The sequence below is a fragment of the Dromiciops gliroides genome, chromosome 4, assembly GCF_019393635.1.
Source record: "Dromiciops gliroides isolate mDroGli1 chromosome 4, mDroGli1.pri, whole genome shotgun sequence".
In the NCBI taxonomy this organism is placed as follows: domain Eukaryota; kingdom Metazoa; phylum Chordata; class Mammalia; order Microbiotheria; family Microbiotheriidae; genus Dromiciops; species Dromiciops gliroides.
Window position 1 is genome coordinate 429,828,221 of NC_057864.1, and position 144,179 is coordinate 429,972,399.

Consider the following 144,179-nt stretch of genomic DNA (forward strand, 5'->3'; position numbering starts at 1 on the left):
ATATTAACAATCTCCCTATAATGTAGGATCACATACTATTTGTTATCAGTACATAAGAAGTCTACAGGTTCTAAATAGTGTGCACCCCCAGAACTTGGAAAAGATGTCTTAAAACGTCAGCTTTTGAAATATAAGCCAGAAAGTCTCAAGATAATATTAATGAAATTAGTTGCCTGCATAAGTACCCATCATAAGAGAAAATTTGTGAATAAATGTGTCCTTAATGAAACAAATGCGCTTCCAAATTTCTTTAAAGAACTAGAGGGCCTCTAAAATTCTAACAAGGAGATGAAAATGCAAGAAATGTAAGATAAATTATCTTATAATTAATTGTAACTTTTTAAACATAATGTCATAACACAAGAGTTATAGTCTAAATGGAATGTAGAAAAAAGAAAGCCAGAGTAATAACTTGCAAATATGATTCTCTCCAGCATTCTCTAGGGGAGTGAGCATTCAGATTCTAATGGCTACTAGCTATTACAAGAAAAGAAATATTCCTGACATGAAGAAGAAGAAGAATTAGATATTTTAATGGACTGATGAAAGTTCATGATAAAAAATATACAGCTCCTTTTGCTCCAGATCTGTGCTCATGAAATCATGTGCTTGCACATGAACTTTCCTTACTATAAGGGCATTGTCCTGAAAAAAACAAAACAAACGAACAAACAAACAAACAAACAAAACCCAGCTTATATCAGTTATTTAACCAGATAAATGTTACATTCTAAAATAATGAATTATTATTCTGTTTCATAAGTTGGCTTCTTATAAAATAGTTCCCATGATTGACTTAACCAGAGCCTGATTATAAACACGTGAATAAACAAGAATTGCTGAACCTGGACTCACCAAGGAACATTAGTTTCTTCAGTCAGACCTGTCCTGAAGCTCAACAACTCTCTCTGTCTCTGTTTGTCTGTCTGTCTGTCTGTCTGTCTGTCTGTCTGTCTCTCTCTCTCTCTGTCATTCTCCCTGTGTGTCTTTGTCTCTCTGTCATCTTTTATTTGTAATACTTCTTTTTACATGTTGTGAAACTAAAGTACAGGGATATAAAGATCAGGGATCAGAAGCAAAAAAAAAAAAGAAGAAGAAGAAGTCATTCACTTAATAGCATACTCAGCTCTTTATTATCCTTATACTCAAAATTCTTAAATGTTTTTTTTCTGTTGCCTCCAAAGAAATCTTCAATAATATGATTTCTACCTACATTTTTCATCTTATTTCATATTATATTTGTTCCGTTCAATTTGGTCTGTCATTTGGTATACATACACACCATTATCCATATACTATATAAAGAGTCCCCCATGTCTACAATGAACTGTCTATTCACCTCTGCCTACAAGCACCCCCTACTTAACTTCAAAGGTTAGTTCCTGTGTTACCTCCTACATGAAATCTTTTCCCGCATTAACATTTACCCACTTAAAATCGTATTCTACATGAACTTCTTTTTAAATTTTTATTGTATTTTCTTACTTTTGTAATGAAACTTGAAGTTTGCCCAAATTACCTTTTCCAGAGGCACTCTAAATGTGGCTTGGCTTGGATATTCAAAGATCGCCCACCACTCTGTGTTTCCTACCAAATGGCTGGGGGTAGCCTCCTTTGCTTGGAGGTATTAACTAGAACAAGCTGCATCTATAAATTGGACTAGGAGTAAGTTTATAAATTTGTTATGAAACCTTTGAAGTAAATATTTCCTTGCAAAAAGCTCATCTGACTCTAAGTGGTTAAATGGAATTGGGATGTAGGACACCCCTTATACTTGAGTGAATACCACTTGTGCAGACTGGAGCTTTTTACAGGGACCCTAAATACCACACACACACACACACTTACACATACTTCATAAAGAGTACTTAGAATTCTGGGGGAGGGTTGAGATGTATAACACACCTGATCTTCAGGCAGTGAAGGTCAAGGATCACGGTTGACTGACTTTATTCCTCATTTTTAAATGATCACTGTCTTTTCTATTTAAATACTTACCCTAGAAGTCTCTACCTATGCTTCAATCTAAATATACTGATTTACATATTCTTACTTGTTACAATAGACTAATCTACTATCAATGCACAAAATGACAAGGCATGGCAAATGTTTTTCACAAATGAATAACGGATAGAAAGAAGTTAGTTGAAAAACTGGATGAGTTTTATGAAACAGTAAAATAAATGCAAAGACAGTCTTTCTATATATCCTTTGTGTTATGGGCCTGGGGTACCTCAGAAGTTTTCAGGGGAAACTCAGGGGACGTTCTTGAAAAGCTAAACCAAAGACAGACAGACCTAAAAGAGTTAAGTAGCACCCAATCGGGACTGATCTAACTCTAGGACCACCAAACTTCATTCCAGTCTCCCCCAGGGAGATAAGCCTAGGTGACTACTGTCTGAATGGCACCAGGGGGATAGAGATAGCTCAAGAGATCAGAGTCACCTCTAGACCAACTTCTCTCAGCCACCACTAGTGGAAGATGGTCCTCCCTCATCCGAGGGAGCACCTTCAATAAGGGAACTTTCCACAGTCAGATCGGACTACCATCGGTCCTCTATAAAAGTATTTGCCTGTCTCCTGCTCAAGGAGATAGGTATCTAAGAGAACCAAGTCTCCCCATGAGAAGTCCAATGATTTCTCTCTTGGTTTCCTTTCTCTAGTACCCAAATAAAATATTTTATTCTAATTGGATTTGTGTGCAAGAGGGTATAATTCTTTAAGGAGGAATTCCTAAGAAACTCCAACCTCAAACCTCATCATTTCCCCCATAACACTTTGTTCACTCAGTGCTTAGTAAAATGCCTTGAACATAGTAAGGAATTAATATATGATTATTGGTAATGCTGACATTCCAAATATATGTTCTTAAAGTTTTTGTTTTGATATGTAAAGTTCAGCAATATAAGTATTTAAAGGGCTCTCATGTGGAGGAAGAATTCATCTTTTTATTTCTGACTCTAGAGGGCAGGAACATTGGTAGGAGTAATGAAATTTTGACAAATGCAGAGCTGTCAATTCCTTCCCCTTTTAGATTACCATCATCTACTCTTTCTATATATATCTTGAATATATCTATATACCTACTTTCATTATCTTGTCCATTAGAATATATGCTTCTTGAGAGTAGGGTATGGTTTTCTTTTTTATTTTGCTCTTGTATCCCTCCCTTCTCCCATTTCCCCCTTTACTTTCCCACCCTGCACTGCTTAGCAAGATGCCTTTCCTTTAGTGAACACTTAAATGCTTATTGAGTGACTGAATGTCTGACTGTTTAGGAACTGATTTACTAAACTAGATCTGCTTGAAAAGTAGAAGCACTTCCCTTAGGAGGGAGCAGATTCTCCTTTAGTACAGTCCAGAAAAATCTTTATATGCAGTATTTTGGAGGAGATTCTTGTTCCCATTAAGAAGGATCTATCTGACTTCTGAGGTTCTTTTTAACTTTGTGATTCTGATTTTATAGGTATAAAAATTACTTTAACTTCTCACTAATTCTTGTCAATGTTTCTCTCTTGGGAATATTAGATCTAGTGAGTAATAGGTCTAAGTAGACAAGCAAATTTCCTGTCTACATATCTGTCTCTTTCTTGACCATGACACAAAGGCAGATTTGGCTAGAAAACATGTGAGTTTTTTGCTTTATGGATAGAAGTCCCCGAATAACTTTGTGATAAATGCACTTTCAAAGGGAGTCAATATAACCTGCTATACAATTTTCTGTCTCTGTAAACTGCTTCTGAATCCCTTTTCATTTGTTCTCATTGTGAAGATGAGTTTCTCAGACCTATTTTACCGATTGCTTTATAGCACCTGGATGACTGGGAAAAAAAAAACCTTCAAATAGTACAGGAAGAAATTCTATGACATGTGAACAAGTGACTTCTGTTTTTGTTGTCTTTTATCTACCCTATGAGGGAAGGGGCCCAGCAGAATCTTGTCAAGTATATAATTCAAGAGCTGGCTCAAATCAAGTTCCTATAATAATTGTGTGTTCCTTGTTCTCTGCAGAGTGTATTGCAGCCCCTGAAGAAAAAAGAAATCATATCTCTTGCTTAACTATAGCTGTTAGAGGCATAAGAAATCCTGTTGATGCACAGGTAAGAAGTTGGACAATTTAATTTTTTGCTTAGTGTTAAGCTGGCTCTGATTACTAAAAATCCCTTTGACTTTAGATTGTCATAAGAAAAAGTGATGGGAAACATTTGCCACGCGCTCACTTGCTCATCTTATTAGGTTACTTCTGTTGCTGTGTGAGAATCAATACCCAGCTCCCAAATCAGGGCAAAGAGAAAAGTTCCAATCAGCATTATACTCCTACAATATATGAGTAGTCCTCTGGTTTCTTTACTAAGGATCTCTTCATCAATGACCTTCCATTCTTCCATTGATGAAGATACTGTATAATATCCCAGAACCCTCCACCCTTCCCATCAAAAATAAAAACCCCAAATCCTTAAATACATTAAAACAGTGAGTTAAAAGGAAACAACAAATTAATCAAACCTATTGCCTTTAATTATGTAAATAATGAATTATTGTTGGTTCTGTTTGTTTCTGGAGTAGGCCTGTGATTTTATTGATCTAGGACACTTCTGGTGAGGAAATTCCTTCTAGCAATGTAGATAGGCACCTTCTCCCCAGCTTAGTCTTAGAAAAGAAAACCAGGAGCAGCTAAGTGTCCCAGTGGATAAAGCACCAGCTCTGGATTCAGGAGGAACTGAGTTCAAATCTGGCCTCAGATACTTGACGCTCGCTGTGTGAACACTGCGCAAGTCAGTTAACCCTCATTGCCCTGCCCCCCCCCCCAAAAATAAAATAAAAATTAATGTTTAAAACTGTCTTTACATGTAATTGGAAAAAACAAAATACGATTAAGATTGAGAAAAGAAAACCATACCCTACTCTCAAGAAGCATATATTCTAATGGGCACAGATTATTGACTGGTTACAAAACTTGCAAAAAATTTATCCAGAGAGTTTATATTAGATGCAGTAAATGAACCTAGATCTTTCTAAGTATGCTTACTCTCTATTAACTGTCTCTACCACACTACCTCTCTCTTCTTTTTGCTTTTTATTTATGTTTCTATCATAAGACTACTAACATTCAACAAGCCTTGATTATATCTCTACCATGTTTCAGATATATGCTAGGTATTCAGGGCTACAAAGACAAAAAATGAAACAGTCCCTGCCTTCTAGAAACTTATATTATTGGAGGAGGGGTAGAAATATACAGATATAAATATATGTACAGAGAGTAATTCAAAAAATTTTTGAGAGCAAATTAGCAGTCAGGGGGATCAGGGAAGGAATGTAATGAATTTCAGCCATGGGAGATAAACTGGACAAACATAGATATTTGATGCAGAGAATAGAATTTTGTGTATTGGGAGAATGGAAAAGTTCAGTTTAGCAAGAACATACAATTCAGTGTTTGGACAAAGCTAGAGGAAGAGTTCAGGTGACTCAGATAAGAATTCTGAGGTTAGTCATTACGACTGGCCAAAAAGTCATCAAGACTTTAACAACTTTCAGATACAGGAATCCTGGAAGACCGCTTCAAACAATATGCAAGAATGTAGTCCAAAATAGATAGTCATGAAACCTTTATCTAATTGACTGAACCAAAAAAAAAAATTTCTATAGTCTCCAAGGAAAGCCTTATTGTTTCAAATGTCTTTTCCCAGAGTGACCAGAGAATTAACTCAAGTAGAAGACCTTTAGGTTCTTGAAAAGAGAGACAGTGTAATAGAGAGGGAATAACTCTCATCTTAAATTTGGAAGACAATGGGTCTGAGTGAGAGCTTTAACACATATTAGCTGTATGATCCCTCTGCAATCTCAGTATCTTCTTTTGTAAATTGAATATTAAATAGCATTTGTATTACCTATCTCATGAATGGCTGTTTTAATTAAAGAGTTTGAGAGAAATTAAAATTCTAGGGGCAGCTAGGTGACACAGCAGATAAAGCAACTTCTGGATTCAGGAGGACCTCAGTTCAAATCCAGCCTCAGACACTTGACACTTACTAGCTGTGTGACCCTGGGCAAGTCACTTAACCCTCACTGCCCTGCCAAAACAAACAAATGAATGAATGAATGAATAAATAAATAAAATTCTATATACTGGGTATTATTATCATTACTTCCATCATTCTCTTATCCTCCTTGAGATCATCAATGCTGAATGACTATTACAATACTACAAATATATTAGGCATTCTATTTCCTGTTGTGTCAAGATAATAATAAGGGGATTTAGCAGATACTCAAAGGCCAACCTGGAGATTAATGTAAACTGAGATTGTAAGCACATCTGGCTAGCCCTTAAGAAGGTATTGTTCTCATAAGCTAAAACCTTTGAACTTAACTTAAGACCACCTTCGAGCCCAGTGAAGCAATGGATTTGAATGATGCTAGCCAATCACCTTGAAGAATCTTCCATTTTGGGGAGGAGAACATGAAATGGGAAGCAGATGCTAGCTGAGGGTTGATTAGCTCTTTTTGATTTGAGACATCGGCTTGGTGGCAGGAGGCTTAGGAAGGCTAGGATTTCCATGCTTTAAGAAATCTGTTCTTGATCTTTCTCTTTCTTTACTATCTTATATCTTTTAATAAACCCTTAAAAACCTAAACTGATTTATCAGTGATTTTAGCCAGTCCCCCTCCCCCAAACTGGGGGGACAGATAAGAACCCACATTTAGAATTTTAAAATACACACTGTCAAGGGCAATGCAATCCCCCCAGTCCCCAAGTGTCATCCTTGACTCTTCTCTGTCCCTCTGTCTCTATTTCAGTATATCTGTTTCTCTATCTAAGCCTCTCTGTCTCTATTTCTGTCTCTTTTTCTCCTCTTCCGTATCCAATAGTTGCCATGTGCTTGTCAGTCAACTTTTACATATCTTTAATCTCTCTATTCATTGCTTCATTATTCCTACAGACATTCCCATATCTTCTTTAATCATCCCATGCTCTTTAATATCATCCCATATCTCCTTTTTTTTTTTTTTGGCAGAGCAATGAGGGTTAAGTGACTTGCCCAAGGTCACACAGCTAGGAAATGCCAAGTGTGGGGGGTTGGATTTGAACTCAGGTCCTCCTGAATCCAGGGCCGGTGCTTTATCCACTATGCCACCTAGCTGCCCCCATATTGTGACATTTTTGCCAAGAAAATTCACTCTGGTGTAGAAAATTTCTAGGTCTTTGGCCACATGAAGCCAGTTATTTGCATGAATAAAGATTCCCACTGGAGACTTTTTTCCTTCAAACAAAAGAGTTTTGCTCTTCAGAGGGAATATAAAAATGGAATCATTCTTTAAAATGCATTTAATGCCCAGAAATTCTCATTTTTATTAGGTCTAGTATCTGCTAAGTGCCCAAATACATACTATAGTGGATATTCTGGTGGAAAGTATAGATTGGTAAATCATAATAGTGACACAGAATACATTTATGCTCTATAATGCATGTCTAATATCCTGCCTCCCCTAATGTCATTGTTGTATTCAGTGTTTATATATTGGTAGGAGTGAATAAACTTATTTACAACTCTCATAAACCTGATAAGTTTATGAAACATTAGTGTTAGCCTCAGAAAAGGTATGAAATATTAACCTAAATTTTTCTTGGGAAATAATAATTGAATTTTAAAACCTTAATTTTAGAGTTATTGTTTTATAAGAAAAAATTATAAGTAAGTTGTATTACTTTCTTATTTCTTTTTTTCCCCTTTTTATTATTTTTTGTGGGGCAGTGAGGGTTAAGTGACTTGCCCAAGGTCACACAGCTAGTATGTGTCAAGTGTCTGAGGCCAGATTTGAACTCAGGTCCTCCTGTATTTAGGGCTGGTGCTTTATTCACTGCACAACCTAGCTGCCCCTTACACCACCTAGCTGCCCCCTTCTTATTTCTAAGGGATTTTATTTTCTTAGTCTTTCGAAGTTTTCTAATACTAGCACTGGATAGTCATGTAAATGATAGATTTCAGTCAGCAGATATGTAATTAAATTAATAATGCCCATCTATTATAGAGTCTTATTATATCATGTCATAGACCTGGAGTTGAAAATGATCTCAGGGGGCAGCTAGGTGGTGCAGTGGATAAGCACCGGCTCTGGATTCAGGAGGACCTGAGTTCAAATCCAGCCTCCCACACTTGACACTTCTTAGCTGTGTGACCTTGGGCAAGTCACTTAACCCTCATTGCCCTGCCCCCCCCCAAAAAAGTGATCTCAGATTTCAAGTCCAAGAACTACTGAAATTATAAATCCTCACATCTCTCCCCTTAAACAAGTAGTCTTCTAGCTCTGCTTGCAAACTTCTTGTGATATGGAGCTTATTAATTTCTAAGAGATTCAATTTCATTTTCAGACCATTATAGTCAGTAAATTAAGGCTTTCTGGAAGCTAGGTGGTACAATAGATAGGGAGCAGGACCTAGAGTTGAAGAGACTGAAGTTTGAATACTGTCCTACATGCTTACTAACTATGTGATGCTGGGCAAATCATTAACCTCTCTTTGTCTCAATTTCCTCCTCTGTGAAATTAAGATAACAATAGCACCTACCTCCCATGGTAGCTGTGAGAATGAGTTAATATGTAGAAAGTTTTTGCAGAATTTAAAACAGCACATACTTTCTTTTTCTCTTCACCATCATCATCATCTTCATTTATTTTGAACCAACTTCCTTTATTACATATCTTGCCTCTTTTAATCCTAGTTGAAGCAGCTAGGTAATGCAGTGAATAGAGCACAGGGCTTGGAGTCAGATGATCTGAGTTCAAATCCACCCTCAGATACTTACTAGATGAGTGATTCCAGGCAAGTCACTCACCCACTGTTTGCCTTAGTTTCCTCAATCGTAAAATGGAGATAATGGCTCTTATCTCCCAGGGATTTTGTGAGGGTCAAATGGAATAATATTTGTAAAGCACTTAGCATAGTGGTAAGCACATGATAGGCACTATATAAATGCTTATTCCTTCCTTTCCCTAGCTCTGTCTTCTAAGGCCTAAAAGAGCATGTCTTACATGTGACAGCCATTCAGATTGTTGAGGACAATATCCATGTTTCTCTGTTCTTCCTTCTCTTTTCTAGGTCAAACTTTTTTTTTTGAGCAGGGCAAGGAGGTTTAAGTGACTTGCCCAGGGTCCCACAGCTAGTACATGTTAAGTGTCTGAGGCCAGATTTGATCTCTGGTCCTCCTGAATCCAGGGCTGGTGCTTTATCCACTGCGCCATCTAGCTTCCCCTAGGCCAAACATTTTCAATGCTCTCTAGCATCCTTTAGTGGTACAGCTTTAGGTTCTCTCACATCTTCTTTGGATACATTCAAGTTTTCAACCTCTTTTTTGAAATGTGGAACCCAGAAATGGAGAGGATATTCCATGGGTGGCCTGACCATAGGATAGATCAGTCAGATTTTCACCTCACTTGTTTTTACATTGATTGTTGTCCTTTGTTCTCAAAGAGGACCAAAATAGCCTCACTGGGTTGGAGTCGATTTAAAGTGTGTCTGACTGTGGCTGATCAGACACATATGAGCTTAGAATACTCTACCACAGGTTGAGCACAAATAGTCCATGTGAACATTTGGAGAGGGGATGGCTGCTCTAAGTTTGCACATCTCATGTTTCTTTTTCTTTTACTTTTTCTTCTTTTTTATTTGTTAAGTGACTTGCCCAGGGTCACACAGCTAGTGTCAAGTGTCTGAAGCCGGATTTGAACTCAGGTACTCCTGAATCCAGGGCCAGTGCTTTATCCACTGTGCCACCTAGCCACCCCTCATGTTTCTTTTGATCTACTGAAATTCTGTTTTGTTTTTAGAACACAGTACTTTCTTTGATGTGGGCATGCCATGCTGGATGGTCTTGTGCCGGTATCTCTCATGTCTCACAATAAATAACAAAGTTATTCAGAGAGACCTCGAGAGTGCCTTTTCATGGCTTCTTCTGATCACTTTTGATACTGTCAGCTGTGAGGGCTTGTGGAAAATTATGCCAAAATTTGGTTGCTGGGAAAATTCCATCAGTATTGTATGTAAAGTTCATGACATCATGCTTGCCCTGGTTCTGGATAATGGACATACTCTTGCACTTTCCCAGCCACCAATGGAATGAAGCAGGGCTGTGTGATTGCTCCCATGTTTTTTAGCATAGTTTTTTCTTTTTCTTTCTTTTTTGTTGTGGGGCAATGAGAATTAAGTGACTAGCCCAAAGTCACATAGCAAGTAAGTGTCAAGTGTCTGAGGCCAGAAATTTTTTTTTTTTTTTTTTGCTGGGCAATGGGGGTTAAGTGACTTGCCCAGGGTCACACAGCTAATAAGTGTCAAGTGTCTGAGGCTGGATTTGAACTCAGGTACTCCTGAATCCAGGGTTGGTGTTTTATCCACTGTGCCACCTAGCTGCCCCCTTAGCATAATATTTTCAGCAAAATTTTGACATTATACTCTTAAGATAGTCAAAGGTAGTTTTCATCTATCATGTCCCATTGCTGATTTACACTGACATAAATTATCCCATTTGTTCCTCACAAAAAGTCCAGTGAGGTAAATACTATAGGTATTTTATCACCACTTTACATAAGAGGATATTGAAGTTCAGAGGAACTAAATGTCTTGCTCATGGTCACACAAACACTGTCAGATACATATTTGAACCAACATCTATCTTGTTTATAAATTAAGTACACTAGATTACTTCAGTAATCCAGGCAGTTAAAACAATTGACATCTAGAGATGAAGTGAACTGGCTACTCAGAGATACATATGTTCATAACCTTTGTTAAGATGATAATAACATCATATCACAGATTGATATACATTTATCCAGATCACACCAAATATCTTCATGGAGTAAGTTTCTATCTAGTTAGGCAGAGATGTTTGTTCTTTTGGGGAAAGAATATTTTTGGAGTATGATTTTCAGTCTATATAAACTAATTAATCACATAGTTTATTGGCTTTTTTTTCATTTGCCTTTGCAACCAAAGCTAAATAACACATTTAAGAATGTAAAAATTAACTTTCAAATTGCACTTGTGCTATGAAACTTCGTTGTCACTGATGAAGCTGTGTCTGCTAAATATAGTATTATTTAAGTTTGCCATGATATATTCTTTCTTGCCTCTTTTTCTTTCCTTTTCCTTCCTTCTTTCCTTCCTTCTTTTCTTCTTTCCTTCCTTCCTCCCTCCTTTCTTTGCTTCCTTCTTTCCTTTTCTCTACTTCTCCCTTTTTTGTTTCTCTCTTCCCCCTTTCTTTTTTCCCTCCCTTCCTTTCTTCCTCATTCCTTCCTCCTTTTTTCCCCATTCTCCCTCCCTTTCTTCTCTTTCTTTACTTCTCCTTCCCTGCCCTTTTTCCTACCTTATGATGACAATCATGTACTGAGATAGTAAGGGAGAGAAAACAGTAAGTAAGGCAGTATCTCTTTACATAAATAACTATAATTTAAACTAGAATGGATAAGTGAATGCTTGGAAGAAATGCAAATGATAGCCAAAAAATAGTTTCTAGGTCATGTGTATCACAGAAGCAATATGGAAAATGGATGGAGTACTGGACTTTAATTAAGGCAAAATGGAGTTCACTTTTTTTTTTTTTTTTTTTGCAGGGCAATGAGGGTTAAGTGACTTGCCCAGGGTCACACAGCTAGTGTCAAGTGTCTGAGGCTGGATTTGAATTCAGGTCCTCCTGAATCAAGGGCCGGTGCTTTATCCACTGCACCACCTAGCTGCCCAGGAGTTCACTTTTGACCTTATTATCTGTGCAATCATGGGCACTTTTTTTATTGCAAACATCTCTGTAACTATTTTGTAGGATTAAGTTCATAAGATATAAGATTTAGAGCTGTAGTGGATCTAGAGGTCTATTTCCTTTTTAAGGAAACTGAAAACTAGTATATAATGATGAAATCATAAGTGCTTGATGTTTTGGCATATGACCTTGTGTGGTTTTTGTTCTTATCATTTAGGAAATGGCATAAACTGTGCCAAGAGCTAGTTACTCTCCATACCTATAGTTTCCTTTCATCAAAACCTATCTGATAGGCACACTGCTTCTTTTAGCCATCAGGGAAAAATTAAAATGAAAAACAAAACCCCAAACAAAGAAAACAAAAAGTTGCATTTGGTGGGGGGAGTTGATGGTTCTTCCTTGCAAAGAGAATAGCTCCCAATTTATCTTTAATCCCCTCCATAAACCCCAAATAATGGAAAAACAGTTATTTGTTGTTCAGGTTTATCCAAACTAAGCTATTAAGTTTAGGCATTGGAGGAAGATCCTTTTCTTTTCATGAGTTTCTATGGTATAATTCTTTGCAAAAATTCTAGGGCTTTGTGACCCTCATGACATCCAAATAGGAAGCACTAGGATATGATTTTCATCCTCTGCTCAGAATTGCTTGCAAAGATTCCAGTGGGGAGAATAATTTTCATCGAATCCTCACCCTCCACCAACTTTAATAGTGGGGTTGGGCAGCTCAATCATTCCTTTAAAAGAAAGAAATGGGTTTATGATCTACCATATACCTGCTGGTTTCTGTTAAACTGCGTGTTTTCTCTAGTGTATAGTCTTTATCTTCTAGCCAGTTGCTAAATGTAAGGAGTGAGGAGCTGATAATATTTTTAAGTCTTTAAATAAAGGCTTAAAGGCTTCCAATGTGGAGGATTTCAGCTGAATGTGAATGAGATGCTTTAGAGGGTTTTCACCTACAATAATCCTTTCATGGTGAGGTGAGGAGTGGAAAAGGGGAATTGATGAGAATAGAATTCAAAAGAAGGTAAAGTAGAGAAAGCAGGTGAATAATAAGCATTGTAAACCACCATGTGATTAGTCTAAAACCTTACTTTCCTCTGGTGATACTAGAAAGCTGGAGTCCTCAAACTTTTTTTTTTTAATTCTATTCTCTCTCGCTCCTTACCTCATCCCCCTAAGTCTCACAACACTTCTAAATAAAAGGAAAGGGGGAAAAAGGAAATTCATGCTGTCTATAAGGGCAAGGCACTTACTTTCCCCCCTCTTACATTAAAAGGGGCCAAATAGAGAGGAGTGTACTTGAAAGAAGTCATTAATGAGAAAGTGCTCTACACACAACGGGCACTAAATAAATGGTGTTGACTCACTGGTAAGAATGAAGAACTGTAAGATGGGTTATCTGCTAAAATCTCCCTCCGTCTCTCATTTCCCACAGAAGTTTGCCATTGTTAAGTGTAAGTATTCATTCAATCAAGTCAGGGATTATCGATTACTTTTATATATTTCTGAAAGAGGTCACCCATCACTTCATTTTTTCTACTCCTCTCTCCTCACTCTAGAATAACTTGGATCTTTAGACCATAAAAATGTATTATTATATTGAATTACTCCAATCTGCTGAATGCTATTTATTGTTTAATATGATTCACTGGCTTTTAGGTTTATATAAAGAATATTTATAGACAAAAATGTTCTGTTATCTAATTGTTTTTTAACTGAAGCATAGGGCATGGATGCATAGATTTAGAGGTAGAAGGGACCTTAAGGATCATCAAGTACAAAATTCTTATTGTAAAGTTGAGGAAAGTGAGTCCTAGTGAGAGAGAGGGAGGGAGGAAGAGAAAGACAGAGACAGAGAGATCATAGTCTACTCTGATCTATATAATCTACCACTACTACTACAACTACTAGCTTGCACTTATATAGTCCTTAAGAGTTTCCAGAGTCCTTTACAAATATTATCTTTTTATCCTCTCACCAGTCTTGGGAGATGGCAACTAATAGTTTTCCCATTTAACATATGAGAAAACCAACCAAGGGAGATTAATTGATCATAGGTATATTGTTTGAAAGAGTGCCAGTGGAAGTTCTAGTTGAACCCTCTCATTTTATCTGTGAAAAAAAGTGAAAGAGAGATTAAGTGACTTGTCTCAAGTCCTACTGCAATAAATAACAAAGTTAAAATTTGAACTGAGGCCTTTTCCTTCCAAATCTAGCACTTGCCCCACTACATATCACATACCAAATTAGGACTTTCTTCCATGATTCTCTAGACATCTAAAAATACCTAACCATTCTTTGATAGAATCAAGAGAAAGACTTTCAGGGTTCATACCCAAGATCTATAATCCCCTTTATGTAATTTTTCTCTAATTTGTATTTATTTATCTAAGTATCAATCTCCCATTCAATAGAATGTTTCATTTTTGTCTTTGCATCCGTTATCCTTAGCACAATGACTTGCACATATTAGATTCTCAATGAATTATTGTCAAATGGAATTGAATGACCTTTTTTTTCAGCTTTGGACATGAATTGTTCATTCCTATCCAACTCAATTTAAACTTTGCTATTATGTTGTCCTGGGCATTTAAGGTAATTTTCACAGATTCACTTCCCTTTTAAGCTATGGATCTGTGTAACTAAATTACTAAGAATAAAAAAAAAAACCAGGGTTACTTTAACAACTGAAAATCATTTCTAAATCAAGTTGAATCATAGAACCATAGAGTAATAGAACTTAATGCTATCTAATCTCAATCTCACTGGGACCTCACTGCAAAAAGGCAATCCTTTCACTCCTTCCTAATTGTCTCTCTATCCTACTCATTCAAGTTACTGTTCCAAATTTCAACTTCTATACTGAGGCCCCCTAAGCAGCACCATCCACAGTTTTCTCATCTGTCTGTGTGCTTTACCTAAACTTTACCAAGCCAATTGAGACCTTTCACCAAAAGTCCTCTTTTCTCCTTCCAATAATATTTTTTGTAATCATTTTGAATTATCTCATTCTTAACTCCAATCTCTGATGGAGTGGTGGTCCTTCCTTTTTTCATAGGCAGCACTGCTACATGAACTCTTCTTCTTTTTTCCATTGAGGCAATTGGGGTTAAGTGACTTGCCCAGGATCACATAGCTAGTAAGTATATACATGAACTCTTACTCAATCCCTTCTTGCATTTCCTCTAGAAGATTGCCTTCATTAATCTTTCCTTATTTAATTCATCTCTATGTCTGTCTTGTACTTCCTCTTCACTTCTGCTTCATGCAGTCTTTTTTCCTCTGAAACTCAGTTCTTCAGATGCTCCCTTCTATGTAAGGCCTTCTCAGAAAACCCCATCCATTGGCTAATATCTCCTCCACTGAAATACCTATATATTTTCATGTTCTTCCCTTTTAGAAAATAAGCTTTGTACTCTGTCCAAAGGCATATAAAACTTTACATACCCTTTGATCCAGAAATGTCACTACTAGGTCTGTATCCCAAAGAAATCAAAGAAAAAGGAAAATGACCTATATGTACAAAAATATTTATAACAGAGTTTTGTAGTGACAAAGAATTGGAAATTGAGAGGATGCCCATCAATTTAGGAATAGCTAAACTAGTTGTGGTATATGATTCTCATATAATTTGTTGTTCAGTCATTTCAGTCATGTCCAATTCTTTTTTTTGTTTGTTTGTTTGTTTGTTTTTGTTTAGCAACAAACATTTATTTTGTTTTATTTTGTCCAGTTACATGTAAGGGTAGTTTTCAACATTAATTTTCATAAGATTTAGAGTTCCAAATTTTTCTCCCTCCCTCTCTCCCTTTCCCCCCCCCCCACAAGATTGCAACCAGGTTATATATGTACCATCCACAAGTGTTCTTTTTATCAGTTCTTTCTATGGGGGTGCATAGTAAGCTTTCTCATTAGTTTCTTGGGATTGTCTTGGATCATTGCATTGCTGAGAGTAGTTAAATCATTCACAATTGCTCTTTGAACAATACTGCTGTCACTATGCACAATGTCCTCCCAGCTCTGCTCACTTGTTGGAGGAAAGGCAGAAAGCTCTCAAACTCATGACACGATCGCTCCAAAAAACATCCAAATAACACCATAGGAAAATGCCTGGGGGAGCAGCAAAACTCACAGAAGAATGTGCTGAAATCATCTTCTAACCAAGAATGACTTGGAAGGACAGAAGGAGGGAGTTACTGTGCTGATACAGGAGTCAAGCCCAACCCCACAGTCACCCTGACACAGATCTAGTCCCAGGAAGGCCTCACCAGAGAAGGAGACCCCCAGAGTCTCTGAATCAGCTGAAGCGCCAGTGTTGTCTGGAACTAAGCTCACAGTCTGGTGAGAGAGCTGAGCCATTGGCAGGGGGGAAACTACAGGGGTCTATGGTGGTGCTGAGGCAGAACTTGGATTTTTCACTCCTGCTGAGAACCAGGAGGTAGACTTGAGTAGCAGTGGCCCAGGTTGGGGAGGGGCACAGGCTTGTCAGAGCTGACAACCACAACACACAAAGCTGGTTGATTAGCAAGTTGGTCTGGGGTCATCTACAAACCAGGGAACAGGCCAGGCCAGTGAAGAACCTGATCCTCCTTAAATCATACCACCTGGGACTTCTTAAGCTTGGGATACTGCAGCCTGGAAACAGTGCCCCACTTTAAGGAGTTAAAAGTCAAGTAAAAGAAAGGCAATATGTCCAATTCTTTATTACTCCATTTGGGGATTTCTTGTCAAAGATATTGGATTGATTTGCCATTTCCTTCTCAAGCTCATTTTATAGCAGATGAGGCAAGTATGGTTAAAAGGCTTGTCCAGGATCATATAGCTGGTAAGAATTTGGGGACATATTAAACTCAGGAATATGAGGCTTTCTGATTTCAGGCCTGCCACACTATTGAATGTGTTACCTAGCTACCCATATTCCCATTTTACAGATTAAAAAATGGAGACAAAAATGTTAAGTGATTTACCAAGTGTCACACAGATAAAAAAGTATCTGATGCTGGTTTTGAATTAAAATCTTCCTGATTCTAGGTTCACCACTCTATCTTCTGTGCCACCTAGCTACCTAAGTATTTTTTTTACTGTGGAAAGTATGTGTATTCCTGTGTATTCTGAAATGAAGAAACTGCATGAGAGTTCTTTCATAAATGCTCACATAGAAAATTAGAGAGATTGAAAAAAAAATGAAAAATCAAGGCAAATGTAGGTAGAATTAGGAGTAATTATAGTATCTTGAGCTGGGAACATTATAGTCCATTTATTCTGAACCCTTACTTTTACCCATGATGAAACTGAAGACAAGAGATGGTAAATGAATTGTCTCAAGTCACACAGATGGTAAATGGCAGTATGAAACTCAAACCTAAATCAAAGCTCACTCTATCTGTTCTTGGTACTTAGTGGACAAATAAATCTATTTGTGCCACAGATGGTCCTTTTATTTCAGTCATCCTTAGGAAAGTTAGCTAGTTCAAGTTGTTAGCACTAATGTGACTTCTCTCATTAACATAATCTAAACAAATGCATGCTCTGTACAGCAATGAGTTCCTGTCTCTTAAGTTTTTTTCCCCTCTGACATTTCTTACTTTCAGGGGAAAAAAAAAGAAAAAATAAAATTTTTAAAAGCCTTAGAAGAGAACTGGACTCTTCAAAGGCAGATATCTCTGCTTCATAGGAAATGAGGCCATTACAAAATGACAGACTGAGAACAAGTGTTCTGTGGCTTGCTGCCCACAGTTTTTATTTCTTCAGATAAAGCTGTTGGAGATCAACACCTGCACATTTTCCAACATGATCTCATTTTATAATGGACCTTTAGTGAGTATCACACAGTTTCAGGTGTCATTCATTGTCTTCCTATCCTTTGGCATCCAGAAATGCAGCATTTGCATGAAAAATGAAGCCCCTGCTTTTGGCAGTGACAGACTACTCTGCTTTGAGAAGATATGCAAAAAGAAGACTAGGAGCTGAGGCCCAGCTTGACTTTACATCCCCCCTATCTGCTTGGCTGGTTCCCCTTGGGCATTTGTCAAATTATCAGTGGTGCAGACCAGCTATGGAAGTCCTACTTCCCATTGCAGCTGTGACAGGAAAGTATAGGGGAAAAGTTGTTTCTGCCACTCTTTGGGAAATGAGACCGATTAATCCTTAAATCTGCTTTCATGTCTGTCATAGAGCAGATGTAGCTACTTCAGATCCAGAACCAAACCACATGTATTTGTGAGATGAATGAGAGTGGAGTTGTAATGACACATGTCTAAGTGTGGCTCCGTTTCTACCAAAGTAGTTATTGGGGGAGGGGGAGTAACCCTTTATAGACTCCAATAAAGCATTTCTTTACTCACAAATTACCTTGTATTTAACTACTTGGTTTGCCTTTTTATGTATTCACTGTATACGTATGCTCTATCTATCATCTATCTATCTATCTATCTATCTATCTATCTATCTATCTATCTATCTATCTATCTATCCATCCATCCATCTATCATCTTTATACAAACTTGATTTCCCCATGAGAATGTAAACTCCATGTTATTAGGTCCATTCTATGCACTTCCACTTCCAGAGCCTAGCATAATGCCTCATATACAGTAATTAATAGCTTATTGATTGATATAAATATACCTTCTTTTGTGTCAGATCCTGTCCTTAAGGGTTAATAGAAATTTTCTCTTAATATATACTGTCTTTTTAAAGATTTTTGTTTTCTAATGGTAAAGTTGAATTCTAAAAACCCTACTTCTTTGGGGGAATGCCAAGGCCATGAAGCATGTGGGAGAATCTGATAATAATAAATTACTTATATATATATATATAACATTGTAATGTTTTCAAGACATTTTTATAATAGCTGTGTGAGGTAGAATTCATGCATGATTAGATCCAGTTCACAGATGAGAAGCTGAGACTATGAGAAGGAAATGACTTGGTTTTATCATACAGATATTAATTTAATAATTATTGGGTAATTTCCAATGGGGCAGCTAGGTGGTTCCATATATAGAGTGTTGAACCTGGTGTCAGTAAGACCTGTGTTTATATCCATCCTCAGATATTTACTAGCTATGTGACCCTGGACAAGTTACTTAATGTCTGACTACCTCAGTTTCCTCAATTGCAAAATGGAGAAAATAAAAGTACCTACCTCCCAGGATTTTTGTGAAGATAAAATGAAATAATATTTGAAAGATGCTTCAAATAGTGCCTGACACATAATAGGTGCTTAATACATGCTTGTTCCCTTCCTCTTCAATGCCTCCCCGCCCCTCACCTCCTTTGTTTGAGGCCAGAATTCAAACCCAAGTATTTTGTCTCTAAGTATGATGCTTTTTCTATGACATAATGCTGTAGAGAAGTGGCTGGCACCAGTAGTTAGGTCAGACCAAAGGGTCCAGAGTTCATTGGCCTAAACTATGTACCTGCCATCTCTGTTCTTTGCAATGAATTGAGACAAGAAGGATTACCAACTGCTGTACAAATGTCACAACGAAAAATAAAAATAAAAAGTAAGCCTGGAAGGGGAGTCCTGGCTAGTTTTATGAAACAACAAATTAAAGGAAGGTGATTATGAGCCTTAATGTTACAGTCTTAAAACTAATACCAGTCTAAGGAATGACGTGGAAGAGGCAATAATCACCATACAGTCAATTATAACAGTCCAAGGAAGGGATTTCATAGAATCTTAGTAGTTACACTTAGTTCTTTTAAGATCACCTTTCAAGGGGCAGCTAAGTGGTGCAGTGGATAGAGCACTGACCCTGGATTCAGGAGTCCCTGAGTTCAAATCCAGCCTCAGACACTTGACACTTACTAGCTGTGTGACCCTGGGCAAGTCACTTAACCCCAATTGCCTCACAAAAAAAACAAAAAAAAAATAACATTAAGATCACCTTTCAGTCAATCCTGAGAAGTGAGAGTGAAAGTGAGAGTGAATTAGAAAGAGAGAGAGAGAGAGAGAGAGAGAGAGAGAGAGAGAGAGAGAGAGAGAGAAAGTAGGAGAGAGTAATATATGTAAAAACAAAATGTTAACATCAATTTTTAAAAAACTTTGTGTTCCAACTTCTCTTCCCCCCTCCATTCCCACCCCTCACCCACAAGAACTCAAGCAATTCAAAATAAGTTAAACATGAGTAGTTATGGAAAAATTCCCATATTAGCTAGTTGTGAGAGAAAACAGTCAAAAAAACCAAAACTTCAGATTAAGAAATTGTCAAAGATGAAATGAAAAAAATTTTAAATGTGTTTCCATCTGTTTTCAGATACTATCAGTTCTTTCTCTGCAGATGGGCTTCAATCTTCATAAGTCTTTCAGGGTTATATTGGATCATTGCCTTGCTGCAAATAACCACATGCTTCCCAGAAGATCATCCCCCACTATTGCTATTTTGTATACAGTACATTTCACTCTGCTTCAGTTCATGTAGGTCTTTCCAGGTTTTCCTGATAGTATCCTGTTCATCATAACCTTTATATAGTACCTTAAGCTTCACAGAGAATTTTCTTCATAAAAGCCCAGCAAAGTAGGTACCATACGTTTTGCCATTTTAATCATCATAACTATTTCCCTGCATCCCACTCCCTTCCGGATGACATTTACTCGATCTTTTTACCTATTCCTCCTCAGAGGTGTTTTAGTTCTGATTATCCTCTCCCTTGTTCTGCACTCCCTTTTTCACCCTTCCTTCCTTGTCCTCTTCCCCTCTTATTTTCATGCAGGGTTAAATAGTTTGCTCCTCCCAATTTGGCATGAAAGCTGTTCCCTCCATGAGCCCACTCCAATGAGATCAGGGTCCCTGAGCTAATTCTGTGTTCTAAATTTTTCTTCCTCCCTCCCTCCTCAACCGTCCCTATGAGATCAAGCAATTCAATATGTCATACTGGTGCAGTAATGCATCTTCATCTTCCTTGAAAGTGTTTTGCTTTTTACTGCTCTCTCCCCCAATCTGCCCTTTTCTCCTTCCCTTTTCCTCCCCCCTTTTCTCTCCCTCCCCCCAGGCAAAAATATATTACTATAACTACTTGGGTATGTATGTTAGTCCTTCTTTGAGCCAATTCTGATGATAGTAAGGTTCAATCACTCCCCAACTTCACTTACTTCCACCTCTTCTACTCTACTCCATAAGCTTTCTTGTTTCCTCTCCCCAGACCATCTCTCCCCTTCTCCCTCCCCCAGTTTATTCCTCCTATACCTCAACCCTATTTTAATGATGTCATCAAGGATTAGTTAGGTGGCACAGTGGACAAAGCACCAGCCCTGGACCCAGGAGGCCCCAAGCCCAAATCCAGCCCCAGACATAAGACACCCCTCCCTGTCTGCCCTACAAAGAACAAAACAAATGCTTTACAGATATCATCCCTTCATATTCAGTTCATCCCTATCTTCTGTGAATTTATTGTGAAGACTTTTTTGTTTTGTTTTGGTTTTTAGTGAGGCAATTGGGGTTAAGTGACTTGCCTAGGGTCACACAGGTAGTAATTGTCAAGTGTCTGAGGTCACATTTGAACTCAGGTTCTCTTCAGTCCAGGGCTGGCAGTCTATCCACTGTGGCACCTAGCTGCCCCTGAATTTCTTACTGAGGTAGTTCTTATGATTGAATGGCTGGCCCAGGGGGGGAAGTGCAGGGGTACCAGTGGACTGGGGGGAAGGATTCGACTGTTCCACCCCAGCGGGCAACCAGAAAGAAATCCTGAGTGGCAGGAGACCCAGGTACGGGAGAGGAGCAGGGGAACAGTCTCATCAGAAGCTGAGAACCACACCACTGAAAGCTTTGCTGGTTGGTTGCTTACTAAAGGAGGACTGAGGTTATCTCTGGACCTGAGAACAGGCTAGGTGAGATTAAAGCCTTCCCCACCTCAACACAAAACACCTGGGGCCCTCTGAAGCTGAGAACAGGAGTAGAGCCGAGAAGTAACCCCCCCCACCCCCAGTGGAGAGTTTAAAATCAAATGAAGGCAAAACCAGGCAGGCTGAGAAGAAGCCCAACCATCCCCCAGGCCATGCTGTAGCTTGAACAGTGTGTCCTGGAAGCAGCGCCACACTTTAAGAAGGAGCTAAAAGCCAAGAAATAGTAAGCCAGGATGAGTAGGCAGAGAAAGCAGAAGACCATAAAAAACTTCATTGGGGATAAGGTAGACCATAATACAACCTCAGAAGAAGAAGATAATAACAGGGTCAAAGCTCCAACATCCAAAGCTTCCAAGAAAAATATGAACTGGTTTCAGGCTATGGAAGCTCTCAAAAGGGACTTTGAAGAGAAAGTAGGAGAAATAGAAAGAAGATGTAGAGAAAAGGAGAAAGGAATGGAAAGGGAAATGAGAGCGATGCAGGAGAGTCATGAAAAAAAAGTCAACAATTTGAAAAGCCAAATGGAAAAGGAGATTAAAAAACCGTCTGATGAAAATAACAGCCTAAGAATTAGGATTGAACAAATGGAAGCTAGTGACCTTATGAGAAACCAAGACACAGTAAAGCAAATCCAATTGAATGAAAAAAATAGAGGGCAATGTGAAATATCTCCTTGGAAAAACAGCTGACCTAGAAAATAGATTTATTAGATATTATTATATAGATATATATTATATATAGATATTATATAATATAGATATATTATTATATAGATATATCTATTTAATAGATAATTTGAAAATCATTGGACTACCTGAAATCCATGACCAAAACAAAAGCTTAGACATCATCCTCTAAGGGATTGTGAGGGAAAATTGTCCTAATATTCTAGAAGCAGAAGCTAAAATAGAAATTGAAAGAATCCACCGATCACCTCCTGAAAGAGATCCCAAAAGGAAAACCTCCAGCAATATTATAGCCAAATTCCAGAACTCCCAGGTCAAGGAGAAAATACTGCAAGCAGCTAGAAAAAAGGAATTCAAATACTGTGGAGCTCCAATAAGGATAAAGCAAGATCTAGCAGCTTCTACATTAAAGGACCGAAGGGCATGGGATATGATATTCCAGAGGGCAAAGGAACTGGGACTTCAGCCAAAAATCACATACACAACAAAACTGAGTATAATTTTTCAGAGGCAAAAATGGGATTTCAATGAGAAAGAGGTCTTTCAAGCATTTGTGATTAAAAGAACTGAACTGAATAGAAAATTTGACTTTCAAATACAAGACCCTGGAGAAGCATAAAAAGTTCAACAGGAACAAGACTTCATGAGGGATATTTAAAGATCAAACTGTTTACATTCCTACATGGTAAGATAATACTTTGAAATCATAAGAACTATCTCAGTGATAATGTTTTTAAGATAGGTAAGTGTTAAACCATGGAGAAGACCTTTCAGGTATAGGAAGCCAAGGAAATTGAGAAGTTCTGGGTCAAGGATGTGATTAAAACTTCTTTGGGGCAGCTTGGTGGCACAGTGGATAGAGCACTGGGCCTGGATTCAGGAGGACCTGAGTTCAAATCCAGCCTCAGACACTTGACACTTACTAGCGGTATGACCCTGTGCAAGTCACTTAACCCCAATTGCCTCACTAAAAAAACAAAACAAAACTTCTTTGAAGACCTAATGTCCAAGAGAAAGGACTTTGGAGGGAGAAGAGGTGAGCAAACATTTAATTGACAAACATTTATTAATCACTTACTATGTGTGAGATAACTGCATTAAGGGCAGGGGACACAAAGAAATGCATAAACAAAATCTATCCTAAAAAAGCTTCCATTCTAAAGGGGAAAATAACATACAAATAATTATACACATAAAATAGATATGTGGAATAAGTGGGAGATAATCTTATATAGAATGCACAAAATGGTGGGAGTTATATAGAAGAGAGAACACAGGAGAGGTCTCCTCCAGAACATGGGATTTGAGCTACTTCTTAATGGAAGGAAAACCAGGAGGTCATAAGAGTACTCTAGGCATGGGAAAAAGCCAGTGAAAAGTCACAGAGTAAGAGAAATAGCAAGAAAGTCAGTGTCATTGGTTCATAAATTTAGAGAGGAGTAAAGTTTAAGAACACTAGAAAGTTAGAAAGGGACCAGGTTTTGAAGGTTTTTTTAAAAGCTCAGCAGAGGATTGCATATTTGATATTTGAGTTAACAGTGGATAATGATGGTACAATTGTAAAGTCTTTATCACACACAGACACTGACTGTATTCTCCTACCTATATCCAAGGACAGTTGTTGTTTTCCACTTGTATCTGACTCTCTTTGACCCCATTTGAGGTTTTCTTGGCAAAGATACTGGAGTGGTTTGCCATATCCTTTTCCAGCTCATTTTATACTTTAGGAAACTGAGGCAAACAGGGTTAAGCAACTTGTTCAGGGTCATACAACTAATAAGTGTCTGAGGCCAGAGTTGAACTCAGGAAGATGAGTCTGCCTGAGTCTAGGTACAATACTCTGTTCACTGCATCACATAGCTGCCCTAATTCAATGATTAGGGAAACAAGTTTTAAGAGTATTTAGATCCCTAATAACCTTCTCAAACCAAATGTATCTGAAGGAAACTAGGAACTAACTAATCAAATGCCCACCCCAGACAGAAATAGGTTTACTGCTTCTGAGCATGTGAGATAAAGGTTCAGGTTTTCACACTATTTAAGATTTGTAGTTTTTTAGACATATTAACTCATTCGATTCCCATAGAAACCCAATGAAATAGAATTTGCTACTACCCCTATTTTAGAAAGAAGGAAAATCAAGTCTCAGAGAAGTGAAATGACATTCATAGGGTCACATAGGTAGTAAATGTCCATGGAGGAAACTGAACTGAGATTTTCTTGTTCCCAAACCCAAAGCTCTATCCATTATACCACAATGGTGGTCTCACAAGTTTAAGCTTTGGTCAGGAGGAAAGAATTGAAAAAGGGATTAGCACTCACCCTTTCACATTATTAGATAAACTCAGAGTTCAGAGTTCATATACTACTGATGATGGATCAGTAGAATCTTCTATGTATGTGAAGGATGGCACATAATTTCATTTCATGAAAGTTTTCTTCATGACTCATTTTGTGAAAATAAGGATTTAGAGGGGGTTGTTTGATAGTACCATAGAATGAAAGGCCCTTTGGCACAGAGAATATATGGCTGAGAGCTGGCCTAATAATCAGGATGACCTGGGTTCTATCTCTGACAAGTATTGACTTTATTATCCTGGGCAAGTCATTTAACTTCTTGGTGCCTCAGGTGATTCTCCAAGGTTATAAATTGCAAAGAAGTTGATAGTCTGTATTGGTAAAGGGATTTCCTTATTGGGAACTCTTCCCACTGATGAAATTGCTAATCTAGTAAAAAAAATAAATGTATGTATGTGCACCTAAATGTATAAATATCAGGCTAGGAATACAAATTACATAAGTAATGTAAGGTAGATTGATAGGACCAGAATTTTCTTGAATCAGCATCCATGAATTTTCTGACTTCCTTTATGTGCCTAACTCTCTGACTTCCTCAACTTCCTCCTCCCATGCAGCCTCATTGACTTTAGCTTTCCTGATATAGCTTCCTGAGTTCGGGGCATAAAAGGTCCCAATGTAGTACAGTTGGTGCCTCTCAGACTTGTTGTTTCCTGGGCACATGTAAGTCAAGGTTGTATGATGACTTCCTGGACAGATGGGTTTCCAAATGGAGAAGAAGGGGTCTAGATGCAGAGATGCTAAGAACCACTATATCTTGTTTTTGCATATGATTGCTGTGTTAAAACAAAGTAAATCTGCTTTTTCAATGACTCATGAGTGCCTCATTTTGTTCCAGTATTGATCCTGAATTGAGTGTGCTAGCTGTAGAGCTGTGCCTACCAAAGTAATATAGTCAAGAGTAGTCCAGTTCTTGGGGGCACAATGGATAGAGTACCAGCCCTGGAGTCAAGAAGACCTGAGTTCAAATCCAGCCTCTGAAACTTACTAGCTGTGTGACCTTGAGCAAGTCACTTAACCCTCATTGCCCAACCAAAAAACAAAATAAAACAAAAAAAAAACAAAAAAAAAAAGACTAGCCCAGTTCAGAGAGACAGTCTTGAATTCCACAAGAGCCTAGTTTGTCTTGTCTCTGTCACTGACTGACCAAGCAGGTCATTTAATCTCTCAGGGCCCCTAAGAACTTAGACAGAGACTGTAAATTATAAACAAATTGCCACTCTGCATTGGAAAAGCATTTCTGCTGTGTTGGGAAACCTATGAAATCATAGTTCTGAATAAACAAACAAAAGATAGCATCATAGATATCTTGTCCTTCTGCTTATTTTATAAGTAAGGAAACTGAGGTCTCCAGAGGTTGTATTTTGCCTAAGATCACACAGCTAGTAAATGTCAGAGGCGGGATTTGAATCCAGAAGAGTCCTCAGATGCCAGATACTGCTCATTCCACTGCCTCATTCTACACTCCAAATGCCTGTCAGTCCTGTGCTCACAATTTAACTGACTTCCCAGTTTTACACATATCACACTGAAAACCTATCCTGTGATATAAAATGTAACACTTTAACTTTAGATGTAACTCCCCCCGCCCTTTGTACTAAAAATACTTCTGCTTGACTTGATCTTCTTTCATGCTTATACACTCCTTGGAGGAAAAGTAACAAATTAGATGAGAACATTTGTGAGAAGTAACTCATTGCTGATTCAAATGCTGTTTGGGCTTCAGGGTTTAAGCTACAATGGATCTTTACCTCATAGTTCTGGTAAATAAATGGTCCTTCCACTCCACCAAAATCATATTTACCACTGATGGGCAATGATTTCATTGTTTATGATAAGCCATTTGAGAATTTCTAAGATGTAGTTATTTGTATATTTCCTCTAGTCAATCAATTCCATTCCCTTATTCTACATTTGGTCAATTTACCTCAATGAGTAAGCTACTCTCATGAAATCATAAGAACAATAATATTTATTTTGTTGTTCAGTTATTCAGTCATGTCTGATTGTGACTCCATGGACCATAATATCCATGGGGTTTTCTTAGCAAAGATACTGGAGTGTATTTTCATTTCCTTCTCCATAGGATTAAGGCAAACAGAGGTTAAGTTACCTGCCCAGGGTCAAACAGATAGTAAATGTCTTTGACTATGTTTGAAATCAGGTTATCTTGATTCCAGGCCCAACACTATCCACTGAGCCATGTAGCTGGCTTCTAACAACAATAATAGCTAGCATTTATAAAACAATTTAGGTTTTACAAATAATTCTATATATGTTAACTCATTTGGTCCTCAAAATAACCTGTGAGGCTGCTGCTATTATTTCCCCTAATTTTTAGATGAGGATACTAAGGCTAAAAGTTCTTAAGTGATTTGTCTAGTAAGTGAGTTAGTCAGGATTCAAACTCAGGTCTTCTTGACTTTAAGTCTAGCACTCTATCCACTGAACAAGCCATCTGCCCAGCCTGTAAATGGTACATTGAAAAGGAGTTAAAATACTCTTCCTGGTTGTAGTGTCCACTAGTCACATTAACATTTTATTATTGATTTTGTTAAGAAACATAAATTGCATTTATCTCATGTTCTACACATGGATTAAATGCAATAAACTGCCAAAACATGTAGTTACTAGAAAGATAACTATGTAAAAAATACCACAGGGGTATAATGGATTTAGAAGTACAATGTGTAGCAGTGCTCTGATAGATTAACCCTCCAAAAAGTTAATATGCTCTTAGTCTGCAATAAGAGAGATATAACATTCAGTACTAGTGAAGTAATAATCTTGCTCTACTATGCTGTGCCAGTCCCTATATGCTGTATAATGCTCAAGTCTGGGACTTATATTTTAGGAAGTATAGTAACAAACAGTAGTCCCTTGAAAGAAGAATAATGAGGATGGTGAGGAAATAGGAAACAATTTCATGTGAAGATCATTGGAAGGAAATTGGTTTATTTAACCTGGAGAACAGATTTACAGGGGACATAATGCTATCCCCAAATACTTTGATAGTTGTTATATGGAAGAAAGATTGGATTTTTTCATCTTGGCTGAAAAGATCAGAATCAAGATCAATGCATTAGAAGAGTAATAGGTACCAGTGATATAGTGGAAAATGTTTAACATTCAGCTCTTCTGGAAAAAAAGGAAGATATATGTCCACACACGTTTTTTTGTCCACTCATTTTTAAACTTAATCCCAATAATTAACATTTACTCCATCACTAGTTTTGTGTCAACAAAATAATAAATCAAGGCCCAATTTGCAAAGTTTGCTTATTTCTGAGGTGGAAATACACAAAAAAATTAACAATTGGTTATCATGAGTCACTATGAACCAGCACATCCCTGGCTTGTGCCTCAGGTGGTATAGGGGAGGCACTCATAAGCTTTGATGACAATGCTATTGTCAAAAAGCAATGAACCCCAGGGGCTGGGGCTGGGTTAGCTAAGCAAACAAGGAAGAGGAGCAATACAGAGAGGAAAGCATAGGATAATGAGATTGGGAGACCTCTCCAGCTTCTCTCAGATGTCACTCAGACAAACATTTATTAAGCACCTACTATTTCAAGGCAAAGTCCTAGACTCAGAGAATACAAGGAAAAACAAAACATAGGCTTTGCCCTTTAGGGGCTTACATTTGAGCTGGTGTCATCAATATGCATACAAACAAAAAAATCCAAAGGTTTTTCTAAAATTACACAATGCAGATCTAGAGTTAGAGCACATCAGAAACCAACACAGCAGCATAGGAGTCTCCCAACATTCTCTTCCAAACAACTTTAAAATAATGCTTCATGTTAAATTCTGTAGTGACAGAATCAACAAAAAGTTGAGGTGAAACAATTTTCCAGCCCAAGGCAACTTAGGAGGTTGGCAGGAAAGGTCTGTTACATCAGGGTGGCAATCGGCCTGTAGCACTTTGGCAAGGCCAGTATCAGGCCTTGGCTACAGTAGTGGATGCAGCAGTTTGAAGAGCTATCAGCCCATAGAAGGTAACCGGAATGCTGGTCAGTAAGAGATTATAGGGGACCATATGCTGGCACTAGGTACAGGAGTCTGTTGCATTGTTCATACAGAGTTCTAGGGTGGAGAAAAGTGCTTGTGGTGGCTCATAAGGGAGAAGATGCCCTGGTCTCATTTCCAAGGCAGAAAGGAACACTAGAGCTTGCAGCTGTAGAAGAGAAGGGGTACCTGGTCACAATTCCAAGGGCAAGAAGAGAACCAACACTTGAAGCTAGAGGGGAATAAGGTCCCTTCCTGGTCAAACATCAGAGCACTAGCCCGTAGAGCAATGACTGCACCTCTCCTTATGTTATATGACCTTGTAAGCACCAAAAATGTCCAGATGTCCAGAAATGGCTCTGAAAAAAGCAGCATGAAAAATGCCCCTTCCATCCCAGGAGCAGAACATAACTTTAACACAGAGTTAAAAGTCAAGATAGAGGCTGGAAAAGTAAGCAAACAACAACAACAAAAACAAAATCCCCTGACTGTAAAAAAGTTACTTTAGTGACAGGTAAGATCAAGAACAAACTCAGATGAAAATTATGTCAAAACAGCTACAAAGTCTCAATGAAAAATATGAATTGGCCACAAGGCCAACAAGAAGTCCTAGAATAATAAAACTTATTTTAAAAATCAAATAAAAGAGGCAGAGGAAAAATTAAAGTGACAGTGATGCCAAACAAAGAAACAAAAAGAAAACCTATGAAAAGAAATCAACAGCCTGGGAAAAAGGGAAAAAAATAAAAGAACTCTTTAAAAAACAGAACTGACCAAATAGAAAAAAGAGGTACAAAAATTCACTGAACAATATAATTTATTAAAATTAGAATTGGGAAAGTAGAAGCTAATGACCTCATGAAAAATATAAAACAATAAAACAAAGTCAAAAGAAGAAAACAAAAGAAAATATGAAATATCTCATTGGAAAAAAATTAACTAGAAAAATGGATGGAGGAGACAGAATTTTAAAATTATAGGGTACCTGAATGTCATGATAAAGAAAGAACCTAGACATCATTTTTCAAGAAATTATCAATGAAAATTGTCCTCATATCTTAGAATCAGAGAGTAAAATAGAAATTGAAAGAATCCAACTATTACCTCCTGAAGGGGATCCCAAATGAAAAGTCCCAGGAATATAATAGCCAAATTCTAGAGATTCCAGGTAAAGGAGAAAATATTTTAAGCAGTCAATATTTGAAATAGTATTTGAAACAATTCAAACATTGTGAAGTCAGTCAAGATCACATAATATTTGGCAGCTTCCATGTTAAAGGATCAAAGGGCTTGAAATATGGTATTCTGGAAAGCTAAGAAGGTAGGATTATGAATAAGAATAACCTATGCTGTTTTTTTTCCCCTCCTGCTGCTCAAGGAGCTGGCTGCTACCATGTGCCTAGCATAGAGCTTTGGAGAATGACACTGTAACCATCAGAACTAGGAAGTTCATGACAAACAGACTTCTTTAGCATAAACAAATGGTTATAGATGCCCTTCATCCTGGAAAGGCCACAGTGCCCAAGACTGAAATTTGAGAAAAAACTGGCCAAGATGTACAAGACAACTCCAGATATTTTTTTGTCCTTGAATTCAGAACCCATTTTGGTGGTGGCAAAACAGTGGGCTTTAGCATGATTTATTTGACTATGCAAAGAAAAATGATCCAAAGCACAGACTTGCAAGGCATGGCCTATATGAGAAGAAGAAGACATCAAGAAAGCAGCAAAAGGAATGCAAGAACAGAATGAAGAAAGTCAGGGGTACTACAAAGGCAAATGTCAGTGCTGGCAAAAAGAAGGAATAAAAGGCACTATGGAGGATGTTTATCCATAAAGATATGGATTTTTCATCAGAGTATAAATAAACTATGTAAACTTCAAATAATAAACTATGTAAATACTTTAAAATAAACTATGTAAAATAAACTATGTAAAAACTTAAAAAAAAGAATAACCTACTCAAACTAAGTATAATCCTTCAAGAGAAATTATGTGTATTTAATGAAATAGAGAACTTGCAAGCATTCCTTATGAAAAGACTAGAGCTGAATGGAAAATTTTATTTTCAAATATAAGACTCAAGAGAAATCTAAAGTAAAGCATAAAAATGTAATCAGGAAATAGGAAACATAAGGGATTCAATAATGTTAAACTGTTTACTCATATGTAAGAAAATGATATTTATAACTCCTAAGAATTTTATCAATATTAGGGCAGTTAGAAGGAGTACACATACACAAAAACTTGGGTGTGAGTTGAGTGTGACAGGATAAATTCATGAAAACAAAACTGAGGGGTGGGAAAAAAGATGCACTGAGGGGAAAAGGAGGGCGGAGGAAGAACAGGGAAATCAGCAAAAATGAGATATGAAAAGGACAGCTGTTACATTAAAGGGGAAAACACATATGGGGTGTGGGGGAGCAATGCTTGAATCTAACTCTCATCAGAATTGCCCAAATGAAAGAATAACATACACAATCAGTTGGGTATAGAAATATCTTTTACTTTATAGAGAAGTAGGCAGTGGTCAGAAGAAAACAAAAATATTTTGAAGAGGGAAAGAGTAAAAAGAGAGAGAAGGATAAACAGGAAAATAGGATGCTGACAAAGTCATGAAGGCAAGAGATGGAATGGTTTAGATGGATAATAGTTTCAAGTTACATTTTACTGAACCAGAATACATGAAGTGGGGTAGGGTGATGTTAAAGAAGAATGGTAAGGTAGGCAGGGAACATATTTTTAATTTTAGCTTGGCTTAGGATTTTAGATTTTTTTCTTAGATGCAATAAGGAGTTAAAGAATACATTTTAGTAAGGGAATATTATGATCAAATCTAACCTTTGCGCATGTCACTGGCAATTTTGCAAAGAACGGATTAAAGAGGGAAAAGAATGGAAGAGAGACTAATTAGAAAACTATTATAATAATTCAGGTTGAGAAGTGATGAGGGCCTTAACTAGGTGCTTGCTTACTAATTGCTACTGCTTTTTTTGGACCTGTCCTATGCACTTAGCTTATTACCATTTTATATTATATTTATTTGTTTATCCTGTCTCTCCTTGTAGAATCCATATCCCTTGAAGATAAGGACTGAATCTACTAGCACAATGTTTTGTAGTGTGTAAACCCTTGATACATGAATTAATGTGGAATATCATCCCATTTATGATTTTTATATGATCATAGGAAAATGAAATTATAAAGTTTGCCTAATTGTTTCCAGGTATTTGGTATAGCAAATACCTGGTATAGTTTTGTGGTATGTAGTAGACTTGAGAATTGGAAGTAGCCTGAGTCCATATGCCATATTTAACTCTTTCTGGCTATATTATTGTGATCAAGTAATTTAATAGCCATGAGACTCATTTTCCCTCCCCATATAAAGGGCTAATAATAACAATTGTGCTACCACATATATATGGTGAATATGAAGATCAAATGAATTGTCTCTAAAGTGTTTTGTTAATAGTAAAGTACTACATAAATATGGTAGTTAGGGAGTGTTCTGCTTAGGTTGGACTCAGGGTCAGGAAGATCTGGCCCCTGGCTAAATCATGTAGTAGCTATGTGGCTTTGGGCAAGTCACTGACCTCTCAGCCTCATTTCCTAGTCTATAAAAAGAAGAAAATAATATCGCCTCACAGGTTTGTTTTGAAAATCAAATGGCACATATGAAACACTTTTCAAACCTTAAAATGATTTGTAACTGCTAACTAGTATCAGTAACAGCTTCCCTTCCCTTCTCCTCCTTCCCTTTCCCTTTTTCTCCCTTCCTTTCCCTTTTCCTCACCTCTCTTCTCCCTTTTTTCCCTCACTCCATATAGGGAATCATACCCAAATAACTCTGGCTCTCATTGATTGGTCAAAAATAGGTCCCAGCCCAGGCCTTATTGTGTGGCCTCTTGATGCCCGAGAGTGGGCATAAGTAGCAATTGTTTCTATTGTGGCCAGAAACCCTGAGTTTCTCCCCCCAATCTATATATTTATTTTGACTAGGTAAAATAGGCCTTTCTTTGCCTCATTTCTTTCCTAGTCTTAATCAGGGAGTGGGCATTACAACAAGCAAACTGAGACCTGTGAAAGGCTTTAGTTTAAAAGGCCAAAATCTCTCACAGCATCTAGGGCCATCTCCAGTAGTCCTGAAATATCTAAACATCTATTTATCTATCTAATATCTCTCTATCTCTCTATCATCTATCTATCCATTTATCATCTACCCTTTTATTCCCAAATTATTCTGTATATTTTAGTTCTATAGGAATTCAAAACAGATATTCTTGATGACTTTCACCAAAATTTGTTAATTTTCTGATTATTTCTTTTCTTTGCTAGGGAGAAATTATTTTAGGCTGTTTGCCAGAATACCTTGAAATTGATTTTGACTGTACTTTGTGACTAGCATTAGATTGCCTATTGTAATAGTAATAAGCCATGCTGGTCAGGGAAAGCCTATATTCACTACAGAGGAGATGACAAAGGATGCTGGCAAACACTGCTGATCAGATATAAATACAAACCCAGTGCTGAATGACCCACTGGAGCAATCAGAATAGATTAGCTCTCCTATGCTAGCTTACCTGTACAGCCTGGAAAACTGATTACTTTCTGATTAAGTAGAAATGTTATTCATGTTAGTTTTAGAGTTTAATTATATTTTTATTGTTAAGTATTGCATAAAATGAGTTATGGTGCCATTGTGCATACTTACACAATAATACTATGGAAAGATAGTAAAAATGACTACACTTCTAAGATCTAAAGCAAATAAACATTGACTTCAATTCTGGGCAATTGCTTATTGTAAGAATCATTCAAATTTATGGAAATTGGGATTTATACATACATAAAATTTCAATTATCCTAAAGGTAAAAAAACACACACTTTTTCTGAATTTGGGTCAATGGTAAAGTTGCAAAAAAGAATAACAGGCAAAATATTGTTCAAATAATGTGAATATTTGAGGATTTAGAAAATAATGATATTAGTCCATGAAAATCACATTTTAATAGCCCATTTTGGCATGCTATTACTTCTAGTTTCTTAAAGGATATTCTCAGGAGAGCTCAAATACTTCCAATTTTAGGTTTCAGGCATGAGTCCAAAGAGGATCTGAATAGTCACAAATTGTCTGAAGACCAGGCTAATTGATTTCAAGAAGGTCATCACCTGAAAGTTGACTAGCAGGTGATAGATTTGACTAGGCTAGAGAAACTCATGAAGACTATTTACTAAAGGGAAAAATGATTGAGATCTGCTTTGGGAGAAATAATGCCTATATCACTGCAATTATGGATTTTTGGTATAAAAACCCCTCAAAATAAAATATCTCTCTAGTGTTTTTGATTCCTTGGGCCATGGAAATTAGAACTAGATTATGTTTCAAATGACTTGGGCTGAAGGCCAAGCTTCATTATTAAATGCTAGTATGGTGTTTGATAATTCATGTAAATTTTCTATCTCAGGTGCTTTTTTTTTCTTTTCTTTTTCTTTTCTTTTCTTTTTTTCTTTTTTGGGTGGGGCAGTGAGGGTTAAATGACTTGCCCAGGGTCACACAGCTAGTAAGTGTCAAGTGTCTGAGGCCGGATTTGAATTCAGGTCCTCCTGAATCCAGGGCCGGTGCTCTATCCATTGTGCCACCTAGCTGCCCCTATCTCAGTTTCTTAATTTCTGAAATGGCATGGTAAACATAAAATAAAATAAACATAAAATCTGATAAATTTAATGGAAGCATTTTGAGTAAGTATAAGTGCTTATAAAATTGTATAAATATTAGCAATTTAACACACATGCAAGGCATTATTGAAATCCAATATATTATTATTGTCCACAGTGTGCCTCCTCAAGTGGGGAGAGATGAGTCCTGTGTTTCTTCTCATCATCTATTTCATAATCAATTCATTTTCTCTCATTTCATATTAGTCTTTTCCCACATCTTATCAGCTTCTTCCACCTTTTGTGCATTCATAATTTCTCATAATACAGTTATAGTCCATTACAATAATATGCCACACAGTTTTAGTCATTTACTCTGTCCTTGCCTAAAAATATATATATATTTATGGAGCTAAGACAAGAATGCTGGGTTGGGAGACAGGAAGACCTAAGTTCAAATCCACTTTTAAACATTTTTGGCTATGTGACCATAAGCAAGTCACTTAACATCTACCTGCCTCAGTTTCCTTAATTTATTATTAAGGACAGTAATAGTCCCTATCTCCTACAGTTGTTGTATCAAGGGAGATAATATTTTTAAAACATTTAGCACAGTGTCTTATTTTAGATATTTGCTAACACAAACATTGGTGCAATAAATATTTTGGTATAGTAAGTGGGAGGTGGTTGGGAAGTCTTTCATTTTGTCATTTTGGAAAATATGCCTAACAATGGAATAGCTAGGTTAAAGGGTAAAGATATTGAAGTCACTTTACTTGCACAATTATCAATTGCTTTCCAGAATGGATGGGGCAATCCATAGATTTACCAAAAATGTATTAGTATGCCCATCCTTCAACACGCCATCCATCATTGATTGCTGTCAGATTTTGTCAACTATGTCAATTTGATGGGTATGCACTAACATTTTAGAGTTATTTTGATTCTCATTTCTCTTTTTATTAGTGATTTAGAGCCTTCTTTTATATGGTTTTTTAAAAGTTTGCATTTCTTCCTATGACAATTATTTGTTCACATCCTTGACTATTTTTCTTTTGAGAAATGACAGACATAAAATCCCTTCTGAAGGATTGGCTGAGCCTGTCAGATCTCTTAAACTTAAATTCTGAACAGCAATGGGCTAAACTGCATGTGCATTAATTTTGTCATTAATGTATCCCCAACACTTAGCACAGTGCTTAGAACATAGAAAACCCTTTTTAGGGCTGCCCATCCATCTTTGGTTTCCACCTTTCACCTAACTTTCACCCATGGCTCTGAGAGTCATAGCATGCAAAGTGGCCACAACTGGTAAAACGTCAGATTGGCTAAACCAGTTTGAGGGCTACCAACAGGTCTCAAACCCATCAGGGAGTTAGGGAGATGTCTACTCCAAGCCTGTGAAGACTTCCTCTGGTAGAATGGGTGGATGATGATAATTTGTTTAATCATCACGAAGGGGACTGAAGCAGATGTCATGAAGCACTCAGAGCTTGGTCAAGCATCAAAGGTACCAAAGTCATCCATTGTGTCCCAGGCATTACCAGTTGTCTTGACTTTTGTCCTGCCCCTGTAAGAGAATGACTCCGTAAGAGAGAGTTATGATGATGGTTGTACAACTATGACTCATTTGAATTCAATTCATACACAAATCAAGACATCATTCTCTAAAATACCACCCCCCCCCTGCCATGTCATTGGTCCCATTTGAAAATGAATGACAAGCAACAACATTCATTCATTTAGTTAGTCAGTCAGTCATTAACATATGTATTATTGGAGAGGCATTAAGGTACTATTTTGCTCTGCTGAAACCATTTTTAAATAATCCATAAACAATGAACACAGTGGGATATTGTATCCTCTATTTTTTCTGTGATTAAAAAATGTATCTTCTGTAGAAAATCAATTTTAAAAGCCTGCCTGTTCCCTTCTTTTATATATATTTAGTGAGGCAATTGGGGTTAAGTGACTTGCCCAGGGTCACACAGCTAGTAAGTGTTAAGTGTCTAAGGCCAGATTTGAACTCAGGGACTTCTGACTCCAGGGCAGGTGCTCTATCCACTGCACCACCTAGCTGCCCCCCTTCTTATATTTTTTAACAAAGAAATCCTTTATATATGGATAACTCAATCTCATAAAGGTATTGGTTTGTTTTGTTTTCTTGGGCAATGAGGGTTAAGTGACTTACCTAGGGTCACACAGCTAGCAAGTGTCAAGTGTCTGAGGCCAGATTTGAACTCAGGTCCCTCTGAATCCACTATGCCACCGAGCTGCCCCCAAATTTTGTTTTCCTTTATTTATAAAGGTTTAATAAAGATGTGAATGTAAGCCTAAGGTCAGTAGTTATTGCTGTCCTCCACATTTTTATTTTAATAGTAAAATAATTCATGATTTAAAAAAAAATTGGGGGGGGGGATATCTTTCCCTCTTTTGCATAACTCTTCAGTTTTCTCAACATTCTTTCAATTCTAATCTCTTCCATGGGCTTCCTCTGTATATGTGATCTTAACCAAATAGGCTTCCTTTTTATACCTTATTTACTTCAATTCACATTTCTTTATATATCAGACTGAGCACTGAGATGATAATTTCCAGATGAAGAGTTTCTATTGTGGTCAGTAAAGACAAGTCTTACAGGATGTCAACATATGTGTTTCATTTTTTTTATTTGTTTGTTGTCCTCAAAGTTTTAACCTTAGATGATCTTTGGATGATCTTATTTAATTGGTCTCATTATGTCAAAGTTACTGCAAACCCTATACTCCTAGGTCCACTAATGTTTTATGAGAAAATACGGCTTAGAATTTTCTATGAACATTTATGTAAAAATATAGAAACTATGGGGGGGGGGGCGCAGCTAGGTGGTGCAGTGGATAAAGCACCAACCCTGGATTCAGGAGGACCTGAGTTCAAATCCGGCCTCAGACACTTGACACTTACTAGCTGTGTGACCCTGGGCAAGTCATTTAACCCTCATTGCCCCACAAAAAATGAAAAAAATAAAAAATATATATAGAGAGAAACTATGTAACATAACTACAGAGTGCAAAAATTGAAGACATACAAAGAACCTAATGACATAACCTGGAGGTTAGAACTATACATTAGTAGTTTTCTATTTTTCATAAAGCATCAGATAACAAATCATTTGAACAAAAATATAGACTCCAAACTATCTTTGAGAACTCAACACATGAAATGAACTAGAATTCTTCAGAAAAAAAGATTTTTGTTCTAAGGAATCTGATACATAAATATATCTTTTGTATATCAATAACTATTTAAAATGTTGTTTTTAAACATCCATTTTTTTCCAGAAGTCTTCAGTATCAGTGGAAATGAAATTGTCATCTGACATTCCTGGGGTACTTGGGTTTAACTGCCTATCCATTTCAGTTGTTCAGTGGTTGTTGGTAGTGGTATAAAAGAAAATAGAGGGGCAGCTAGGTGGCAGGGGCAGCTAGGTGGCACAGTGGATAGAGCACCGGCCCTGGATTCAGGAGTACCTGAGTTCAAATCTGGCCTCAGACACTTAACACTTACTAGCTGTGTGACCCTGGGCAAGTCACTTAACCCCAATTGCCTCACTAAAAAATTAAAAAAAAAAAAAAGAAAGAAAATAGGTCTCTTCTCCCCAGAAATTGCTTTCCTTGATATAGGCTTTAAGGGTCAGGGAGTAGGGTTAGTGTTCTCAGTTTCACAAACTGGGGGTATCTCTATTTTAATGTGAGGGAAAGTGGTTTCAGTGGTTTGACTTTCATGGAGCATGCCACCACTTATCTCTCACTCATAGTGCCATACTGCTTCAGCTAGGCTGATTTGCCATTCATGTAGAGATGGCAGGTTTGTTGGTAGACAGTTGGTATAGCTCCTACTTTAAAAGTTCTCTCTTATATTAAATTTTATAAACCTATATCATATATCTAAATCTATAGATAGATGATAGAAAGAAAGATAGATAGACAGATATGACAGAATGGTACAATATAATCTTTCTAGCTGCTAGGATAAAGTATGCAAGTTTTTATATACACATACACATATATGTGCATATAAACATACACATATATACACACATGCTAGTACAATACACAGTCAATACATTGCATATACACAAATATATACACATTTGTATGTCTTAATATTATGTACTATAGTATCATGTGTGCATGTGTGTATATGTATACACACATGTACCGATATTTATACAAATATGTATATATGTACCATATACATGCCTACACACAAATTTACTCTACTTACCAGAAGACAAAATTGTAGTATTCTAATATATTCTTTAATTCTTTAGGCTATCAGAAGAGTTGACAAACTCATAGCTTCTAAAATTGAATGAGAATTTAGAAATCACATAATTCACTCCTCTAATTTTAAAAATGAGGAAATTGAGGCCCAGACAGGTACAGGGACTTGAAAAAGTTATATACTCTTTGATTCCAGGTAATCAGTAATTTTTGTATCCATCTAATAATTCTTTCCTCTTGATTTTTATCTTTTCCAAAAGAATAGGATAAGCTACAGTAGGGGCAGAGCCAAGATGGCAGAGGAGAAGTTGTGACTCCCCCAGGCTTCTGATAAACCCGTACACACACTCCAAAATAATGCCACAAGACAACTCCAGAAGCACCCTAACCCACATAAGAATAGAGTGAGTCTATTTTCAGCCAAAGATGGCAACTGGTATAGCCTGCTGCTTGGACTGAGAAAGGAGCTCAGCACCCAGTATGGACCCAGCCCAGAAAAGACTGTGCCTCCAGGGTCTCAAAATCTTCAGAACCATTGGTTTCTTCTGAGGCTCAGCTAGCAGACAGGTGATGGGTTTCAGCGGTTGCCCCAGGTGAAGTGTCTGTGATCTCTGCTGGAGTTGGGGTGAAGTGCCCTGGTTCTGAACCAGTGGGCTGAATTGAGTGGTGAGAGCCCTGTGGGGGAGGGGCACAGGCACACCAAGCTTCTGACCAGAGAGAATCAGATGTCAATCAGACATCTGCTTTTGGGTCAAGATAAGTAGGCAAAGAAAACAGCAGACCATAGAAAGCTTCTTTGTGAGAAAGATAGATCAGAATACATTCTCCGAAGGAGATAATAACAAAATCAAAGCTCCAACAAGCAAAGCTTCGAGAAAAACTTGAATTGGTCTCAGACCATGGAAGCACTCAAAAGGGACTTTGAAGAGAAAGTATGAGAGATAAAAGGAAAATTTAGAGAGGTGGAGGAAAGAATTGAAAGAGAAATGAGAGTGATTCAGGAGTCATGAGAAAAAAGTCAACAGCTTAAAAAGTCAAATGGAAAAGGAGATAGAAAAACTCACTGAAGAAAATAATTGCCTAAGAATGAGGACCAAACAAATGGAAGATAGTGACTTTAAAAGAAAGGAAGACTCAGTAAAACAAATCCAAATGAATAAAAAGAATAGAGGGCAATATGAAATATCTCCTTTTAAAAACAGATGACCTGGGGGCAGCAAGGTGGTGAATTGGAAAGAGCACTGGCCCTGGAGTCAGGAGGACCTGAGTTCAAATCTGGCCTCAGACACTTGACACTTACTAGCTGTGTGACCCTGGGCAAGTCACTTAACCATCATTGCCCCACAGAAACAAACAAACAAACAAACAAAAAACAGATAGCCTGGAAGATAGATCCAGGAGAGATAATTTGAAAATCACTGGACTACCTGAAAACCATGATCAATCAAAATAAGAGGGCACAAGTGTGAATTGAATATGAAGGGATGATATCTGTAAAACATTTATTTTTTGTTTATCTTTGTTTTTCTGTGGGACAGGCAGGGTGGGGTGGCTTATATCTGGGGCCAGATATGGGCTCAGGTCCTCCTGGGTCCAAGACTGGTGCTTTGTCCACTGTGTCACCTAGCTGACCCATGATTACATCTTCAAAATATAGTTAAGGGGTAAGATGAATGAACTGGAAGAAAGGGAAAGGCATAGGTGGGTTGGGGAAAAGTAGCTCACATAAAAGAAGAAAAAGATTATGGACTGAAGGGGAAGATGAGGAAGGAGCAGGGGAGTGAGTGAACCTTATTTTCATCAGAATTGGCTCAAAGAGGGAATAACATACATGCTCAGGTAGGTATAGTAATATATTGTGTCCTGCGGGAAAGTGAGAGAGGAAGGAGATTGGGGGTGGGCAATGGAAGGAATGGCAGATTGGGGGAGTGGGCAGTAAAAAGCAAAACACTTTCAGGGAGGGATAGAGTGAAGGAAGATAAAAAATAGAGTAAATAACTAGGCGAGGGAATAAGATGGAGGCTAATACAGTTATCAATAGAAACTGAAAGAAATGATGAGCAGGATGTAATCAGAGCATATGAAAAATGCAAACCATCAACAGAGGAAGAACTAATGGTATCTTTTTTTTTTTTTTTTTGCAGGCAATGGGGGTTAAGTGACTTGCCCAGGGTCACACAGCTAGTAAGTGTCAGGTGTCTGAGGCCGGATTTGAACTCAGGTACTCCTGAATCCAGGGCTGGTGCTTTAACCACTGCGCCATCTAGCTGCCCCGAACTAATGGTATCTTAATACAGATTGAAGTATAATTTTATTTGTTAGCTCCCCTTTCTAAAGGTATTTTGTCTATTTTCTTTCACAACCTGACTAATGTGAAGATGTTTTGCATAACTGCACATTTATGACATATTGAATTCCTTGATTTCATAGGGAGAGTTGAGGAGGGAGGGAGAAAGAAAATTTAGAACACAAAGTTTTAAAAAATCAATGTTAAAAGTAATGATGAGCAGGAGGAGTTCAGAGAAACCTGGAAGGACTTACATAAACTGATGCTGACTGAAACGAGCAGAATCAGGAGAACATTGTACACAGTAACAGCAACATTGTGTGATGAACAATGATGATAGACTTGGCTCTTTTGAACAATGCAATGATCCAAAACAATTTCAAAGAACTTCATGATAGAAAATGTTCTCAACATCCAGAAAAAAAGAACCGTGGACTATGAATGAAGATTGAACCATACTGTTTCTACTTTTGGGCATTTTTTCCCCTTGTTTTTTGAGGTTTTTCCCTTGTGCTCTGATTCTTCTTTTACAATATGGCTAATGCAGAAATATGTTTAATATGATTGCACATATATAAAATATCAGGTTGCTTTCTGTCTTGGGGAGAGGGAAGGAAGATTGGGAGAAAAATTTGAAACTAAGAATCCTATTTAAAAAATGTTTAAAAAAAGAATATAAGCTACAGATGAATGACCAATCTATATGAAATTAAAATTTTGGATGCCAAGCCCCCCAAAATATAGAAATTGTTCCTTTAGCTCATATAAATCAATGTAAAGATGTTTAACTTAAGAAAATTCAAGATAATTCCAAAAGTTCTTTATTTTAAAAATGTTAATAGAAATCTCATTTCCTGAGAATGAGATGAAATTATGTCCAGATCTAGAGATGTATTACCAGATCACTGTCCCATCATTTAGGCTAGATTTTGCCTAACTTTTGCCTATTTTTTCATATTCCTTTATTTTTAGCAGTCAGGAAATAAAAAGAATATGTAGCAACAAATTGGAAGAAGATGTTAAACAAATAAATAAGAGGTCGTAAAAAATAAGAAAGGGATGAGAAACTGGCTGGTACTAATTAATATGTATACAGAATTTTAATATTTACAAAGTACTTTATATACATTTTTTGTTTATTGTTACAACAGCCCTGAGGTTCAGATATAATTAGAACATACATTTTACAAATGAGGAATCTGAGACTCAGAGATGTTAAATGAATTTCCCAAAGTCACACAGCCAGGAAATATCTGAAGTATGACTTGAACACTGACCTCACTTCCAGCATATCATTACATCTACTACACTATGCTTTCTCAACATTTTTGTCAAGAATCTTAGCAAATTATATCTACCATTGCAATAACCCTATGAAATGGCTAATTGTATGTTATATTTATCTGTCTACAAAATTAAACCGTTACTGACAACAACATTTGGTATACGGAAGAAATGGTTTCACCCAGCTTGGGGAGAGGGTGCATACATATAATTATCTCTTAAAAGAAAAAAAATGAGTTCGCTATTTTAGAAATTTATTCTATTATTAAATACTTTTGAGTAATATATATAATTTTAAACATCACCATTGAATGTGTCACATTTGCTGCCAAAAGTACAAATTTTTGAGCTTGTTAATCAAGCACATCTGGAGCATGGTTGGCACTAATTGTCTTAGCTATGTAAGAGTTCTGGTATATCCAGAAATATAACTAAAAATTTCATCTGGAGCAACAATAATTGAAGGAAGTATGGTGACATCAATGTAAAGGATAAATTGACAATGGGAATAATTCTCCTGGAAAAACAGGCATCACATCATCCGGAGAGTCCAGTTTTTACCCAGGATAAGGAGGACCAGAGGGAAGAGTACACCAGCATGGACACCTTGGTCATGGTAGCCTAGTTGTGCTACATGAAGTCATAGACTGGAAAAATTTAACAAAGTAAACCATAGGCAGTCAGGCCAGGGAAGAAGCACCCTACCTACTTCCCAGGTCAGCACCCTGAGGCAAAGCCCCGTTAATCACATATTAGTTATAAGTTTAAATATATTAAGGGATATAATTTAACTTTTTTGAAGACTGTTTTTCCCTTTCAGTGCTCTTTGAGTAATTTAATTAGTATCAATGAGGTATGGAGGGTGAAGATTATCATCTGTTATATATACTATAATATTAAAACAGCAGCACTCTCCCCTTTTTTGATCAGATAGAGCAGGAGTCCATGGAATTCTACCATTCAAGTGGTGAAAGGATGCAAATTTCATTAATTATGATCTTAATAAAACATTATATTCATTAGGGGGTTTATTTAGTTTCACACTAATTTGTGGGAGATAATGCAGGTAGCACTAATTCATGTTAAAACTCACCCCTTGTCAATATTAGAAAACCTCTGGGAAAAATTCAATCATAGGACAGCTTGTTATGACACCTTAGGGAATCAAATAGTAATCAAAGTAAAATATGTATTTTAGTAACAGACCAACTCTTCTCACCTCTACAACTGTGTTCTCTGTTAGGCAGATGTTTCCTGATGGATTTAAAACAATCAGATTTGCAAATATTTTAGTGGGAATGTTCAAGTACATTTGTATTTTAAATGGTAGGGAGAGTGGCCACATGCTGATCAGGACTTGGTGTTGCCCAGCACACACATCTAGTAAACAAATGTTTGCCCGGAAGCAAGCAATATACATGTGCTTCATTACCACAGGAAATTGAGGAGCCAGGGAAGGATGGATAGTCATCTGAAGTTGAAATAGACATTCCATTTATTTACTAGAATATGGCAACCTCAAGATATAAAGTCAAATGCAAATTGTTAAGGATCATAAAAAGAACAAAAATAACACATCTAAAAGTTTCAAATTATCATTTTGTCACCGTGGAGTTTTTCTCATGGATAAAGAGACAGAGTGGGGAAAGAAGAAAGAGAATAGGAGGAAAAGGAGAGGGAAGGAGAGAGAAAGGAAAAGGGGGAGTGGGGAAAAAAAGAAGAGTGGTGGGAGAGAGAGAAGAAGTGATCATTGTAGAAACAGAAAGAAGAGAGAGATGGAGAGGTACAGTGAGGAAATATAGGGGTAAAGAGACAGGAGTAGTAATATGGTGACTATTGAGATTTGAGTCAATAATTTCTGAGTTCCAATTTTACCTCTGATGATTACTATCTCTGTGACCCTTGTCAAGTTACCTACTCTCTACATCTTTATGTATCTTAGGCAGGTCCATGAGGCTTATCTTCTAAGTCATAGATGGATGACATTAATGGAGGGTGTAAGTTCCCATAGCAGATGTTACCTACAATTTGTAAATAAAAGGGGAAAAGGGATAGTGTATTTCAGTAGGTGTTGGGATATTGATATAACACAGGGCAGATAGGAAACTACTTCATGTAACTTAAATTAGTGAATTAGGAAAAACAAGCTATAGCTGTACCAATAAAGTCATCTCCTAACTGGTGTCCTGTCCTAACTATGCCTAAGGACTCCATTAGGCATATCCTTGCGAGATTAATATTCCCAAAACAGCATTGTGAGCATGTAAGACCAATACTCAAAAACTTTATCACTAGTGTTTACAGTAAAGTGTGAGGGGGAGATGTGGCATAATGGTCATTGAATGAAATTAGCAGAACCCAGGAAATATCATAGGGAAGTCATTTCATAGTTCCAGATCTCAAACTTCTCATCTGCATAGTACTTAGCACTTAGTAGATATTTAATAAATGCTTATTAACCAGATACCTCCTATCAAGAAGGCATGAAAATGGAGGGAGGAGAACTATACTCATGTTATCCACAAATCTGGAAGATACGAAAAGCAGCAGGTGTGCCATAGGAAAAGAATACTGTGGGAGACAATAATAATTAGGGAGCATTACCCAAGAATGGGAACAATGATAAAATCCTTGTCTTCAGATGCCCATAAATAAATGGATGAATTGTTGGCAATAAATTCAAACTAGAAAGATAAGTATTTTAAATGTAAATTATTTTGATTCCCTTTGTTTATATCATCTTTATTTCCTAATATACCACCATTCTCAGAGAGCTAACACTTAAAACAGTTTTTAAAGGAGTGAAAAAGTTCAAAATTAATCATCACATTAAGCTAGTCCCATATAATTTTCAGTGTTCTATGCTAATAGTCCCCCACTTCTGCAAGAAAGGGAAGAAGGTGAATTGTCTTGTCTCTCTTATTTGGAATCAAACTTGGTCATTATCATTCACCTGGATTCAACTTCTGTTTTTTAGATTCTATTTAATTAATTAATTAATTAATTGTTTTTGGTGAGGCAATTGGGGTTAAGTGACTTGCCCAAGGTCACACAGCTAGTTAAGTGTCAAGTGTCTGAGGCCGAATTTGAACTCAGGTCCTCCTGAATCCATGGCCAATGCTCTATCCACTGTACCACCTAGCTGCCCCTGTTTTGTAGATTTTTGAACTAGATATCTTAAGGCAGTTATTTTTTTAATCACATCAGTGAAATATAGTGAGATATGATTCTTGACTTGAATATGTCTACAGAACGCAACAATTTATTCAAATGGAGAGATTAGATAAATGGAGTGTTTGAATAGTCTTATAATTTAGAACTCATATTCATCTGGGGCAATCTACAGACAAGAGAGGGGAAAATGAGCAGAAAATACTTAGGTAAAAAACAATGGAAGAGAAGCAACATTGTCATGAGGTATACCACCCAACAAGAAATATATCTAGTGTTCTTCACTTGTTTGGCTATGTCTGGCTCTTTGTGACCCCATGGAAAAAAACACACCAGATGATTTTGTCTTCCACTCTCTCCTGAAGTCTGTCCAAGCTCACGTTCATTGTTTTATTTTTTTCTATGACACTATCTCATCTTCTGTCATCCCCTTCTCCTTTGTTTTCAATCTTTCCCAACATGAAGGTGTTTTCCAAAGAGATATATCGTTTCATTCTGTTGCTAAAGTATTTAAGCTTCAACCCCCGTATTTAATATTCCAATGAATAATTTGAATTAATTTCTTTAAGTATTGACTGATTTGATGTCCTTGTTGTATAAGGGAATCTCAAAAGTATTTGTCAACACCACTTTTTGAAAGAATCAATTCTGTGCTGCTTATCTTTCCTTCAAGTCCACCTCTCATAGCAATTCATTGCTACTAGGAAAAAAGGAAGACAAAACAATAACATAGCTTTGACTATATGAGGTCATGTATCTGCTTTTTACTTTGGGGTCCAGATTTTCATAGCATTCCTTCCAAGGAATAAGCATCTTTCAATTTCATGGCCATGGTTATCCTCAGCACTTATTTGAATTTAAGAATATAAAATCTCAAACTACTTCCAATTCTTTTCCCTCTATTTTTACAGGAAGTGATGGGACCATAATCCAGTAAATGTTGGCTGTTTGTTTTTTTTCTTGTCCCTCTGCCTCTTTGAAAATCATCCTGCTCTTCTGGTGATTCTTGGTTCCCATTTTGCTGAAGCCTAGTTTGCAGAGTCTTAAGTATAAACCTTGCTGGATGTGAAATGAGGTCACTTGTTTGGGGATTTGAACATTCTTTGGCATTGCCCTTCTTTAGGATTGAGATATAAACTTATCTTTTCCTATCCATTAGTCATTGTTGCATTTTCCAAATGTGTTGAAATATTTAGTACAATACTTTAACAGCATTATATTTTAGGATTTTTAAATAGTTCATCTGGAATTCCATCACCTTCATTAATCTTATTGTTAGTGATGTTTAATAAAGCCAACTTGATTTCAAGTTCCAGTATGTCTGACTCTAGATCAATAACCACACCATCATTTGATGGTGATGTTAAGATCTTAGTTCTGTATATTCTTTTTTTAAATTATTTTTTGCGGGGCAATAAGGGTAATGTGACTTGCCCAATGTCACACAGCTGGTAAGTGTCCAGTGTCTGAGGCCGGATTTGAACTCAGGTGCTCCTGAATCCAGGGTCAGTGCTTTATCCACTGTGCCACCTAGCTGCCCCCAGTTCTATATATTCTTGCCAGCTCTTCTTAAATTATTTTACTTCTGTTAAGTCCTTACCATTTTTCTTTTTTATCATGCCTATTTTTGTATTCAATGTTCCATTGATATTTCTAATTTTCTTAAAGTGATCTCTTGTCTTTCTCATTCTATTATTTTCTCCCATTTCTTTGCATTGCTCATTTTAGAAAACCTTTTTATCTCTCTTTGCTATTCTCTGGAATTCTGCATTCAGTTGGATATATCTTTCCTTTTTTTTCTTTCCCTTTCCCTTTTCTTCTTTCTTCAGCTATTTGTAAAGCTTCACCAGACAGCCATTTTGCTTTCTTTTTTTCTTCTTTTTCTTTGGAATGTTTTTTGATGCTTTCTTCTATACAAAATTGTAAATTTCCGTTCACAAATTCTTCAGGCACACCATGTATGAGATCTACTCCCTTAAATCTATTCATCACTTCCACTTAGTAGTCATAAAGTATATTATTTAGGTCATGCTATATTGTCTGATAGTCAACCCTGCTTCAATTTAAGTTTGAATTTTGCAATAAGAAGCTCATGGTTTTTAGGTGGCGCCGTGGATAAAGCACAGACCCTGAATTCAGAAGGACCTGAGTGCAAATCTTGACTCAGGCATGGACACTTACTAGCCATGTGACCCTGGGCAAGTCACTTAACCCTCATTACACCACAAACAACAAAAAACAAAATAACAATAACAAAAAGCTCATGGTTTGAACCAAGTCACATCCAATTCTTGTTTTTACTAATTGTAAAGAGTTTCTCCATCTGTGGCTGCAAAGTACCCAATAAATTTGATGTTGATATTGACTGTATGGTAATGTTCATATGAAGAATAACCTTTTGAGTTGTTGAAAAAGCATATTTTGTATGCTCAGTGAGATATCTTGAGAAAACTCTATGAATAGTCTTTAACCTACTTAATTTTGTACTCCAATGCCAAATTTGCCTGTTATTCCCATTATTTTTTATTCATAACAATCCCCTTTGATGAATGTGACATATTTCTGAGTATTATTTCTAGAAGATGTTTTACATCTTCATGAAATTGATCAACTTTTGCTTCTTTGGCATCAGTAGTTGGAATGTATACTTCCATTGCTGTTATAATGAAATAGTTTACCTTGGATTTAAATAGGTATTCTGTCATTTTGAGGATTATACCTCAGTACTGCTTTCTTCCCTTTTTATTGATTAAAAGGACTATTCCATTTCTTCTAAGGGATTCTTGACCATAGTATATGCAATAATCAACTGAATTCAAGTCACCTATTCCCATCCGTTTAAGTTCACTGACACCTGAAATGTCAATGTTTAATCTTTCTGTCTCCTATTTGACCATATATACCATACCTTGGTTCGTAGATCTTATGTTCACAAACTCTTGATAGTTAGTTCTAATTATTAGATAATTAAATTTCTCTTCTTAATTTAAGTTTTAATTTTCCTCTTTACAACTTCTGCCCAATGTTCCTAGTTTGTCCATTGGGGACAAGCAAAGCTACTGTAATCCATTTTTCCCACATCAATTTCTCTACAAATACTTGAAGAGAGCTTCAGTATTTTATGACCCATGAATCTCATCTATAAGCAAAACATCCTCAGAATGGTAATGATACTGAAGACCTTTATTATTATGATAGTGATCCTCTAGATTTTTTTTCTCTATGATAAATAACTCCGACAATGTGGATATTAGGTCAGAACATCATATTTCAAGTGTGGACTGACCAGGGAAGGGACAGAACTCCTCCATAGTTCTGGACAGTATGCTGCTGTTAATGTAACATAATAATCACAGTTTTGACACCTGTTGAGATTTCAGTTCATTCAAATCTCCACTTTTCCCCCCTGACAAACTGATGTCTGGCCACGCTACTCCTGTTATGCACTTGTAAGGTTGATTTTTTAAAGACATGTAACATTTTACATTTATTCTTATTAAATTTAATTGTATTTCATTCTTTTCTCCTGCTGAGATCTTTTTGGTTTCTGAATCTCATCCAAGATCCCTCTTAGCTGTATTTCATCTGAAACTTCGATAAGCTTGCCAACTATACCTTTATCTTAGGCACTGATAAAAATGTTAAGCAGTATGGGGTCAAGCATGGATTCCCAAAGCACTCCTCTATATATATCCTTCCAAAATAACATAAAAGAATTGAATAACCCTTTGGGTCAGGTCACTCAACCACTTTTGAATCAATATAACTGTATTGTCTATTCAGATCTCTCTAGCTTTTTCAGAAGACTAGCATGAGAGATTTATCAAAGTCTTTACTAAAATCTTAGTGAATTACATCTACAGAATTTCTCTGTGACACTTAATTAGCAGGAACATAAGTCTAAGATTGAAAACTAACAGATTGGATGAGAACATAAAGTTCTAGATTTTGTTAGTGATAATATCCTGTTAAATGATGCAAGTTTTAGCCCTCTACCATTTAACTGATAGTTATAGAGCTATTGGAATTTTTTTTTTTTAAATCAGCTTATAACCATTCTGGTGATGAATTGAACATGGGCAGGCTGTTCCTTAAAAAACAGACATACAGTCGGGGACAATTTTTGTTTTTTGGTTTTTGGTTTTTGGTTTTTTTAGTGTGGCAATTGGGGTTAAGTGACTTGCCCAGGGTCACACAGCTAGTAAGTGTTAAGTGTCTGATGCCGGATTTGAACTCAGGTACTTCTGACTCCAGGGCCAGTGCTCTATCCACTGTGCAACCCAGTTGCCCTGGGGACAATTTTTTTTTAACTTTTAATGTCTTTATTGCTCAATAGGACCTGTTCAGATTTGTGCCCTGTTAATATGGTCAATGAAATCATGAGGTCACTGCCAAACCATCATGAAATATCAGAATAAGTATTACAGAGGAATTAATATATTTTTCTAATAATAGAGATTGTTAAAATTAAATTTAAATATACAGTCCCATTTTGGGGTTCAAAAATTCAGAATGCATATGTGCAGGATTTGCATGATCCAACTAGATAATAATTTGTATGGAAAAAAAACTGATTTTTTTTTAGTGGATTATAAGCTAATATGAACTGAGTATGACATGACAGCCAAAAGTTTATACAGTAATTGTTTTGAGAACAAAGGATTTGATTGTATGGCAAAGAGTTTGGGGGAGGGGTAGATTTGTTCAAATAACTGTAAATCAAGCTATGTGAAGACATGGGCACTGGTTTAAATAGGAATCCTTATCCTTGGAAATATAAGATTTGAAGAAGGGAAAGATGATAGTCATTGAAGAGTAATTTTCTATAAATGAGCTTCAGTTAGATGACCCATTTCTGCTGGTAGCAATAACCTAAGCCTCCATGAAAATGACCTCTCTTAAAATTGCCTGTCATTAGTTACAAATATGCTAAGTTTTTTTTTAAAATTCAGAATGTGAGAGAGAACCTAGAATCATATTTAGAACTAGAAGGAGCTTTAGATGTCCTCTAGTTCAACTTCCTCATCTTAAAGATGAAATCACTAGAGAACAGCAAGAATAAATGATTTAGTAAAGGTCATAGAAGCAGTAAATAACAGAAACAGGATTTGAATCCAGATCTAGGGTTTCAAATGAATGATCTTAGCAGTCTGCCCAAATTATGTATGTATACATGCAGATACACATATATGTGCATTAATATATGCATATACACATGTACATACACACACATAAAGATATAGATATATGTGTTAAAATATTCACATGTATATACACACATGCACAAACACCCCCAAATCCTTTTATATATAGTACACATATGGTAATGAGCAATTTATATATACATATATAAATATAAATTGCATATATATACAAATTGCTCATTGCCATACTTTTTTAAAATTTGCAAACCAAAGAAAGGAAAAAAACTTAATATTATATAATATGAATTCAAGAAAAATTAAAGGAAAATCAAAGTCCAGAATGAATAAATTTCAATGTGGTCGAAGGGATCCTTGCATATTTGGGGAAAATTCAAAAAGCTTGCATGGTCTTGGGTTTGTTAGGCATGAAGGTGGTGTCTTTGCAGCCAGCCACTGGGGCAGAATAAGCTTACCATGGCCTCTTTACATGCAGTTCTTGCACCAGCTGCATTTCAGGAGAAGGATCACGCTGCTATTGAATTAATTCATTATCTCTTTCAAAGCTTTTTTTGAATTCCATGAGGAGTTCTTTTGGATGGCTTGCCGCAAAGATTATTTTATTTCTTTGCAGTCAGATATCATAATCAAAATGTTAGAGCTGTTGCAAGATTTCTTTCTGTAAGGGAAAAAAAAAGTAAATTTCTTTTCAATATGAAGACCCTACAAATCGAGGGGAGGTCAAGGAGGAAACAAAGTAAAGAAAAAAACAACAATCACAGTATGGAGCATTATAAATCTTTAGCAAGTCACCACGATTAAAAAATATGGACATTTCCATGTGACCTTCATCATAGCTTAAGCCATTTCCCCCCCAAATCAATATAATTAGTGTCAGAGCTACCAAGGCACAGGGGATTATTTAGATTGTTATTTGTGCTAGTCTATGAGAATTGCAAATGTGGTTAAGGCTTAAAGTTCTTAAATATATCAGCATTGTTTCAGAAATTAATGTCAATTCTTCCATATCTCAAAGTTCATCTTTGTGGAACTGCATGGGGAAAAGGTATTGAAAATTCAAACAAATAACCATTATGTCCTCTAATTTATGCTCCAACTGCCTCCAACAAAACTCTTGGTAGTGGACATCATAAAACCCCCAGAAAATGTGGCAGCACAAAGCTGAGGACATCTTTTTTTTCTATGATTTGGTTATAACTATTACTATTTTTCCCCTCTACTGCTCCTTGGAGCTAAGCAGTCTGTTGAATTAGCAAATATTAATGGAGCACATTTATGTAGTACTTTCCTCACAATAATAAAGTGAGGGCAAGAATTATTGTCTTTATTTTACCTTTACAATACCTCTCAAATACACCCCTTTCTGTTCTCTGATATGGCCATTACTCTGGTACAGGCCTTCATCACCTCATGTCTTGACTATTGAAATAGCCTGATGATGTCTCTGCCTGCCTCTGTTCCCTCCCCACTGAAATCCATCCTCCATTCAGCCACAAAAGTGATTTTACTAAATGTTCAACCATGTCTCCCCTTATATAAACTCCAGTGGTTCCCTGTCACTTCCATGATCAGATACAAAATCCTGTGTTTGGCATTCCAAGTCTCTCATAACCTAACCCCCTTCTACCTTTCCAGTTTTCTAATGTCTTAATGACTGGCATATATTCTTTGTCCCAATGACACTAGTCTCCTGGCTGTTACATATACAAGACACAATCTCTTGGCTCTGGGAATTTTCTCTAGTTGTCCATGTCTGTTTTGTTCTCCTAAACTCTACCTATTCATTTTGCTGGCTTCCTTTAAGTTTCAACTAAAATCCCATCTACAGAACCAAGAAGCCTTTACCAAGCCCTCTTAATTCTTGTCTTTTCTCTCTCTCTCTATATTAACACACATATATGTATGTATACATATATATGTGTATATATATATACATAGATACATATCTATATGTCTTGCTTCATATATATTTGTTTTCATGTTGTCTCCATCATTAGATGGTGAGCTCCTTGAAAGCATGAACTATCTTTTTTTTTTTATCTCCAGTACTTATCATAGTGCCTGTCACACAGTGGTGAGTAATTAGTAAAATGGCTATTGATTGATTCCTTTAAAAAAAAGATTCCTGATCCAGATTGAAGAACAATTCTCATAAGACAATTGTGTCTCTGTCTCTCTCTCCATATGTGCATATGTGTGTGCATGTATATGTGTGCATGTATACATCCATATTTATGTAAATTTGTGTATATATGTGTGTGTGTATACCTATAGATATATATTTGTTTATATGTGTTTTCTATTCTCTTAGGCAATATCATGTATTAAAGGAATATTTTGTCTGGAATCAGATAATGTGACGTTGAATCCTGATTATGCCACTTATGAACTGTGAGAACTTGGACAAGACATTTAATACTTTCTCTGGGTCTTGGATTCTTTTTCTGCAAAATTAGAGACAATATCTAAAATCACTCCTGTCTCTAAATCAATGTTCTCGTGGTTAGTGTGATCAGCCAGCTATTTTATGAGCACCTACTCTCTATCTCTATAACAGGGACTGTGAACATAAAAATAGTGTAAAATCTAGAATCTTATAATATAATTAGACAAATAAAATACAAAGTACAATTAGAGAATAAGACAATATGTATTAAAGTGCTGGATTGGGCCATAGAAACAATGATTGCTTTACAAGTCCATGGATTAGAAAGTTGTGAGGGCTGTAGTGATAAATGAAAGATTTATGGAAAAATCAATACTTGTACGGTTTTTGAAGAATCAAAGACAAATACAAGATGGGAAAAATATGGCAAAAAGGCAATTCATGGGAAAACAATATAGGGGCTTGGAATCAGAGGACCCAAGTTTGAGTCCCACTTCTATCAAATAAACCTACTTGCATTTTAATAAGTCAATTCTCTGGGTATCAGTTTCTCCATCTGTAGAATGAATAATACAGGCCAGAAATCTCTGAATATACTTCCTTAAATCTATCCCCAGTTCGTGGCTCTATTAGGACCTGTCATCTATTCTTACTCAGAGTTCTGATCCCCATTCCTAAGTAATCTAGTCAGACATGCCTGAAGGCACATTGGAAACACAACAGAAGTATTAGCAAAAAATGTAGATTAGTTGATATAGATATTTGTTACCTATTTCTAACTGGCTACCTCTCCACTCTTAGTATGTCTTCTGAGATTGCTAGCCTCATTTTATTAATTATAAAATCCATATTTCTGTAGAGCAGGAGGGAGATATTTTACTCACTCAAAGAAAATTGCTCAGGAGGCTTGCTACAATTCTTGGAAACACTATGTTTCTCCATACCTAGTACAGACTATCACAGAAAATGTGGCTCTATCCAGTGGCTAGCTCCTTACAACAAGATACACAAAGCTTCCCTTCAGAGTTGGCTCCTTACTGTTGACTCTGCACTTGGTTGGCTGCACAGAGCTTTCATTTTTCTAACATTCTAATTTCTCTCAGTTAATTCCATCTTACTCCTCATGAGACTTCTGCCTCTTTTTGAAAGTACTGTGCTTGAAGGCTCCTTATGCTAGGAACTCATACAGAGTATTCTGGGAGATATAGTCCCAAAGAATACATGATATCCATCCTTTGTCATGGAGCTGGACTAGGTGACATTTAAGGTCCCCATTTTCCCTCTAAGTCATTCATTCCATGATATTATAACTACTAGCTCAAGACTAGTAAGTAGGATGAAGTGGTAGCAAAAGAAAAAAATGCAAATAGAAGAAAGGAGATCATGTCATACAACATTTAGAATATTAGGCTTGGGAACAATATTTCATAAAATGAAATAACATTTTGAGCTAAAAGAGATTTTAATAATTCTCCATCATAGCTCTCTCAATTTAAAGATTAAGAATTTAAGTCCAAGAAATTTTGAGATTTGTCTAATGTTTTTTAGCTAATGAAGGATGTAACTAGGATGTAAACTGAGGTACACTGGCCATAAATGCGGTGATATTTTTTTGTTACCATGACCTATTCTTTAACATTTTTTATCAATAACTTGGACAAAGGCATATAGAAAGTAATACCTGGTATTTATGTTGTACTTTCCAATTTACAAAGAACTTTACAAATATTTTATCTTAATGATAACTCTGGGAGCTTGGTACTATTATCATCCTCATTTTATAGATGAGGAAATTGAAGCAAACAGAGGGTAAAGGGCTTGCCTAGAGTCACAGAGCTTGTAAGTATCTGAGGCAAGATTTGTACTCCTATCTTCCAGATTCCAAGTCCTATGCTCTATCCACTGTAGCACCCAGTTCTCATAGATTTTTTGTGTATCGTAGGAAACAGGGATGTATATTTTGTGGGATCATAGAGATAGAAGTGATCCTCTAGGTACTCAATTCTAACCCTTCATCTTACACATGAGAAATCTGAGGCCCTTGGCAGGTAAGGGACTTACTTAACCATGGTTTCACAAATTATAAGAAGCACAGCTGATATTTAAATCTATATCTTCTGTCACAAAATCTAGGTCTGTCCCCACATATCCCCACACAAATACAAACACTATATCAGAACATTAACGTAATAGAGTCAGGATCCAAAAAGATCTCAATAGGCTAAGGTAATAAACACTCAAATAAGAGGAACTTTAATGAGAATTAATTAAAAATCTTACACTTTATACCCTGGGCCACGTCCAGCTCAGGCCAGATCAGTGATTCAGGACTGAAATTATAATGAAATGAAACACTATAAGCAATAAAAATAACTTTAAAATTCTGATTACAATCGGATATACTTTATACTTCATATATGTGCTTCTCCCTCTGTCTCCACATTTGAAAGAGCAGCAATGAGAAGTCTGATACATGTCATATGGGGTGGTAGGAAGTTTTCCAAACCCTTAGAGTACCAAAGCTGCATATATTGGGATTTTTGTAACCCTTATTAAAACTTAGGACCAAGAATGTTTCTTTTAAAGGGTAAGTAATCCAGCTAATCTAAAATAATTGTTCCTAACACACTTGGGTTCAAAAAATTCACTATTATGAGTACATGATAAAATGATTGTGACCAAACATACCATTTCATGAATGAAAATCTAGATATTTTAATGCATCAGGGGATCAGGAGTCTGAGATAGTATCCAAGAAGGCTAACATTAGGTGTTTAGCCTATGCTAAGAGTCTTTAAGAGGATAAGAGAAATTATATTTCTACTATATTCTACCCTAGTTAGACTATATATGGAAATTACCTTCACTTCTGGGTGACACGTTTCAGGAAGCTTCTCAACAAACTATAATATGTCCAGAGGATGGCAAGAAGTTTGTAAAGGGCTTTGACATCATGCCATTTGAGAATTGTATGAGAGGATTGGGACTGTAGCCTTGAGAAGAGAAGATATGGTGGATATACAATAGTTAGCTTTAGCTATTTGAAGGTTTACTGTGTAAATGAAAAATGGACTGTTCTACCTCAAAATCAGAAAAAAATGGGTGGAAATTGCAATCAGGAGAAATTAAGCTTGATGTCAAGAAAAATCTTCCAAACAATTTGAACTGGCTAAAAGGTGAATAGATTGCCTGAAAAAAACAATGATTTTTTTCCCTTTGCTAGATATCTTCAAATAGAACCTGGATGGCTACTTTTATGGCATGTCATAGAAGTCATTGCTTTTATGAATGGGGTTGGGCAAGGTGGCCTTGGAGATCCCATTTAGCTCTGGGATTCTATGTCAGCCAAACTGTTGGCCTGTCACTGTTATCTTAGACTGTCTCATCATTCTGTAATGTGTTTCCCTACTACTCTCAGTGACCTTGAATTTCTACCCATGACCCCTGCTTTATTTCTGCCTCCTCAGCTACGTTGCTTCTGTTAACTGCTCACCTGCTATGACCTCCCACCAGCTTTGCAGTCTTTGACTCTAATGAGCTCTCTGCAGATAAATTGTTTGTACTGTCTTCTCACCTGGTAAAGTTTCCCACCTGCTTACCCCTTACTAATTAACCTGACCCAAGTGCCTCTCTTTTCCTCTAAGTATACATCCTTTCCACCAGTTCATTGGCTACATGGTGGGACTTATATTGGTCACCATAGGATAGAAATGACATGAAAGCTAAATTTTAATGTAGAGGAGACTTCTAATTGTGACATATTTTCTTGTCATTTTCTTTGATTTTTACTCAGAATATAAAGGATCACACAAAATATACTCATTCTACTTAGGCAAATGCAGTTATAGATATTGGCCACTTGGTGGTACCATTGACCCTTTTACTAACAGCTGGCTTTTCAGAGGACTTCTTCAATATATCAAAAGCTCCATGACATAATAGAAATGCAACTTTCACTACAACAGATCGAAGCCCCTCCACACTTCCGTAGATAGCCTTCATGAGTTTGGTGGTTCCAATAATCCACCTGTTAAGTTACTTTATGATAATGTTCACTTTAGAAAAACCCCAATTTTGGAGGACCTACTAGAGCTTTCACAGTACATACTTTTTGAGAAGCTAGGGTCATCTTCTGGCCTTTGTGGAGCTTTGACCAGCTCTGGTCTTATTATTTTGTAGTTATAAACAGAAAAATCATTTTTTTCTGAGTACTAAAATACCTTAAGGAAGTTCAATGGAATAAACTTTATTTTTTTTAACCAAATGGAATAATTTTAATTAATGATGTCATCAAGTGGAGGGTTTGTTGTGTTTTTTGTTTTGTTTTGTTTTAATGAGGGAGATGGCAAGACACAAGAGAACAAAATTTCTTTTTAAAATGGCCCCTAGTACTTTCTGGCTTTTTTTTTTTCCTTCTGTAATGATGATGGCAGAGTGGTAGAAGAATCCGACAATTTTAACCATAAATAAACTTTAACTTCACTGTTGGTAATTGCCTTAACTGCTTCATAAGCAGCAAAGAGGCGTGTGCTAAAGTAGCAGAGTCATAACAATATTGACAACTTTGCTATATATCAGGCTGAAAGAAAGGAAGATATTGCAACCAAGTGAAAGAAGTCATCAAGGTACCCCTTGGAGATGAAAAGAAATGAGGTGGCAAATGGGTTTTACCATATGCCCAGAGCCAACAAGAATGATTATTTCATGGGATGTTTGATCTTCACATATTGCAGTACTAATGATAAGTATTTGAAAACAGAACACCAATGAAATAGTTGCACCTTATGCATCAACATCACTTGTAAAGGATGAAGTGGTAGAAACATTTTAAGAACTTGATAAGATTATTCAAATAAAATTTCTGGGTTTTAGCCCCTTGTCCATTCTATTTCTCAATAGTAACTCATACTCATTGAATTCAGTCAAAATTCACTATAGTTTTCCAATAATGGTACTAGTTGACATATTCCTCTTCTGCCATGCATAATTAAGAGCTAAAGGAAACTAGTAAGGTCTTATTTCTCAGCACAGGTTAATATTGTTCCTCATTAAAACTATAGGGATCAGGGGGCAGCTAGGTGGCATAGTGGATAAAACACTGGCCTTGGATTCAGGAGGACCTGAGTTCAAAGCCAGCCTCAGACACTTGACAGTTAACTAGCTGTGTGACCCTGGGCAAGTCACTTAACCCTCATTGCCCTGCAAAAAAAAAAAAATCAAAAAAAAAAACTATAGGGATCAGGTACATCTGGAGCACCTTACTATTCAGGTGAAAATATTTAATTTGATAATGAGGTCCATCAGTAGAAACTAGTTTCTCCATAGAAGCAAATAAAATAGCAAATAACAACTGCCTCCAAACAATTAGTTTACATAATTAAGATTAGGCACATACTCATTTAATTTGCTGGAATCTCAGTTTAATTGATTTATTGGATGCATTGACATACTCCAATTAGAATGGTATTCCAATGATTTTACAATCAGGGGGTCTTGCCTTCACTTTACGGTCCCCTTAAGATATAGGGCTGAACATAAGTACTATAATTCAGTGCCTCATTTAAAATCAGCATACCTTGTCACTAGACAACTTATTTTGAGAGTCATCTGATTTTATTCATGTAGATTTCCTGTAATCTTAAAATATTATTCAGTTTTGATTTCAAATCTTTATACAACTTTTTTTTTCCTTTTTCTACTTTTATTCTAATCTTATCCATTCTATTTGTGCTTAGGTTGGTGTACCTCTTTCCTTGGATCTCTTCTTTTGGCTCCCTTCTCACTTCACTCACTATTCTTTCTGACCACCTTCTGATGTGCCCAGTATTATAGTAACTCACTGAGAAGCCTAGTAAACCCAGCCTTGATTGCTGCCACTGTCTATTAAACCCTTACCTCTCACACTTGTTTTGGAGTGGTTCCAATAGTTATTGATCTTTTCACATCAGTGGGGATCCTATACTTGAATTAAGGCAGGACATCATAAAGCTATAAGCAAAACTGACACAGTACTCTAATTTTTAATATAAGCTAAAATATTAGAACTTAAATTCCACAATCTTCAATATGAAGGCATTATGCTATACCCTAAGATGTAGTTCTAAATATCTCTCTATCTGGGTCATTGAACATCAGTGAGATGGAAATGATAATATTTACATAGGCTAATTTGCTGTAGTTTATCTTCAGGGTGGATAGTCACATGTTAGGGATCTAGAGACACCAGCCTCTTTTTTTGCAGTTACACTCATAAGTAATTTAGGGAAAACTCAAATGTCCACATTTTTTTTCCACTATGTTCAGTGTGTTATGATTTTCATTTGACAGATCATTATAAAATACCTTTGTAAAAAAACAAAACCAAAAACATTGCACTTCATTCTCTAGGAGGAAAAAAGGCAGCTAATATTTTTATAGCACTCTAAAATTTACAGAGCATTTTATTTACATCATATCAGTTTCTTCTTATAGCCAAAGTCCATTTCCATAAATGTATATTATTATAAGCTGTCCTTCAACAGAGGTAGAATGGTTTAGTTCAGGGAAGACTGAACCAGCAATCAGATTTGGTTGCCTTGAGAGCATTTACAGATGAAACTAGAAAGAAATATGTAAACATATACACCCATTTACACATAGATACATGCATATATATATATATATATATACACACATATCCATATATACATCTCTTCTCTCTCATATGTGTATGTTATGTAAGTATGTATATCTATCTCTATCTCTATTTAATCATAAGGCAGCCCAATTCTTCTCCTAATACGACTTCAGTTTAGGATCCTAATACATTCTCTGTCACTAACTAGTTGTGTGTCTTTGGATAAGTCACTTTACTTCTCTAATATTCAGTTTGGCATTATAAAATTTAGAGGGATAAAATTGGATTAGTTGATTTTAAAGCTCCACTTTAGTTCCATGATTCCAGAAAAAAGATTATTTTATTTTTAAAAGTACAACTTATTTACATTGGGGGGTTCACAAAGTATTAATATATGGAGCCAATATTTAAAAACAAATAACTGATAATAATTTACTGAATGTTTATTTGCTTAGTATAGAATAATAATATTTTGGTTTATGGAGTTTTACAAATGGATGATCTTGTATGAAGAAAGATAGGATTATTTATGATCATGATATGACTGTCAGACCACTAGAAAAAATAAAATCAGACAACCTTGTTGTTTGTCATCGAATAAGGGGAGAAAAGTAATCAATTAACTGACTCATTTTTCAACTGGTTGTTTTGGTACTGTGCAGACAAAACATATGTTAAGATGCTTTTATCGTTAGTATAGATCACAAACCTGGAACAAAGACAAATAATGGGAACTTCAAATATTTTAACATCTGCTAAAAGACTCATCTTGTCCCAAAGCAAAGCACCAAATACATTCTTGCTTTACCTTAGTAATAGTTTAATTTTTCAATGATAGATGAAGCAATGAGGTAACACTTCTATCGTGTCCTGAACTGCAGTCAGCAAAGAGAAACTGGCTGGTGATGTGACAGTAGGTAGAATCTTTGGTGAAAGTGACCATGCCATGAACAAGTTTCTAATATTCCCCTCAAGAAATTGTGGGCATAGTTAGACATGTATCTAACATTCTGATATCAATTCTTTAAGATTGACTGGCTTGAGCACTATATATGCCAATATTGACCACATTTTTAGATATATCTCAATTAATTTATACCTTATTACACAGTTGTTATGAGTTGATGTGGCCAAATGGATCCAATGAATATAGGCTTGTATATAGATGGTAAATATACAGTCCAACACCAGGATCTTAGACTGAAATTTGGTTGGACCAGCCACAGATTGTACTTAAAGTGTATAGAAATTGAGCACCCATCATCACCTTAAAAAATGGTGAAGCAGTGGTATAAGACTTTGATGAAAATACCTAACACTATGAAATCAAATTTCAAAGGCTTCAGAGAAAAAGATATAATTATTATCCCATAGTCAGTCTCTTAAAGGGAAAATAACTAAAGAAAACTGATATGCACTAAAAGCTATAATTTTGACCATATAGTCAAAAATTATTACAAAAATATGATCTGCTAGAGAGAATTAACTAAAGAAAACTGTGTGGCTATACAGGGAACTCACAGGATGTATTTTAGGACTATATGTATAGAAGATGGGAGATGAAAGAAGGAATATTTGGAAGAAACAAAAATGGAACACTGGCCTACAAGCAGTAAAATTATTCCAGATGAACTGAGGCTTTGTGCAAAAAAATACTTTGGCACTTCTATACTTTGTTTCATACATCTTTGGTACCATCAACCTGGGCAGTCTTTGTACTAGTCCATATCATGACTTTTTATCCGGTATAAGCCTTTTCATTCAGTACAATTCCTTAATATAACTTAGTATAAATACTCCATAGAAAACATATATAAATTTTGGGGAATTTCTTATAATTCTTAAACTACATTTTGTATAATTGATGAACACTTAGGATAGCTATCTTCCATCCTTTACTCTTGCTACATCACTGTTTAGCAATCATACATGTCATTGATAACATTTTAATTCCTTTATTGTCCACAATTCATTACTGGTCATATGCAATCTCCAATTTACATTCACTATATAGCTTTTTGCTATCCATTGGGTCACCTGTGATTTTGATTCTTCTTAATGTGTGTTGTTGCATGTCCCATGACTGTATAGCATCTCAGGCAAAGTATTGATGTTCTAAAGAAAACATTCTATGGCATACATTCTTTTGGGGATCACTAAAAACTCCTTGAAATAAACCACATATGATTTAGCCTCTTCTGTTTCTGGTCATCTGTGACACAATGCATTCACTCTCCATCTGCAGTACCTGGCCAAGACACATGCACTGATGACTAACTCTGAGACATATTCATTCAACCCTATGCCATAGGCTGAGAAATAAATACTCTTTATGTATTTTTTTTCTTGTATAGATAATTTGGATCATTTTTTTTTAGGTTAACTTGGTTCAATCTTAGAATGTACTATTCCAGGTCTTAATACAGGAAGTGTAAGAAAGGTCAGAGTCAGGCTAATAATTAATATTATCTTTCCATTTTAAACATGCTTTTACTCCTTTGAACCTATGGAAGATGCTGAGAGTTGAGTAACACAGGTGATTTTAGCTTGATTTTGCAAATGTAGAAACTAAGGGTTTAAAAGTGAAATGACTTTTCTACGATGTTATCGTGCTATCCTGAAAGATTCAGAATGCATGTCTTCCTGTTTCTGTGTCCAGTACCAAGCCAGTGCCTTTCAAAGTAAGAATATAATAAAATCAACAGGTTCTGTTAATTGGGAACTACTTAAATATATTCTGCCAGGACTGTTTCTATTCTTTCTCCTGGAACATCCTTCAATTCAATCCAAATCAATCTAATACAATCCAATACAGTCCAATACAATCCAGCCGAGTTCAGTCCAATCCAGTGCAACCTAATTCGATCTAATTCAATTCAGATCAGATCTAATTTCAGTCAAGAAACATTTAGTAAATTCCTATCAAGCAGATATAGGCTAAGCAGAGATGAAATGTAACATAATAAATAACATTTCCCCTAACATCTTGCAGTCAAAACTATAGTATTTTTGCTATTATTTCCAAGTGTTGAGAATTTATTTTTTAATCATGACATGATATTATCAGTGTAGGGAACTTTCCATGTGAAGACTTTTTCCACTGATGTAGATAAACAACTTATCTACATATTGTAAACTTATGGAGTTTCCTGGTGGCACTGAGAGATTAGGTAAATTATTTACTCAAGGTCAGAAAGCTACAAACCATGTGTTAAAGAGAAATATGAAAACAAGTGGTTCTTGACTCTAAAGCTAGGAAGCTCATTCTTACAGGTCATACTGCTTCTTATTAAGAATGACTTAATTCTTAATGAAAATCATTCCAATCTTGTAGTAGTTAGTGACTATAGGACATAATTACTTTTTTTTAATGTATTGAGATGAAGGAGAAACAAACTGGTTAATGCTTTTTAAGAATATTTAATAAGTTTACATTTAGCATATTATTAACTTATAACTATAAAATTCAAATGCAAAGTGTCAGTTATGAAAATTTTTTTTAGATTAAAAAAGTAATTCTCTTGAAAACCATATGTCAACAATTCAAATATAAACATCCAAAGTGTGTTCTTAGTTATTTGCTTAAATATGTTTATGGGATGAGAGAGGGTTCATAGGAATGCTTATAAAGCAGCTTGTATCAAAAATAATGGATTTGGGTTATAGAACTAAGTCATGCTAAGAAAGACTTTCTAACTTTGTAAAAATTTTAACAGTTCTCATCTGTGGATTAGGTTTTACTGGAGTGTGACCACTGCACATTCTAAAACTTTTTGGAGCCACAAGTGAAAGTTCAGTGAAAGGTGTTCACCAAAGGTGGATGAGCAGCCTTAAAAAAAGGGCTCAGCAAGATCTCCCACAACATGTGCTAGTTCTTCCTGAACACCTCATACATGCCAGGTCTTTGGTATCTCTGTCTGTAATACATCTTTGGAATAGTTGCAAGACTGCATCTCCACAAGATTTGCTTCCCAGAATGATAGCTAAGAGCACTGGGCTGAAAGAAATGGTATTCTCAAGGCTTCAAGGTTGAAGCTTTTGAGCTCTCTCTGTCAAGGTCTTAGAGGAAATATGGTCAAAGTGTCCTTGGTTTACCACTGTAGATTAAAATATTTTTTTCCTATTCAACTTATTGGTTATGCTATGCATACCAAAATATACTTTCACAGTTTTAATTCTTTTTTTTTAAACATTTGGCAATATCATTGCCTGCTCTCTTGGGAGTGAATAGGGTTCTCTGCTCATCATGTATGGATTGATTTTCCTTTGTATTACTATACTTTTTTTCATAGATGATGACTTCTTTAGCTGATCTGGAGGCATATTTTCTCCTCTTATTAACATTTTCCCTATTATCTATCTGCTTATGATTTAATTGGCTTTTTCCTCGAGAGATCTTCAATAATTTCAGTCTCCCCGCCTTATGTTTCCATTTTCTGGTTACTTCCTCCTTAATGACAGTTTCTCTGGGGTATGAATCTCAATGCTGTGTTAGATTCCTGCCATGATGGAGAATTAAAATTTCACTAGCCTTAGACTTTTCCCTAAGTTGCTTTTTTTTTTTTTTGTGGGGCAATGAGGGTTAAGTGACTTGTCCAAGGTCACACAGCTAATAAGTGTCAAGTGTCTGAATCCAGATTTGAACTCAGGCCCTCCTGAATCCAGGGCCAGTGCTCTATCCACTGTACCACCTAGCTGCCTCCTAAGTTACTTTTAATGAAACAGTAATTCCCATAACTGGATGTCAGTCCCCTTTCCTAAAGGTCTAATGGAATTTCATATACATACTAGATTCTTGCCTCAATTTCCTCCATTTTTCAATTCTCTAGTTTAGTACTCTTGTAACTCAGAGTGTAGTAACTTCACCTTCCCAGCCAAAGCAAGCTTCTATGGGAGGATGGTGGGTTGGTAGTGGATCAGAAATTAATTCTATTTCAATTCTAATGGATGAATTCACACAGCCCAGCCAGAGCATATTGGTCAGTGGAAGAAAGGATAAGGGGAAGGTTAGTGATCATTATGGATTAGCTTTCCCTACTGTCAGTCCCTTGGGTTATGCTTGCTTAGGGTTTTTGACATCTTAGACCCTTGAGATGGCTGAAATTGCTTTATATTTATTAAGTGTCTACTATATGTCAGGTACTATGCCAAGTGCTGGGGATGCAAAAAGAGGAAAAAAGACCTCAAAGAACTCACAATCTACTAGGGGAGAGATTAAGCATAAGAGTGGAAATGTAGACTCTTGGTAGGTCACAGAGGGCCCTGTTGTTATCAATAGTTGGACTAAGGGCCAAACCAGGGACTCATCTTCCTGAGTACAAATCTGACCTCAGACATTTACTAGCTATGTGACTCTGGGAGAGTCACTTCACCCTGTTTGCCTCAGTTTCCTCATTTATAAAATGATCTGGAGAAGGAAAAAGGGAAACCACTCCAGGATCTTTGCAGAGAAAACCCCAGATGGGGTCACAAAGAGTCAGAGAGGACTGAAACAACAGAGTGACAGCAACATAAATAATATATACATAGTAAGTGGGAGATCATCTCAGAAAAAAAGCACTAGTGGTGGGAATAATAGGGAAGGTCTCTTGCCTAAAATAGGATTTAAGCGATGTGTCAAAGTACTCTGTCTTATGGGTTTGAAAACATTTAAGGAACACTCTCGTTTCTACATTCACCAAGAGGAAGAAGCAAAAAGAACATCGTTTTTTTCAATCAGAGTACCTGGTTAATCTACTGCTTACTACCAATGATTAAGGATAGGTTTGTTTTTATAGCTCCATTAAGGTAAGTCTACATAAAAGAGAGGACAAATAATGGAGCCTTTACAGAATTGGCAACATATTTAATAAGAATTTAAATCTCCTCATGTGTAGTAACTTGAAGGGATTATGGCCTTATCATGCATATCATTTATTTACCTATTTCTTGTGCATAATAATAGCTATCTCAAACTCTACCAGTCTAAAACATGCCATTTTATTTTTCTCCAAATCTGCCCTTCTTCTGAACTTCCCTATTTTTAAGTGAATTATTATTCTTCTGTTGTTCATCTTCTTACTCAAAGAGGACAAATGAAATCATGACGTAGGGGGTCAAGGCACAGTGTGGTTTACTGTAGATGATTGGTCCAATATGAATTTGGAAGGCTCTACCATAGGTTGGGCACAAATAATCTATTCGTATAACCTCATTTGTAAATTAGATCAATTATAACTTTAGAGAAAGCACTTTCAGCTGAACAATGAATCCAGAAGCTAAATTACAATGGGTTGATGATTGAGTAGAGAGGGACGCAATGACATTAAGAGGCTTCTTTCTAAAAATTTACCCATAAAAGGCATGAGGGACAGAGGATGGTAAGCAGATTGAGGAGATAGTTGTATCTTGTAAAGAGTATTTGTCATTTGTTGTATCTTTAGATGAGGAAGACTTGGTCATATTAGTAGGCAGCACAGAAGGAATTTGTAGATAGGGAGAGATTTAAGATTAGACTGGAAGAGAGAGAAAGACTGTACAATCTGTTAGAACATAGGAGACTATGAAATCAAGTACAAATGAGTGAGCATTAGCTTTGGCCAGGAGAAAGACTAGAATAATGAAGGAAAGAAAAGGGGATATAAGATACAAATAAGGGGAATTAACTCACACTGAAGAGCCTCTATTTTCTCAGTGAAGTGTGAAATGAGGTTCGTAGATGAATGTGTCAAAAGTTTGAAGACTCCTTTAAGGGTTGAGGAATAGACAATAAATTGCTGTTGCTGTCAGTAATTTCACTCTTGTCCATTTCTTTATGACCTTATTTTGGGGTTTTCTTGGCAAAAAGATATCAGAATGGTTTTCCGGTTTTTCTTCAGGGTTAAGTGACTTTCCCAGGGTCACACAGCTAGTAAATATTTGAGGTCAGAGTTTGACTCGTCAAGATGAGTCTTCCTAATTCCAAGGTCAGTGGTTTATCTACTATACCACCTAGCTGCTTAGAAAATCAATTGTGGTAAATAAAAGGATTGCTTTGCTACAATATGGACCCAGATGAAAATGGATACCAAAGATGTAGTAAATTTTATTAGCTTGGTTGCATGACTTCCTCCACTTCTTTTCATCAGTACAGAAATAGCAGCAGAAGTCGTGGATTGGGAAAGTAATCCAGGGTTATGGTTTACCAAGAAAGGAGCAGTACTACCTGAAGGAAACAAGGAGCAAGAATTCAAGAGTAGAGGACAGTGTATAGTTGAACTAGTTAACTACAGGGGCAAGATTAGAAAAGGCAGAAAATTATGTCAGAGCAGGGATGATGAAGTGGGGAATCAGAGAAGGGTATAGGGAAGCCTTTACAGAATTGGCAACATATTTAATAAGAATTTAAATCTCCTCATGTGTAGTAACTTGAAGGGATTATGGCCTTATCATGCATATCATTTATTCACCTATTTCTTGTGCATAATAAAAGCTATCTCAAACTCTACCAGTCTAAAAGATTATGGTAAAAACTGACTGGGCCTTTGTCGGGGGTGCAGGACTGGGGTGGGATGGTGATGAGAAAATCAAAAGTGATCTCGGTGTAAGAAAATATTAATAATGTATTTCTTGGGTGGACCCAGGAATCAGTTTCTCAGTGCTTTCTACCACCCTCCTCTTGAGAAACTTCAGCAAATCCCTTTTGGGATAAACCTGGGGGAACAAAAGAAATGGAGATAGACTCTTTTGTGTAGGTCAGAGAAGGACTGATAGGATCAAACCACACCTAGTTATCTAGACTGGACTTAGCCTTAAGCAACTTGAGTGAGGGTCTTTTCCCTGATGTCATCCATAGAATTCATTTTAATGCAGACCACCCTTGAATCATGTCAACCAATGGAATTGAATGATGCTAACCAATTAGCTTTGATCAATGTATAGTGAGCTGCCTCTGTCTAAAGAGGATAAAAATCCTGGCAAGAGACCAGGAGCCTCTTTTTCTTTTTGGTTTTAGAGATACTCTTGGCTCTATCTTCTGAACTCTCTTGGGTCTCCTTGAGACAATGTGCTGTTTCTCTGGGAGACAGCATAAGTCAACTGAGAATTTTCTGCTAGTCACACTAACTTCCACACTGAAGCCATCTCCCTGCTTTCTCTACCACATGGCCTGAGACTATGAAAAGTTAGGGAGGCATGTGATTAATTCTTCATTTGTATATAAGAATAAATAATAATATGCTCACAACCAAAACTGATAGCAATAGTAAGTAATTTTTTTAAAACACATCAAGAAAGGGTGGTACTGGGGCAGCTAGGTGGTGCAGTGGATAGAGCACCAGTCCTGGAGTCAGGAGTATCTGAGTTCAAATCCAGCCTCAGACACTTAACACTTACTATCTGTGTGACCCTGGGCAAGTAACCTAACCCCAATTGACTCACTAAAAAAAAAAAAGAAAAAAAGAAAAAAAAAGAAAGAAAAGAAAGAGTGGTACTTTTCACTTAGCCATATGTTTTTTTCAGTATCACTAAGATTAAGGGGTGGGAGTTCTCTATCTGGTTGACTGGGATTTCAATACTCAAGATTCTTGGGAATGACAGAGGGTCATGTCATTTTTCTTTCATATTTTATTTTACAAATGAGGAAACCGATGCCTAGAGATGTTAAATTACTTATCAAAGGTCAGATAGTAAGAGCAAAAGCCTGGATTCAAATGCAGTGTCAGAGCTATTATTCTTTCCACTGTTCTATATCAGAAATAGCCAAGAATGAGCAAAATACCTGGCATATTAGGAAGGCATCATGAAGGTTTGGGGGAGCTAATTTTGTACAGCCAGGGATTCAGATAAGTAAGGCATGAGTACACATAATTGGGTTTTACAAATTCCTTACAGGTAATTAAAAATGTATTTCAGCAAAACACCATCTCAAAAACACTGAACTTCAAACATTGAGTTGTTCTTTAGTGACAACAAAGCTCAAGGGAAAAAAGAATACTTGAGTTGAATTGAATTATTCTTCAAATCCTTTTTTTTTCTTTTACCTATATTATCCAATCTTATAGAAGATCCCAGTTTCTCTGAACCTCAGATTTCACAGAAACTTGAGAATTTCTCCTTTCTTTTTTTGAATTCAATTATTGCTTCAGCATTGAAACTCCCTTTGAAGTAAAGGTGATAAACCAATGTGGAATTATTATTTTTTTTTAACTTCAGCACTAGCTCTGTAGCAGAGAATATCCGAGAGAGACAAAGGAGTGAGAGAGCAAGAGAGACAGAGACAGAGGCAGAAAGGGGAAGAGACAGAAAGAAAGACATAGAGAGATAGAATAGAAAGACAGCATGTGACAGAGACAGAGCAGGAGAGAGAGGGAGAGACAGAGACAGACAGACAAAGAGAGGTGAGAGGAGAAATGAGTCTTAATACTAACTGGCTTAGTTATTATAGTAGTGTATAAGATGGCTTATGTAAGGTCTCTCAAAAGTCTTAATGCAGTTGTAAAGTATTGCACTTAAAACTGCACTAAGACTTTTGGGACAGCCTTGTATATTTTGTGGAAAATCTCTATTTTGATCATTGGTAAGGAATTATAATTCATTATTACATTTAAAAAACATTATGCTTATTTGAATGTTATGAATTTCTAATAAAATTTCCTTAATGTAGCATCTGACTTGTTATTGTTTTATTTTGTCAGATTTATCTGATTTGAAAACATGAGCTGGCATGTGGTAAATGCCTTTTCAGCTACCAGAGAAGCTGACATTGATGGATCTCTTGAGTTCAGAAATTATGAAAAGTGGACTAAGTCTATCAGGTTTCTACATTAAATTTGGCATCAAATGGTAATCCCCCGGAAGGGGGGGGCATCAAATTCCCTAATGATGTCAGAAATGGAAATAATTTCTATAATGTTAAACAATTGTCTGATGTTCAGTATTAACTAGCTGTGAGGGGACTAGATAACATCTAGAGTGCCTTCCAACTCTTAATCTTATGATGGAAGTGACTTTTGTTTCTTGTTCTTTGATTATTAGCCATTTCTTTAAGCTAATAAAATTGAGATTATCAAATAGTTAAATATGAAAGAATTATATTTTGAATAACTTGGGAGACTCTGAAGGAAAGTGTAGGGAAGAAGAGAAATTAGGTTGCTTCCTAAACTGAAGGTCTACAGAGCTGTTGTGATGACCCAATTGTTGTATACCTGTGAAACTTGGACAGTATGTTAGTACCATACCAGGAAGCTTAATCACTTCCATTTGAATTGTCAGGTTCTGCAGATTACCTGGCAAGACAAGGTAATGGACACTGAGATGCTTTCTTTAGCCAAACTGCCAAGTATTCAAAGTCTATTTTTTTTGGGGGGGGGAGGGGGCAGGGCAATGAGGGTTAAGTGACTTGCCCAGGGTCACACAGCTAGTAAATGTCAAGTGTCTGAGGCCAGATTTGAACTCAGGTCCTCCTGATTCCAGGGCCAGTGCATATTCAAAGTCTATTGCAGTGACTGCTGCTTCAATGGGCGAGCCACATTCTTCGAATATCAAATGTGTGTTTGCTTAAAAGGTGATTTTATGGGCAACTCATGCAAGGCAGTCACACATATGGTGGTCAGAAGAAGTGATAAAAAGACATTCTCAAGGTCTCTCTGAAAAACTATGGAACAGACTGTATAACATGGGAGGCACTGGCAAAGGATGACCCAGCATAGTGTGCCCATATCAAAGAAGGCACTGTGCTCAATGAATGAAACTGCATTGCAGTATGTGACGAGTAAAACTAAATGTGTGGTCACCTTAAATTAGAGGTTTTTAGCACCAGTCTTTGGGCATAAAGCATTTATTAAAGCATAGTAAAGAGAAAACACATGGAGTTCAGAAAGTTTAAGAAGAAGCCTATCTACCTTAGGGTTCAGCCTGGCCTCCTTCTCCTTCCCTTCCACCACTGCAACGTTCTAGCCACGGAAAAAAGGACAGAGCCAGGGAGCCAGCCTTACTTCCTATTTCCTGATTCCCTCCCCAGAAGAGGCCTTTTTTCAAGCTAATTGGTTAGATTGGTTCACTGGACTTTAGGGTGGTCTCTTGTTGAGTTCAAAGTCCTTAGCTTCTAAGAACAATACCCTATTTAGGGCTGGCCAGATCTGGTTTTGATTTAATTAACTTTAAGTACGTTCTCAGTTAGTCACTCAGTCAATCTCACTTAATCCAATCAATTCTAAATCAATCTCCAGGTGGGGCCTTTGGGTGTCTACCAAATCCCATTATTTTCTCACAAGTAGCTCAAAAGAAATTTATAAATTTAGAGACATCTCCACTCCAAATGTTCTTTCATACTACTTGTGCCCAACCTGTAGTAAAGGTCATATTTTTCTGCTTAGCCATAATAAGACACACTGTATCTTAATTACAACATAGCAATGTCATTTTGGTCCTCTTTGAAAATGGAGAACAACAACCAAGCAACCAATAGAAAAAACAGCCACCAACCATTGTCTCCATGATAAAAAATAAACAACTCAACTGGCCTTGAAAACCATTCTTGATTTGGATCTAGTCTAACTTCCTAGGTCTACTATATTTTACTTCCTCCCATGTACTCCTGTCAATCTGTCATTATTACTGTTGCTCATACACATTTCGTCTCTTCTACCATGCTTTTACATAACCAATGCTCCATGTAGTATGCTTCAAAGTCTTGCCAACAGGCTTTCAAACTGTTCCTCATACACATTTAATCTCCTATCACCATTCTTTTGTATATATATTTTTTCTTTCATGCCTGGAATTCTATCACTCCTTACCTCTATCTCTTAGAATTTCTATTGCCTCTTTAAAGCTCAGCCTAGGTGCTTCTCCTTCTAGGCCTCTCCTTTTACCCTTAGTTGCTAATTCTACCCATCATTTCACTGAAATTACTTGGCATATATTTTATATTGTATTAAATGTAGATATGTTATTTTCCTTTAGGGAAAATAGGACAGCTAGGTTGCCTGGCCCAGTGGATAGAATGCTGGGCTAGAGTCAGAAAAAGCTGAGTTCAAATCCAGCCTCAGAAACTTAATACCTACATGACTTTGGTTAAATCACTTTACTTCTGCCTGACTCAGTTTCTTCAACTGTAAAATGAGAATAATAATTGCACCTACCTTCTAGTGTTGTTGTGATGATCAAGTGAAATAACATTTGTAAAGTACTTAGCACAGTGCCTGGTGAGTGCGATATGGTGGACTCGAGTCAGTTCAGACTCTGAGGCTGGGGTCCGGAAAGTCCCCAGCCTCCAGTCCCTGTTATTGTTAGACCATTCTGTCCATATTCCATCTCATTGCTAAAACACACCTCTTCTCACCCTTGTTCTGAGGCCAAGCAGGAGAGCTGTCTCCTGTGAGTGAAGACCCACCCTGATACTACCTCTTCCTTCTTGCATTCCTAAGCCCTAGCTCCTGGTACTAGCTCCTGGTACCATCTTTCCCTTCTTCCCCCGTGCCCCCTCCTTACATGGGTGGAGTGGTTTCACCCTTTCTTCCTCTCCTTCCCTTCAGTTCTCAAACCCAGCTAGGCATGCCTCCATACCATGATCACATGCTGAACATGAATGCTGGGTGAAACAGAATTGGATGTTAGATTGTGAGCTCACCCTGTGCACGAGGGGACTGCCCCCTCAAATTTCCATAAAAACCCAACTTATGAGCTCATCAGCACACTCCTCATCTCTTGCATGGGGTTGCCTATTCTCATGAGAATGAAATAAATCTGTCTCTGCTTGACTTGGTGGTCTCCTCGAATTATTTGCGTAAACTGAGGCAATTGTTCCATATAGCTGGCATCAGGTAGCTACTATAAAAATGTTAGTTGTAAAGGACCCACATCTACAAAAATATTTATAGCTGCTCTTTTTGTGGTGGCAAGGAATTGGAAATTGAGAGGATGCCCATCAATTGGGGAATGGCTGAACAAGTTGTGGTATATGAATGTAATGGAATACTATTGTGCTGTAAGAAACGATGAGTAGGCAGGTTTCAGAGAAACCTGGAAGGACTTGCACGAACTGATAATGAGTGAGATGAGCAGAACCAGAAGAACATTATATATAGTATCAACAACATTATGTGTTGATCAACTGTGATAGACTCAATTCTTCTCACCAATCAAATGGTACAAGAAAGTTCCAAAGGACTCACGATGGAAAAGGCTCTCCAAATCCAGAAAAAAAAAAAAAAGAAAAAAAGGGAACTGTGAAATACGGATGCTGATTGGAACAAACTATTTCTTTTGTTTTTGGCACTGTTGGTTTTCTGTTTTGAGATTTTTCCTCTTTGCTCTGATTCTTCTCTTATAACATGACTAATGAAGAAATATGTTTAATGTTATTCTGTATATATAACCTATATCAGATTGCTTGCTGTCTAGGGGAAGGGAGTAGGGAGGGGAGGGAGGGAGAAAATTTGAAATTGGAAATCTTATATAAATTATAAACAAATGTTGAAAACTGTTTACATGTAACTGGAAAATAATAAAATACTTAAAAAAACCAAAATAAAATAAAAAGAAGGCCCCCAAACTGAGCAGAAAAAAAAAACAAAAACGTTAGTTGTTATTTATTACTGCTGCTGCTACTACTACTACTACTATTAGAATGTAGGTACCTTGATATCAGGGCCATTTCCTTCTTTTTCTTTTTCTTTTTTCTTTTTTTGGTCTTTGTATCTGCACCACTTGATGTGCCAAGAACATATGCAATTTATAATGTACGATTATTAGCTATTGATTAATTGTGCAAGAAATAAAGCAATTGTCACTACTCCCCATGATTCCTCTCCCCAAAAGAAAAAAAAAAGGGAAAAAAAAAAGGTGATAGTATAATTAAAACCTGCAACTGTAATGATATCTAAATTTTTTTCCCCTTAAACAAGTAAATTACCTGTTGTTGGTGTTTTTTTTTTTTAATTTCTATACAATTTAATTTTTCCTCCTTGGGATATATCTTCAAAATTTCTATTTCCTGTCCCTAAGAGCTCACATTTATATACAGCTATATTCTTTGACATAGCATTGCATATGTTATCTCTTTTGAGTTTTACAACAATTCTGTGATATATGTGCTATTATTATTCCTCTTTTAGAAATGGGGGCAGCTAGGTGACTCAATAGATAGAGCATCAGCTCTGGAATCAGGAGGACTTGAGTTCAAATCTGGCTTCAGACATTTAACACTTACTAGCTATATAACCCTGGACAAGTCACTTAACTAATTGAATAGGAAGGAAAGAAGGAAGGAAGGAAGGGAAAAGTATAAGGAAAGTTAAGTAGTGACTTGAATTCAAGTCTTCCTGACTCTAAGTCTGTACTCTATGAACCATGCCACCTAGATGTGTGTATCAGGCAGAACAAAGTGGAAAGCACACAGAACTTGGTATTGGGAGAACTCTTGATTAAAATCCCCCACTTGCCACATGTCACCTAAGTCAATTAAACCTGCTGAGTCTCATATAGCTTATAAAGCTATGTTTTGCAAAATGCTTTACATACTTTTTGTCATTTGATCCTCAGAACAAGGAAAGTGTCAAGTTACTCTCATTTTACAAATGTAAGAATTCAGTTTGAGAAAGGTTAAATGACTTTTTTCATGGTCACTATGCTGATAAGCATCAGAAACAGGATTACAACTCAGGTCTTCCTTACTCCAAAAGATGTGGTCTATCCATTACATCAATTGACTATGTCTAATAATGTCTGCAATTTGGTGTTGCCAAGTTTAAAGGACTAGATAGATTGGATATATGAATAATATACACATGTGCATATATATGTATATACTTACACATATATACCCATACATGTGTGTATTATGTATGTTTGTGTGTGTGTGTGTGTGTATGTATGCATACATATATACAGGGCAACTAGGTAGCACAGTAGATAGAGTGCCAGGCCCAGAATCAGGAAGACTCATCATCCTGAATTCAAATCTGTCCCTAGCGGCAGCTAGGTGGCACAGTGGATAAAGCACAGGCCCTGGATTCAGGAGGACCTGAGTTCAAATCCGGCTTCAGGCACTTGACATTTACTAGCTGTGTGACCCTGGGCAAGTCACTTAACCCCCATTGCCCTGCCAAAAACAAACAAACAAAAAACAACAAATCTGTCCCTAAACACTTACTAGCTGTGTGACACGGGACAAGTCACTTAACCCTGTTTGCGTCAGTTCCTCATCTGTAAAATGAGCTGGAGAAGGAAAGTTAAGCCATTTCAGTATCTTTGACAAGAAAACCCCAATGGAGTCACAAAGGGTCAGAAACAACTAAAACAATTTCACAACAATAACCTAAAAGATATAGTGAGGAAAGCACTAATAGTGGGAGTAACAGGGAATGTCTTTTGCAGAAAGTAGTATTTGAACAGTCTGGAAAGAAGCCAGGGAGGCCAGGAGGAAGAGATGAAGATTCATCAAAATGATGTATATTTGCCAAAAATAGCTCCAAATTATGTTACTAAGCGTTGATATAACTGAAATTATTGAACAACAACAACAATATATACATACAAATTGCTATTAATTTTGATTCCCCCCACCCTCGGCATGCCAAAAGCCAGTCAGGATTACAAAAGTGATCTCTACTTAGAAGACTCACTCTAAAAAGAGAAGCTTGTTAAAAAAATATATTTCCAAGATTGAACATTTAAAAGTACAAATAGATATTTTATCATCTATGAAAATTCACTTTTTAAAAAGAAAAGAAAAATGTGATAAGGAAAAAGAATAAAACTTTAGCAGAAGCTAATGGTCATGCCACTTTAAAAGGACTAAATGTCACTTTTTGTCTTGGCTTTGCCAATTTTACTCCCTTGCAAGTAATGTAGGCATATTTGATTTACAATAGAAACCTCCCTGAACACACCATGAGACTTATTTCTCCAGAAAGCTATCAACACTGAAAACTAGGGACTTATCAGGGAAGTGAGTGCCCTGCTCCAACGTGACCTTTTCTTTTTCTCTTTTTCTCTCTCTGTTTGACAGAAGACAGGGATGTGCATCTCTCAGATCTGATTGACAGGCCTCATGTTTTAAACAGTGTTCCATACACTAGTGATAGAGGAAACTGACAATCCAAATGTCTAACACTTGAATTCTGCTTTTCCTTCTATTACCTTCATTTGTTATTGTTCATTGCAGTTCTGAAGAGGTCTTTGTTCTTCAAAAAAGACTTATTTTCTTGAACTAAAGTCATTTTCCTGAGCCATATGTTCATGTTAAGATTGGGGGTATAATCAAAATGTGGGTTGCCTGGATAAACACTCTTTCCAAAGAATCAAACTGTCTTTTCCCTTCTTTGTGGCTTCACTATAGGTTGGGAATTTTTTTCCCTATCCATGCATGTACTCTTCTACTTTATGTCTGGAGAATTACAAATTCACTCCAGACACTTAGACATTTTTTGCTCTCCTTTCTCTTCATAATGGAAGGGAAAGTATAGGCTTAATTCTCTTCTCTTTGTTTATGAAATTCTTATTGTCATTGGTTTCGAAGCCCACTTCTCTATATCAGAATCTTAACCTCTTCCTTTTTTGAAAGAAAAAAAATCAAAATTCATTCTTCATAAGTTTATACTGCCTACTAAACTTAGCACCTAAAATAATATTTATATTAATTTTAAGAGAGACCTAAGTAGGATGAAATACTGTGAAATATTATTCTAGTGATTAAAGCTCTGAATTGTCAATCAGAACTCTTTGGGCCTAGTTCTAGGCCTGTTACTACATGGATGTGAATAAGAGCAAGTCAGTCTTCCTCCTCAGTTTCAGTTTTTTAATCTGTATATGGGGGTACATGGTGAAGGTGAAAATATTTAACTTTTTCAGCCTTCTATCCAAAAAAAAATATTTGCCTAAAAGAAGTCCAAATTTCCATTTTATAGTGAGAGAGTGGGTAGGTTGGGGGTGTGGGGGGGACACATCTGTTCTCAGTTATCTTTCAGTCATATTTCACATTACGACTGCTTGTGCCCATATCATTCCAGCTAAACTGACCTGCAAGCTATTCTACTTTCTTTCTGTCTCCCACTTTTGCACAAGTGTTTACACAATTCTGGAGTATATTTGTTCCTCAATAACACCTCATAGAATATGTGACTTTTTTAAAGTATAGGTCAATCAACAATAGTCAATAATTGTAAATAAACATTAAGCACCTAGTATGTTCTAGGCATTGTGCTAAGTTGTTGATCAATGATTTTAAAAATAGTTTCTGACTCTTTGTGACCCCATTTAGAATTTTCTTATAAAAGATGCTGGAGTGGTTTGCCATCTCTTTCTTCAGCTCATTTTACAGATGAGGAACTGAGGTGAAAAGGATTAAGTGACTTCTCCAAGGTCATAGAGCTAGTAAGTGTCTGAAGCCAGATTTGAACTTAGGAAGATGTCCATTTCAGTGTAACATTTCCTCCAATGAGAACATAAGTTCATTTAGACCAAGGACTGGCTCATGATTGTAATTCTTTCACTTCTTGTCTCTACCTTTTAGCTTCCCTGGCTTTCCTCAAGACCCAAGTAAAACCCCATCTTCTATAAGAAGCCATGCCTTCTTTCTGTTGATTATCTCTGATTTTTCCTGCATATATCTTGTTTGTAGACAGCTACTTACATCTCCCCCATTAGATTGTGAGTTCCCTGAGATCAGGTACTGTCTTTTGCTTTTCTTTGTATATTTATGCATTTAGCACACTCCCTCACATGTAGTATGCACTTAATAAATGCTTATTAACTGCCTAATTGGTCACTTACTGATTTAAGGAATCTCACACCTAGTGGGAGTAGTCATTCAGTTTCTGCATTGTCTAGTATTTTTAATATGCATAATTTCTTTGATTTCTGCTTGCTACTGGTTTAGATTAATAAGTTTATTTGCTTTTAACTGAGCATAATGGTGTTAGGTAACTAGCTTTTGGAGAAAAGGGAGGGAAGTTTTTGAATATAGTATAGGGTACCCCTTGCCTGTTATGGGATAGTGACCTTAAGAGTGCTTTGAATGTAAAATTAATTCCCCATAGAATAACAATTTTAGGGTGGTATATAGATATAATTATGGCATAGTATGCTCTCTTTGAGGAAAGAAGAATGGGCCAGCTTAGTGGTCCCAATATTCTGCTTCTCTCTTATGAGAAATTGAAGTCTTCTTTGGAGAGGGGTGGAGGAGGCTCTAGCAATATCTATTCATGATTTATAGTAAGCTAGATGAAGAAAAATCCATAGAGACACATATAATCCACCTGGGCAATTAACACCCTACATATGTTTGACCTCTAGCCTTCTGCTTCTTTCTTGTTTAACTCTAGATGACCTAGCTCCTTCCTTGCTACTTCTGGACTCCCAGAATCTCTATTTAGTTCTGAAATAGCTTCTCCTTATACAGGTTCCTTACGGTATAACAAAGTCTATCACCAAAGGGTTTTGATTGATTCAAGGGCAAATAGAAGGCTAGTTCACACTCAGTTCTGATGGACTGATTGACTCAATAAAGAAGTGTTCTTACCCAACAAATTAATTATTATTAAGTGAGGTGGAATAATCAATTGAGGCTCACTATTATGCCAGAATTCTAACTAGTCTACTACATTGTCTCGATGTGTATATTAATTGCTCATTAATTATTTGTTAAACTGAATTGAATAACAATAATTTGAGAATAAGTCAGGAAGTTTAACCTATGCTTATGAAAACAGATTCTGTTTCATAAACTACTATATGACAGTTTCCCTTTGGTGTTGGTATTTTTCTTCTCAACTAAAATTAGTCTATAAATCTCTGTGTGCTTGTAAAACAAATAAAAATGTGGTAGATACATCTTTTGATATGTTCACTTCAATTTCCACTACAACTACAGCTGTTGGTAGATTAGCATTTGAGGAACATACAAGTAATTCAAAATCAAATGAAATCCATTGAGCTGTTAAGACAGATGTGTACTTCATTTCATTTGTGCTAGTGGAGATGTAATGCACTATCTGTTCAGCAGTTTCTGTTTTATATGCACACAAAACATGCGCATGTGCACATATATGCATGTGCATATGCACACACATGAACATATGTTTATACACATGTGTGTATACGTATACACCTTAATGCTATGTGTGTGAATATATATATATATATATATGTATACATACATATAAATATTTCTATCCTGCTGGCTCCTTGCATCTATTTCCATGTTTTTTTAATCACTTGAGTTATCAACATCATTCTGTTAAATATTTGCATATATATATATATATTGCATGCATACATACATGCATGTATATATACAGTATTCATGATGTTGATTTGTTATCCTTATCTCAAGATATCACTGGCCCATGTTCTATTCTGTTTTAATATGTTCATGGTGTACCCTGTCTTTAGGGGTTTGTTGTCTAATTGAGCATTCTTGCCTTTTTTGGTGGGTTAGCAATTTCATTGAGATTTCCATGATGGGGATCCTTTGGGGGAAAATTTAAGATGGCTTCAGAATAAAGATCCAGATAAAGGACTTCTAGAGAGATTTTTTGGTGTCCTGTACAAAAAACAAAACAGAACAAAAAACCAAAAACCAAGCAAACAAAAGCAAACAACGTCAGTTGCTTAACATTATGTGCCGAAGAATCATTGAAGAGTTTTCATCCAGAACAGTTGATTTCTCTCTGGAGCATTAGGAAGTGTTTTTTCTTTTCTATTCCAGGTCCCCAATCCCTATGTGGTAAATTTTATATGCTCTTTGTTTAGGATAAGGATAGTTTTTTTTGAGATGGGATGTTTTAGGTTCTTTTCACTTATATGACTCCAAACATTCTATAAGTGTGGGTCCAGAACACATCAGTGAGCCTCTAGGAAAAGAAGTAGAGGGTGAGCCATCTAGGCCCATAAAAACTAGAGGAGGGGCAGCTAGGTGGCACAGTGGATAGAGCACCGGCCCTGGATTCAAGAGGACCTGAGTTCAAATCCGGCCTCACACACTTAACACTTACTAGCTGTGTAATCCAGGGCAAGTCACTTAACCCCAATTGCCTCACCAAAATAAAAACAAAAAAGAAGGAATCATAAAAACTAGGGCAGTTTGTTGGCACTGAACTAAGTGGATTTTGTTTCTTACCTGAGAATGAGATAGGGATACTTAGTTAATTTTAGATCATGTATACTTTTGGGTAGAGCTCCAAGTAATTGGAAAAGCTCTATATGCACCAAGTTTCCTTTTTGAGACAGGACTCTGATTTTCTTTCCATCTGATTTTTGTTTTTCTTGGTGACTCTTACTCTCAGAACATAAAGTGAAAGAATATGCTCTCCTTTTACAAAGGGATATTAACTTTGTAGATACAACATAGCATGAATCAAGTACAAATATATTCTACCACTATCTTGGGGGGATATTTTGCCTTATGCCACTTTGGTTTCTGGGGAAAGTGGATCAACTTAACACAGTTCATACATACCATCTATCTACCACAATTCAGTGGCCTACCAGTTTTATGTCCCAATGTGGCTGCTCATCTACTCTGGGCAAAGTCCTCCATATAGATTCTCAGAAGTCATTTCTAGCTCCTATAGGTGCCAGTACTAGACTGGCAGAAAAACTTGGTCTGAACAATGACTCTATTGTCTCAGTCTCCTAACCACAAGATTAAAAACTCCTTCAGCTAACATGCCAAAGAACACATAAGAACCAAGGTCCTTTCACCATTCATGTGACTTCAAAGGGTAGAAGTCTCCAAGTCTTATCTCCTTATAGCATTGTCTTTTTTTTTTACATTTAATTTTATTTAATTCTTTTATTTATATGTAAATACAGTTTTTAACATTCTTTTAATTTAAATTTTGAGTTCCAAAATCTCTCCCTCACTCCCTTTCTCCTCACTGAGAAAGCAAACAATTTGATATAGTTTATACATGCACAGCCATGCAAACCATTTCAATAGTAACCATTTTGCAAAAGAAAATGCAAAAAAGAAAAAAAGCAAGAATAATAAAGTGTCTACATGTATGTATATGTATATGTATATATATACACATATATATATATACACACATACATGCATGTATATGTATATATAGCATTGTCTTTCAATAGGCAACTTAGAAGAGACACACTATGAGAGAGCAGCCAAAAGGGCTGAGTCAAGAGCTTGAAGACCTTTTCTCTTCATCTGTATGGCAATGTTACTGGAGTATAACACAGATGTATAATTTGAAGGAACTACAGATGTTTAATCTAAAGAAGAGAAACCTTAATGGTGAAATAACATTTCATCAAATAATTCAAGCACTTTTGTATTAAAAAGGCATTATAGAATCATAGCGCTAGACTCAGAAGGGATCTCAGGGGTCCTCTAGTTGAACTTTTTCATCAATAGATGTGGAAACTGAGGTCCACGTAAGTTAGGAGTCTTGTCCAAGTCCTCTTAGGTTATAATATTACTAAGTGGGATTGGATCTCTGTTTTGATGATTTCTTAGCCAATATTCTTCCCATTGTATTGTACTATCCTCATTTCTATTTATTTATTGATTGATTGCTTTTTTATTTATTTATTTATTTATTTATTTATTTATTTTGCTGCTTGTACCCAGTGAGAAGAACCAGGGAAAGAAGTTGTAAAGGAGTTGACTTTGTCTAGATGTGAAAAACAAAGAAACAAAAACTTAACAATTAGAATTGTCTTGGCAAGTGGTAGGATCCATCTCACTATCAGTTTATAAGTAGAAGCTATATGAACACTTGTGGACATAAGGAGAGAAGGAAAGAAGTATTTATTTATTTATTGTAAGTATTTTTTAAGATGTCAACATTTTTGTAAGATATTGAGTTCTAAATTTTTCTCTTTCCTTCCCTTTCCTCCCCATCCCCAAAACATCAAGAAATCTACTATAAGTTATATATGTACAATGATGTGAAACATATTTTCATTAGTTATGTTGTGAAAGAAGAATCAAAACAAAAAGGAAAAACTACAAGAAAGAAAGCAAAACAAAACAAAAACAACAAAAAAGAACAAATAATATGAAAATAGTACATTTTGATCTGCATTTATATTTCCATAGTTTTTTTTTTTTGCATGTTGAGAGCATTTTCCATCATGAATCTTTTGGAATTTTCTTGAATCATAGTGCTGGGAAGAGCTAAGTCTATAACAGTTACTCATCACACTATGTTGCTATTACTGTGTACAATATTCTTGTTCTGCTCACTTCACTCAGCATCAGTTCATGTAAGTCTTTGCAGGTTTTTCTGAAATCTGCCTGCTCTTCATTTCTCACAGCACAATAATATTCCATTACATTCATATACCACGACTTCTTCAGTTATTCCCCTGTTATGGGTATTCCCTCAGTTTCTAATTCTTTGCCACCACAAAAAGAACAGTATAAATATTTTTGTACATGTAGGTCCTTTTCCCTTTTTTATGATCTCTTTGGGATATAGAGCTAGTAGTGATATTTCTGGGTCAAAGGGTATGCACAGTTTTATGGCCTTTCAGGTATGGTTCCAAATTGCTTTCCAGAATAGTTGGATCAGTTCACAACTCTACCAACAATGCATTAGTGTTAAAATTTTCCCACATCTTCTTTAACATTTATAATTTTCCTTTTTTGTCATGTTAGCCAATCTGATAGGTGTGAGGTGTTAGGCATTTGATGGCATCTAACAAAATACCATTTATGAGTAACAATTATCTTAAACTAATTTTAAAATCTAAAATGTTCAATTATTGTATTTAAAATGAAGGATAAGTAATGTAAAACAATACACTGAATAACTGAACTTATAGTTCTATATTATGACCAGCTGAAGAAGATGGAAGCACAAGATGGAAAGAAAGAAGCAAAATAAAGAAAAGGTCAAATTCATAAATTAATTAATTAATTAATTAATTGATAGATAGATAGATAGATAGATAGATAGATAGATAGATAAAACATCATAAGAATCTGAAGAAAAGTAAGGCTATTGAGGTCTTGGCCTAACAGCTGGATGAAAGTTTTCTCAGCCTTGTTTGAGAGGCTGTTATCTGCTCCTTTAGTTCCATACTTAGTTACTCACTACATGGAGGATTTTGACTATACTTTGTTACTTGTTTCCATGTTGGGTTTGATATTCCCTTTTCCAGAGTTTCCACCTACTAAACAAATCAATTAACTCCTGTAATTACCAGCTGTCATGACACTTGCCCTCAATCCTCTTACCCCTTAGCCACGTCTAAATCACAATGTCCATCTTTTGCCGGCTGACCATGCCTTCCCTCTCATAATGAGAAAGTCTGGTTGAATATGGGCCAATTCAGATTATTCTGGGCAGCTTGCCCAGAATGCCGATTTTTCTTTTTTAAGATAGGATGATTCGCTATCACTTGCAAGAAGAGGGACATGTCTGACGGAGAAACTCTAGAAACAGCGTGACTTGCTTATTATTGGACAGTCCCATTGCACTTATATGTTACCTAAACAATATCTCATCATTTACTCTGATGAGTTTAGTGATGCCTCAGAAAAGTTAATAAGTTTTTGTTTGTCTCAAGTATATTTGTTTGAAGAATAATGTTGCATCATATAATACAATAAAATGGACATCTTGTCTGCCCTTCTGCCAGTGGAAGTTGTCACCAGTGTCATGCATCAAAAGCTGTCTCTTATTCAGTTTCTTCACATCTAGTACCCTTTCTATTACCATAAGGTGTAGGTTTCATCAAATGTATTTTCTCATCCCTGTTGTTTACTTTCATCAGGTCATCTTTCTGAGCTGTATTTGGTTCCAGAGGATTTCTGAATCATTACTGAATAAGTCATGATAACCTATTAGTCTTTATTTATAAGTCTCATCAGCAAAGTCTGCCTTCTTGCTTTTTTTTTTTTTTTTTTTGCATCAACAAGGTACACCATTTCCTGACACTGGGCATTTTTCCTGACTGTTATTGAGACTCCAAAGCCTAGAATGGTTTCCAGGTCTCTAGCTTATCTGTATTCTCTGGCTTTTCTGGCTTCTTTCAAGAGAAACCCTACTTTTTCTAAGACTCACCTGACATCTCATCTTTTTCTGTTATGCCCTTAGGGATAGTTTTTCCCTCTGACATTTCCTTCCATTTGTACCTCATAGATCTTCTATCTACATATTATTTTCATGTTTCCTTCATTAGAATGGTGGATTCATTTAGGATGAGAACCATGTTTTTGTCTTTCTTTGAATCCCCAACACAGCACAATGCTTAGTGCATAGTACGTACTTTATAAATTTTTGTCAAATGATTTAAAGCTATTGAAGCCTAGCAAATAAAAAACTAACTCATTTCTTCCTTAAGTTGCCTTTAAAATATGCTAAATGAGGATTGGCTAAAGGAATCCAGGTATTTAGTTTACAGAAGACTAAGGGTCATAGATGTCCACAGTATACTTCATTTAGGTATGCAACCAGGTAATTTAAAAAAATACACATAGGCAACATTTTTATTAATGTTCAACAATAATGAATATTTTTATTAGAAAAAAAACCTTCACTAAACAAATTTTCTAAGTCATAATAAAAACAGCTGCCAAACAATCTGAAAAGGATTACTTCTCAAACCTCTTTCTTTTTTTTTCCTTGGAGAGCTCTTCTCCGATCTTCTATTTAAGGAGGGCACCCATGGCAGTCATCATTTCATACCTGGCTATTATATCTGGACTTCATGATCTCCAGAAACTCATCATCTTGCAAGATAACATCAACTCTGAAACTTACATTTTTCTGCATCCTCTGCCAGTGAAGTACCTTCCTCCCTTAGGTAGGAGACCATGGAGGGTGGATAGTAAAGGATTTCTCCCAATTCCCACATTTAAGGAGGGCCTATCATTTCCCTTGGCTGCAGGTCTTCATCATGCCCCTGAGCCAGATACTCCCCTGCCCCATTTGCAGCTTTGTTTTATGTATTGTCTTCCCCCTTTAATTGTAAGCTCCTTGAGGAGAGGAATTAATTGTGTTTTGCCTTTTTTTTTTTTTTGGTATGCCCAATGCCTGAAACATAATAGGTGTTGAATAAATGTTTATTGACAATTATAGATTGACTTTGAAATATATAATAGTTTTTTTTTTTCTGCCATAAATTTTGCCTAAAAAGCATTTTTCCATTGATTTTTACTTTGCTAGCCAGGTACCTTGTCATGAATTGCTAGGAGTGGGATTTAAAGACAAGTAACCAGAGGTGCATCTTTTTAAAACTTTAAATTTTAATTTTTCCCAACTCTTGACTGTACCAATTAGATCCTCAAGGTCATGTTGCTGAGCTATGGAAAACAAATGAGCTAGAGGAGTCAGGGCAGGAGGGCAACATCTAATTGATGACTGGTATATCAGGTTAGAAGCAGAGGTCTATGGTTAGGGGTTTTGGTAAGGAGGAGGGCATATAAACCCAACTTAGCCTGAGATCCACTAATCTGAAGCACCATGGGGATATGTAAGGCAACACCTTGGACAAAACTTAACAGCATAGTGGAGGGAGTTCACTGTAGGCTGACCAAGGCCCTAGGGAAGGTACCGTGGTATAGAGGAAAGGACATAGGGATTGCATTCGGAAGACCTGGGTTCAAATTCTAGCTTGGCCACTTATTGCCTAGGTCAAAGATGCTTAAACTGTAGGTTGTTTCCCCATATGGTATCACATCACTGAATGTGGAGGTCGTGAAAAATTTGACAACAGTAAAAGTCATGTATACTTATTTTATAGACCTATTTTTCCAAGGTTGCATAAAAATTTCTCAGGCAAAAATGGGTTTTGAGTGGAAAAAAGCTAAAGAAGCCCTGGCCTAGGTGACCTTGGTCAAATCAAATTCTCTGGGCCTTAGTTTCCTTAACTAGAAAATTAATAGGTATGACTAAATGGACTCTCAGGTCCCTTACATCTCTATTTCCATATCTATGAGGCCCTTTCTTTCTGTTGCCCAGCTTGTTCCATATGCAAACCCAAGAAGCTGCTATCCATTGTTAAGAATTTGAAAGACTGGCTTGTATTGGAAAGACTATACTTGCAATCTCTAATCACTTCCTGACTCATCTCCCTAGGACTTTTTCTACCATGACATATAACTCTCTTCAGTCTAGAAGCTCAGTCAATCCTGGAACTATTTTTCATATTGGAAGTACCTTCAAATTTTGAATCTTCACCTTTTGACTAGCTGTTTCCTACCTGAATGTCCAATTTAAGGGTGAGGGCTAGGTCAAATATATTTTCATCCCTCTCCAGGCTATACTGTTCCCTTATCTCTATAGAGCTTTGTTTGTGATGACATAAAAACCTTTTCACCCTGTAAGTTCATTCCGCCCTTGAACTACTTGTACCTTACCCTTGTCTCTTTCTCTACCTTCACTCTGCTTCCCATCTGGCTTATTAACCCTCTATCCCCAACTAGAATGTAAGTTTGTAAGTTCCTTGAGGTCAGGGGCTGTCTATATTCCTGGTGTTTAATATACAATAACATTTGCAAATGTTTGTTGATGACTGACATGTCCTACTTAGCCCTAAAAAGTAAAAAATGAAAAATGGAAGTTACAAATAGGCAAAAAATAATTTTGATGTAAAGAAATATCCTATCAATTAGAGATAAAAGTATATTTGACTTCCCTGAGAACTATTTGGGCTACCATGCAATACATTCCTCATTCTTTAAGCAAAAGCTTGAAGAATACTCATTGAGTATTGTATAGTGGGAATTCCATTTCAAGCATGGGTTGGATTAGATATCTACTAAGGTTTCTTTGAACTCTTTTGTTGCTGTTTGGTACTTTCAGTCATGTCTGACTCTTCATGACTCCATTTTGTGCTTTGTTTGCAAAGATAATGGGGTGATTTTTCCATTTCCTTCTCTGGCTCATTTTACAGATAAAAAAATGGAGGCAAACACAGTTGAGTGACTTGTACAGGGTCACAAAGGTAATAAATGTCTTCCTGACTTGAGGCCTGGTGTTCTATGGACTGCACCCACCAAGCCACCCTAAAATTCTATAATTCTGTGACATTATATCATGAATAAAAAGGATTAGCTATGTTTGCTTCATCCCACCAGGCAGAAGTAGGAACAGTAGGTAGAAATTGCAGAGAAACATTTTAAAAATAACATTGTGAAGAAAAAAAAGACAAAACAAAAGATATTTCAACAATTGAAGATAACAAAGTGTAATTGATTGACTTGGGAAGTAGTGAGTCACTCTTCTTTTTCCTTTTCTTTTTCTTTTTCTTTTTGGCATTTTTGTTCTTTTTTTTTCTTCAAATTTTGCAGACCTCCCCCCCCCCGCCAATTACATGAAAAGATAGTTTTAAACATTCACTTTTTTAAGATTTTGAATTCCAAATGTTTCTTCCACCCTCCCTTCCCTCTCCTCTCCTGAAGCCAGCAAGCAATCTGATATAGATTCTATGTTACAGTCATGTTAAACATATTTCCACATTAGTCATGTTATAAGGAAAGAATCAAAACAAACAGGGGGAAAAACACAAGAAAGAAGAAACAAAAACAATAACAAAAAAAACAACAAAAGTGAAAATAGTATGCTTCAATCTGTATTCACCCTCCATAGTTCTTTTTCTGTATGTGGAGAGGATTTTCCATTATGTCTTTTGGCATTGTCTCAAATCATTGTATTGCTGAGAAGAGCTAAGTCTATTACACTTGATCATCACACAGTGTTGTTGATACTGTGTAAAATGTTCTCTAGGTTCTGCTCATTTCAATCAACATCAATTCATGTAAGTCTTTCCAGGTTCTTCTGAAATCTGTCTGCTTATCATTTCTTATAGCACAATAGTATTCCATTCCATTCATATACCACAGCTTGTTTAGACATTCCCCAATTGATGGGCATTCCCTCAATTTCCAATTCTTTGCCACCCTCTTTTTTTGAGGAACAAAACTAGATAATCATTTGTTGGCTAATATATTAGAGGGGCTTATTTTTTGAGTATATAACTTCAAAGGTCCCTTCCAATTATGAAATACTATAATTCTAAAATTAATGAAGACAAGTAATCTGTTTTGACCTTAATCCAATGCCATTTTTGAAAAATTATTCAACTAGTTTTTAACAATTATTTGTCATAGTTTTCAAATAATGAATGACATTAATTTCACATTTTAAAAATTAGGGTTTTTAAGTAATTCCATTGTCATTTCCTACTTGATTTCTATATTGTCTCTCCTTTACAAACCTGCTTCAACTGGGTTCCCTTGATTTGCATTACTTAAATTATTTAACTCAATTAATGTTGTTCTAATAGAAGTTCTTTATTAAGCTAGAGTTCAAGGACTTGGGGAAAAATGAAAGCCTCTTCAAATATCTGGGTTACTTGTTTTAAACCACCATGCATTATTTTTGAGTCTGCCTTTCATACGTCCTTTCATAGCTTAAATTGTTTGAAAATTAGCAAATCTTTATATTTCCTTCCCAAGTAAGATGTAAAAAAGCATTTATTGTTGTTGGTGCCTAAAGTTCCTTTAAAACCTGACTGTTATAAACTATAAAAGCCCAAATCTCTTCAACTCCATTTGATGTCAGTTAATTACCTACAGTGAACATGTTTGAAGAGCATGCTGAACAACCACTTTTCAAAATTAAGTGGAGCTGATTCCTCTGGTTAACAGGTAGAACCCCATGCCAGATTAACTCTAGAAAATTAATCCTTAACTTTCACACCAAAGGTTTCACACTTTCATTGTATGATTGCTTTTTACTACTGGCTAGGATAGATGATAGATAGATCGATCGTTCGATAGAGATATACACACATATATACATGCATGCACACTATATATACATATACATATATACATATATATACACTATGTATACACATACATACTATCTATACATACACACTATCCATATCTATATATTTATATCTCTATCTCTAGATAGGCTCCTTTCTTATTGGTCTGGGAGAAATATCTAAAAAGGCAGTTCAGAGGGGAGGAAGCTTTGGGCCTAGACGGCCCTCATTATTTCTGAGACCCCAATATTACCATGAGCCACTCAATTAACTCTCCCCTTATCAAATTTGGCCCCAACAGTGTGTGTATATGTGTGTGTGTGTGTTTATATATACACATATATATATATAAATATATATATAGTATATATTTTTATATGTGTGTGTATACAATTTTTAAAAAGACATGTAGTCTACCTTATTAGCAGGTTGTGACAAATTTATACTGTCTTCCATTCCCAGGAACATGAAAATTGAAGTTTATTCTAAGACATGGTATACGTTGCTTTTAACAGATACTGAAATTATTGGGGGGGGAAATAGTTCATAAATGTGAACAGTGGAGTAGAACTTGGAGAGTCTTGCATGATTTCTTTTTGTTTGTTTGTTTTTTTGTTTGTTTGTGTTTTTTGCAGGCAATGGGGGTTGTCACTTGCCTAGGGTCACACAGCTAGTAAGTGTCAAGTGTCTGAGGCCAGGCCGGATTTGAACTCAGGTACTCCTGAATCCAGGGCTGGTGCTTTAACCACTGCACCATCTAGCTGCGCCCACATGATTTCTTAAACATCTTTTGGGGAGAGGGAGGGGACTCTTTTAAGAGAGGCAATATTGATTTTCTGCCTTTTTTTCTGTATTCTACCTTAAATATGTAAGTCAGATGCCACTCTTTAAAGTGATGCATGTTGCAGCATATTAAATAATTTTGGAAAGCTTATTGTTATTACTAGACATGTGGTGGATTGAACTCTGGGTACTCTCCTACACTGGAAAACCTGTAACTTCTTGGGCATTAAGCATGACAATAACACCTGCTTTTCTCTGCACATTTATCTTCTCCTTAATGAAAAAGAATAATGACAATCACAAACTGTATTATCTTCTGCAAAGTTTCCGCCCCCTTCCATCCAACTCCATCATACCAAAAGTCCAGTTATCATGGAGATGACAATAGATATAAATTATTTAATAAAGTACACAGATAGGCTATTGCACTTTATTGGGTGTCACTCATCATGTCTATTACCTAAGACTATTTAACTAATGACTTATGTCTCCAAATGTCTGTGATATTTAACTATTAGCTTTGGCTTTAGAATATGAAGCTATGTAAGCTCCCCAGAGCAGATTTTCCCACTAAGGAAGATAGACAACATTCTTGCATGTTTACTTCTTTTCCCTCAGGGACAACACTTTTTTTTTTTTTGGCTGGTCAAAATAGGTCATTCAAAGTCAGCCAAAAAACCACAAAAGTAACCTTTAAGAGAACCAGTTGATGCTTTATACCAACGTATGTGTGTGCGTATGTTTGTGTGTTCATTCACCCAGAAAGAATATTTTGAATGACTAGCCTAATTTGGACTAATTTGACTGGAGGACTAATCTGGGGACTTTTGACTATTTGGCTATCTGACTGTCTATCTGACTGCTATCAATTTAATGTGGGCCATTTATAAAGTTCCACCATACTGCTCCACTCCCAAATTGATAAGCACAGGATTAAGAAGCCTCTTAACTAAATAATCAAAGCAAAGTTTATTTATGAGATACTATTTAAAATTAAGAATACAGGGAAATAAAATGTACAACCTGACTGCTCTCCTGTTCTGGTGCTTCTACCTGCTGGGCCTGGAACTTTTTTAATACAATAAGGGCCTTAGCCGCCTCTTGCCTTAGGATACTTTCACTCACTCAGCTACTTTCACTAACCCTGCCTGTACCCTGTGCTGACCCCTTCTGTGCTCTCCGCTGCCTCCTGTTCAGTCTGTCTGTCTGTCTGCTCCCTCAATCTGCCCTCTGCCACCTTTGTCGCCCCTCTAATCTTGTCTGCCTCTCTAATCTTGTTCGCCTCTTTTAATCTTGTCCGCCTCACTTAATCTTGTCTGCCGACCTTTCCTCCTTGCTCCTAGTCCTTTAGCCTTCTCCTGTGTCCTTGTAGCCCCCACTCTGTCTAACTCCCAGGTCTATATATACCTTTTCTTCTCTCCACTCAAATCTTGGGGCTTCCTGCACCCCCACAGACCAAGCTAATCCTCCAGTCAGGGCTGCAGCTGTTGGGGTTGGGGGGTTCCCTTGAGCTTCAAGTGCCTCAGCACAGGCTACGCCAGAACCTGGCCTGAAGGAGCCCAGGATCTCTTGGATAGCTCCGCTTAGGGTGGAGGGAGCTAGTGCTCCCTCCCCACAGCTGTCTGACCTGGTGTTTTGTACAGCCCATGGAGCTTTTTGGCTCAGCTGAAGCAGAGGGGGAGGAGGACCAGCCCCTCCCACACAGAAGAGACCCTTAGGGCCTAAGGCTTTCTAATCTCAGCCTAAAGGTAGGGTCCCCAAATCAAAATAAATTTCCACAACACGTATTTATCAGTGACATAAAAATGATTTGTACCAGGTAAGGCATAATATTTTAAGATTCCCTGTTACTTAAAAAAAATCTGGGATAGAACAGACCAAAACCAGGACAGTACCTGCCTGAAAGGTCATCTAGTTAAATTCTTATTTTACAGATGAAGAAACCAAGCCGGGGGGTTATGTCACTTGCCTGGTGTCTCCATGTCAGTATGAGCAGGGCTACCTTTGGAACCTCAGTCCTCTTAGTTCAGTATTAGCACTCTGTCCATTAAAACTTCTGATTTCAAAATAGGACCTTGGGAAGAAAAAAAAATGCTTAGACATTTACTCAGTAATTTTCCCCCTTGGCAATTAAAAAAAAAGACAATTATGGCAGAATTTTTGGTAACACAAGAAATCATGCTGGTGTTCTTTAGTGTGCAGTGTAATCTCTTTATGTCCTCTCATCCTACAGAGAGCTTTAGAATTCTTTTTTTATAAAAATGAGAGGATTTACATATTTGAGAGAAAAGAATCCTCAGTAATGGCTAATGCCTACAAGGACACAGATGCCACTCCTCAAGCCATATGAGCTAGCATGGCTAACACTCTGCTCTCTGACTCAAATTTTTGGGTGGCAGGATGGCAAACTAAGTGTATAGGATTGTTCATAGCTGCCATAACTAATCCCTGCCTTTGAATCTGTCATGTGTACATCACTTCCACCCTGACCTGTTACTTGAGAACTGGCCAATAATTTGAGCCTTGCCTGAATGACAGTCTAGTACCATAGAGAATGCAGTAGTTCTGGAGTTGGTGAGCTGAGGCTTAAATCGAACTTCTGGCATTGACTACCTCTGTCCCTTTGGCAAGTTACCTAATTTCCCTGGGCCTCGGTATCAGCTATGTTCAGCTCATTTCAAGCATGTCTGAGTATATGTCTACTTCTATGATCCTGTCTGCTGAAGATGTCTTTTTTCCTCCATATTTTATTTTATATGGGCTGGGGTGGGATGTCCTCTTGGCTTGCTCATGTTTATTCTCTGATTTGTGTATCCTTTGTTGTCTTATACTATTTATTGTAGGTTATTACTCTGAAAAAAAAACAAAACAAAACCCCGTAAAACAAGAGGGGGTAAGTTAGAATAGAAAGCTATGAAGTTCCGGGAAGCTCTAAATCTATGATCCTTTTTAACTTACTGGTTCAAACTCACTTCTATGCTTAATAAGCATATATTTTAATCTTTTGAACACTGGTTGATTTCTGGACATTCTTATCTATTGTTCTGTGTTACTGTTTAGCTTTGGCTCTGAACTACTATTGTTGTTAAATGGTTCCTAAATTGAAGCCCCTAAGGAGGATCAATGGCTTTTTGATTTAATACACTTATATTACACATAAGGAACCTAATACTTAGGGAGTTTAATTGACCTGTCCAATTACCCATTGATAATACGGTGGGAATTGAACCCAATTCCTCTGACTCTAGATCCGGTGCTCATTTCATTCATTGTATGATAGTTTCCTCATAGGCTATTATGTCTACTCTTCCTGTCCTTGAAGTTAACCCTGGCACAAAGGATGTTTACGTTCCTCAGGCATGCCCTTGCCCTTACTATAAAGATTTACTAGATTTAATCTTTCCATGAGTATAACTACATTAATTCTTTATTTCTTTTAAAATAGGTATGAAACACCTCATATATACATTCTCTTGCTAGGTGCTAAGGGAATGCAAAATTGAATAAAATGTAATACTTGTTAAAAAAAATTATGTAGGAAGAATAGTAATTTACATAATCATACAGAAGCCATAGTATGTATAAGGAAATATATCAAAGTCTATATATCCATCTAAAATATGTGTATGTATATGTGTGTATCTGTGTGTGTATATATGTATATATATATATGTGTGTGTGTGTGTAGATAGATAGATAGATAGATAGATAGATAGATAGATAGATAGATAGATAGATAGATTGAGAGAGTTTGCGAGATATATGAGACACATAAATTAAGTACTATGAGTGCCCAGAGAAGACATATATCATATCAACCTAAGGAAATTAGAGATCACTTTAGTAAAGTGGTGACATTTTATTTGATGACTCAGATATATTTGGTGGTGCCTCCAAAAGTACCTTGTATTCAGCTCCTTGTATTTATTTACTTTATATTTATTTGGTATGTAGATAAATATGTTATTTTATTAGGAGTAGACATTTTCTCATCTTTGTATTAATTTCCCCAGCACCTAGCACAATAACTGGCATATCATAAATGCTTGAGAAATGTTTACTGATTGATGGTTCAGGAGAATATTTGAGTATAAAGAGCAATATAAGAAATATAATGAGGCAGGAAAACATCAGATTATTTTGGGAAATGGGAGCAATCCTGCTTGGCAAAGTATGTGAATATAAAACTGTGCGTGATTTTGAAGGTCTGGAGGGGGAGTTAGGACACAGACAGATGTTGACTTGATTTCTAAGTCTGACATTTATGAGCTGTGTGATTACAGCCAAGGTACCTACATTTTTTGAGTATCATATTTCTTTCAAATAAAATAAGAATAAAACAGACTTTTTATTTTACAGAATTAATGTGGGAAAAGACTTTGAAAACCTTAAAAATGTACATTATCAGTTTGTAGACAGGCTAGAGAGAGACCTTAAAGTCACATTTCTCTGCCTCAGTTTCCTCATTTGCAAAATGAAGATATTTGTGTCTCTTATAAGTGTTTTTCTTTTTTTCAGGGAAGTGAGGATTAAGTGACTTGCCCAGGGTCACATAGCTAGTAAGTGTCAAGTGTCTGAGGTCAGATTTGAACTCAGGTCATCCTGAATCCAGGGCCATTGCTTTATCCACTGCACCACCTAGTTTCCCCTCTTATAAGGTTTTTTTTTTTTAAGTATTTTTTTAAACTTTAAAGTTTTAGTGACTGTGAGTTTTCTCAGGGCTAGAGTGAAGATCAAATGAGATAATTTATGTAAAAGCACTAAAGATATTTTAAAATATATATTTCAATTAACAAAAATCTGTTTTATCTCTTTTCCACCCACTCCTTCTGCCACTGAAAAGTGGGAAAAAACAAAACCCTTGTAACAAATATACATAGTCAAAATAAAAACTATTATCCCATTGACCATGTTCAATTCTCTTTCTGTACCTTGAGTATAGTCATTCTGGAAAGCCATTTGGTCCATGCCTAAGTGATTACTAAAGTATACATGCCCTTTGACTCAGTAATGGATGCCACTAATAGTCACTTTAGAAATTGTAAATCTCATTAGAAACATAGGGTAAAATGAAAAGATATTATATAACCCACAGATAATCTTTGGTCATTAGTCATTGCATATAGAGCCAGAAGGTTAGAGCTTTCTGGTATATGCCAAATTGGAGTGGGGGCAAGAAAGAAATGATCACATCAGCCTTCTTAATTGTTTCCATAAAGGAGAAATAATTATTTGACTTAGCATGCAAGCCACTGTTGCAAACAGTGAAGGTAATGAATAAATGTAGACTGTGAAGAAAAACATTGATGGGGGTCTGGATTTGAAGCTTTGCAATGGAGAAAGTGACTAGGTATATAATTCAAAGTCTCAATTTTAAAGAGTTTGATGTTATCCACAACCACATGCTTTGTTGAGGGAAAATACTATGTTTAGTAAAGGTCAGCAATCTGTTCTGTTCTGTGTAACATCAAGGGAGCTAAGCAATGCTTCTTGTGCCCTGGAGTATTGTTGGTAGGAATAAACAGGGACTAAAGAAGAGAAACAATGAAGTTGGAGAAGTGAGAGAAAGGAAAACAGAGAGAGAAAGAAGATAGGGAGGATGAAGGAATGTACAAGGGAGGGAGGAAGGAGAGAGGAAGTATAGGGGAAAGAAAAATTAAGCAAGAGGTAAAGAGGAGAGAGGGAGAGAAGAAAAAGAGAAAGGGGGAAAGGGGAAGGTGAGAGAGAAATGAGGCAAAAAGGAAAGAGAGTAGAGAGGGAAGGAAGAAGTCAGTGAGAGGAAAAAAAGGAGGATGTGAGGGAAGGAACGAGAGTATGAGTGAGTAAAGAAAGAGTGAAGACAGGTAGAAAAGAAAGAGAGGTGGGGAGGAAGAGGGAGGCAAAGACAGCAAGCAAACAATCTGCTCATTCATTCCAGCACCTGTGCCATATCCTGATGGATAGTTTGTCAAGTTTACATGATTTACTAAAGAACTCTATGGCTTACAGTAGCTGGCTAAGGATTAATGATTTTCCCCATATATTTAATACAATGATAATATTTTCACCACGTGCCTTTCAATTGCATTTTTTTGTGAAACCTTTAATGATTTCATACAAAAAAATGGTATTTGGGGAAAAGAGTCTCAGATATTTTATTTTATGCCTCATTTGAAGGTCAGAGCCAGAAAAATATGATTACATAAGGAAGAGTGTGTTGCTGAGGTAGGAAACTTCACCAGAAGAGTAATGCAATCCTAAGGAAAAAAGGTTTTCATTAAAATGAGATGAAAAAATCCCTACATATATCAACTATAATTAGGAGTAGGATATTGAAATGGGCTCTCAGCATTTATAGTGAGAGCTTGACCTATATTATGAGATTACATCTAACCATAAAACTGTTTGACTCTATTGTCTGTGTGTTGATGCCTCACTAAGTGTTTGTTCAAGGTACATCAGGATAGTGCCATCAAGGAGCCACAGATGTAATCTGATTCACTGTAAATAACCTGTGTTTTTCTGTGGAGGAAAAAGAATTCCTTTATTTCTTTCTTCCCTCCCTCCCTCCCTCCATTTCTCCTTCTACTCCTTCCTCCCTCCTTCCTTCCTTCCTTCCTTCCTTCCTTCCTTCCTTCCTTCCTTCCTTCCTTCCTTCCTTCCTTCCTTCCTTCCTTCCTTCCTTCCTTCCTTCCTTCCTTCCCTGACTCATTCTCCCTACTTTACTTCCTACGACTCTAGTGTTTGAGATACCGAGCAGGCTGACCAGACTCATTAGTCCCATACACACACTAATGCTTAAATTCTTCCAGGGCAAGGAAAAAAATACTAATGTCTCCCAGAATTCTAATCTCATTCAGTGTGGGGTGGCAAGTTAATATTGAATTTAAAGGGAGTATATTCATAAACCAATAATTTCTTTTTACTTCTTTTTTTTTTTTTTTGTGGGGCAATGAGGGTTAAGTAACTTGCCCAGGGTCACACAGCTAGCAAGTGTCAAGTGTCTGAGGCCAAATTTGAACTCAGGTCCTCCTGAATCTAGGGCCGGTGCTTTATCTACTGGGCCACCTAGCTGCCCATTTTTATTTCTAATAGTACCATATACTGTGCCTTCAGTCATGATAAAGAAATGATGAGAAACACAATTTATGGTATACTTAGTATTTAAGAACTGTTTGGTATTCTGGAATTTGATCAGAGGAACAATATCCCCTCTCAGCCCTGAGAGTTAGTTCGAATTATTGGAATCTTTGAATCCTAAGGCCAATTTGAGTCATGTCCCATGATTCTTAAAGGGATAAACACACACACACACACACACACACAAACACACACTGAAAGAGATAATTTAAGAGAAATGAATGAGGACTACTAGGGCTAATTGGTATGAGTAGTAGCAGCAGGGAGAAATTACCCTTAGGTCTGCTCAGCTTGTCCAGAGGAAAACACTGGGGCAACAGATATAAAGAGAAACTGAGAGGAGAATACCACAGTGAATGAGAAAGAGAGAGAGAGAGAGAGTTTGAAATGGGACATTTGGCTTTACAATAATCTCAGACTAGAGAACTCAGCTTGAGGTTATTAGATGTGTTCATCACTTCACTTTTGGTTTTTACATCACCTATATTTCTCTTACAAGAAAACTCACTTTTGTGACAAAGAATTAAAAGTAATAAAGGGAGAAAAGTTCAGTAAACCCATTAATATTGTACATTATATGCAATGTTCCACATTTGTAGACCCTCATACCTCTGCAAAGGAATTGAGAGGGAGGGATAGATAATATGTCACAGTTCTTTGAGGCTAAGCTAAGCCTCTCCCTTATAATTTTCTTAACATTCATCTTTGATTATTTTCTGGTTGCTCTTCCCACTTACATTTTGTAGTCATTGTGTGTGGAGGGGGTTTAATTTTTACTTTGTAGCAGTTCATGTAAGTAATTCCATGCTTCTTTTAATTATTCATATTCATTAGACTGTACAGCATTGTAATATCATGTTACATTTCTCTTTCAAACTATTCTCCAGCTTAAATTTACCTCTTTAAGGATAGAGAGAAGTCTCCCCAAAAAGTCTGCTTTTTGCCCAATTTCCTGTTTCTGTTTGTCCAGTAACAAACACTTGTATAACTTACTCATTTTTTTTACCTAAATGATTCCTTTATTCTCTTTTTTTAAATCTCAACATAAAGAAGCCATAGGTAAGATAGAAATAAACTGTAATATAAATGAAAGAGAGCCAAACCTTTGCCTGAATGTTTGGGTTTTCTAACTAACTGGGGCTTCAAAGCTATTGTGATTTAATTAATAGCTTTTCCACAGATATTAACCACATAAAGTATAGAAAGATACCAAGTAGACCTGAAAGCTATTATATTGCTCCTATTAGTGAGCTAATTTTTGTAATAAGGTAAGGATGATTAAATCTCCAGAGAAAAAGAAAAAAGGGAGGAAAAAGCAGAGTGACTAGAATAAAGATTGACAGCTATGCTAGAGCAAGGCTCAGGAGAGCAAACTGTTAAATTTTCAGTATGAACATTTATATCTGAAAAATAGGCAAATGACATAAATCAGCACTTGATTTATTGTTTTGTTTATTGTATAGACCTAAGAAAATGATGGAGAAAATACTAATGACACAAATTTGAACTTAAAATTATATCTTGCATTTTTGGAGACATGGCTATTACAATTTGCCAGCTTATCGTTGGTTGATAGCTTAAACCACCCCCAAAAGAGGAAGTGAGAAAGACCTAGGAAGTATTCATCTCCCCTCTATCCAGCAGGGAGAAGGGGTTTAAAGGACTAAGTCTTGGCCAGTTAACTACATACTCCACTGAGACATCTAATGGTGTTATAACTACTCTAGAATAAACACTTCCAATAGACAGACTGCCAACTGGCAAAATCCTCTGGAAGAAATTCTCCACTGCATCTTCAGAATTTCATTCAATCTTTTTTTAAAATGAGATTCAGGGGCGGCTAGATGGTGCAGTGGATAGAGCACCAGCCCTGGAGTCAGGAGTACCTGAGTTCAAATCCGGCCTCAGACATTTAACACTTACTAGCTGTGTGACCCTGGGCAAGTCACTTAACCCCAATTGCCTCACTAAAAAACAGAAAAAACAAACAAACAAACAAAAAAAATGAGATTCAGACAAATAATCCGAAGATATCACTATTTTGCTTTTATTCTTTTATATTTAATATTCTGAAGTTTATTATGAGAAAAAATGATTGATTATAATTTGAAGAATAAAGAAAAAAATGAGTTTCATTTTGTCCATAAATATATACTAGAGTATGCCCACAAAAACCAAATATAGACAAAAAATAAATGCTTTGAAGATATCATCCTTTCATATTCAATTCACACCTGTGCCCTCTGTCTAAGTGTATTCCTTTCAACTGCCATAATACTGAGAATGATCTTATGAGTTAGAAATGTTATCTTCCCATGTAGGAATGTAAACAGTTTAATCTTGTAATAACCCTCATGATTTCTTCTTCCTGTTTACCTTTTTATGCTTCTCTAGGTTCTTAAATTTTAAAGTCAAACTTTCTATTCAGTTCAGGTCTTTTCATAACAATGCCTGAAAATCCCATTTTTTCATTCAAGTCCCATTTTTCCCCCAAAAGATTATACTCAGTTTTGCTGGGTATGTTATTCCCACCCTTTGGTGGGGTGGCTTATATCTGGGGCAGGATATGGGCTCAGGGCCTCTTGGGTCCAGGGCTGGTGCTATGTCCACTATGTCACCTAGCTGACCCATGACGACATCTTCAAAATAAAGTTAAGGGGTAAGAAGAATGCACTGGAAGAAAGTGAAAGGAAGAGGTGGACTGGGGAAAAGTAGCTCACATAAAAGAAACAAGAAAAAGTTTATGGAGTGGAGGTGAAGGTGGGGAAGGAGCAGGGGAGCGAATAAACCTTATTATCATCAGAATTGGCTCAAAGAAGGAATAACATACACACTCAAGTGGGTATAGTAATATATTGTGCCCTGAGGGAAAGTGAGAGGGGAAGGAGATGGAGGGGGGAGAGGAAGAAAGGGCAGATTGGGGGAAGGGCAGTAGAAAGCAAAACACTTTCAAGGAAGGATAGGGTGAAAGAAGATATAAAATAGAGTAAATATCAAGGGAGAGAATAAGATGGAGGATAATACAGTTAGCAATAATAACTGTGAAAGAAATGATGAGTAGGATGATATCAGAAGGATATATGAAAAAATGCAAACCATCAATGGAAAAAGAACTGATGGTATCTGAATACAGATTGAAGCATAACTATATTTGTTAGCTCCTCATTCTAAAAGTATTTTGTTTTTTTCTTTCACAACCTGACTAATGAGAAGATGTTTTGCATAACTGCACATATATGACTTATATTGAATTTCTGGATTTCATAGGGAGGGAAGAAGAGGGAGGGAGGAAGAAAATTTAGAACACAAATTTTTAAAAAAATCAATGTGAAATGATGAGCAGGAGGAGTTCAGAGCAACGTGGGAGAACTTACATGAACTGATGCTGACTGAGAGGAGCAGAACAAAGAGAACATTGTACTCAGTAATAGCAACATGATGTGATGAATAATGGTGGTAGGCTTGGCTCTTTTTAGCAATGCAATGATCCAAAATGGTTTCAAAGAACTTCATGATAGAAAATGTTCTCAACATCCAGAAAAAAGAATTGTGGATTATGAATACAGATTGAACCATACTGTTTCTACTCTGGAGCATTTTTTTCTCTTATTTTTTGAGGTTTTTCCCTTGTGCTGTGATTCTTCTTTCACAATATGGCTAATGCAGAAATATGTTTAATGCGATTGCATATGCATAAATTATATCATATTGCTTTCTGTCTTGGGGAGGAGGGAGGGAAGGAAGGTAGGGAAAAATTTGGAATTAAAATCATATGAAAACAAATATTGAAAACTACCCTTACATGTAACTGGAAAATAATAAAATACTGAATTAACAAAAATAAAAAATAAAAAAAAATTTAAGTGAGAGGAGAGGAAATAGAGACAGGAGTAGACAGTTTTTTCAAGAAGTTTGACTGAGAAAGAGAATAGGATAATAGTTTGATAGTATGGTGAGTGTATTGAAAATTATTCAAGCAAGAAGAAAGCTTGGGTGTTGAAAGCCTGTAAAAAAGGAACCAGTTGATAGGAAGAAGTTGAAATTTTGAGGGAGGATGATGCAGAGTACAATCTTCTGGAGAGGACAGAAGGGGAAACAATAAAATAGATATGTAGGTAAATTGAAATTGGTAATGAGGATGACCTCTTTTTCAGAGACTGGAGAAAAAAAGATGACTGGGTAGTAGAAAATATCAAGGAGTTTTGAGACTGGGTGTAGAGGGAATCCATTTTAAATTGTCTCAATACTTTACAGAAAAATAAGTGGCAAAGTCCTCAGTTGAGTGACATCAGGGGATATGGAGAATTCAAGGGATGATACTGGGGAAGAAAAGAAAAATTAAATAGTTCTTGTGGGGATTAAGAATAGGAATGAATTAAGGCTGAATAAAAAGGCTGCCTTGCTATGGTTAAGGTACAGATGAGGATGGATAGCATGAGTTTGCAATGTACTTAATCAATACAATTGTGGACCTTCCTACAACTTTATTCAGTGGATAGTATAAATGGTGGGGGCATATAGTGGGAGTAATTTAGCTGAGATTTGGTAGTTTTTTGATAGGACAAAATAACAAAAGAAAATGTAGAAATGAATTGGCCAACTATAGGATTAAATTTGGAAGGGGGAGGAAAGTGAAATCAGATCATGAAGTCCTGAGAAAGGACTAAAGGAATAGAGGTCTTAATCAACAGAAGGACCTGGTGTAGGAAGATAGAAACATAGGGAAAGGTGAAATAATTAGAGGTCATGGTCAGTGAGAGCAAAAATGTCAGAATTCTTAATCAGGAAAGTAGAATACTTATGGTAATGGAAAGACCTAGTTTATGACACTCCCTATGTGTGGCTAAGTTGGAGTGACGAAGTTCATGGGACTAAAGTTTAAGGAATGAGGAGTTAAGGGATTTTTTTGGGAGGGGCATTATAGGGATATCAAATTCCCCTACTATAAGAAGTTGGTAGTGACAAGGAAGATTCTGAGACAGGCATTGAACTCCTTGTAAAAGTGGGAAGAATGACTTAAAGGATCAGTCTACTACAGCCACCATGATTTTGTTTGGGTGGAAAAATTTTATTAAATAGACACAAAGTGGAAATTTTTATTTAAGAGATCAAAAGGAAAACCTGGAAATAACAATGGGGAGCAAGAAGTATTCTAGATTTCCCTACAGGATGAGTGTAACAGAGGTCTGAGTGAAGGTACCTTACATGCTTAAGAGAGTAGTTGGGGAATTTATTATTATTATAGGGTAGCAAAGTCTCAGTGAAATCCTAATATAAGGTAAATGTGAGTAAAAGATCCCCAAGATGGAATAAGAATTCCAGAAGACCTAGTGGAAGGGATGATTAGACCAGGATTGGAATATGGGGAATGTTGGGTTGAAGAGGAATAGAATATTGAGAGTATGAAGAAGGACCATGGGATATCTCCTCCTAAAAAAGCTAATGACTAATTATTACAGGTATAAGGAGAGAAAGAAGAGAAGCTAGAGAGGTAATAGTGAATGCAAGATGGGAAGAGAAGCTCATGGTCTCCCAAGGGAATTACAATGGATGTTCCACTGGGTTCTTTTGCCTGGGAGTCTGTTGTTCCCTTTGGCCTCCAATTAGTGAAGAGAACTGATTAGAGGCTAGGCCTGAGTTTGAAGTTAGCTTAGGGTCTGTAGGTGAGAATGAGCTTGCTCTCTTCTAGGGTGGTTATTGAAGGGGTAAGGAGCATGAGTTTTGTCAAGAAGTTGTGGGTGATGGTGAGGAGATTACCAACTTCTAATGTATAATTCTAGTGATCAGGATACATCTTGCTAGGTATTCAGTAGGTCTAATTTTTTTAATTTTATGTATTTATTTCAAATTTATTTTCAGAGCTACAGAGATATTTTACAATTTTTATAGTTTAGTAGTATATTCTATTTTGATTACCACATCTGGGTTCCTTCTGTATTTTCTGATAGCAGTGACCTCATCCTAAATTACCATGACAGACCCCTCTGTTTTCACAAAGAAACCCTCACAGTCCTGGCTTCTATTCAATGTTTCCTAATTGACATATTGTTGCCTGTGGTCATGTGAATGTTGCCAATGGCCAGCCTTGTGGTTCCATTCTTCATCTGAGACATTTTGTAGGCTCTGTCTGGAAATGAACCACTTCTGCTTATAGTCAACAAATCAAAAAAGAAAACAAAAAAGATATATTTCATCATCCTTTACTGTTATTCAGGAAAGCTATCTCTACTTGTTCTTAAAGTATTTTTTGTAAGATTTTGACCTTTTTATCCTGGGTTCCAAGAAGAAGCCTGTCATTTCTTTTTTTGGTGAAGAAGTGTTAATCTCTCAATAAAGAGCTTACGATGTTGGGTCCCACATTTCATAATTATTTTCAGTTAATCTATTATCAGGTACTTTTAAAAACTAGTATATTCCATATTAAACTTCTGTAAGAGCATATTAAGATTAGCATGACATAAAAATTTTAAGGTGTTATTCCCATTCAACTTTGATTTTAGAATGCCTTCTCAAAATAAGCCAGGGTTTCTAAAAGTGGAGGTAAGAAGCAAGAATATTCCAGGCATCAGGGACAACCAGTACAAGTATCAAAAAGACAGATGGAGTGTCGCATGTGAGGAAAAGTATATAGGCCAGAAAGTCTAAACCAGATAGTGTCTGGAGGGTAGTGATATGTAGGTAGAATGGAAAGGTAAGAAGGGGCCAGTTTGTGAAAACTTTTAAATGTACATCCAGTTCTTAACTGGATGTTTTGGTTCAACTCTCTCTTAATTTGGAAGCAATATTGAGTTTTATTTAGAAGGAATGGTAATGATTTTATGACTATGTATAACCCTAAGAAACTTGAACTATTTCCCTCAAAAATACCAAGTTATCTATCAGTTGTTCTCAACATTATTGTGTTGGGGGGCGGCTAGATGGTGCAGTTGATAGAGCACTGGCCCTGGATTCAGGAGGACCTGAGTTCAAATCCGGCCGCACACACTTGACACCTACTAGCTGTGTGACCCTGGGCAAGTCACTTAACCCTCACTGCCCTGCACAAACAAACAAACAAAAAATGAAAAATACATCATTGTGTTGGTAGGATACTTTTATACAAGATTTTTTCCTCCATGTAGAATAAACTATTCTAGTATTATCATTATACTTGGTGTTATTTAATCTATTTATAATACCTAAATAAACTATAAGTGTAGAATTGGGTCAAATTTGCTACAATAAGTTTAAGTAGTACAGGTATTCTGGAGCTTTCTCAAATTGATAATACCTTCTTTGAAAGCCACACCTTTTTTTGTTTTGTTTTTTTCTTTTCTTTTTTTTTCCCCCTTGCAGGGCAATGTGGGTTAAGTGACTTGCCCAGGGTCACACAGCTAGTAAGTGTCAAGTGTCTGAGGCCAAGCCATACTTTTTTTGAAACAAAACTTTTTACTCCTCAATAATGAGTGTGTGTGTGTGTGTGTGTGTGTGTGTGTGTGTGTGTGTGGAGAGAGAGAGAGAGAGAGAGAGAGAGAGAGAGAGAGAGAGAGAGAGAGAGAGAGAGAGAGATTGTTTTTGTTTTCTGGTAAAATTTTGTAGATCTGTTATAGTTTATACAGACTACTTTAGAAGCTTTATTTAAAGGACATAGACCCAAAAATATTACCTATGTTGGTGGATTTCTGTTGCTCTAATCTTCTTTTGGTAACAGATCTATGATATCTTCTGTTGAGAAATGTGTAGTCTGATTTTTGTCTGAGTAAAGCTGTGAAAATTTTTTGTTCATAATCTATGTGTCACTGTGAAACATCTACATCAATAATGATGGATTTTATCTGCCATTACTGTTTTCTTTTTCCTTCTTTCTTTCTTTCTTTCTATTTTTTAGTTTTACAGGGAAGCTAGAATTTCAGTCACCTTCTTTGACACAATTGTTCTGCCAATTAGTGGTGCATGAGCTCTCTGTTCCTAATTTGATACAATTTGTATCCTCTTGAACCCATATAAATAATCAAAACATTTTCACATCCTCCTACATCAGAGATTCTTTCTCTTGTCTAATTTCTCAAGCCTCTGTGGCAAAGTTTTTGACTGAGGTTGAATTATTTATTTTGCTCTTTGACTTTGTTTCACTCTGACCTTTTTGAAGTGGCTTTCAGCTGTTGGGTAAGGGAATCTAGGATTTAAAAAAATATATATATATAGTTTTGCTTCCTGGATTTCTGCCCATGCAAATTTTTGTTACTCTGAGTTGGGCAATACAGACTTAGATTGTTCTAGTGTGTGTATCTCCTAGATATTGATATAATCTTTCAGTGCATTTCCACAGATTTTTTTTTTTACAAATGTCTTCTTCTAGTTTTGATGCTTTCCTTAGGGCTATTACTTGATAGTTGCACCTTTGTTTCCATAGCAATGACTGACACATATACTGCTATGTACAGGTCCTTAAATGTTTCGATATTTTTCATCAAATATTATGAGAGAATTATGTTTGCATGTGACAACTAAATAATAACTTTTTAAAAAATATATTCTATTTTGATATATTTGGTCTACCATTTAGAATAATGTCATTAAATTTTACAAAGTCTTTGGGGAATTCCAAGTTTTTAAGTATGACAAGTTACTTTTCAAAACAATTGGAGATATTGTTTGCTATTTTTGTCACCTATATGATTAGACTAGAATGTTTGCATTACACAAGGAATATATTTATTCAATGACTTCTGGATCTTCAACCCAATCTTAACCCTCTTCAGATTTGAACATCTCGATTTTCTCTGTTATTTTGATCTATTATAAACTTTGAGGCAAAGTTATTTATTGTTGTTGATTGTGATTGTTATTGATGTTTATTTTTGTGATTTCTCTATACTTGAGACTTCAATTAATTCAACTATGTTTTCATCTCTTGTGGAGTGATGGAGTAGAGAGTCAAGTGAAGGGTAGTCAACCGACTCTGGCTTCCATTCATTGTGTGATGCAGTAGACAGAATGCTGGCTTTGAAGTCAGGAGAACCCTGAGGTAAAAAAGGAAAGAGGGAACATACTGTCTCTAAACTCCCTTTGTGCTCTGTGACAGAATGGTTCTCTGATGAAAAGCATATACCTCAGGGTAAGTTCCTAGGCTGTGTTGGACCTGGAAACTCCAGTCCAGGCAGGTTGCTGAAAGCAAGTCTGAGATGACAGGGACCAGCAACGCTGCCCAGTGCTGTTCTGAGAACACTGGGTGCCATTGCCAGCAAACAAGTAAAAATGAGGTTTCTAATAAAGACATGCAAATGCTTCATGTTGGGAAAGTTTAAAAAGGAATATTGAGGATTAAATCTAAATCTTTAGATTCACTTAATAGCCCTGGGAGATACTATTTCAATCCCCATTTTACAGGTAAAGAAATTGATGTCCTGCCCAGGGCCAGACAGCCAGTAAATGACTGAGATTAGATTTGAACTCAGGTCTTCTTGCTTCCAAGGTCAGTACCACGTAAATACCTGTGTTATCATTTGATTTTTGTTTGCTTTGATCATCTTACCTTTTGTTTATTTTTGACATGAAATATCTCCCATTATTATTATTATTCAATATGATTTTCTATATTAAATTTAGATATGCTTTTCTTAAATTTCATATTAAAGAGACATTTTTAAAAATCAGACTTTATTTGAGACTTGTTTTCCTAATGCAATCAAATCCAAATAAATGTAGCATATCTTTAGAACACAGAACTGACATACTTATCAGCATATATTATGAAATATTCAATTTTGTAAGGTTACAAAGATCTTTCACAATTTTCTAAGCATAGTAATGTCTATTGCCATTAGTTCTGAAATATATAGTATGTATATTAAAGTCAAAACTAAAGCATCAGTGTATGTTGTCAGAAACCAAACCAGCCTGTCAGCCTTTCTATAATTAGCTATGCATTCCTTTTCTGATTTTTATTTTTCAAAGGACCTTGTTGTCCTCTCTGCAGGGTTTTTATAAAGCAATTTCTAGTGAGCAATGGAGAGGAAAAAAATTATCTTTCTAACACACCTATTTTAATCTCTTTGATGAGCAATAACCTAATGTGCATGTAACCTGGAGCTACTTTCTAAAGGATCTGCAAATGATGAGAAGATTATAATTCAAGGCAGCAGAATTTTTTAAATCCTGTTAAGAAAACTTGTTAGTAGGACGATGTGCACCTCATATTTTATTGATGCAAAGTGTTAGGCAAGGTAGACGTAGATTGCATAATTCTGTGACATTAATAGAGCTGACAGTGCTTTGTAGACAGTGTACTGTCAACAAATGTTGCTTGATTGTGTTAGGTGTTGATGGACATGTTGACTGAATACTGTAGTTCTAATTAGTACTGGATTTAAAGTCAGGGGACACTGGTAGAAGCCTTCACCCTGCCTCAGACTAGGGCTGTCACCTTAGCCAGTGAAAAATTTGAACTTTAATTTACTCATTTGCAGAGTAGAGATAACAATATATACATTTTCTACTTTACATGATTGTTATTAGAGAAACACTTTGTAGATTACACAGTACTCTACCAACATTTCCTTAATTGTATTATGCTGAATTCTATTGTTCTAAGTTATCTGACTTTGTGAGCCATGAGACAATTTCAGAGCTGATGATGATTATCTTTCCATCTTATGGAACAATGCATGCATCAAAAGAGACCCAGAGGAAGGAAGCCCATTGGCAATGTAGGGGGTAGAACGCCTGTAGAGCATTGATTTGAGGACATGGTTAAGAGTCACACAGGCTGGATAAACTGATACTGAGTGGTGGTGTTCAACATTAGAGATGCCTAACACCTAGCCTGTGGGCAGCATGAATCCCACAACACCCCTAAATGTAGTCCTCATTAGATAAAAATGTAATAAGGAAATATTTAATAAAATAAAATGTAGATAATATCACTTTTATAAACAAAGTCAATATGTGGCCTGCAGGGATCTTTGTCTATAGATAGGCAGCCCCCATTTCTATTTGAGTTAGACATCATCGTTCTACACAGATGGAGTAAATTCCCATACCTATGAACTCAGAGATCCCAGTTATTAAAGGAAACCAATACTACAATCTTCCAATATAAATACATCAATTCTTCAGTGAATGTTTGATCTCATTCTACTTTTCGATGATGCAGATCATAACCCATTCATACTTCCTGAACATTTTGATGTCATATTTTCATATCAGTGCTTTCTAGGGATTCTCTTCCAAGACCAGAAGCTTTTACTTTCCTTGGGAAATCTTTAAAAAATGTAGATACTAATGATCAATTCAGGCTGTAAAAAACATTAAAAGCAAGATAGAAGCTTTTAAATTAGATCATTAGTTACTGGAGTTCATGGGGAGTCACTGGAGTGTTTTTTTTTATATTTATGTTTAGAATTTTATTTTCCCAAATTACATGTAAGATACAAATTTTGACATCAATTTTTTAAAACTTTGTGTTCCAAAATCTTTCTCCCTCCCCCCCCAAGAACTCAACAATTCAATATAAATTTTACATGAGCAGTCATGCAAAACATTTCCACATTAGCCATGTTTTGAAAGAAAAGAGACAAAAACAAAACTTCAGATAAAGGAACTAACAAAAAGAATTATGCTTAAAACTGTATTCAGATACCATCAGTTCTCTCTCTGTAAATGGATTGCATTTTTCATAAAACTTTTAGAGTTCTCTTGAATCATTGCATTGCTGAAAATAACCAAGTCATTCACGGCAGATAATCTCACAATATTGCTGTTATTTTGCATACAGTACATTTCACTTTGCATCAGCTCATGCAGGTCCTTCCAGGTCTTTCTTATAGCATCTTGCTCATCATTTTTTATGGTAAACTACATTTATATAGTACCTTAAAGATAGATTTCCTTACAATAAACCCATGAGGTTGACTATTACAACAACAATAATAGATAACATTTATATATTACCTTATATTTGACAAAGAATTTTCTATAGCCCAGCAAAGTAAGTACCATACATTTTGTCATCATCACTATCAATCATCATCAATTATTCATCCTCATCATCCTAAATCAGTGCTCTTCCTCATCAACCAATCCTCCTCATCTTCAGTCCTCATCATCAATCCTCATCAATCAATCCTCATCTTCCTCCATTCATCATTAATCCATCAATCATCACCATCTTACATTACTCTTGACTATGATTCAAATTTTTTTCAGTTACTATTAACTGTTTCCCTCCATCCTATTCCCTCCCCATGATATTTACCCTATTTTCTATCTTCTTTTACCCTATCCCTCCTCAAAAGTGTTTTGCTTTTGACTGCCCCCTCCCCCACTATGCCCTCCCTTCTTACACACCAACCTCCTTATCCTCTTCCCCTCCTACTGTCTGCAGGGTTAGATAGATTACTCCACCCAATTGAGTGTGTATGTTATTCCCTCCTTGAGCCAATTCTGATGAGTATAAGGCTCATTCACTGCCCCAATCTTCCCCCATTTCTCTCCCCACTCCCTTCTTTCATGTAAGATTTCACCCCATTCAACCTTTCCCCTTTCCTCTCCCCTAGCGCAATCCTCTCCCTCCTCAATTTTACCCTAAAGATGTAGTCATGGGACAGGTATATGATACAGTGGACAAAGCACACACCCTGGACTCAGGAGGACTCCAGCCCAAATCTGGCCTCAGACTCAAAACACTCCCCAACTCCATGACCCCAGGCATGCCACCCAACCCAGATTGCCCCACAAAAAAGGGATAAACAAAAAATATATGCTTTACAAGTATCATCCCTTCATAATCAATTCCCACCTATGCCCTCTGCCTAAATTTATTCCTATCATCTGCCCTAATACTGAGAAAGTTGTTATAAGATAGATTCCCATGCAGGAATGTAAAAATTTAACCTTTTAACATCCCTCATGGTTTCTTTTTCCTGTTTACCTTTTTATGCTTCTCTAGGGTCTTGTATTTGAAAGTCAAATTTTCTATTCAGTTCAGGTCTTTTCATCACAAATACCTGAAAGTCCTGAAAGAGTGTATTCACTTTTGCTGGGTAGGTGATTCTTGGTTGTAATACCAATTCCTTTGCCTTCCAGAATATCATATTCCCTGCCTTCCCATCCTTTAATGTAGAAGATTCTAGATCCTGTGCTATCCTGACCATTGGCCCACAGTACTTGAATTGTTTCTTTCTGGCTGCTTGCAATATTTTCTCCTTGACCTGGGTGCTCTCAAATTTATCTATAATATTCCTGGAATTTTTCATTTTGAGATTTCCTTCAGGAGATCAGTGGATTCTTTCAATTTTTATTTTACCTTCTGTTTCTAGAATTTTCCCTGACAATCTCTTGGAAGATGATGTCTAAGCTCTTTTTTTGATCATGGTTTTCAGGTAGTTCAATAATTTTCAAATTATCTCTCCTGCATCTATTTTCCAGGTCAGCTATTTTTCCAAGGAGATATTTCATATTGCCCCCTTTTTTATTAATTTGTATTTGCTTTACTGTGTCTTGGTTTCTCATAAAGTCACTAGCTTCCATTTGTTCAATCCTAATTCTTAGGCAATTATTTTCATCAGAGAGCTTTTCCATTTGATTTTTCAAACTATTGATTTTTTCTCATGACTTTCCTGAATCACTGTCATTTTTTCCTTTACTTCACTAACTTTATCTTCAATGTCCTTTTTGAGCACTTCTATTGCCTGAGACCAATTCATCTTTTTCTTGGAAGCTTTGGATGATGTAGGATCCCTGATGTTGCTATCCTTTTCTGAGGGTACACCTCAATCTTCCTTCTCACTAAACAAACTTTCTATGGTCCACAACCTTTCTCTATCTGCTCATCTTTTCCTCCTATTTCTTGACTTTTAATGCCTTCTTAAAGCGGGGCACTGTTTCCAGGCTGCACTGTGTCAAACTTCAGGGGTCTCAGGTGAATTGATTTAAGGAATGGCAGGTTCTTCACTCACTGAGCCTGTGTTCTGCTCTGTAAATAATCCCAAATCTATTTTCTTTTCAACCAGGAAACAAAATTTTGTTTTACTGGGTTGATAGCTCTGGTGAACCTGTTATCCTCCCCCACCTGGGCCACCACCACTCAAGATTGCTTCCTGGTTCCCTGTAGCTGGGATAGAACAACCAAATTCTTCCTCAGCTCCAGAAGAGACCCCTGTAGTCTCCCCCTGGCCAACCACTTGTCCCTCTCAGCAGACCATGAGCTTATTTCCAGAAGACACTGGTGCTACAGCCCATTCAGAGGCTCAGGGGGTAAATTTCTCTGGTGTGGCCTGCTTGGGGCTAGATCTGTGTTGGTGCTACTTGGGGCTGGACAGCCAGCCTGGGGCTAGATCTATGTCAGTGCGACCATGGGTTTGGGCTCCACTCCCACCCTGGTACAGCAGACCCATCCTGCTGAACTTCTAAGTCTTCTTTGGCTGGAAAATTGTCTCAGCCAGTCTTTTTGTGGGTTCTGCTGCTCCAGGAATTGTCTTATCTCAGGAGTTCCAAGCTCTTACTGTCTTTCCTCTGCCATCTTGGTTCTACACCCCCCCCCCCAGTCACTGGAGTGTTACTGAGCAAAGGTGCATGTTTTATGCATGTGTGTGTGTGCGTGTGTGTGTGTGTGAGAGAGAGAGAGAGAGAGAGAGAGAGAGAGAGAGAGAGAGAGAGAGAGAAAGAGAGAGAGAGAGAGACAGAGACAGAGAGAAGGGAAGAGACAGATATATGTTGTATCTGAAGATAAATTTAGCTAGATTGGAGAGAAATTTAAAGCAGGGAGACCACATAAATATCTTTTGTTTATGAGGGCCTGCTCCAGGATGTTAACAGTGTGAGTAGAAAAAAGAAGTTATACTTGAGATACAATAAGACTTGATAACATTGGATATGTGATGTGAGTTGAAGTGAGGAATTAATGATAACCCTAAGTTTGCAAACCTGGACAATTAAATGAAGAATGCTGGTGTCCTCAATAGTAACACAGAAGGGGAGAGTTTGTGAGGAAAGATAATGAATTCTGTTTTGGATACTGAATTTGAGGACATCCAGTTTGAGATGTCCAAAAGGAAGTTGTTGATCGGAGAATGGAGGTCAGGACAGAAGTTTTGTTGTTCTTGTTCGTTTGTTTTCAGTTCTGTCCAATTCTATGACTTCATTTAAGATTTTATTGGCAAAGATACTAGAGAAATTTGCCATTTCCTTCTTTAGCTTGTTTTGCTGATGAGGAAACTGAGGCCAAAAAGGTTAAATGACTTACCTAGGGTTACAGAGGTAGTGTCCAAGGTCAGATATGAATTCAGGAAGATGGGTCTTCCTGATATCAGTGCCCTACACTCTATCCACTGCAATACCTAGCTGCCTCACAGGAAAGAGGACAAGAGTGGATAAATAGATCAAAAAATGATCTCCATTATCCAACTATATATTTCTTCAATGAAATTCTTTACCTATGTCTTCTGACTTAATGATTATTGATATTGTATTTGAACTTGCTCACATGCATCAGTAATCTCTCCAAATTATCTGTGAGTATTCTTCAACTTAAATTCTTTGGAAAGTGCAGTTGTGATTCATAAATACACAATACCACCAGAAGTGTATTAGTCTTTTGTTTCAGTATAAGGTTAAGTTGAATTTCTAATATTTTATTCTAAGATGTCCTTCTATCCTGGCCCCTTATTCTTTCTCTCCCTGTACCACTCCCCTCCACAAACTGAGAATTTTCTATATCCTTATGCCCCTGGACCAGCATTTCTAGGTTATTCAAATATAATTAAAGCCTTAAAGTATAGTGTGATAAGATTAATTTTTGGAAAAAAAATCATGCTATATAAATGTACGATCTATGAACACTTGTACTATATACCTTAATATATTTGTAACATATATGAATGCTATCTAAACATATTTGTGATAGTAGCAAGCACCTTTGGAGAGCCTATTTCCTCCTGGTTGTTGTTGTTGTTATTGTTGTGTTTTAGAATGATATTAGTAATCATATTATCATTACATCGAGTCATTTTTGTTGTTGCATCTTTCAAGAAACATTGTATACATTTAACTTATGCATTAATAACATTAAAGCGGGCAGGGGGAAGCTTTCAAGAAGACAATAGTGCTCTACTAGCTACCAGAAATCAGTCAGCATCACAGTGGACAGAGAGCTGAACCTGGAGTCAAGAGGACCTTGATGGCTTGATAATTTTTGAAAAGAAGTTGGTTCTTTCATTAAGTCCCCACCTAACAATGTCTCATCAAACAAGAGATGGTTCTATTTAATAAGATTTATTTACAGATGGGTCGACCAAGGAAACATTGATGACACTAGTCATTCCTGACTTTATAACACTATCCATTATGCACACTGCCTTCTCTCTCTCTCTCTCTCTCTCTCTCTCTCTCTGTATATATATGTATATATATACATATGTATATATATATGTATATATATGTATATGTATATATATATATATGTGTGTATATATATATTCTGAGATATTATACATGTGCATGTTGTCTCCTAAGTTAGAATATAGGCTTAAGAAGAGTTCTGTGTCTGTATTCCAAACATTCTGCATAATATCTAACATATAACAGATGCATAAGGAATGCTTATTGTTTGGTTGATTGATTGATTATTGCTGTTGTTGAATGTGAAGGTAAACATATTGACTTATTATTATGGAAGAAAAAACAATTAAGGACATAAGTATAACCACAAACTCATATATCTGTTTTCCTGGTACTATAAAAATAATAGAAAAAGATAAGTTGAGAATATAATAAGAAACAGCAGGTTTTCCTAAAAATATCAATATTGGATCACACGCTTACAGCCAAACAATTTATTGAGAGATGAAACACATATAAGCATTAGTTTTATGTATTATTTTTAATTTCTTAAAAAAGAATTTCATTTAATAGGAAGAAATCAAGGATTTATGAAATACTTACTATATTCCAGGCATTGTGCCACATACATTACAAATCTTATCTCAGTTGATTCTCATAATAATCCTATGAGGCAGCAATATTATTGTCCTCATTTTTTCAGTTGAGGAAAATGAGGCAGAGAAAAAATTAAGTGACTTGCCCAGTATCACACAGCAAATAAGGGTGTGAGGTCAATTTGAACTCAGCTCTCTATCCATTGAACTACCTAGCTGCCTCTGACTTTGGTAGGAAAACTAAACTTTGGGAGGAAGTAAGCACAGTGGTATTCAACCTTTTAAAATCATATATATATATATATATATATATATATATATATATATATATATATATATACATATATATATATATACACACACACACACATACATACATATATATATACATACATACATATATATATATATATAATCAGCATCTAAATCTTGAGACATAGACCAGTGATTTAGTCCTTAATATAAATTTTCTATAGAAATTAAAATTGAATTCCATTTCAGATGAAGTAATTTGTGTGTATTGTCTGCATCAGAGGTTAAAAGAATAAATCACTAATGTCTCCATTTGGGGAAAAAATTCTGATTTTTCCTCCAATTCAAAATATACTGCCACAATGGAACAGGTAGAAAACAAAATGAAATATTTATCACATACTAAATTGCATAGCACATACCAATCAAAACATCGACCTACTCCCACTTAGATGCTAATTCCTCCATGGTGTACAGTATATTGTGGTATGTGAACATGCCACCACTGAATAACAGAGAAAGGTAGGACAAGATATAGTCTCTTTCTCATACTACCCAGGGTTCATGACAGTGAGTGTAATTCTGGTAGACATACCTGCAAGATTTCTCATTTTTTTTTTAATTTGTGTTTCTGTGTTTCAGTAACAATGATTTCCAGCTGATACTAGTTACACACAACAGCAACCTTGGTCAAGGAAATCTCCCTTCTGTCCCATCTGGAAAAACGGCTGCTTATGAGCCATTGTGTCCTCAATAGAAGTATCAGCCATGTGTGCCGCAGAAGGAACAGACAGTATGGCATGCCACCAGATGGGAAATTATCTCGACTGGAAGTCAATTCCTTTCAAAGAATTCAGGTTAGAGCATAAAGCACAAATGTTCACAGAGGGCTTTCTTTTACTGCCTACGAGGAACACCTCTATCTGTGATTGTTATATTTTCCCCATGGTGTATTTTATGCATACTTTACCACTTGACAGACCTTTTACAGCACATTCAACACACTTGCTACTACCCTCTACTGAGACACCTATTATTTAAGGTTATTGCTGGTGATACCAGTAAGAATAACATATTATCCTCACTTGTGTGATAGAACAAATCAGATATATTCACAGTTTGAGGGACATACTTTACTGGAGTTGATGGAGTGATTCATAGTTCCTCCCTGAAGTGTGATCTCTACAGTTTTAGAAAGGAACACAGCTCACTTGTGGTTGAGTAGGGCAGGCCATATGTCAAGGAGAAACAGATGAGTGACCAGCCTTCATACAAAAATTTATACCTTTTTTTGGTTTTGTTTTGTTTTGGTGGAGATGCCGGGGATCGAACCCGGGGCCTCACACAAATTTATACCTTTTTAAACAAAAATGTTGAGTTTTTCATCTTTTTCAAAAAAAACTTTTTTTTTATTTCAGTTGATGATTTTAAATGAGTAGGCATATGATACATAGATGTATTTACATCTAATTGGAGCTATTGAGCAGGTAGGTGGCAAAGTAGATAGAATGCAAGGACTGGAGTCAGGAAGACCTGAGTTCAAATCCAGCCTTAGACACTTACTAGTTGTGACTGGGCAAGTCAATTAAGTATGTTTGCTTCAGTTTCCTTTTCCATAAAAAATGAGCTGGAGAAGGAAATGGCATGCCACTCCAGTATGTGCTAAGACAACTCCAAATAGAGTCAAAACAAGTCAGACACAGCTAAACAACAAAGAATTATATACTGAGAGGGCACAGATGTTTTGTAATCTGCTTCATTGAAGGGAATTTTTGGAAGAATCACATCACAAATCTATAGACAAACTGAAGGACCTATGTATGTCACTGGTGAATCCAGTCAAACAAGGCATAAAACTAAATACTGCCAAGTCAAGATCAAGATCCTGTTGAGTCAAGAAAATGTTAAAACAATACATACAGAAAAGATACAGAATATAATAATTGCAAGGAGAAAAAAACAAAACAATGGGAGATGAAATTTGAGAAGTCAGGAAGCAGATAAGCCTGGAGAAAGGAAGAGAACAAGTCATTTGGGAATATTTGGGAATTCAGACAGAAATAACTAAAATAGAAAAGTAAGACACTTGACACTACTAGCTGTGTGACTTTGGGCTAGTCACTTAACCCTCATTGCCCCACAAAAAAAAATAAGGAAGTAGTAGAGTCAAAAGAGCATAAGATAGAGGGGAGAGCATTGAAAATGAAGTACAGAGGAAAAGGTAGGGGAGATTTCTTAAATGTCCCTTTTCATTCCACTGTGGCAAAAAAAAAAAAATTACTAAATGCTTACTCTAGGGTTCAAGAAATTGGAGGTCATAGCAGGAACCACAAGTTCCCACATGAATTGTTCTCTTGACTCCTCCAGAGAGGAAGAAAATGCCTTTCCTTCATGCACACCTCCACCACCAACACCCCCACTCCCAGACCAGAAGAAATATTTGTGAACTTTGTAGGGTAGGAGAATTTGGACTTCTTGTTCTCCTAGCATGTCCGTGGGACATCAGAGGTGTGTAACTGGAGGAGAGGACAGGAGGGACTCTGCAAGGAGCCTAGCAGGAAAGTGACATCCTGTGTCTCAGCTGTGAGTGACCGCCTTTTCTGAAAAGGTTGGTTACTAAACCAGTAGGTCATTATGATGCCATGCACAATTTATCTAGACATTAACAAAAGGTTTGAATCAATTTCTCATACTATTCTTATGGGGAAAACAGAGAAATGTCAGCCATACAATAGTACAATTAGATAGATTTGGAATGATTTGAAGGACCAGACCCATAGACTTGCTGTATTTTACATTTTTAGCAACAAATTGAATAAAAGCAAAGGTTACATATTATCAAGTTAATATGTGTCATAAAGCTGGTAGTTACAGCTAATAAACATATTAAATAATGGAAGCAGGATTTTAAAAGATCTAGATGGGTGAGATAATTGAATCAAATTAAAAAGATGATATTTATTAATTTATCTATCTAGTTATTTATCATACATTTATCTCTCTATCTCTCTATCTATCTATCAGGGCAATGATGGTTAAGTGACTTGCCAAGGTCACACAGCTAGTAAGTTTCAAGTGTCTGGAGCTGGATTTGAACTCAGGGCCTCCGGAATCCAGAGCCGGTGTTTTATCCACTGTGTCACCTAGCTGCCCCCAAAAATATGATATTTAATAGAATAAATATAAAGTCATATTTGAGATAAAAATTAGCAATTTCTTTAATGTAAAACAGGGGAGACATGGCTAGGCAGCAATTTGTTTATAAAAGATATGGGGGTTTAGCACTATCAATGAGGTAATAGTGGGACAAGACAGATGAGAAAATTAATGTGAACTTTGGCTTCATTAAGAGAGGCACAGTTTTCACAAATAACAAGATTTCTGCTTTTCCTGTACTCTAACTCCTTAGAGCATATGGAGAATGTTCTTTTTAGTTTAAGGATAATTTTGATAATCTGGAAAGTAACTAGAATGATGAAAAACCTTGATATTCCATTTGAGGATTGGTGGATATGGGATTTTTTTTTCCTTTTAGTCGAAGGGAACAGTGTGGGGGTGGGAGGATTAGGTTTAGAGAGTCAGAGGGAATTATAACTATTTTTTTTAAAAGTATTTGAAGGTCTACCATGAAAAATTAGTAAAAATGCCTCCAACTAGTAAAAATGAGAAAAAGTTACAAAGAGGCAAATTTAAGCTTGATTCATGGGGGTAGAAATTAGTGGTGAAAAATAAACTCTCTAATAGGTTGACTTGATTTCTAGTGGATTTCCCCAAACTGTTTTGTTGCTATTCAATAGTTTCACTTGTGTCCAACTCTGTGATGCCATTTGGGGTTTTCTTATGAGAGAAATTATTATTAATAACCAATAATTTGGGGAGATCTAGAATTCTTTCCTTCTAAAGTTCTGATTTTCAAAGTTCATTCTCTTGAAGGACATTGCTGATGAAACTGGGCAAGGGGCAGCTATTGTGTTCTGCTCAGGCTTAGATGAGGCATACATTCTTTGAATAGATGGCCTTAGGCTGGGGTGGCCTGGGTATAGATATAGGTAATATGATGTCACTCAGCCCAGCATTTTAATACAGCCCAACTGTCATTGTGTTATCTGATCAGAGTTGATTACCACCCCTCAGGAATACCTATTCTTTGAAGAATATATAAACTGTGAACCTATCACACCATGATTGTCTTTGGTCTAAGGGAGATAGCCAAATGATCATCCTTTTATTAATAATTTGCCAGCTTTATTAATAAAGTGATTAAATTACCTAGAAACTATGCCTCTCAAACCTTTTTAATCCACACACTTGCCCCCTCCTCCCCCATAAAAAAAAGTGGAGTAGTTTATTTACCATTTCCTTGCCCAGGGTCATACAGCTAGTATCTAAGGCCAGATATGAACTACATAAAGATGAGTCTCTTGACTCCAGGCCCAAACTCTATCTACTGCATCACCCAGTTACCCATGAATTAATGACTTCTCATGTATATTTTAGAAGGGATTATTTTCCCAATATATGTCAGACAGAAAGACACTGAGTACACTTCCATCTCTGAAGTTCTGTGATTCTAATTCTGGATGGAGAAATGAGAAACTGTGAAGATTCATATGATAAAAAGAATGTGAAAGGTAGGATAAAAGAAACCTGTAGAAACAGGGGCATATGGGGCAGCTAGGTGGTGCAGTGGATAGAGCACCAGCCCTGGAGTCAGGAGGACCTGAGTTCAAATCTGGTCTAAGACACTTAACACTTACTAGCTGTGTGACCCTGGGCAATTCACTTAATCCCAATTGCCTCAAAAAAAATAAATAAAAAAGAAGAAGAAATAGGGGCACAAAGGACTTTGACTATAGATAAGTTGTAGGTTTTACTAATATACTAATATAGATATGCTTTCTACTTTTCTGTTTTCTTTTTTTAAACTAATTCTGTTCCTTTGAAATGTAAAGGACTCAGAGACAGGTTAACATATATTCCCTGGGTACTTAGAGAAGAACAGGAAATAACATTATACATAAGAGATTCCCTTGAACTGCTGGTGCCTTCCCTCCTAAGCCACCTTCTATTTAAATAGTTAATATTTATTTGCATTTTTTCTATTTGTCTTTACCTATCTTCCTGTTTTTTCCAATAGACTATAAGCTCCAAGAAAGCAAGGACTGTTTTATTTATTGTTATTGTATTTCCAATACCTGATGTAGAACAGGTACTTAGTAAATGTCTGATGATTGATGAATTGGAATACCCTTACCAATATTCATTAGGAATATATATATAGTAGCATGCAGAAAACAAAAGAATGGAAACTTATTTCTTTGAGTAGATTATTATTATTGGATCTATAAACTGGATGCCTTCATGTTATTCCTTTAGCTATGATTGGCAAAAACATATTACTAGTAAAGAACTCTATATGAGAATGGAAAACAATAGATGTCATCAGAGATATGCAAAACTGGAAAAAGATGTTCTCGTCATAGAGTAAAGGGGATATATAAGGAAGATTTAACCCCCACAGATTATACTCTCTTTCATGTAATAGGTAGAGTTCTAAAAGAGGAGCCACTGAATACTGGGTAGATTATCCCATGATGGATTTGTTAAAAACAAGAAAAGAAAAAGCTAACATGAAATTTCACAGGATAGGAAGTCATTGATAGGCTATAAACTGTGCACCTTTGGAAAGACTAGCTTTATTGAAGAAAGGAGAGATCTATGAAAGTATAAATATCTCATCAGAGGTACAGGGTACCTACATATTCTTTGATTTCATTTCTTTTCTTCTAGTGAAGCACATAATCCTGTATTTTGGGTTTCAGGTTTTAGACAAAGGGTCATCAAAATATACTTATAATGCTAGTAGCTACTCTGAGGGAAATAGTGTTGAGTCACCAGTGAGAAAGAAAACACCTATTTACATCTGTATGCATATACATGATGTGAAGAATAGTCCTACAAAAAAACAAAAATGAAAACAATCCATTGAGTGCTTATTATTCTGTGGGAAATACTCACTCGGAATTGAATGGCTTGTAAGCCCTGCCTCGCATGAACTGTCACAACCAGGGAATTTGATAGATCATTTTAAGTCTATATATCTCCTTTATTCCTCAAGGCATCCTTTCCCTTCACATTATTGCCTTTTTTCTTTCCCTTTTTTTTTAGTAGCAAAAGGGAGCCCTTTGTCCAGATGATCTATAAATGTGTTATATAGCCCAAGAGTTGGAACATTGGGCCGATAGCAGTTAATGACTTTTTTTTTCCAGTGGCTCATGGGTCACAGGTTTTACTTTTGACCTTGTATAATGCTTCATGTGATGCCAAATCAGCCACATGAGGTTGAGATTTTTGTGACCTGGATGAGAATTTGAAATGTTCACACCATGATCTCCCAACCTCTAACAACTAAGATAAAAAGAGGGCAGAGGTAAAAATGTAGAGTAATAGAAGAGTAATATATTTGTTATAAAGAAAGGAAAAGAAAGGAGAAGGGAATAAAACAGAAATATGTTGGAACAACATGGTTAAGTTATTTTTATTTTACATCAAATGTTCAGCCAGTTTATCCTTACACTAGCAACAAATGTGGAAGCAATGGTGTGATTTTAGTCACTGTGTAAAGGGGAAAAAGACAAAAAGTGCACAGTATAGAATAATTAGTATAAAATTATATAATGTTTTAAGGTTTGCAAAGTTCTTTACAATTGTTATCTCTTTTTATCCTCACAACAACCCTGGGAGTAGGTGCTTTTATTATCAGTGTTTTTCAGATGAGGAAACCAAGGCAGACAAATGATAAGTAACTTGCCAAGGGTCATATAGCTAATAAGTCCCTGAAGATGGATTTTATCACATCTTCCTGACTCCAGTTCTACATGAAGCTGATTGGTACAATGGATAGAACACTGGTCTTGGAATCAGGAAGACCTGAGTTCAAATAGTTAAAGGAAAATTATTTTACCTCTCCAAATCAGCTTCTTCAACTGTGAAATAGGAATGATGATGATGTTACCTATCATAAAGAGCCATATTCATATTACCTTGATAATATCCCCAGGCTAGTTAACTATATATTTTTTGTACCTTTCTTTCAAAATCAGCATCCTGGCTATCACTTACAAATGGAACAATCTCCCTAGTCCTGTCTATTATATCACATACTGTGTTTAGCTGTTCAGATACAACTTTTTAGTTATAACTTTTTAGAAGTTTTCTTTGATAAACAATTGAAATCAAAGGTCAAAAGTTGGGGGGAGGGGCACGATGGCAGAGGAAAGGCAGCAACTCACCTTAGTTCTCCCCCAAACCCCTCCAAATACCTTTAAATAATGTCATAAGACAATTCCTGGAGCAGCAGCACCCCCCAAAAGATGTGGTGAAATAATTTTCCTGCCAAAGACTACTTAGAAGGTTGGCAGGAAAGGTCTATTGTACCTGGGTAAGAGTGGAACACAGTCTAGCACAGGCCATGCCAGTATAGACCTGGCCCCAACAAAAGAAGAGCAGGCCTTGGGAACCACTCAATCAGCAGCTGCATCAACTGCTTCTGGGAAATAACTTGTCAGAAGGAGATAACAGGGGTCTGTTTGCTGGCACTTAGGCAGGACTCTGTTGCTTTGCCCATACTTAGATCCAGGTTTTAGTCCTGGGTGATAGTACCAGGGTGGGGAGGAGCATTAGCACACCAGAGCTTAACATTGAAGTGGAGCAAGGACCCTCATCATGGTTCCAGGGCAGAAAAGAGGGCTTGTGGTTGCTCATAAACCAGAACTAAAGGCCAGGAGAGAAGTAAACACACCTCTCCTTAGATCACCTTACCACCTTGGAAGAACAGAAAACCTGCAGGTCCCTAGAATTATCCTTGAAAACACCTTTACAAAAACCCTGAAGCTTGCGACAGTGCATCCCCACCCTGGAAGCACAGCCCTACTCTTAACAAAAAAATTAAAAGTCACAAAATAGGCTGGGAAAATGAGAAAAGAACATACATATATATGTGTACATACATGCATAATACATGCATAATACATGCATAATAAACACACATACATACCTGTGTACATACACGTGTACACACACAAATACATACACACATACACACACATATACACATACACACACATACATACACACGTGTACACACATACATATACGTGTACATACACACACATACATATATACGTGTACATACGTATATACGTGTACGTACATACATAAAGCATGCATAATACATGCATAATACATGCATAATACATGCACACATACATATATACACACATACATACACACGTGTACACAATGCATACATACACACATACATACACACGTGTACATACATACATGTGTACATAAAGGTGTATACACACACCAATACACACCCACACACATACACACACATACACACATATACGCATACATGCATACACGTGTACATACACGTGTACACACATACATACACATACACACATATACACATACATACATATACGTGTACATACATACATATAGGTGTGCATACGTACATGCATACATACATACGTGCACATACATACATACATACGTGTACATACATACATTTATACGTGTACATTATGCATGTATTATGCATGTATGCGTGTATGGGTGTATGTACACGTTTATGTATGTGTGTATGTATGTATGTATATGTGTGTATGTATGCAAACACACATACAAACACACACATACACGTGTACATACATACATGTATGATACGTGCATAATACATGACACAGGCATAACTCACGCGTGATGCACGCATGATACAGACATGACACACGTGTGATACATGCATGACACATGCATAATACACACATAATACATGAATAATGCATACATATAACATGCACAACACGTGCATGCTACACATACATACACATACACACATACATATATATAGGTGTACATACATATATATGTGTACATACATACATACATTTATACATGTACATTATGTATGTATGTGTGTATGTGTGTATGTATGTATGCATACACAATACACACATATACACATACATGTATGATAGTGCATAATACGTGCATAATACACGCATAATACACGCATGATATACACGTGTGTAAACATACATGCCTGATACACGCATGTTGCATGCATAATACATGAATAATACATACATAGAACATGCACAATACACATATGTTACATGCATAATACATATAATACATGCATGATACACACATAATACATATAACATGCACAACACATGCATGGCACAAACATGATACACATATAACATGCACAACACATGCATGGTACACGCATGATGCATGCATAATACACGCATACATGCATAGTGTGTATGTATGTGTGTATGTATATGTGTGTGAATGTATGCATAAACACATACACACATACATATACGTGTACATACATGCATGATACGTGCATAATACACACATGATACAGGCATGATACACGCATGATAGACGCGTGTGTAAACATACATGCATACACGCGCGATACACACATGATACATGCACGGCAAACGCATGATGCATGCACAATACATGCATGATACGCACATGCTACATGTGTGATACACGCATGTACACACATATACGTGCACATACATGCATCATACATGCATGATACAGGCATAATACACACATGATAGACACGTGTGTAAACATACATACATGTGTGACACACACAATACATGCATAATACACACATAGAACATGCACAATACATGCATGATACACGCATGATACATGCATGATGCATGTGTCATAATGCATGACACACATGATACATGCATGTGTCATAATGCAAATACATGAATAATACATACATATAACACGCACAACACATGCATGGCACAAACATGATACACATATAACACACACAACACATGCATGGTACACACATGATACATGCATAATACATGAATAATACATACATATGACATGCACAACACATGCATGGTACACGCATGATGCAAGCGTAATGCATGCATGATGCATGCATAATACACGCATACATGCATACTGTGTATGTATATGTGTGTATGCATAAACACATACATACATATACGTATACATACATGCATGATACGTGCATAATACACACATGATACAGGCATGATACACACATGATAGACGTGTGTAAACATACATACATGCGTAATGCATTGTAATACATGCATGATACATACATGATACATATTACATGCACAACACATGCATGGTACACGCATGATTCATGCATCATGCACACATGATGCATGCATAATACACGCATACATGCATAGTGTGTATGTATGTGTGTATGTATATGTGTGTGAATGTATGCATAAACACATACACACATACATACATATACGTGTACATACATGCATGATACGTGCATAATACACACATGATACAGGCATGATACACACATGATAGACGCGTGTGTAAACATACATGCATACACGCGCGATACACACATGATACATGCACGGCAAACGCATGATGCATGCACAATACATGCATGATACGCACATGCTACATGCGTGATACATGCATGTACACACATATACGTGCACATACATACATGCATGATACATGCATCATACATGCATGATACAGGCATAACACACATGATAGACACGTGTGTAAACATACATACATGTGTGACACACATGACACATGAATAATACACACATAGAACATGCATAATACATGCATGATACACGCATGATACATGCATGATGCATGTGTCATAATGCATGACACACATGATACATGCATGACACATGATACATGCATGACACATGAATAATGCATGCATAATACATGCGTGATACATGCATGATGCATGCACAATACATGCATAATACATGAATAATACATACATATGACATGCACAACACATGCATGGTACACGCATGATGCACGCATCATGCATGATGCATGCATAATACACGCATACATCCATAGTGTGTATGTATATGTGTGTGTATGCATAAACACATACACACATACATACATATACGTGTACATACATACATGCATGATACGTGCATAATACACACATGATACAGGCATGATACACGTATGATAGACGCGTGTGTAAACATGCATGCATGGCATGATGCACGCGCGTGTGCACATGTACATGTGTCGTGCATATATGATGCATGCATGATACACACGTGTGACATGCACGATGCATGCTTGGTACACACATGATACATGCATAGTACTGCGTGATACATGAATTGTGCATACATGATACATGCACGATACATGCACGATACACACATGATGCACATGTAATGCATGCATGATACATGCATAATACACACACATACATGTGTACATACACGTGTACACATATACATACATACATACATACATATAGGGGTGCATACATATATATATACGTGTACAAATGTGAATTTGCTTTGACTCAGAATTTAAGTTATAACATGCAATAATTCCAAATAATATATTTTTCTTTTTTTTGTAAAAATAGTATTTCTAGAATTAATTTACACTTGTTATGGTAATCAATTAACTAAGGAAATACTTTATATAATTTGATAAAATAATCAGTTGGAAAAACAAACAGTTTAGAAGAACAAAATACACATGGAAGAATAAGAAACAATGAAATTCAAATTGGCTTAAAACCCAATATAAAAAGAATGAACATCTCTGTGAAAATAAACTCACACTATTAATTTCAAAATGTAGATACAATGGCCTATAAAGAAACCCTTATGCAACATTTGAACTGACTTTTTTTTTAATGCTTAACAAAAATAATACTTCTAGAATTAATTTACACTTGCCATGGCAAACAATTTCCCAGGGAAATGCTTTATATAATTTGATCAAATAATCAATTGGAGAAAAATATAATTTTGAATATGTTAGCACAATACTCCCAGAATTAATATTGTATTATGAAATCAAACCCATCTTGCATTGGTTCAAAATTGGAGAGACAGATGAATAGAACAAAATACACATGGAAGAATAAAAGACAATGAAATTCAAACTGGATAAATCTAAATGTTTATGAACTTAATATTAATAAGAGTATTACAAAATATATATTTGATTACATTAATATAAAAAGCTTTTGCAAATATTCCTCTTTTTTAAGCTAAGTATAAAACACAATCTTAAAAGAATGAAAATCTCTATTATATCAGCTCTTTCCCCTGGGGATAATATTATTTCTATGAGATCAGTAACATCATTCCAAGTGGACTGATATCCTCTAAAACTTGTCCTAAACTGGTGGATAACTGCTGTGGGATCCTCATTAAATTTAAGAATATTTTGTTTCTATGAAATCAAATATTTGGGCACAAAAGCAATGTATTATCTGAATTTAAGTATAGCACCTTTTTGACCATGGGTGAGGATCTCTTGAAGGGAAAAAAATTTGATCTTCTCTGTCTCCTCTATAGGTGAAACATTTATTTCCTTATTTATTTGTTTGGTTGGCATGGAGGAAATAGAGGGAGAGGGAACAGAAGTTGGGTCATTTGGAATTTCAGTCTGAGAGGCCTTGAAATTAAGCTCATGCTTGGATTAGGTTGGGTCATTTATTGTTTAAGTCTGAGAAATAGGCTCAGATTTAAGCTGGGGCCTGGATTCTCCTTGTCCTATATCCCCAGTATCATAATCCCTGCTTGCTCTGGCCCAGATTTCCCAATAAAATGAATGTTCAGGTGGACATTGGTAAAGGATTCTTTGTAAATGCCTCAGTGTTTGGGGATTAAATGATCCATGTAATGCCTTATGCCACATAAAACGCAGTTTGATAAGCTTTCCTCTGGTCATGTTCATTTTTGCTATGTTTTTCCTTATCACAAGCCATGAGTAGCTTTCCTAATGGGTAATCCTGGGGAATCTCAGTCATTCTAATCTCCTCCATGACCTTCTGAACTTTCCATACCATATAACAAAGCCCAGCAAAACTAAGAATAGGAATAAGAAAATATTCATTAACAAACTGACCAAGGGTCAACATGACCTTTTCCCTTGCTTGTCTGATTAGTCAACCTAAAGTTAGAAAAGGAATTTTTAAAAATCCATTTAAAATTTAAAGGGAAAACAGCCTATACTTAGCAGTACTTTGGAATTTAAAGGGACAGGGTAGGGGAAATTTCTTACCCAACCCAAAGATCAGAAGATTGAGGTTCAGCTTTCCTCTTCATGATCGGCCAAACTGTGATGTTTAAAATCTAAATGTGGGTCCTATCCTGCCCCACGCCCCAGTTTTGGGGGGAAAGCTGGTTAAAATCACTGACAAATTCAGCAAGAGTTTAGGCTTTTAAGGATTTATTAAAGTGTATTAGAAGTTGGTGAAGAGAGAGTCACTGTAGATGGAGAGAACCCTTGCTTTTCCTAGCAGTCCACATGAAGTCCCTCACCATTCCAAAGTCCTGGACAGAAAGGGGGTCCCTCCTGTTCTCCATCTCTTGCCACCAAGCTAGTTCCAGAGAAAAAGAGGGAGATCCAGTGAGCCAGCCTCTGCTTCCTACTTCCTGTCTCCCTTCCCAAAAGGGGAGGTCCTTCAAGCTGATTGGTTGAGGGTTGTCTCCTGCTGATGTCAGTAGTCCATAGCCTCTGAAAACAAGACCCCACTCAAGGCCAGCCAGGCATGGTCTCAATTTAATCATTATTAAGTAGGTACTCAGTCCGTTTCTCAGTCTCACCAAATTCAAACAATTCTAAATCAATGTTCAGGTGGGGCCCCTGGGTGTCTGCCATATCCCATTATTTTATCACACAGGTCAAGAAGAAAATATTGCAAGCAGACAGAAAGAAACAATTCAAATATTGTACAGCGAAAATCAGGATGACACAAAATTTAGCAGTTTCTACATTGAAAGATCAGATCCTTGGCATATGATATTGCCTAGGGTCACACAGCTAGTAAGTGTCAAGTGTCTGAGGCTGGATTTGAACTTAGGTCCTCCTGAATCCAGGACCTGTGCTTTAGCCACTATGTCACCTAGCTGCCCCTACCACCTAGCTGCCCTGAATCCCTTGCATTTTCAAGGGGGAGGGGAGGAAGGGAGAGAATTTGGAGCTCAAAGTTGTAATGTTAATAATTGTTTTTACATGTTATTGGGGGAAAATAAAATACTAATTTTTTTTAAAGTACAAAAAAGGTCAAAAGGTGAAAGCACTTCATGGAATCATAGCAAATGAAAGATCACAATAAAGAAGTCGACATAAATTTAAACAGTTACTAAGGAGGTTTAAAAAGTAATTGAGTCATAGGAGAGAGAAAACCCAAAGAAGCAGAATGTAAAAAAAAAAAAATCTGTTCATCTGTGTGTTCCTAAGAAGTTCAGCACATTGGAAATGTGATTTGGATTAAATGTCAAGTGCAAAGCATAAGCACCAATGATATAGTGAATGAAGATATAGCTTTGTTAAAGTAGGTTATGGTGGGGAGCCACAGTGGCATATTAGAGGCAGCAACCCAGCCAAACTCTCAATATTTCCCTCCAAACAACTTTAAATAACATCTCAAGTCAAATTTTGGAGCAGCAGAGTAAACAAAAGGTAAGGGTAAAATATTTTTCCAGCCTAAGCAATTTAGAAGGTCAGCAGCAGAGGTCTGTGATACTGGAATGGGAGCCAGCCCACAGCTCATGTGGCTGCAGCACCAGCAAAGGACCTTAGAGGTGGCTGGAACTATGGGAGAAGCAGCAAAAGCAGAAGATTTGGAAGCTTTCAGTCCAGACACAGTAAGGGGGACTATATCTCCCCCTGGGTCAGTTCCCCTTAGAAACACCAAAAACTTACAGAGATCCAGAACTTGCTCAGAAAACAGTAGCACAATAAAACTTACAGCTTGGGATGGTGCCTTCCCATCCCCAGATGAGCAGAGCCCAATGTTAACATAACATTCAAAGTCAAGAAATAGACTAGAAAAATAAGCAAACAACAACAACAACAAAAGATCTTGACCATAAAAAACTACTATGGTGGCTGGCAAGACCAAGACACAAACTCAGAAGAAAACAATGTGAGAACAGCTATAACCAAAGTCTCATTGAAAAATCCTAATTGGACCCCAACCCAATAAGGGTTCCTGGGAGTTAAAGATAGAGATAAGAATTGTAGAGGAAAATTTTGGGAAAAAAATGAGAGCAATACAAGAAAATTATTAAAAAAGAATTAACAGGGGCAGCTAGGTGGTGCAGTGGATAAAGCACCAGTCCTGGATTCAGGAGGATCTGAGTTCAAATCTGGCCTCAGACACTTGACACTAGCTGTGTGAACCTGGTCAAGTTATTTAAACCTCATTGACGCCCCACCCCCCCAAAAAAAGAATTAACAGTTTGGTAAAAGAGACACAAAAATGTTAGTCAATCATAATTAAAACAAAACAAAACAGGATTGGCCTAATGGTACAAGAGACACAAAAATTACCTGAAGAAAATAACTCCTAAAAAAGCCGAATTTGGGGCAGCTAGGTGGCATGGTAGATAAAGCACCGGTCCTAGATTCAGGAGGACCTGAGTTCAAATCTGGCCTTAGACACTTGACACTTACTAGCTGTGTGACCCTGGGCAAGTCACTTAACCCTCTTTGCCCCACACACAAAAAAAGCAGAATTAGTTAAATGGAAATAGAGATTAAAAAAGCTTACTGAGAAAAATTATTCCTTAAAAAATTTTAATTGAGCAAGTAGAAGCTAATGACTGCATGCAACATCAAGAAAAAATAACACAAAGTAAATAAACAGTAATAAAAAATAGTAGAAATGTGAAGTGTCTTATTGAAAAAAACACACAGATTGAGGAGAGACAATTTAAGAATTATTGGACTACCTGAAAGTTTAAAAACAAAAGATTTAAAAATATTCTATACCTCGCATTTCAAGAAATTATAAAGAAAAACTACCTTGAAATCTTAGATCCAGAGGGTTAAATAGAAATGGAAAGACTACATTAATCACCTCCTGAAAGAGATCCCAAAATTAATACTCCCAGTAATATTATAGCCAAATTCCAGAATTCCCAGGTCAAAGAGAAAATATCACAGTCAACCAAAAAGAAACAATTCAAATACTGTGACCCACAGTCAGGATTACACAAGATTTATCCACTTCTGTGTTAAAAGGAATATAATATCTTGGAATATGGTATTCTCTGTCCTGGAATTGTGACCCAACCCAGAACTGTATATGGGCAATAGGGCAGTTTCCAATCAACTCCAGCTGTACTCAGTGCTAGCAAAGGGTCCTCAGTAATTTTTTCTGACCAGTTGTCTGACCTCCTTACCATATTTGGGCTTCCAAAGAAGTCCTGAAGCTGTTGTTGCCACTGCTATTGCCGCTGCCTTCAAGCCCCACCTCTGGTGCTGCTACATCTTGTGCTATGGGATCAATCCCATCCTGTTGTCATGGACCTATCTTTATGACCTATTAGACTGTCTTAGGTGGGGAAAAATGTTTCACATTGAACTTTTATTGGCTCTGCCACTAAAAATTTGATTTGGGATGTTATTTTAAAGTTTTTTTCAAGAGAATGTTAGGAAAGTTTCTCTGGGTTGCTGCCTCCAGTCTGCTATTTTGGCTCTTCAACCTGAGCATTCTTTCAGTGAGCCTATAATACATAAGCTTATGTGGAAACACATTTATTCAAATACCAGAATCAATAATTTTTCCCATTTCTGCCATAGGCTCCTAACCATTAAACATAGAACAATGGAAGTGTCATTTATCCAAATATTCTACCTAAATTCTGTAAAACCTGAGGCAATTAAAACAATAAATAAATGATTTTTAAAGAACACTTCAACGTTTACAAAACTCTTCATCTACATTATCTCAGTTGAGTGTTACAACAACCATCAGTTTGGTAGTATAGGAATTCTTATCCCCTCTTAGAGATGAGGAATCTGAGACTTAAAGAGAAATCACATTGTTCATAGACACATAGCTAATAAATATCAGAGGCAAAAACAAAGCCCAGACCTTTTTGACTCTATGAATTATGGAGAAATAGATTTGAATGAGAACAGCCTGAGTCCCAGGCCTGCCACTTATTATTTGTGTAGCACTAGTAAGTCAGTGCATATATCTGATATTCAGTTCATCATGTCTGAAATGAAATGAAGATAATCAACTTGAATTCTCTTTCTAATAAGATTATTATGATGAACACACATCATTGCAAAGATTAATAGTATTGTAAGCTACTTTGTTTTAAATTATGTCAGTTATTTTGTTTTAGATTAACCTTAACATGTTAGTATACATAACTGATTTTTAGTGCATGTAAATATAAAATTCATTTCCCCCCAATTCTCTCTCTAGTGTACATATACATGCACTAATTAAGGCATCATGTCAAACTCTCATGTTTATACAATCCAATTGGAAGAAGCTTCATGTAGAGGAAGTGCTATCGAATTTAGTCAGGGAAATTCAGTGTCTGTTATGGCATCAGAAGTCTCAGTAACACTTCTAACTTCTCTTCATACATACTCTCCAATTAGCAGCTTCAACTCCACCCTGATTGCCTTGTTCCACCCCCACACTTCATTTTCTCTAACTCCTCCATCTTCACCATCCCCTCTTTAGGTGTTATCATCTTCTGCCATTAAAATATAACTCTTTGAGAGGAGAGACTTCCATCTCTTTCCTGCATCGCTGGCGCAAGCATAATGCCTAGTACACAGTAAGCACTTAATTAATATTTGCTTTCTTTATTTGAATCCTCTTACATACCAATTGTTTGGCTTCCTAGAGTGACTCTACCCTGAAGCCACTTCAGTGATTGATGATTACCTGTTTATAACCTTAGCCATATTGCTCATTCTCCACTATCAGCTCACTCTCTGGCCTATCCCATCTCTTCATTGGCTGCCCATCAGGACAACAATTTTCCTGAACTCATTTCTTAGTGGTTGGTATATTCACAACTTGTCTTGCTCTTTCTATTCCAGGGACCCTAAAATGCTTTCTTTCAATGTAAAAATCCCATTCCCATCTACCTCTGCCCACATATTTTTCAACCTGACTTCTGTATAGGTTATAATGATCATGACCCTGCTTTTTGCCTCCATGTGACTTTGGGAAACTTTAATTCTCTAGGCCTCAGTTTTGTTTGTTTGTTTTTTTCTATAAAATGAAAGATTTGAAATAGATGGTCTGTAAAGTCTTATATAGCTCTATCCCAATAGTCCTAAGAATTCCTTTTTTTGTTGTTTTTTTAGTGAGGCAATTGGGGTTAAGTGACTTGCCCAGGGTCACACAGCTAGTAAGTGTTAAGTGTCTGAGGCCGGATTTGAATTCAGGTACTCCTGACTCCAGGGCCGGTGCTCTATCCACTGCGCCATCTAGCTGCCCCGATAGTCCTAAGAATTCTGTGCTATAAACATTCTAGAGTTGTGATCTTTGACTACATTGGAATAGCATCTTCACTATCCAGTACAGGGAATCTTCTAATCCCTGCTGAATTTACTATTGACTCCTTCATCAGAGTAAGACTATTCTGCATTATAAGAATAAGGAAACTTCTGTTCGTCTCCTAGCCTCATTCCTGTTTTTTTCTGTATCAGTACAATCTTCTAAGCCAGTTCTTTCCTGGCATTCTCATAGGTAGGCTTCACCTTTTAAATGCAAAACACTGTCCAAGAGTACCTTATAAATACTGCCAGGCAGAATGCTGGCTGCTTATTCACTGTATCCTGGTCACACCTGACTTCTTGTCTTAGTTGATTGGGATATCAGTGTAAAGTTTCTAAATGCCAAGGAAACAAGAAACGAAGTCTATTTTTATTTTTTTACTTTTTAAAACAGTGTCCAATATGTCTAAAGGACAGTAATGCATCATGGGAAAACACAGGGCCATTTTCATAGGATCCTCAATTTAACATAGCTTGGTATATTCCATTACCACTGTCTTGCTATCTGCCTTTCTGCCAGGATCAGAAACAAGTCCTTCAAAAACTTAACTCTTTCCTTTTTAGGACTCCCACCTGGGGCCCTCTTGTCCTAATTAATGCATGTTTCAGCTGCCTACTACACCTAGTCCTTGTTCCAGCCAGACTTCATTTGACTGAACTGTTATTTTTTTATGGGTTACTTTTTCTTGAAGGCAGGAACTATCTTTACTTACCTATTTGAATTACCAGCACTTAGCACATAACAATAATATTTTAAAAATTATTCAGTCATATTCATGTATGAATAAATTAATTAATATAGTACAAAAATTGTATGATTTTATTTTATTTGACCAGGGTTTGAATCATGTAATTGCTACTTAAGTATCGCGCATCTTTGAAACAGCTACTTAACCTCTCTGATCCTTAATTTCTCCTGTATAAAATGAAGGCTCAGTGGCTTCTAAAGTCCTTTCTAAGGTGTAAACCTATGATCCTATCATCAGTCATCTAATCTAAACACATTTTCCAGGTAAGAAAATTGAGGCCTATAGACTCAACCACGGTCACAAAGCAATTAAATGTCTGAAGCATACATTGAACTTGGGTATTCTTTACTCCAAGTCCAGTAAAATCTGTGTACTACGGAGAACCAGTCTGTCATTAGAAGAGTTGACTAAGGGCACACAAGGAGCAAACAGAACAGCTGATATTTGAATGAAGGTTTTCTGATTCCAAATCCATCTTTCTTTCCACTCTGCTTTTGTTAATTTGCAGGTGTGCTATTCATGAGATCAGGGCTCCTCTCCACAATGATATTATGTTAAGATGTTTTTAGCAATAATGAGAAACCAATTTAAAGTGAGCCTCATACGAATATTATAAAATGCAAGATATAAAAGAGGAGCTATGTAGAAGCAAAGCCAGATGGATAACCATAAAGGGATGTATGGAGATATACAGGCACAAACTTTTTTATTGCTAGTATTTTATATCTTTGTTCCATTTTTAGATTTAAAAAAATTTGCAGCAGGTGATTCAAATTGAATTTTATTGATAATTCATAGAAAAAATTATATTCCCCACATGTCTTATTCTACTCACAAAATAGTATTTTTACATGTCTTTATGACTGTAAGGTGCTCCCTTATGCCCAAGTATAGTTTTGCCTAGTCCTATAGCATTTAGGCCTTTGCCTATAGGGATTGGGATATAAAGTGTACCTGTAATATTGCCAGGAGATGCTGGTCTTTGATTCATAAGATTCCATAATGATTTCACCATTGAGAGCCTGGTCACAATGAACTGTCTTTCATAGGCTCCATTGGGATTCATGGAGAGAAAAGTAGCCTGTTATCATTAAATAAGATAGCTAAGTAGTGCAGTCAATAGAGAATTCAGCTGCTTATGCTTGCCCTGGAGTTAAGAAATCAGAACATTACCTATGTAAGCACATTGGCCATGTCAGGTATAAGTAATCTCTCTTTTTTCCAAACTCCATATGTAGAGGCATCTCCCTTCTCCCCCCTCACTATTCCAAATAGACAATCACTTCAGAGTACATACAAATAACCTCTGACTTCTAGTCATGAGAACTCTTAATTGGCTTATGGCCTTAGTTATAATGATAATTGAATTTTCCAAGACATTGTGAAATTGTTAGGTGAGGGAGGAGGGAGAGAATTTTTGTCCCCTCACCACACAGCAAGACATAAGCTTGAGAGCTACACAAGACTGGGTCAAGAAAGATGTTGACTCCAATTTGTGTCTTCTTCCCTTTGGTGTAGGGTGTTGTGAGATCCTGAAAGGCAGCTGGTGCCCCCCCTCTTCTTAAGCATGTAGGTATCAACAACCAGGGCAGTTGCAGCAGCAACAGAAGTGAAAACAGCAGCCAAGCTAACTAAAGAGACCACTTTGTGAAGAGTAGGATGTGTGCACTGAAAAATAGCTAATTGGGTGTCCTCTTGTAAAAGTCCCAGTAAGTCTTGAATTCCAGCCTCTTAAATTATTGTCATCACTTTATGACTCTTCATTGATTTCTAGGTTGGAATGCAATTTCTGTTCCATACCTCCTTATTGATGTTAGTTCTCTGGGTACCTTTTTACTCCACCCTTCCTTTACTGGGGAGGACATCTAAGATAGGGCCAAAAATAAAAATTGTTCCTCAGGAATCTGAGTATGGAACTGGGGCACTTGGGAATCCAATTTCCCTATTGAGGAGACAGATAATCCAAGAGTAATGAGTCAAGAGCAAATTGTAAAGGCAGGCAAAGGACAGGGACTGGGGAAAGTCAGTATCCCCTGTAGTGTTAGTCTAATGGATCCCAGATGTTATGTTAGACATTTACAATAATCATAAGGAGTGGTGTATTAGTAGTAGTAGGGATGAGAAGGAGGAGGAAGAGGAGGAATAGGAGGAGGAGGAGGAGGAAGTGGAGGAGGAGGAGGAAGTGGAGGAGGAGGAGAGTAGTAGAGTAGTGGTATTGGTTGTAATAGTAGTAGTAGCAACAGCAACAGCAGCAGTAGCAGCAGTGGTGGCAGTTGTAGTAGTAGTAGGGTAGTGCTAGGAGTAGTGGTAGTGGTAGTGGCGGTGGTAGGAGTAACAGCAGCAGCAGCAGCAGCAGCAGCAGCAGCAGCAGCAGCAGCAGCAACAGCAGTAAGGATATGTCCCCTCATTAAAATGTAAGCTTCTTGAATCCAGGACTTTTTAAATTTTGGTCTTTGCAGCACAAGTATCTTATATGTTCTAATTCGATATCTCTCACAATTGTTTACTTTCCTCCACTCACAGGGACACTACCCTTAATCAAGCTTTATCATCTTTTTCCTAGGCTATTGCAGTTTTCTCCTAATCTGTTCCCCTGCTTCCAATTTCCTCCCTCACTAACTAATCTCCACAAAACTGCCAAATTAATGTTCCTAAAGCATAGGCATGACCATGTCACTTGCCAGTTATTTCCTCCTGCCTCTAGAACAAAATATAAAGTCCTCTGTTTATATTGAAATCCCTTTAGAAACTGGTGCCAATCTATCTTTTCAGGGGCATTGCTTCCTTTTTGACACTCTGGGTGCCTGCTAGAGCCTTCTTCTACTGAAGTGCTCAAGCCAATTGTTAAATTTTCAGTGTAAACATTTACACCTCAAAAGTCTTCAAATGATGCAAATCTGAGTATGATTTATTGTATTTTGATTGTCTAGACTTACAACTGATGGAGAACATTTTGGTAATTAAGAGTAAACTTGGGGGCGGCTAGGTGGCGCAGTGGATAAAACACCAGCCCTGGATTCAGGAGTACCTGAGTTCAAATCCAGCTTCAGAAACTTGACACTCACTAGCTGTGTGACCCCGGGCAAGTCACTTAACCCCCATTGCCTGGCACAAAAAAAAAAAAAAAAAGAAAGAGAGAGAGAGAGAGAAAATATGTATATATATTTAAAAAAGAGTAAACTTAAAGTGTGTTATGCAAACTTAAAAAAAATAATTCTGAGAGCTGGTTGTTAAATATTCACTATTATGCCATTTCTGCACTCTGTGATCAAAGCAAACTGGCTTTCTATTGTTTTTTCCTCATTATACACAGCCCTCCACTTCATCTTCTGGATATAGGCCTTTGAACTGAAAGAGACCAATGCCTGGAGTGCATTTTCTCTTCACCTTTTCCTCACCAAACCTCTCACTTCAAAGGTATCCAATGACAAGGGAATGAAAATTTATTAAACACATACCATATGCCAGCCACTGATCTAAGCACAAATATCATCTCCTTTGATCCTGGCAATGACCCTGAGAGATAGGTGCTACTATTGTCTTTTTATAGTCTATGGAAAACTGAGGTAAGTAGAGGTTAAATGACTTTACACAAGTAGGAAGCATCTGAAGCCAGATTTGAACTTACCTCTTTCTAACTCCAGCCCCAGGAGTCTATCCACTATGCCACCTATCTTCCCTATTATCTCTAAAATAAAATAGATATATCTATTTTATCATTTAAAGCACTCTTAAATTTGTCTTCCATGTATGTTTCTGGAAATATTTCATGTGATTCACCTTTATGTTCTCTACATTCTAAGCAATCAATATTTCTGGTCTACGAATTTGTAAAAATCCACCCAAACCCCGTGTTTGTAATTCACTTCTTCCTTGTCTCCACCTTATGAAAATAAAAGGTTCTATAGTTCTGCCAAAACCTCCTATAGGAAACCTTTCATCATCTCTCTTCCCTGCTTCCCCAAAATGGTGATACTCTTGTCTTTCTTGAAATTACTTAGTACTTACTAAAATGAACATGTTCTATCCTACTCTACACAGTAGAATATATTGTCCTTGAGGGCTGGGAGTATTTGTTTTCCTATATATACAGTACCTATCATAATATCCTACACACAGTAAATTAATAATAATAATAAGGCAGCTAGGTGCCACAGTGGATATAGTGCTGGGATGGAAGTCAGGCCTCAGACACTTACTTAGCAATGTGACTCTGAACAAGTCTCTTAACCCTGTTTGCCTCAGTTCCTTACTTGTTAAATGAGCTGGAGAAGGAAATGGCAAACCATTCCAAGTGCGGGGCCACAAAGAGTCAGACATGACTAAAATGTCTGAACCATAACGACAATAATAAATGTGAATTGAAAAAGAGAAAACAAAGCAGCAGCAGCAGCAAAAGAAGAAGAAGGAGAAGGAGAAGGAGAAGGAGGAGGAGAAGAAGGAGAACAGTAACAGCAACGACAGAAAGAACAAAAAGAACAAGAAGAAAACTTCAAAGAAGTTTACATTCATTACATTACACAATCTCTCCAAGATTCCTCTTATTCTTTAATCTTTGATTCTGTGACTTAAGGTACAACTCACATACAAATACAGCTGATGTTGTGGAACCTTCTCCAGCCACCTCTCCATACTTTTCCAGGCTGCCATTCTAACTGTCAGGGCGTTCTCTACCATGCATTCCACAGAAACTTCTTCAGTCTGCAAATTCACTCTTCTACTAGACTTCTCACACTGGAAATACCCTTCAAACCTGTTGCCTCTTCCTGTGATAGGCTGGTTACTCCTAGACTTCCATTTTAAGGTGAACAACCAGGCCAGCCATGTCTTCATTTTTCTCCAGGCTGCATTCCTGACTTGTACTTTTACTACTGTGCCCCCGGTCAAGTATTGACTACCCCCTTCCCCCACCACACATACTTTTTGCTTCTTTTTAAGTGTTATCTTCACCCATTAGAATGTAAGCTCTTTGAAGATAGAGAATCATTTTTTTTTCTTTTCTTATTTGTGTTCCCAGAACTTAGCAAAATGCCTAGTACATAGTAAGCACTTAATAAATGCTTCTTAATTTGGCGAATTAACTTGACTCCACAATGTTTCTGGTATTTAAAGATTAAAAATGAAAGCCATAACTAAAATCAGCTTTGACTGCCAAGGAAAATTAATGATTTAAAATAAATTATTATAATGGCAAAAATTATGGGACACAAAATTATGTGACTCAAGATAAATGATTAAAATGACAAATATTTGAAACAATTTGTTTGAAGGTTGATACTTATACAACATTAAGGCTGATGTTTATGACTTCCAAAAATGAACGAGGGGTTTTGTTTTTGTTGTGATGAAAATAATGAAAGAGGGTCCTCTGAGGAGACCATGCCCTGTGTTCACCAGTCAAAATTTGGCATTTGAGGCTATACATACCTTCTTGTCTCAGAGCACAGGTTTTGGCTGGCACTAGCTTTGAGGTGGATTCAATTTTTCTTCTTGGTCTGTCAGAAATCTCAGAGGGAGCAGAAAATCTCCTCATAGTCTAGAAACCATTCTGCCAGCAATTGATTCTTTGCTATGCCCTTTACTCCAGAGCTTAAGTTGGCTTTCCTCTCAGCTTCCCCATGGGCTTTAGAATGTATTAACTCCAATGGCCTTCAGAGCTTGTCAGTGAGTGAACTACTTTCTGAGAGTCAGCTGGTTTGGGAGGAATGTTAACACCTTCAGATTATTAAGCTATGTGAGGGAATTATACTTCTCTTTTTTTGGTGAAAATGTCATTTCCATTTTAATATATGAACAAATCATTCTGAGATTATGTAACTCAAATAAAAAGATCCTTGAAAATTATTCTCCTGGAAGCATCCAAGTGATCAAAGAGGACTGGGTTATCTGAAGTGGAGTAAGAATAGGATATTTTTAAGGAAAAGCTAGATAATCTCTTCTTAGGTATGTTATAGTGGGGATTCTTCTCATATATGGATGTGAGGAGGTGGCCACTGAAGTTCCTAATGAGTGACCTGTGAAGGATATCTATCCTCTTTCTTCTGAAAAGGAACTCAAAACAAGAAAAGGGAAATGTGGTGGGCAATCTTAAAGGGTGGCATTAGTTTGGAAATAGGAAAAGGTGTGTGTGTGTGTGTGTCTGTGTGTGTGTGTGTGTGTGTGTGTGTCTTCTTGCAGCCATTAGAAGGAGCTGGCATGATAAAGAATAGCTTCGAAGGAAGATGGCACTGTATTACTCTCAAATAAGCATGTCCATAGTGAGACTAGGCCCACAGACTCAGGACAAAGGGTAGAACCAATCTTAATAAGCAATTACTGAAGATGTTTCAGAAAATCTCTCTCTCTCTCTGTGTCTGTCTCTTTATAAATCAGTATACACAGAGAACCAAACATGTATGTAAATATATACACATATGTTCATATATTAGACACACAAATACACATGCACATACATATATGCATGCATACATACATACATACATTGTATCTTGTCTCTAATAGAATGTAGTCTCTTTGAAGGCAGGGAGTATTTAATTTTGGCTTCTGTATCTCTAACATACAAGCACAATACTATGCACATGGTAAATGTTTAATAAATATTTGTTGAATTAAAGAAGATAGAGCAATTGGCAGGGAATGAATGGGACTTCTGGGGGGTATAGACCCAGACATCCCTGAGGGTAAAAGAAAGCAGGCCTTAGAAAGACAGCGCACCTATCTTCATATGTCAGGATCTCATTGTGTTAGATCTTTTATGTTGCCCTCCTCTGAATGTTCTTCAAATTATCACTACCTAACAGTTTAGTTTTTATTAGAAAATCTGCACCTTTGTCCATAGTCTTCTGAGTTCTATTCCCAACTCAGAAAGGTACTGTGTGACTATGAGCAAGTCACTTAATCTCTCTAAGCCTCAGTTTCCTCATCAATGAAATGGACAGTTTACACTAAATGACCTATAAACTTTCTTCTATCCATTTTCTATGTATTTCTCAGTTTCTACTACCCTTGTGCACAATCTACAATGGTTACTAAACTTGATTACTTAAGGATGACACTATTGCAATTTCGGGTAGTAACAACCTTTTCTTGAATTACCATCACAAACCCCTTCATTTTATCAAACAAACCTACATATTTCTGATTGAATCTTTGTCAACATCATTGGTTGAATTCACTCAGGTGTCCCTCATGGAGGGTCTCATATATTCCATACCCCCTACTAGGTGTAAGATATAATTCTAGTGCCTTCTTTATGTTATTTCTTATTTATTCTGTACTCTATCTGTGTATATATATATATATATATATATATATATATATATATATATATATATATATATATACACACACATATACATATACATATATATATACATACACACACATATACATGTCCACATAGTTATATACGCATATACATATATGTGTGTATATACATATACATACATATTATATATACATATACACGCAAATATATGTGTATATATTCTAATGGGAGAAACAAAATACAAACATATATATTATACATAGACATACACAAACATACATGTATACATATACTTACATGATTCATCAAAGTGTAAAGATTATATATATACATGTACATGCATATATACACACACATATATATACACAAACTTTATATATATATATATATATATATATATACACACACACACACACATACAATCCTCTAGAATCCAGGAGTTCTTAATCAGGGGTCTATGAACATTTTTTTTTTTAATTTAGATGGGGGTACAGCTAGGTGGCGCAGTGGATAAAGCACTGGCCCTGCATTCAGGAGGGCCTGAGTTTGAATCTGGTGTCAGACACTTGAGCCTTACTAGCTGTGTGACCCTGGGTAAGTCACTTAACCCTCATTGCCTCACCCCCCCCCAAAAAAAATTTAGATGACTGTTTCAATATAGTTGGTTTCCTTAGTATTTCCATGTATTTAACTTAATGTATTTAAAAACATATTTCTGAGAATCATTCCATAGATTTCATCAGACTTTCAAAGTATTCTATGACAGAAAATGGGTTCCCCCTGCTCCAGTTACCCTACTATATGAAAGTTATCCTCCAGACAACCCACTCTATGGCATAAAAAAGCCTTCCCATTCTCCATATATTTGCTTCTTCCCTCTGCCTAGAGTATCTCTGACCCTCATCTTTACCTGTTAAAATCTTACAAAGTGTTTAAGAGAATCAATGTAACATACTGAGGCAAAGGAAACAAAACAAACCAAAAAGAAAAAGAACACAAATAAATAAACATTGATTTTGAGTCCAAAGTGCTGGACATAAATCCCAGATATGCAAGTTATTATCTGTTTGACCATGAACCAGGTCTCTGTTATCTCATCTCTAAAATGAAAGACTTGGTCCAGATGACTTCTTACTTTCCTTCTGTTTCTAAATTCCTTTTCTTATGATCCTATAAGCTGTGACCACTTCAGTCAGAAGAAATTTCCAACTCCTCCAAAAGGAGACAGCATTGTATTCATTCAATTTATTCAGTCCTTCCTATATTCTTCCTTCTTTTGTAGTTACTTGTATATTGCTTCACCTTCCTAACTATACTAAAAGTTAAACAGAAGGAATTTGCATTATTTGGATTTGTGTATCCTTAGTGTCCAGTAAGACTCAGCCAAGCACAAAGATTAAGGAAGGCATAATTAAATTTCCACCTCTGACAAATGTTGGCTGTTATGCTAAACAAGTTTCTTAACTTGAGACAGGGCATAGTATATAGATCACTGGGCTGAATCAGGAAGATCTGAATTCAAATCCGAACTCAGACACTTACTAGCTGTGTGACCCTGGGCAAGTTACCTAACCTCTTTTTCTCTCAGTTTTCTCACCTATTAAATGTGGGTAATAATGGCACCTGCCTCTCAGGGGTGTTGTGAGGATGAGTTGATATCTATAAATCCCTTAACCCTTAGCAATAACAATATTTTTTAATAATTAAGATAGCTAACTTGTATATGACACTTTTAAGGAGCCCCTGAGAAAGCAGTAGTCAAGAGAGATTAAATGTTTTACCCAAGGTGACAAAGGTAGTAAAAGAGAAAGCTAGTTGCTGAACCCAGATTCTCCAGAATTAATTCCATTATCTCATTATGCTAATCTATTATGTTAATCAATGTCTTAACTTTGACTGAGGAATTTCCTAGCTGAACTAAGAACTGAAATGTCAGCTGATATAAAACCTTAAAGTTACATGACTCATCAAAGTGTAAAGATTCCTCAGTTAAGAGAAAAAAAAAACAAACAAAAGTTGGGGCAGCTAGGTGCCACAGTGGATAAAGCACCAGCCCTGGATTCAGGAGGACCTGAGTTCAAATCCGACCTCAGACACTTGATACTTTCTAGCTGTGTGACCCTGGGCAAGTCAATTAACCCTCATTGCCCCACAAATAAATAAATGAATGAATAAATAAATAAATATATGAATGAATACAAATTTTTAAAAAGTTAATTTTACTGTTTTGATGACATTTGAATCAAAGTACTGAGACCTGGGCTCCTCCCAGCAAATTCTTTGTTAGTAAAGATGGTACTTAAATCTTTCTTCCATGACCATTGAATACAAAAGAAGGATCAAAACTACTTTTGATATTCCCCCCTCCCCCCTCCCCAGCCTGTCATATAGCTTGTTTTCTAAAAAAATTCCTGGAAAGACTTCCTAGGACTAAGACTACCTCTTTTCTGTCCTTCTGCCCTCATTTGTGGTCCTTTATGTTCATTTGAGTTTCTAACCTCAAGCTTCTATGTAACTTTTAAGGTAAACCTCACTGCTTCACCCTTCGAATGAAATCAGTTTGTCAAATTAATCTTTTAGCTTCTTTTGTGATGACCTAGTCCAATAAGATCAACTGCTGGACATACTCATATCTAATTCTCTTAGAGATAGCTCCTTTTAGAGGTCTAGCTTTCTATGCTTTACAACCCTCTTCTCTTCTCTGTCTAGTTGCCTGACTCCTTACTAGTTGTGTGTCAATTGCTGGCACTCCTTTTTTTTTTTTCTTATAGTAATTCTGTGATTGGTTTCTAGTGGTTAGGCCTTTCTAATAGGGACAAGGATTCTTGAAGTGGTAAAGTGATGCTTCTCACTTATCTACTCACACAGAGGTGATGAAAGGTTTCATTGGTAAGTGTTTAAATCATGCCTGTAAGTGAGATCCTCAGGTGAGAGACATTATACAGTTACAATGAATTTGGGTCTAATTTATGATGCTGTTCAGAACAGCAAAAGTGTGGAACAAGTATTATGTAAAGTAAAGAATTGCAGATTTGGAGTCAAAGTTCCTATGGTAGCTTTCCCACACCAGTAATGCTTTCCTTTCTTGTCTCTACCTCCAGGCATCCTTGGATTTGTTCAAACCTCAGCTAAAAATCACATCTTCTGCATCAAGCCTTTCCTAGTCTTCTTAATGGGACTGCGTTCTCTTTGTGAGTATGTCCTATTTATCATCTATATATCTTTTCTGTAATATGGTAAAATAATGGAATTTGGCAGATGCCCAGGGGTCTGACTTGATTGACTTAGTAGTGTTTGAATTGGGTGTGAATGAGAAACCACTAGGTACCCACTTAAGGTGATTAGATCTTGAGCCACACCTGGCCCACCCTGTCAGGCCTTAGTCTAAATTTAGCCAACCCTGAGGAGTGTCCTCAGAGGCTGTAGACTGTGTCATCAACAGAGAACCAGTCTCAGCCACAACTAATTGAAGGACCTCCCCTTTGGGGGAGGAAGAAAAGGTAGAAAAGAGGACCCCAACAGGAAGTAGGACACACACAAACATACACACTCTCAGACTTCCTCTCTCTGGCTTCGGAGCTAATTAGAGACTGGCTGCTGATTCCCATAGGAAACTACCAACCCCTGGTGGTGAGTTAAATCCAGCCCTTTGAATTAGTTGAGCTGGAAGTGAGTTTGGGGGTTGTATAGGTTTTTGTTAGAGCCAGGGAGATTATCCATTTTCCTTTTTCCGTATTTCCTTGTCCTTGACTTTATTAATTTCACCTTTGCTGTGCATTTTAATCCCATTAATAAAGCCTGATTAGATTGTGGAAAAGAGACTGTTAAGCAACTTTCTTATTGGCCTGGGAGAAATAACTAAAAAGGCAGTTCAGAGGGGAGCAAGTTTTGGACCTAGAAGTCCCTCATTATTTTCTGAACCCCAATATTATGTCAGGCCACACAATTAATTCTCCACATAGTAAATCCGGCCCCTACAGTACATAACTGTTTTTATATTGCCTCTCCCATTAGATCGTGCACTCCTTGAGGGGAGGCATTGGCTTATCCTTTCTTTATATCCTCAATGCTTACCACAATGATTGTCACAATAATAAATTGTTGTTGACATGACTTGATTCTTCCACTTGTTACCTTTCACAAGTTATTTAAACCTTAGATGTCAAACTGGTAAGCAGTCAGCAATACTCCCCAACATGATTAAAATGTAATTGGGAAATATTTAACAAAATAAATAAAAATACAAGACAAGACAAATAAAGCTAAATTGTGGTTTTCTAAGTCAATATTTGGCCCACAGAGATCCAAGTTGATACTGTTATGGGCCCAAAGTACCCCAGAAGTTCTCTGGGGCACATCAAAGAAGCTTCTCCTTGAGAAACTAAACCAAAGGACAGACACAACTAAAGAGATAAGTGGAACCAGATCAGACTGAGCTAGCTTCAGGACCTCCACCCTTCATTCTAGTCTCCCTCAACCCTGGGGAGA

General features: G+C 36.6%; 1 pseudogene; it reads left to right on the top strand.

Annotated features, from left to right (window-relative positions):
- The first annotated feature begins 30,079 nt into the window (after positions 1-30,079).
- LOC122725873 lies at positions 30,080-30,462 on the top strand (annotated as a pseudogene).
- Positions 30,463-144,179: the final 113,717 nt, after the last annotated feature.